Below are 134,187 nucleotides of genomic sequence, written 5' to 3' on the forward strand. Positions count from 1 at the left end.
AGATTACAAGTATAATATAATTATACACAACCCTACATTGGCAAAAGATGTGGCGGAAGGTGGTCTCGGCCCGGTGGTGGCTCACTGTGCACTCTTACTGCCTGGGGGCGCAAAACATTAAAGGGTGAGTGGACCAAAAACCAAGTTTCTGAAAATAGTATAAGAACATACTAACCCCTATGTAAAAACAGTTATAAAACTAAATCACTTCTTTTATAAATAAACTCATATGGAAAGCAATGCAACGTATATATATAGAATCAATCACACATTTAATTAAACATTAATTACTTGAAAGCATTGAAATCAATTTTAAATCTACCACCTAGGAGTACCCATTTATTATTCCGTCAATTCCTTATAATCCGTCAATTCCTTTAGTTTCCGTCAATTCCATCCTCGTGCCACCTGAGTGACACATCCTAGTAGACCTCGGGAAACACAAGGTCACCCGAGCCGCAATCCTTGCGAGATTCAGGGGACACTTGGTCCATCTAAGCTGCGTTCCTCACACCCACGGTTTGGGCGTCCCCGAAACTCGTGGGTGGTGTCTAGCATGCTGACCTACCCGAAGGCAACTAGATGTCCATCGACATCAATATAACCGAAGGCAACTGCAAGTCCGTAGACATCATTATAACCGAAGGCAACATATTTCCGAGGCAACATTTATTATACCGAAGGCAACCTTTTATACTTGGGTACCTATGGTGGTTTTTAATATAAATATATTTTCCTGAAAAAGATTAGAATTTATAAAACTACCTTTTAATTATCCTGAAATCCTGCTGCCATTCAATCTGATAATTATCTACTTTTTATTTTCCCTATCCTTTAAGGATTCTCAATTCGGCAGCAAATAAATAAAAGGATTTAAAACCAGCAATAACATGCTAGAAAAACATCAATCAATAAATACTTAAGATCAAATAATGACATTAATTGCATAAAATCATTTATAAAAACAAAGGTCCACTCACAGATACTTTGAGCTAGTTGGACCCTTTTGATGGTCCCTCCTATGGGTCAACTGGTGTCTGGGTGCCTAGTTCGTTCGATTTGGTGGCCGGAGGAGGAGGAACCGAGGGTTTGAAATTCGGAGAAAAACCACCCAAAATCCGCGAATTTCCGGTGGCTGGAGACGTCGACGGAGGAGGGAGGAAGGCCAGGGCTGGCTGCGGGTGCGACGCCGATTAGAACTTGACCGATCCGGTGAGCTATGGCGGTTGGTGGTGGCAGTTTTGAGGTGAGGTGGCAGGCTGGAGAAAAAACATGGGAGGGGGTCGCGTGAGGAAGAAGAGAGAATCAAGAGAGCGAAGGAAGAAACATATTTTTTTTTAAAATCTGATTTCGAAAATTACTTTTTTGCCCTATTTACGTATTTTGCTCATAAATCCTTCAATACAACTCGGAATTGAGTCCACTACATGTCTACGGACTTGTTTCGTCGCGCTTTACGTAATGGTACAACCGGATTTCCCAAATTCCATCCTGGTCAAAAAGTCAACTTAAAACCTAATAAATTATTCTAAGAGTATAGTTGTCTTTTCCTCCATTAAATTATTAATTAAATAATAATTTTGGTCTGGGTTGTTACATGCCATGCCAAGCGAGAAATCTTGATTTCACACCCAAACACGCTACAAGCTTAAGTGGGCCCAAGCCACTCAAATGCCCAGGGCTTGCTTGAGTGGATTGTGGTATGGATGGTAACAAGTTGTCATGAGACCCATTGATGGGCCAAGAAAGGGAAGTGTCGGGTTGCTTGGGAGCCTTGAAACTCAAGCCCATTTCTTGAGCCCAAACATATAGGTGGGCACAAAAGAGAGAAATAAAATAGCCCAATATCCTAGAGAAATTAGCCCAACACTTGGTGAAGTTAGCCCATTTACTTGATAAACCAACCTATTCTCTTAGAAGGCCCAAACAACTATAATAAAGATCTGCAAAAGCCCCAGCACTTGGCTGAAGAACAAAGCCACAAAAGGAGCTTGGAGGACCACGTGCACAGAGCTGCTGGGAGGCTCCAGCACATGGGAAGGAACAAGTTTCAAGCAAGAAACATCCAACGGACCGTGGAATATTGGCGCGCAGGCTGCTAGGAAGGGAGGCACCTTTCAAACCAGCATGCATACCCATTTCTTTCTCCCTATCAGATCTAGCCATAGAAGAAGGGAGAAAAGAAGGAAGAAAGATAGCTGAAAGTGGGCATTCCCCATTAGGAAAGCTGCGGGAAAATCTTAGAGCTCCCCAAATCCTATTTTTGTGCAATTGGGCTGAGAGAATTTCCCCAAATAGGATGAGTCAAAGGGAGAGAAGAGAAAGGAAGGGATGGATTTGGCCAAATTGGATAGAAACCATTAGGGTTTCTCGGAGAAAGGGGGCTTCCAGCGGCTATAAAAGGGGTCATCTTCTACACATCAAAACCAACCCACATCTGGAGAGCAAGCTTCCTCTCTCACCTACAAAACCCAACAAATTAGTGCTCCATTCACCCTTCTGGCAGATTGTTATAACATCTGACAGAGCCTCTGCCAAGCTGCCGGAAAAGCACTTAAGCCACCCATTCCCATCTCTCTCCCTCACTCTTCGCCAAACCTTCCTACAAACCCCTCCTCTCCTATCTTAATACCTTCCTCTTTCTCGTAAACACATAGCTTTCTCTTCAGTGCTAAACTCATGACAATTTTGCTTCCATGCCACAAGCCCCTCATGCCAAGCTAGAAAATCTATCTGTAAGTTGTTGTTATTTTCGTTGGTGAAGGTAACCAAGGTGTTTCCTAAGGTTTCACTATCCTTTTGAAATATTCTTGGGGCTTGATCTTCGAACTCAGACACATGGGGATAATTTCATTAGTTCGCTCCTTATGGCGGCCCAGCCCATTTGTAGCTGCCGGAAGAAAAAGTCCCCTACAATGGGAAATTAATCGCTTATTGAACCTCAGGTCTTTTCAGACCATTCTGCCTGTCATAAATGTTGAAAATGGGCCTAGAAACCTTCTTAAATTATGTACATGCACTTTTGAGGCCAGGGGTCAGGGTTTTGATTGAATATCTATGGTTGAGCTATTTTATTAATTAAATGTTTTAATTGCTTAAATAGGTACTTGGGCTTCATTGAACCTGCAGGAAGGACCCTCAAAGGGTCTGGCTAGCTCGGACGCTCAGTGAGTGGACTTTTGTTTTATAAATGAATTTGATGCAGTTAAAGTTCTATTATTTCTCTTGAATGAATTGCTATGGTTTTTGCTTTCCAAGCAATTAGTTTGAATTCAAATATTTTTATTAAATTATGTTTATGTTTAAATGTGAATGGCTTGGAAAGTAGAAAATGAAGTGATAACAGGATTTAAGGATTTAATGAGAAATATTATTATAATTTTTCAGGAAAGGTTTGTTTTAAAACCACCATAGGTATCCAAAATGTTGCCTTCAGATAACTTATTGCCTTCGGTTATAATGATGTCCACGGACATCCTAGTTGCCTTCGGTTGAGTCAGTGGGCGTTTGACAGTTGCCCCACGAGTCTTAGGGATATTCGGACGGTGAGGAGCGAGGAATGTGGCTCAGGTTGACCAAGTGTCCCCTGAGTCTTGCAAGGAATACAGCTTGGGTCGACTTTGTTTTACTGAGGTTTGCGAGGATGTGTCACACTATGTGACACAAGGAATTGACGGTATAATGTGGGAATTAAATAGAAAATCATGGAATTGACGGATTTATTATGGGTACACCTCGGTGGAAGGAAATTATTTCTTTTCAATGCTTTCAATTGATTTTGATGATTTGATTGAATGCATGATTAGTAATATGTATATAAATATGCATGTCTTAATTCGTGTACGAATATAGAACATGGATATAATTGAATTTCTAAATGTTTTAAAAGTGGGGTTAGTATGTTAATATTCTATTCTTCTTTCCTTCGTTTTAAGATATTTTTGTTTGGAGAAAAAAAAACTCTGTTTTTGTAATCTAAAAGACTAGGTACTCTTGGTGAGTGTTTTTTGATCTACAAGATCCAGACTTTATGTATGTCAGTTTACTACTTTTGCACTAGAACTTTAGCTGTCAAAAATTTGAAAAGTCTTGTATGCCAGTAGTGTATCTATGTCACACATCTTGGGTAAGAGGTATTCTTCAATTGTGATAGTTTGCTCTGTTGTACGTATTCAAACTGCCTCAAAATGTTTTCATTGTTATCTTGAGTTGAATACCAGTATAAGTTTTTAAATGATAAGAAATTATGAAAAGCTTATACATAACAGACATATAGTTGAACATAGCAAGATTGTATATCTAGAAAGATGTCGTTGTGCTTCAAATTAGCAAATTTGTGGGGTGAAGGCACAATGGTTGACATGCCATTTTACATTTGATGAAAATAATTGATGACTTTGTATGGAAGTATACTCATTAAATATCAATGAATGAATGAAATATTTGCATTCGAGAGCTTCATGTTTTTTGGTTTGTTTTATCAAGTATCTTATATTCTATAAATGAATGAAATATTTTGGTACATTGGAGAGACTAGTCAGCTGGTGGATTTTGGATTATGACTTTTGAGGAGAACTAGCAAATAAGTTTGGCTTATGCTTGTTATTTTTAGGCCCCAAGAATTAGTAATTTGTACGGACATCTAAGACATTAGGCCATCTCCAGCCATGGGCTATATCCCAAATATAGCCCTAAAATAATGCAAAACCCATCTCCAGCCATAGACTAAATAAAATTTTGGCCAAATTTGGAGGGCCACATTTGGCCCTTTAGCCCTCCAATCAGGCCACATATAGCCCACCTTTAGTCTAGGCCAAATTTTTGTGTGCCCATGCATTTGCTTTTTAAAAGCCAACAATAAAGTAAGATGATGTCATAGCTAGATATATATAATAAAATATGAAGGATCCTAAAATATAGCCCTACATGGCTGGAGATGGAAAAATTTAGCCCTGCACTATTCTTTAAAAAATTAATATTTTGTAGGGCTAAATTTTTAGTCCTGGACTACATTTAGCCCTATGACTGGAGATGGCCTTATGTATTCTTCTTGTGGAGCCTTATGACATGATGCTTTATTTCATTGGTTCTTGTGTATTGTTCTTATAGCAATTCTATGAGTTGTAGGTGAACTCATTGCTTGCAGTTAGCTTGTACTTAGTAGCATGCAATAGTCATCTTCTTAAGTTGTCTGAGAAGTGGAAATTATTTGGGCCTTCGAAATTCAAATTTGTTTTTTATTGCTTGTTTATTTCCATTTTATTGCCTCTTTATTGTCATTCTATTGCCATTTTATTGCTTTGTAGTAGACAGTTAACTTCACTCTTAATAATGGTGAACTCTCTTCCCTCGTAATAATTTTTTTCATTATTAACTTCATTTTGATATGGAGATTATATTTGTGAACTTAAAGAATTTGCACTGGAGGTTTTATGTTTTATTTGTAAATTTAAGCATGGTTCAGTTTTTGTTGGTTTGGCTTGAGCAATTGCAAGAGTAAAAGGGATGATGCTTCATGTAAATTCAACAATTAAATAGGAGATTTTTGTTTTCAATTTGTAAATTCTTGAGATACTTGATCATTTTTTAAGATTACGTGAAATAAAAAACATGTATGGAATATTATTGTATAGAAGACCATGTAATATTTTGATACCATTAAATGAAATTTTAGTTCAATTTACTTGAAAACTTTGGGATCTTGAGCAAGGTCCGGCAGTCACGTATACGACAGTTTTGAAACATACAAGACGACAATGTAAGAATGGTTAATTTGATATCCATAGTTGCTTCCACTCCATTATAATGTCATGTAGATTATAAAGTGGCAATAGACATGCAATACAAAAGCAATATGAAAGCAATAAACAATCAATAAAGTGGCAATAGACAACCAATGCGAAAGCAATAAAAAAAAAAATCAATAAAATGGCAATAAACAAGTACCTTATGGATGTCTTTGTACTATCTTTCCCATATTATATAATGTTCTAATTGTTGAACTATTACAATATTCAGTTGCTACAGATAAAAAATAGTACATAAAAAATAATAACCATGTATGAAAATTTCATATCATTACAATAATGACCTCAAAAACAGTATTGTTTTATACCACAATTCTCGGACCACTAAGGAGATGACACGTGGACAAGGATGGGAACTGGCAATGCAACATTCGGCACCCCCGCACTACCGATCGCAGCTCTAGAACAAATATACATCTTGAACACATGGAGAATCCACAGTGAATGTCTACAGTCCCACATCGAAAATATACACAACATGCACACCTCCCAAGACTTATAAAGGGGGCACATGTCCCAAAATGGAGGTAACTGGAACTTTCGTCATACTTAGCCATTACTCTATCCAGATTAGTTACTAAATCCGTACTTACTCAAGTATCGGAGAGCCTTCGGCCGGTACCACACCTCTGCCCTAGGCCTTATTGAGCGTTTCTCATCTTACAGATCATACGCTATACCGAGGCCCAGTGCATCCGAATGCCCAAATATCACTAAGTTGAGCCCAGAAGTGCCGAACCACTTTTTCGCATCAACAAGTATCAAGTACATTACACAAATATTAGAAACATACGGCTCCACAAGAAGAATACATAATGTCTTAGATGTCCTTACTAATTCTTGGGGCCTAATAATAACAAGCATAATCAATGATGTGTAAAGTTTGCTACAAGTTTGCTTAGCATTTTCATAATAGAAGCTTTGCTTTTGTCTTCAGAAGGCATCTCAAAGAACTCCTTGTCTACACATTACATTATGTACAAAATGCTCTCCAACGTCAGTGTATGACTTGCACATCAGTGCCTGCACAAACCAACTAAAACACATTGTGTAATTGTTAACCTCAAATTTGTTCTTGACAAGGAAACGAGTTGGGTGCGGCTTTTCTTTTCCTTGTGCAATTTGAAAAGAAAAAGAGAAAGAAACATAAATTGTCAAGACAAAACTGCAGCAAATTATAATTTGGTCAGGTACTCACCGTCGGGAAACAATATGCTTTCAATGAATAAATAACATATTAATTTCAACCAACACTACTGCACAACTCATCTCAGAAATATGATTGAGATTTGACAAACATACAGGTAGAAGATCCAATCCATTAAAACACACACATGCAAAAGTGAACCTAAATTATAACGCTAACTCAAGCTACAAAAACCCAACTTGTTGAGCACCAGTCAACAAGTTTTATAGGCAAATTGAAATCAAGTAGAAATTACTTCAGCAGTAACACCTTCATTTTTTCAACCAAAGATGCCAGCTTCCTTTCAATATCAAAAAGCACATTCAATTAGTCCCAAGATGTGGGACATAGATGCCTAGTCTTTTAGATTCCAAAAACAGAGTTCTTTTTCTACAAACAAAAATATCTTAAAACAAAGGAAAGAAGAAAATGGAGTAACAATTTCACAGCAATCTTTTAAAGAAACAATGAGAATGACAATGATTATGGTTTTAGAACAATACTAGGCATTAAATTAGCACATAAATGTTGAGAAAAATATAAAGAGCAGAGAGAGAGAGAGAGAGAGAGAGAGAGATCGTAAATAATATTTTAGCCAAGAATAATCTCAACTCCTACACAAATCACAAGCAGATAAAGAAAAATGATATCAACATATATTCCTATCAAATTACAGTAACATATCAATAAAACACCAAAAAAATCAATATAACAGCAATACCATAGCAATACAAAAGCAATACCACTACAATACAACAACAATAAAACCACAATACAATTGCAATAGCAAATCAACAATGCTACCTCACTATGATATAATCATAACAAGTTCATAGAGAATCCTAATACCAAATATAAGAATCAATCGACAAAGAACAAACACATTTGTTGTTTCAGACAAACAAAATCAATCCCAATACTTCACTTTTTACACAAAATACAGACGAAATCAATCACAATTCCAATTTCAGTAATCAAATTCAATTTAACATCAAAACTTACATATTCCCAACAATTCATTTTCTGGAGAAGTTGTTCTTGAAGAGGGCATGTAAACCCTGACTTCAAAACCCCACAAAATTGGACCAAAATGCTCAAACAATGGCCACCTAATGCCAAGACATGCTATCATATTCAAAAAAGATGGTTTTGTTTGGGTTTGTTTAGGTTGTAGAAGGGATTCGAAGAGAGACGAAGTTGGGGTTTAGATTTGGGTAGAGAAGAAAACATAGAGGAAGAGGAAGAATTGGGTTTTGAGGGTAAAGCTGTGGGTTTTGTAGGTTGTTCTTGATCTTCTTCTTCGTGAGAAGAGGCGTAGTTAACTAGATGGAGAGAGAGAGTGAGAGAGTGAGTGAGAGAGAGAACTATGAAATAGAGTTGAGAGAGCGAAGAGAGAGTTGAGAGAGAAACTAAAAACTGACCAAAAATGTTATCTAGCTGATAAGTGGGCAATAAGTATATATTTATAGGTGATATTTGCAAACTTTATGAGGAAATGTGGTATTTCCAGTTAAAATTAAAAAAATGGTGGCATTAAGCGCTATTTCCCTATTTTATATAGTTGTTTGTTGAAAATATTGCTTTTGTGAGGGTTTCTTAAAACCAACAGGCCCAGTCAGGAGCCATAGCCATAAACATAAGCAGGGGAGTTGGAAGATGTCCCCCCCTATTTAGACGTTATTATTGAATTGAATGGATATATGCCGATTCGCTTTGCTTAATTCCCCACTTCATCTTCCTCCTTTAACGAATCTCATCAGGCCTCCTGTCCTGTGTCAATCCTTCCAAACTTGCCCTCCAAAACTCACCAAATTTTCGCACCTGCCACTCCTCCCCCAAAAACCCATCAATCATACTAGACTCCTCTGTACCTCCTCCCATACTTCATCGCCATCGTCGTCATCAATGGAAGCTCCTCCGCAAGGTTACCGCAGGAATGTCGGCCTTTGTCTCATCAACGATTCTAAGAAGGTCCGGTTTTCATCTCCTTTTATATCTGTCTGTGCCAACTCGTGTGTATAGGTGTTTGTATCTCCATAGACTGAATTTGTTTGTATACGTATTTTTCTACGCAGATTTTTGCTGCTTCAAGGTTAGATATACCCACTGCTTGGCAAATGCCGCAGGTAAATTCATAACAGTTTGGATTGAAAGTCTGGGATTTTCTTTTTTTTTCTTTTTTTTTTGTTTTGGATGTTTGGTGACTGGGGGATTGGATTGCATTGTATTGGAAAAATTAATACTAATACAATCCTAAGTTGGCTGGATTGAGTCAAATGTGGGAGTTTGTTTTTTTTAATATAATTGAATAACATCAGTCTTTTCAACATTAAAAATAACAATTCTGTATTAAAATAACAACTATAATTTTTTTCGAGTTTCCATCAAACCTGCGTCTGCACACACACACACTGCACCTACACGAGTTTTAAGTTTCTTTGGAGCATCCAAGCAAGCACTTGAAACATTGAATTAGATTACAAAATTTTTAATAAGCGCTGAATTGTGCATTCCTATGTCTCAATATCTGGTACAAAGGAAGAAATTTTCAGTAACGAATAATGACCACCCCTTTGAATATGGTCAGGCAACTTGTTTAGCCATACTGTTTCTGATTTGTAGCTTAGATCTGCCATCTCATTTCATTGAAGATGACGTATCTAAAAGGGCAGTACTCCTGATATTAATATGTGGGGTTTGGCTTCCACTTACAGGATTAAATGAACATTGGCGAGTTCTGAAAACGTATTGGATTTCCAAATGGTAAATATATTGTTGAATGAAACAGTGTAAGGCATGAAAGAATCCAATGTACAACCATTACAAAACTTTTTTCTCAGAATTGAATATCAATTGCTTATGTGGTACTAGTAGGATCCTGTTAATGATAATGTGCGTACCTTCTGCTCTAATCACAGATTGCCGTTTTTCGTTTAGGGCATGACTAAATGAAGTTTGGTTGAATCAGTTATTGAATATGTAAAGGGAGAAAAAGTATAGAGTTTTTAATAGGAACATGCCAATGAGTGTAGCTACTAGCTGCAGTCATTACTTTGATTTCCTCTAGTGTGAGATTTCGTTATTTTCTTTTCATTCAATTAGTATTTAATAAAATTTGTGTTGGAAAGGGTGGTATTGATGAGGCTGAAGATCCAAGAACTGCAGCCATGAGGGAATTAAGAGAAGAGACAGGAGTTAATTCAGCAGAAATTCTTGCAGAGGTAGGACTTTTCTGCTGCTACACTTGTATTTCCATTCCTGTTTTCATGTTTTTGCAACATTACACCAAACATTTTTTAGCCTGCCTTTTGTTGAGTAAGTATGAGAGAATGCAAGAAGATATGCTAATCGAGTTGTATGTCTTTGTTGGAATTTTGTTGGTTGTTTTCATTTGGTTATCAGGCACCAATAAAGTCTGGTGAAGAAAACATTAAACTTAGCAGTTAAAAGGGAAAGCATTAGAAAACCTGGACTAAGTGGTCTACAGGAATGAGCTTAGATCTGCTAATTACCATGTTGGTGTTTGGATAAAGCAACAACATTTATATTTCATAGATGCAAATACGAGCGGTAAGTGGAAATCCAACTATAGTTAGCAGATGTGGAAAAAAAAAAATTGTTGAAGTTAAAACTCTGAAAGAAAGAGATGTTTGACCAATGACCCTGCAAACTTCTGCTCTGGTAGTTCTTCAATTTTCTGTCCAAAGCCCACATATGAAACTGATTAGTTATACTAGGCCTAGGTATTTCTTGTAGAATGCTTTCCACTTTTTCTTTCTCCAATTCTTACACAATTTTGCACTCTAAATTTAGCCTTGGTAGAATCACTAAACTAGATAGTATATGTATATTATCCCTTCAACAATTCAAATCATTAAACTGGAGATTGTTAGATAGAGTCACAGAATTCATTGAATCTCCCTTCTCTTGTTCCTACTATTCCAGAATTTTATGGTTCACACTCTATTCCATTATTCATAAAACAAATTTGCAGTTTTATAGTGAAAGCACTATAAGTTCATGTTAGTTACATTAGCAATTAACACATTATATATAAACAAAATTTGTTTAAAATTAATAACCTTAAAAGGTTAAATTTAATCAATTACAAAGGGAATTTCTTTATTTTTGGTTGGTGTTAGCAATCATGGCATCTTGAAATATATTGTTGAACCCACCCTTAAAATTGGCTGTTCCGTGGTTAGATATGGAAGTTCTAATGAATGAATGCCTTGTCGAATTTCCAATATTTTATTAGGCTTCATAAGTAGTTAAAAGGGAATATTTAATTGCCGCAGATTTTTTTCCTCTTTTCTAATCTGGGCTCTATATAAATTCCTTGTCTAATCTGATATCCTTTAGCTCACCTAGCTATTACATTATAACTCTCGACCACTCATTGTATTCCAACAAGCAATTGGAGCTAATGATGTAGTCGCCTTTCACATCATGAATTGTTTTAGTTTTTCTTTTACATTTTTTAATTGAATTAGGTCTTGTGTGAAGTTCAAATCCATATATAATCTTAAGATCTTGGGAATAAAATCTTATTTGTGCTAAGTGTGTCGCTTTCATTTTTATCTTTAATTCGTTTTCTCAGATTTTGATACACTAAATTTTTTGGTTCTGATAGATGTTATGGATTGCTTTTTTCTTTTTCTTTACATTATTGGCATAAAATAAATTATTATCGTGGGCATGGGTTGAGCCAATACTCTACTATGAATGGTTCTGGTGTGGGTAAGTAATGAGTATACTACAGTAGTTATCCATCTCACCCAACCTTCTATCATTGTTAACAGTCCAAAACGTTCTAATCTACAGCTAAATGCAGTGTTCTGGAACTTGTGGTTGGAGCGTAACAGAAGAATTTTTTAGGACTACGAGGGTGTGGGGGTGGCTGAGATGTGGGATAGAGTGAAGTTTTGGGCGGCGTTATGAGCTTTGGTTACTCCTGTTTTTAAGGATTTGGCTGTCTCTTCTACTATGTGAGATTTGTTAGCGGTTGTGAAGTGATGTGTTGCTCTTTTCTTTTTTCCTAGGTGGCCTTCTTGTTTGTTTTTGTCCTTCTTTCCTCTTTTTGTTTTGGTCTTGAGGTTGCTGTTTTCTTTTGTTTTTCTCTTGTGGATTCCTTATCACTTGCTTGTTTCTTTGTTTATCTCTTTCGATTTTATAAAGTTTCTATTTTTAAACAAAGGTCTACAGCTAAATGCATCTTAGTCCGATCAAGTGCCCTAAGCATCCTTGTTACACCTTTCCCTCCTCTGATTCTACCAATATCACTGAACTCCTTATCTCTATCACGATCTCAAACGTATTCTATTCCCTATTAGGAAGATCAGAGAGGAAGTCTTGGTCATAGAGGTAGGAAAAGAATGAGGGGGTCTTCGAGACTATGAATCCTTTCTTATTCACCCCCCCTGCCTTAAGGACACACCTAAGGATGGTACTTTGAATGAGTGTGATTTCTATGGGGGTGCATCTGGTTCCTTATTTTCTGGTTATTTAATCCACCTTTTTCTTGGAGGTATTGTAGTAATTCTGGTTTATACTATTAATAACATTCTAAGAGAAAATCAAGGTTGCAGATTTCATGATTTATTCTAGTATTCCTTTCCAACTACTTATGCAGTTAAACAAAATGCTTATTTGGCATTTTTAATGCCAATCCTATTCTTTATGAAAACATTCTCTCTCCTAACTAACACACTCCGTTTGTTTATGTTTGCATTACCACCTTGGTGAGCCTTCAAGTTATTTTGGAAAATGATGGATAGGTTTTTTTTTTTTTTTTTTTTTTTTTTTTTTTGGGTGTCCAACATGAGTTATTAACATGTTTGATTACTTTTATTTGTTTCTGTTTACTTTAGACACTCATTTGCAACTTATGTTTGTTATGTTTTTCTTTTTGTTACATCATGTTTTTATGCTTACATTACATGATTAATAGGTAATAAGTTGTTGTATATTATCTGGTGTGTTATAATGTCCTTTAGCTGTCTATTATCCGTACCTTTTCTGGTACATTTCCGTTTGTGGGAAAATGTTCAGTTATGATTATTTTTGGCTTTTGTCCTGTTCAGGTACCTTATTGGTTAACCTATGATTTCCCACCAGAAGTTCGGGCGAAACTTCAGCAACAATGGGGATCAGACTGGAAAGGCCAAGCACAGAAGTGGTTAGTGTCAGGATCACAATGCCTTGCATGTTGCGTAGGCTGCAAACTGTTTAATCCTTCTTCTGGGGACAATGTCTCTGTTCAGAAAAGAAAAATTACCTTCTAATGAATTTTATAATCAGTGGAGTTATAGTAATGAACATAAAAAGAAAAAGCTAAACAATAAATTCTTTATTTAGATTTAGAGTTTTGTCATTATATGCCAGTTTATAACCACAAGGCATCCCATCATCTTCATTTAACTATCAATATAAGTTTAATCGTTTAAGCATGCAATCAATGTAGCAATCATTCATTTGTGCATGAATTGGTGCTCAAGATTAGTGCGAAAATCATATTCTAAAGTTTTGCTTCTGCTTTTGCTTTCTTCTTTTTTAGGTAAGAGAATAACTTGTTGAAGTTTAGAGATGACATGCTCATATTCACATGGTCTTATTTACATAATTACATGTATGTGCAATTTCACAGGTTTCTTCTTAAGTTCACTGGGAAGGATGAAGAAATCAATCTTTTAGGTGATGGGAGTGAAAAACCTGAGTTTGGGGAGTGGTCATGGATGGCAGCAGAACAAATTATTGATCTTGTGGGTTAAAGTTAGAATACATATTGTTTGAATAGCAAACGTTATATATTATTATTTGAACATGTATTTATTATTATTATTTTTTGGTACAGGCTGTGGATTTCAAGAAGCCTGTCTACAAGGAAGTTCTTGCAGTTTTCGCACCCTATCTTCAATAACCTAGGGTTGAGGGACCCTGATTGAATGATTTGAGCAATGTTTTTTGCAAGTTTTTGCTAGGCATCTGTGATCTATCCGACCATAATGAAAAAAGCGAAAAACTGAGTTTTTGCTTGGCATCCGTGATCTATCTGACCATGTCAATAAGTACTTTTTTTTCTTTATAATGAATTCACTAAATCCTGAAAATGGGATATCTGACCATGTGTATAATATAACTGTTATTTGTTCCCACCCAGAAGAGTGCAAGAATTCTAAGTGCACATATGCACTTCCCCATTCTTACAAATTCTCATCTTGCAAAATGAAAGTTGTGTGGGTGTGCATGTGTGTTTTTTTTTGTTTTTTTCTAATGAAATGTTTTCAATTGAAAGGCAGGCTGAAGCCCTAGAACAAACAAACGAACTAACGGGGCACAGCCCTGAAAGGAACCTTTCTCAAACAGATGCAATCCAAGTGACTCCAAACCGATATTCTAACTACTCTAATGTAGTAGGAGAGGGATCGAACTCTGTTGCAAGGGGGTAAGCACACCGCCTTGAATAATTGGCCTAACCCACTGTCACCTTAATGCCAAGGTCGACTCAGATGCTAGCTGAGATAGTTGGAAGGGTCTGAAGTTACGTTCTCTGTATATTAGGAACATATTTATAAGAGCAACAATCTAATTCATTGCATGTGTTGGAAAACATGTTGAATTAATCAGTATTAATTCAAACACTGTAGCACTGACCCTTCAAATACAATCAAAATCTTGCCATAAAATACCAGACAGACTCATATTGTCTCGCTTTCTCACAACAATGCCTTGAAATTTTAGTATCCAATCAACTTAGAGAGGAGCTACATTTGAACGTTTTAAATTTGTCCTTGCTCCTCAACTTAATCAGGCTTGACAAAGCCATTTGTAAGCCTGAGCTTCATGATCAATACCTAGCCAAGCTCAAGCAAACTTAGAGCTTCTTGAGATCTGAAAAGAAAACAGTGCAACTACTTATCCACCTTCTGAAGTATATTCTGCACATGTTTAGTAACGATATTTGCAACGATCTCAGGAGAGAACCTTGTGATCATGTCTTCCCTTGCCTTTTCCCCTTTCACCTTGGCTTCCTCGACATTGTTCATCACATGCCTCATGAGCACACGAAGCTTACTAACAGAAGGTTCTGCCCAGCGATGTCCTGTGAAAGGCCCTTCCATTATGTCGCTCATTCTATCCACCGGTAATGGATAGCTATTCTCCTCAGTCAGATACTCTGTTGGCCCTGACCAATTCGTAGCAATCACGGGCAATGACATTGCCATAGCTTCAACAAGAGGCCTTCCCCACCCTTCCCCTCTTGATGGAAGAACAAATGCATCAGCTGCCTTGTATACCCGTGGCAAATCAATCTGTGCTATGTGAGTATCAATCACATAAACTGGAGCCCAACCAGTGACTGGTTTCTGCATTCCAGATTTTTCCACAAACTCCACTATCTTATTCCCAAAATCTCTATCAGAGTGATAAGGATTTGTTAGAAGATACAAGGCAACCCCATCTGCCTCACTGAATTCTTCCAAATAAGATTTCAACAACACATCCCATCCTTTCCTATACTCCCACTTAAATATACTCATAAATACAAATTTCTTCTTCACTTTCGAATTCTGGGTTGTCTTCCCCATAACCAACTTCCCTATAGAGGCAAGATTTAAAGGCTCATACTCAAGTGGATCAAAGAACTTCACATCAATAGGCTGCACAATTTTCACAACCTTAGATGTATCAACCCCACTTTGTATAAATGTAGACACATGAAACTCGGTAGGAACCCAAACATAATCCATTTGGTTGCAGCGCTTCACATGTTCCGGATTCACCCTATCTGTCTCAAACATGGTCCGGCCAATCACCGACTTGAAATTTTGGTAAGCAGTTGGTGGGCAAGGGAGTGTTTCAAACAATGGAGGGTTCCAAGCACCAGGCTCACTGTGGCATATGACTATGGTCTCCTTCATACTACATTGTGTGTGGTAAAGCTCAACTGCCAAGTTCTTCATATATTTAGGCAAGCCCTCCCAGAATTCTAGGGACTCCAGATCACCATGTTGCTCAATAGCTATTCTAAAGTCTGGGTTTTTACTGTGTTCATAAAGGGCTAAAATATATGACCAGCTTTCTGAACTGTACCCACCACCTGAAAGGAAAGGAGCCATCCACAGAACACAGTAGGGGGGCTTGGAAATGGGATTTGGTACCTGGGTTTGCTTGGTTTTTTGTTTTGGTTGAAGAAAGCCAAACAGAGCTTGAAAAATGGCGGGCTGTGATGAGAATGTGTACTTCAGCTGCTTGGTTTTGAGGTAGTTTGTTTTGGTCAAACTGAATGAGATAGCAAGGATGAGAATTAGGAGGGATGATAAGTAGAATGCATAGGGTTTCAATTTTGATGTGAAGGGGAGAGTTGAATTGGGTTGTGGTTGGTTTTCAATGGGTTGTTGGTTTTCATGTGAATCCATGACAGAGGGATGAGAGAAATAACAGTGTAGGTGTGCAAAACCAGAAACAACACTCAGAAGGCTTGTGTCAATGAAACTATGGCAGAGAGGCACAGAAACTGAAAGAGCGATGCTGTGCAGAGGCACAGACGGTGGACTTCGTGGTAATTTGACTTAGAAAGAGCAACTCCATATCTCATTCAGAGCAGAAAAATATAGTCGGTTTTTTTTTTTTTTTTTTTGTTGGTCAAAGTGGACTTTCATTCATAAGTAAGGATTACAAATAAAGCCCAACATAGCAAACATCAAAAGGCCCAAAACAAATAAAACCCTAGCAACTAAAACACAACAACAGAGAGCAGCCGCCATGATCATCCCTGCAACAGGAAAAGCAGCAAGTAGACAACCAACCAGGGCCAAAACAAAACAACAAACTTCCATCCCAACACAACAAACAACAACCCCAAAAAGCCTTAAAATTGGAAAAACGTAAAACCAAGAAAACCCCAATAGCGAACTCCACTGCGACACACTTCGCTCCCATCGAACCCAAACTCGCATCCAAGGGAACAGCAGCCATGCATTAGACGAAACCGAAGGCCAAAACCAGCCTATAGCCAACAGAACCAACAAGAACCAATTTGAGGAAGGTTGTGGTGCGAGCACCCGAGTTGAAACTCTACCAATCTTCCAAATAGGACGCGAACACGCGTGTAGAGGATGAATAGCTGCAAGCTTGGATTGAGGTGGGAACAAGTGAGGAAGGAGAGGAGTAGAGCAAGTGATATGGGTGAGAGAGGGGGGGATATGGGGGATGAGGACCAAGGGGGTGAAAGAGGGTGAAAAACCAATAAAAAGGTTGGAGATTGATGTGAGATCTAGGGTTAAAAGGGGTTGGAGAGGAAGGGGAAAGCAAAAACAACATAACTGAAAGGGCATAAAGCCCTGAACAACTGAGACAGAGCTCAGAGAAACACCCATTAAGGGTGGGAAATTGCCACCAACTCTCAAAACTGGGAGAGAAGCAGAGCACAAGGAAATTGCCACCGACTCTCAAAACTGGGAGAGAAACACCCATATAGTCGGTAAACTACGAAAAAATTGTACGTACGTGTAAAGAGGCAACGCATTAAGTTTTTTTTTTTTCCCAAAAAATATATTGAGAAAATTTTAAAATTGTCACTTGAACTTATATTTTCAATTTGTCACCTTTAAAAAAAAAACCGAGCGATTTTCCCCAGGAATCATACAAAACTGGTCACCACAAGTTTCCGACTCCGGTCCTATACAATTTTGAAGATCTTAAACAAAAGGTGTGTTCTCGATGATGCATGTGTCCTTTGTTACAGGGTTTTGATAAGGCTCAATTCTAGCCCCATTTGGCAAGCCACAATTTGGCTCCAAAGATCACATGTCAGCTTGATTCAATCTCATTTAGTTCCAACCAGGAAATCTCAAAACTCATAATTGATATAATTAACTCCTGACCACTGTAATTAATAATTTCCTATTAGATAGTGTTGATGCTTTTTTTGGGAGGGTCAACTTAGGTAAATGAGTGTTGGATCTTTAGCAGGGAGAGAATGTTGTGGACCTTCGGCACAGAGGGTTCCTACATAAGGAAACGAGAGATAAGCAATCGTCAAGCTTCGAGCACCGGTGTGGTACCTGTCGAAGGCTCTCCGATGCTTAAGTCAGCTATATGTGGTAATTTTGGCTGAGTAACAATAAATGTGAAAAAATAGTTACCCCTTTTACTCGAGTATTGTTCCCTATTTATAGGGAAGTGAGAATGAGAGTTTTGCACAAAGTTTTGATGTGGGACTTTGTGAAAACTGTTGTGGAGGTGACACATGTCCATGGTTCTAGTTTTTGTAGTTGGGAGCTTCGGCAGGTGGTTGCCACTTCGGAAGGGGGGCCTTCCTTTGGTAGGTTAAGAAGGTGATGATGTCATTCTTCTTCTAAAGGTTTATCTGTGTGTCTTTTTGGAGTATTTCTTTCCTTTGGCAACTGGCGTATTTGCTCAGGTACCAGTTGTCTAAAGCCGAATATGCTTGGTTGATTATGGTGTAAACAGTAGTCCCCCAAGTTGCCAATCAAGGAGTGGCTTCTAGGTTGGGAACTTGTAAGATGTTCAGTAATTAAATCGAGCTTTCAGTATGATGGGTAATTTAGGCAGTCCCCTAGTCCCCCAAATTATGAAGCTAGAAGGCACGTTTGTTGGGAGGGGGTCCTCAAAAGGGCGTTCTTGTGAAACTGGCACCGGGGGAGACAAAGGAAAACTTCTAATTATATATATACATTTTTTTTTTTTTTTTTGGGAACCATTTGTAGGTTCGGCATGATGGGTGCCAAAGATAATGGTATGTCATGCCGAAGGGTGATGCCTGCGAGAGAGTTGAGTATGTTTGCACGTTCGGCACGGTGGGTGTCGAACGGAAGGCGTGACGTCAGCCGGCTATCATGTGTCTCCTTGTGTGTTCGGCACGGAGGGTGCTGAACGGCAAGCGTGACGTCGTCACTCTTCATCGCGTCTCCCTTTACACATTCGGCAGGTAGGGTGCCGAATGAAAGGTGTGATGTCAGCATGCGAGTCACGTGAGTCCCCCTGAGTGTTCGGCAAGGAGGGTGTCGAACGAAAGGTGTGATGTCATCATACGATTTGCGTGAGTCCCCCTGCGCATTCGGCACGGAAGGTGTGACGTCAGTATGTGAGTCGCATGAGTCCCATTGCGGAAGGTGCCGAACGGGAAGGTGTGACGTCAGCATGCGTGTTGGAATCGTTGCCACATGTCGGAAGAATCGAAAGGGTTTTTGTGGGAATCAAGGCGTCGTTCCTAAATGGGGTGGTTGGGAGATGGAAGCGACGGTTCGCATTCCGAGGCATCCTTTGGCAGCTATATAATGGGGTTGAAGGGAGAAGGGAGAGTACTTAGAAATTTACAAAGATTTGGGTAGAAGAGGAGGCGATTTTCGACGAAGTGATCTACGGTGGAGGTGATTTTCGACTAGGCGAGGGCAATTTTTTGGCGGCCGTGTGTGGTGGAGATAACAAGGTATGACTTGTTTTTGTCCCTTCTTTTTTGGATTGAAATGTGCCTTTTTGTTGAATTTGGGCATGAACTTTTCATTTTTCATATGAATTTGGATGAACTTGATGAACATTGTGGAACATGCCTAGGGAACTTGTTTTCAATCTTCGCATGCCCATTAGTTTCTGTATTTTGTGTTTGTAGATGTCTGATAATTCTAAAAGAAATAGCCAAAGTCCACCAAGTACCCATGCCTTCAGTATGGAGGACTTGGAGAGTGATAAACATGACGAAGCCTTGGGTTCTTATGGGGAGAGTACTAAGTCCGAAGGTTTGGTGGAGGGGTTGATAGTGGAGAAAAATAGGGTGGGGGAAGAAGAGCAGTCAGTAAGCTCTGGGGGGGGGGGGGGGTGGGAAGCTTACAGGGAGATGCAGAGGAACTACACTACCCTAGAGGTCGTTGCCAACCGGGTCTTGGGTATAACTCAGGCATCTGAAGTTAGTTCAAATGACCGGGGGGAGTCATCTGGGTCTGGTACGGTAGTGGGGGCCTCTGGTGGTGTGAATGTGCCAGTGGGGGTTCCGCTGCCGAGGAGGAACCAGCTTAGTATCTACGAGCTGGAGCAGTTGAAGGGGGATTATGTGATTCCTGACTGTGTGGGGTTAAGGCTACCAACGCCAACAGAAGCGATGAGGTACCCACTCAAAGGTTGCGTGATGGTGTTCTCAGCCATGTACAAGTATGATTTGAGGCTGCCGTTGCATCCTTGGGTGCAGATGATGTTGGCAAGATTGGGTTATGCTCCTGGGCAGTACAACCCCAATTTTTGGATCAATTTACATGGGGTGTACATAGTTTGGTGGTTGGCCAAGCGAGGAAAACCATCCTTCTAGTAGTTCATGCACCTCTACTCCGTCTCTAGGCAGCATGGTAACTTCGGCTGGGTTTAGGTTAACTGCTGAAAGGAGAAGTAGAGAGGGTACTTCATAGGGCAGCCACCAACGTCGCAGAAGATGTGGAGAAACCGATGGTTCTTTGCCTTCGGTGAATGGGAGTGTTAGCCTGGGAAGACTGTCAGCAGACGCGTGCCTACCCAGTTTCAGTCTATAGGTCTTTGATTTTTCTTTTTGTTGTGTTTGAACTTGCTTTGGTTGTACGTGCTTCAATATGTGTTTTCATGTCTTCCGAAGGTTTGGAAACTTATAGTTTTGTCCTGTGCAGGTTCGGTGAAGTGTAGTCCCGTCTCGAAGGAGGAGGAGGAGGAGATTGAGTTGGTGAGAACCCTAGTCTCAGCAGAGAGATGGGTGGCGAGGAATATAGTGACGCTAGTGCTTCTTCTGGAATCGGGGCTTCTTCAAGGCAATAAGTGTTGTCTTTTTTGGGTTGACCTCTTTTTTTCTTTTTTTTGTATATGAATGCTAGGTTAACTTCTGTTGTGTTCTGTGGATGGCAGTGGCGGGTAAACCGAAGGGGGTGACTATGGTGGTGGAGGTTGATGAAGAGAAGAAGCAGTAGAAGCTGAGGGAGAGAAGGGAAAGGGATAAGGCCAACAGGGCCAAGAAGGCTAAGGGGAAACAAGTCAAGGGTTCGGCAAGCACGGCCGAGAAGGTGGAGGGTCGTACCTTGGGAAACGGCCTGGAGATTGTGATGATGGGCTGGCAGAGTTGGAGAAGAGGAGGAGGGGTCTGGAGTCAGCCATCTAGGATGTGATGGGCGGATCAGAGTTGCTGCCCTTTGACCTGGAGCCTCCTCCGAAGTTACCACTTGGTATGGAGGAGCTATTCCTCGTAGGTACAGATGATACGGACTTCGCCGCAGTTCGGTAGCAGAAGAAAGATGTGACCCTGGCGATGCATCGTCAGGAGGTGCTCCTTGTGAATGCCTTCCTGACCGAGGTGAAGATGGATGCAGGGAAGCTGACTCGGACCAAGGCCATGAACTTCTCTTATCGTGTCCAGAAGACGGTCCTGTCTACTGCCAACGTGAGTATCTTGGTGCTTTGGTAAAAATAAAAAATAAAAAATTGAAACTAACTCCGTCTGATGAAGATTTTGTTTTTGTTTTTTTTTTTTTTGTCTGCAGGCCTTTGGGGATATGTATCTGACCCTAACTAGGGCAGAGAAGGAGGTGGCGTTGGAGAGACGTCATTCGGAGACAGCGAAGGCAGCAATTGCTGAAGCTCATGCTGCCATTCGGGGGAAGAATGCACTGCAGCTGAAGGTGGGGAGACTGGGGAAGGAGTTAAAGGAGATGTCTCGCCTGTTGGAGGCTGCAGAGGAGGCCAGGGTCGAGGAGGAGAGGAAAAAGGTGGAGGAGCTAGCGGAAGCTCGTGCCAAGGTAGTGGAGGAGTACAAGGGTTCGGAGGAGTTCCCAGACCTTAAGCTGGAGGGGATGGTTGAGGAACACCTGGGCTGGGAGAAGCAGATAGCAAGATTTAACCCAGCCTTGGACATCAACTTCGATACTGGTGGTGTTCATCCTCCCATTCCTCCCGGTAGGGAGTGGATGTTTGCTTCCCCCTCTTTTGCGGATCCTACTAGTCCTCCTAATACCGAAGCAGTAGGTGGTGCGAAAGGCAGCGGAGGTGGAGTGATCCCTGAGGTCGAGCCTGCAGCTGAAAAGGCACCGGAGGAGCGTGCTAACGCCTGTGGGATTTGTATACGTTTTTGTTTTTGTTGTGTAACTTAGTATGTATCCTAGAGAGTTTTATTAGAATGCTGATGGTGCTCGTGTTTTTGTATGAATATTGTCCTGCCCTAAGGCAAGTTTATTTTTATAGTTGTATGGTAGCATATGCCCTTTGTTTTTTAAATAGATTTTTCAATAATTGAGATCGTAAAATGAGTAAAAATAAGCCAAGGTCAGGCGATTCATTAGCTAGATGCCGAACGGCAATAACTTCATACAATGTTTGAGTTTAAGGCTAAAGACATAGGTGCCAAAAGCTCATGAAAACATAAAAACCTAGGGTATGGGCTTGTTTACTTGTGATAATACTTGAGGTGATCAGCATTCCATGGGTGGGGCAAAGGTTTTCCATTGGTGTCACGGAGCTGATAAGTGCCTAGGCGGCAGACCTTGATAACCTCATACGGGCCTTCCCATATTGGTCCATAGGTACCTTCGATCGAGTTTTTGGTGGCCAAGGAAACCTTGCGCATGACCCAGTCTCCTGTTTTGAAGGCACGTGGTTTGACGCAGGAGTTGTAGTGCCCGTTTGGTATTGCTTATTTGGAGTAATAAGTGATTTTTTTTTAAAATTTGGAAGCCCAACCCGTTTGGTAAAAAATATAAAAATCATTTTTTGGTCTTCATTGCTGTCAGACAAATCAGTTTGGAGAAGCAACTGTATAGTTGCTTTCAATTTTGGATTTCTCGGAAATCAGTTTGGGAGTTTAATGAATTTTTCATAATACCAAAAATAGCCTTTAACAACTTCAGAATTTACATCATCTGTCCCTTTTATTTCTGTTCCTCTTCCCTGTTCACGTATCTTCTTCTCTGTTCACGTCTCTTCTTCTCCAGACCTCAGTTTCTTCTTCTCCTTCTTTTCATGTCTCTTCTGTTCTTTCAACCTCAGTTTCTTCTCAAGCGCTGTGTAGAAGCCCCAAGACTTAGGTAAATTTGATATTACTTTTATTTCTTACCTATTTTGTTTTTCCCCTTTGTATTTAATTCCTAGGGTTCTAGGGCACTGAGAAAGCAAGAACTGAAAATTTGTTTGATTGTTATTGATTGTTAGAGACAATAATCAAAACCTGGATGCCCATATAATTGCTTGCTTTAAAGCCAAAGCTTCTGCCTGCAAGTAGAGGTTTAGCATTTTCATCACGGATTACAAAACCTGCAGAAGAACTTCATTAGGTAAAACAAAGCCATTGAAATTAAAGACTTACCAGGAGGACTCTACCCATAAGACTTATCATTTTTATTTCTAAAACTAAGATGACATCAGAATGAATATATCCTCAATAGACATGACCCAAAATGTGAAAAAGAAAAGAATTGTCCTACTTTTTTTTTTATGAGAGAATTGTCCTACTTTTTTTTAGCAGAGAATTATCCTACTTTTACAGTTTTTATGTCTTCTCAATTACCTTGCCAATACCCAATCTCTTCGTAAACGTCAATGGCAAATTAAACCAACAATTTTTTTATTACTTAAAAGAGAACAACGCCTCAAGATGCTACAGAGTCCAGACGTAGACAACAAAAATATGCCATCAAAATATTTTTCTTAAGTTCTTGTTCTTCAGTACTGTAGCTAGTGCAAACAACAAAATCATGCCTTCTCAATATTTCATCCGACTTGTTTAGCACTCTTTTTTGAGCCATGGTTCTTACAATATAGGATAGAGAGAATAGGTGTAGAATGTTTATAGCCATGCTCTCTTACACTATGTGTTGTGTAGATGCCCCTTTTGATAATTTTTATTCATATCGTACCCTGTTTCATGGTCAATGAAGCATAGAGAAAAGACTATGTGCTGTAGATATTCTGGCAGAAGTAGCTAGTGTAGTTTTTATGTGATAGATCACAACAGGTTTGATAATTTTTGTTCAACTACTATTCATGGTGATAGATCACAGCAGGTTAGCTGGTTTTTTCTATCTGGTTACAGTAGGTTGTGTCTTTAATTTTTAAAGGGAGTTACAATGGTGTTGCTAGGTAATTGATGCCATCAAGGCACACCTTGATAATCTGGTTATAGCATGCTCTCTCATACTATGTGCTGTGTAGATGCCCCCTTCGATAATTTTTATTCATAAATGTTTCTTCTTTGAAATTTAGCCTCATATTTATATAGCTATTATTTCCTTTTGTGCTTATGTATAATGTCTTTGTTGCAATGAGATGGCAAAGAAGAATAGTAACTTCACCACAATTGAAAATGTTGCAAGTGGATCCCGAAAAGTGTCAGCATTGTGGAATGCTCAAACTATAGCCATCTTCATTGACCTTTGTATCAAGGAGGTGGATCTAGGCAATCGTCCCGATACACTTTAACAAAGTTGGATGGGCAAGGTTGGTTACAAATATTAGTAAAGAGATAGGAAGACCGTATGAAAAATTATAATTGAAAAACAAGTGGGATTTACTAAAAAAAGAATGGAAATTATGGAAAGATCTAAAAGGGAAGGAAACTGGTCTTGGGTGGAATGTCGCTAAGAATACCGTTGATGCATCTGATGAATGGTGGCAAGATAAAATTAAGGTATTTGAATGTTTTGTTCTTGTTTTATTATATTATTGATATCCATGTTTTTTTTTAACAATGTTTAAAAATTCATTATAATATTTGTATATTCCACAATGCAGGTAGAACCCAAATATGCAAAATTCCAATTTGAGGGTATTAGTCCTGAGATGGAGGAGAAGTTATATATGATGTTTTTGAACGTCATCTTGGGCACCTTCATCTGGTGTACTTACAGTTGAAAGTGATGATGATGTCGATCCACTTGAAGTTAACGGTGGATCGAATGAGTCTGTGCCAATTGAAACCACTCACACTACGAACATTGTGCCGAAAAAGAGAACTAATCAATCACTTGAAATTTAAAATAATAATGAGAAGAAAGGTAAAGAAGGGGGGAAAATGGGAGGTGCTGCAAAATTATCACAGCAAATTGAACGTCTTGTTGAGGTGGTTGAGAGTAGGAGAACATCAATGACTAATACAGTTTCACAAGGAGCTAGTATTGCTAAAGTGATGAAAGATATTGCAACTTTACCTGGGGCAGAGCGTGGTAGCAAGTTGTGGTGGTTTGCAACTAAACTGTTTCGTGCTCAAGAGAAGAGAGAGAGATGTTTGTTATCATGGAAGATCCTAACCTCAAGCTTCAATTTCTTAATCATGAGTTTGCTGAAGGATAGAATTTGCTAGTTTGGTGACTTTAATTTATGTTTTGTTTTTGTGTTGTTAATTTTTTTGTGTTGGATGATCTTTTATTTGAATTTGTGATTGATATTTGAATTCTTGTCATCATATTTTATGTTATATAAACATGCATGCATAGTGAAAATGACTTTTGAAGGAAATAAACATATTTACAGGCTATTTTAGAACATGTCCATTCCAGAAGATGAGGAGGAGATCAACCTAATTATATGTGTCACTGCCCATCTTATTGAACTTTATTACATGAAATATATTCATAAGACCCCATGTATGAATGACCATCATACAGGAAATATTTGGTTGATGGGAGTGTTACAAGGAAATGAAAGTCGTTGCCATAATATGTTCTGGATGGACAAATATATATTTATAAGATTGTGTGATGAATTGCAAAATAATTATGGATTAAAGGGTTCAAGAAGAATGAGTGATGCTGAGATGTTAGGGATGTTCTTGAACATCTTAGGACATAGTTCTGCAAATAGGCAAGCATAGGATCGCTTTCAACATTCTGGTGAGACTGTGAGCAGATATTTTAGTAACTTACTTGATATTGTATGTCGTTTGGCTGTGGATGTAATTAAACCATTGGAAAATGCGTTTAACAACACTCCAAAGGAAATCCTACAAGATTCTAGATATATGCCTCATTTCAAGGTAACTATTGCATCTGCTACTCTTAAATATTTGTCTTTGTTTTATTATGTTATAATTAATATTATGTTTGTCTTTTTATCACTTGTAGGATTGTATTGGTGCTATAGATGGTGTTCATGTGCAAGCCATAGTATCTCCTTCTAATCAAATACCATTTATTGGTAGAAAAGGGATACCTACCCAAAATGTGATGGATGCATGCAATTTTGACACGCAATTTATATTTGCATGTGCCGGATGGGAAGGCACGACCCATGACACAAGGATAATTTTATCGGCTTTACGTGATCAGAGTTTGAATTTTCCTAAACCTCCAAATGGTACTATTTCTATCTAAAGAAAAAATTCATACAATTTATATTTAAGTTTTTTACATTGTGAATAATCAATTAAATTTCTTTTTTAGGAAAATATTATCGAGTCGATGCGGGATACCCACAAATGAGAAGCTACTTAGAACCATATAAAGGTGAAAGATATCATCTTCCAGATTTTCGCAGGGGTGTTCAACCGATGGGTCATAAAGAGGTATTCAATCATGCACACTCTTCCCTTAGAAGTGTTATTGAACGCACTTTTGGAGTATGGAAAAAGAGATGGAGTATTTTACGAGACATGCCTAGTTATCCTTTTGCAAAACAAGTAAAAATCGTTATTGCAAACATGGCACTTCATAACTATATAAGAAGACATGTCAAACGTGATTGTCATTTTGATGAAAGTGAAAATGACCTAAATGGTATTCAATGTGAAGAGATTGAGATAGAGGTTGATGCACAACAAGAAGATGATCCTGCAACACAAGAAATTAAGGCATTAAGAAATCATATAGCCGCAAGTTTAATGAGTTCATCTACCTAGAGAATGTATATGATTGCTTGTTTATGACAAGCTTAATTTTTGTTATGACCATATTTTTTACAATATATTTATTTTTAATGGAAACTTTATTTATTTTATAATTAAAATAAAATTAGGGTGTCATGGAAACATATTTAATACCCCCAAAAAAAAAAAGATAAAGTGAAAGTGCTTTTCTTTTTACCAAACACTTGAACAGAAAATTCATTTCAACATAATGCCCTTTTTAGTCATTATACACAGCTCACAGCACTTTCACAAAAAATTTACCAAACACTCATAAACTGATTATTGTACAAACAGCACTTTTAACAAAAAGTTTACCAAACGCCAAACTGCTTTCCCTCACAGCTGATTTCTCTCACAGCAAATCTGATAGCGATTATTTTTACAGCACAGTAATGCCAAACTGGCCCGTAGTACCTGGCGACACGTTGCTTGTAGGAGAAGTTACACATGCTTCCCTGGTTACGAAGTTCTTCGATGAGGTCAAGGTTCAAGGCCAACTATCCGTTGTTTGCTTCGGCATCATATGTAGAGGTTCGGTATGTGCGTTGGCCAATCTCTACCAGGGCGACAGCTTCGGTGCCAAAGGAAAGAGAAAAGGGTGTCTCGCCCGTGGAGGTATGAAAAGTGGTGCGATAAGACCAGAGAACCTCCGGAAGTAATTCTGGCCAGCAACCCTTGGCCGTGTCGAGTTTGGTTTTCAGGATTTTCTTGAAGATTTTGTTCACAGCTTCGACTTGGCTATTAGATTGGGCGTGGGCTAGAGAGGCGAAACAGAGACGAATTTTGAGGTTCAAGCAAAATTGCTTGAATTTTGCGTTGTCTAATTGTCGACCGTTGTTTGTGACAATTGCCTAGGGTATGCTGAAGCGACATACGATATTCTGCCACATGAATGGCTCGATGCGAGTTGCTGTGATGGTAGCTAGCGCTTCAACTTCAGCCCATTTTATAAAATAGTCTACAGCAACAACTGCGTACTTTACCTGGCCTTCGGCCTCTAGCATGGGTCCAATGAGGTCCAGTCCCCATTGGGCGAATGGCCATGGACTTATCATTGTTTTCAATGGTTCGCCCAGGAGCTGTGGAATGTTGGCAAACCGTTGGCATTTGTAGCATTTTTGGGTGAAGGTTTGGGCATCAATGTGGAGTGATGGCCAAAAATACCCCTGCTGAATGGTTGCCACAAATGCCCTCATGGATCCCCCGAAGGACATAGTTACCTTGTTCTGGGGTCAGACACCGAAGGTAGGGGAGACTGAAGCTGTGTTTGTATAGAGTGCCAATAATGATCAAGTATCTGGCGGAGCGATAGCGAACACGTCGCGCTTCAGCAGGATCGACAGGTAATGTCTAGTGTTGTAAGAACTGGAGGATGAGGTCCCTCCATGTGGGGTTGTGGTCAATGGCACAAATGGTTGGTGTTTGGGTGTTTGGGTGTTGGGCTGGTCTAGGAACTCCATGTGGATGTTGCAGCCAATGCCTTGTTCTAGGGCCGAAGCTAACCTTGCCAGAGCATCGGCATGGCTGTTTTCATATCGTGGGATCTGGCTGATGCGATAAGCGTCGAAGGTTGTCAATAGGTGATATGTATGCTGAAGGTATGCCATCATGGAGGTGTCCTTGGTGTTGAAGTCCTGATTGACTTGATGAACGACTAGCTGGGAGTCGCTGAATATTTGGATCTGTTTAGCGCCCATTTCCTTGGCCAACTAGGAGTGCTTCGTATTCGGCGACATTGTTGGAGGCGTGGAATTTAAAGTGGAGGGCGTATTCTAGGACGACTTTGTCTGGAGAGGTGAAGACTAAGCCTGCCCTGCAACCATGGGCGTTTGAGGAACCATCTACATATAGTGTCCATAAGGGCTGATTAAGGTCGAAGTTGCCTTGATTTGAGATGTGGGCGAGGGTCGAGGGAGGAGTAGGTTCGGGTAGGATCAGAGGAGTGGTCGAAGCTTGGGGTTCTGTAAATTTGGAGATAAAGTCGGCAACGGCCTGTCCCTTGGTTGCTGGTCATAGCTTATAGTAAATATCAAATTCATCGAGCTCGATTGCCCACTTAACCAGTTTGCCAGATGTCTCTGGCTTCTGCAACACCTACCTCAGAGGTTGATTGGTGAGGGCGTGAATGGTATGCGCCTGGAAGTAGGGTTGAAGGCGTCTGGCTGAGACTACAAAGGCAAAGGCCATCTTCTCTATGTCTAGGTAACGAGCTTCAGCATCCTGCAATGCCTTACTGATGTAGTGCACAGGATGCTCGACACCATCCATTGGTCGGATTAGCACTGAGCTAACTACTGTGGTGGATACTGAAAAGTACATCGTTAGGATTTCACCAGGCTCAGGTGTCGACAATAGAGGCACCCTACCCATATATTCCTTGAGTTCGGTGAAATCTTTATCGCATTCAGGGGTCCAGGTGATATTACGCTTGTTGCCTTTGAGAGCCTTGAAAAATGGGGCGCAACAGTCAGTAGCCTTGGAGATGAACCTGGTTAGGGTTGCGATGAACCTGGTTTTGACCGTCTTTGGTACCTTCATGTCCAAGATGGCTTGATTTTTTTCTGGATTGGCCTCGATGCCACACTGGCTGATCATGAAACCAAGGAATTTTCCTGATGCTATGCCGAAGGCACACTTCATGGGATTGAGTCGCATGTTGTATTGCTTCAATACTGCGAACATGATAGATAGGTTAGGGATGTGTTGGTCAGATGTGCGACTTTTGACTAGCATGTCATCGACGTAGACTTCCATGGTGTGGCCGATCAATGGGGCAAAGAGGTTGTTCACGAGGCGTTGGTAAGTAGCTCCGAGGTTTTTGAGGCCGAAGGGCATCACCTTGTAACAGTAGAGGCCCCGGTCAATAATGAAGGATATGTGGGCCTGGTCATCGGGGTACATAAAGATCTAGTTGTATCCAGAGTAGGCATCCATGAAGCTAAGAAGAGCGTGGCCTGCTGTGGCATCCACAAGCTGGTCAATCCAAGGTAGAGGGAAGCTATCTTTGGGACAGGCTCAATTGAGGTTGGTGTAGTCTACACACATGCGCCAACCATTCTTAGGTTTGCAGACCATTACCACATTTGCCAACCACGTGGGATAGTCTACTTCCTTAATGAAACCAATACTTCGTAGCTTCTCCACTTTAATCTTCATGGCCTTGTATCTCTCCTAGTCATAGGCACAACGCTTCTGCCAGACGGGTCGGACGACGGGGTTAATGCTTTACCAATGGGAGATGATATCGAGCGATATGCCAGGCAAATCGTTGTAGGACCAAGCAAAGACTTCGGAGTTAAGGCGGAGGAAGACTATGAGGGTGGAGTGAAGGTCGGGTAGAAGGGAGGTGCCAATCTGTACCTGCCGATCCGGGAAGTCATCATGAAGGTAAACAAGTTCAAGGTCTTCCACTGGTTCGGCTTGGAGGGTGACGGATTCTACCCTAGGGTCCTTAGGTCGTTCAGCACCAACTCGAGGAAGGGGTGGGGTTGTGGTTACCGAAAGGGCTTCACGTCGTTGTTGGCGATTGGTGGATTTGACTGCCGAAGTGTAGCAACTTTGGGCACCAAGTTGGTCGCCGCGCACCATGCCCGTGCCATGAATAGTAGGGAACTTCAGCATCAACATGTGTGTGGAAATGAAGACCTTCATTTGTGCCAAAGCGGGGTGTCCAAGAATGACGTTGTAGGCCGTGGGACAATCGACGATAAGGAAGGGAGTGGTGACCGTGGCTCGTTGGGGTGCCGAACCAATAGAGATGGGGAGGTGGATGCTTCCAATGGGTTGGACGACATTTCCAGAAAAGCTCACAAAAGGCATGATGCTTCAGTCAAGAAAGTGATCAAGGACCTGGAATTCGTTGAAGGCCTCTACAAACATGACACTGACCGAGCTGCTGGTGTCGACCAAGATACGCCCAACGTCGAAATTCGAGATGTCTGCTCGAATGATCAGCGGGTCATCATGGGCAAGGTATTAAATGTCAATATTATCGGATTTTTGGGGGGCCGATATTTTCGCAACAAACCATGGTGTTATCGTCAATATATCGATATTTTTATTGATATTATCCTGATAATATCGAGAACGATAATATCAACATTTTTATGAATGATTTGGGCAATATATCGCGATATTATTGATAATATCCCGATAATATCGCGATACGAAACCCAAAAATATTTATATACATGGTTTTTGTGAAAACCATTTTACTCCTTCAACACCTTAACCACCATATCACTTATGTTTTTGTGAAAATATGCTAAAATATTTATATATATACATGGTTTTGTTTTGAATTCTTTTTGCAAGAAACAAATTTTCACATGAGATGAGTAGTAACTACGGTTATACTCATAACCAACCATTTCCCTACCCTTCATATCCCATTCCTGTTGGGATGGAATCAAGTGACTCATGGAAAGAATCCGAGACTCAATCTTCAAATGATTTTGCTTATGGACAACGTCAACCAATCTCGGATCCATATGGGTGGCATGTTAACAATTACATGCAAAACTATTTTGGGGATTTATCATTTGATGACTACTCTTCACAATATACTTACTCTACACATAGAGATGATGAAAATAGTGAAAATTTTGAACCTCATAGGAACTCTATGTGGTACTAAGTCACTCATGTATCTTACCATGCAATGTATAAAGTGTAAAATATTGTAGTAATTCATTATATATAAATGATTATGGTGTGTTTAATCTTCTTTCATTAATTACTACATATTTTCTACACTTACAGTGTTTGCTAGCTCGCTATATAATCAACTTAAATCAGTTAAATCCGTCATGCAATGCATTTCCTTCCAATTTTTTGTGATAAACTAATAGATAATTGACTAAATAAAAATCCTGCAAAGTTTCAATAAAAATTTCCAAGTTCTTACAATTTCCGTGGTTTTTATTCAATTTTTACCAATACCGATAATATCCCGATATTTCCATCGACATTTCCGTGTTTTTGGACTTCCGATATTTCCGATACCATCGATATTTTAAACCTTGATCATGGGGAAAGATGACGCCACGCTTCTCCTCCTCGCTGAAGGTAATCGAGGCCCAGCCTGATTTGGACGTCTTCGGCATGCGCCCATTCTCAGTACTTAAGACTTGATGTGCGTAGGAAGATTGAGCATAATGCTTGATGGAGTTGTTGGATGTTCCAGCCAAGATGGGGTCGCCACTAATAGTGGAGATCATGTTGATCTGGCACTGGTGGGGGTTCGGGGGAGGTGGGAGGTGGGAGGTTGTGGAGATACTTGTCTAATTTTCTTTCATGGATGAGTCCTTCTATGATGTTGCGCAGAGCGATGTAGGATTCCGTATCGTGGCCGTTGAATTGGTGAAAATGGCAGAAGACACCCGTGGGTCATCGAGGTCCACGGGGATGGGGATGGGCTTTGGCCAAAGCTCCAAGATACAGTCCCTGTAGATCTTGGTTGGGGCGTGGGGTCGATCCTTCGGTGGGGAGATGTGGAGAAGCCTCGACTTGGTCGCCTCTGGATGAAGGTGGCCTTTGCCCATGTCCGGCCTAGACTGAATCGAGGCACTATGATGGGAGACAACTGGTTGGTTCAGTTGGGTGTGTTCGACATCCTGGGTGAGGTCCTGCTGGATGAATTGGTGGTGTGTGTTCTCCCAATTACGCTTCAAGGCTCGGCAGTCGTGCTCCAATTCGACAATCTTGGTACGAAGGTGTTCGTAGTTCTCTGTCATTTTTGCGACACTGACACAAAGGCGCTCCACCTCGGCCTGGAGGTACAAATCAGCCGAGGGTTTCTTTCAGGAGGAATCCCCATGAGGGGTATGGTGTTGGGTATCATGGCTAGCTTCACTCAACATAGCGGAGTGTGAGGGGCTAAAGAGACGACGAGGTCAGACGGGGGATGGAGCCAGCGAAACTAGTAGAGAAGTGGGATTCGGAAGTCGTTTCCCACAGACGGCGCCAAGTTGTTGATGCTCTTTTTGGGAGGGTCAACTTAGGTAAATGAGTGTTGGATCTTCAACAGGGAGAGAAAGTTGTGAACCTTCGGCACAGAGGGGTCCTGCAGAAGGAAACAAGAGAGAAGCAGTCATCAAGCTTCGGGCATCGATGTGGTACCTGCCGAAGGCTCTCCGATGCTTAAGTCAACTATATGTGGTAATTTTGGCAGAGTAACAGTAAAGATGAAAAATAGTTACCCCTTTTACTCGGGTACTGTTCCCTATTTATAGGGAAGTGAGAATGAGAGTTTTGCACAAAGTTTTGATGTGAGACTTTGTGCAAACTGTTGTGGAGGTAACATGTGTCCATGGTTCTAGGTTTTGTAGTTGGGAGCTTCGACAGGTGGTTGCCTCTTCAGAAGGGGGGCCTTCCTTTGGTAGGTTAAGAAGGTGATGATGTCATTCGTCTACTAAAGGCTTGTCTGTGTGTCTTTTTGGAGTGTTTCTTTCCTTTGGCAGCTGGCGTATCTAATTAGGTACCAGTTGTCTAAAGCCAAATACGCTTGGTTGATTATGGTGTAAACAGATAGGGTTACACACACTGAGTCTTTGTAATTAGAGCCATAATTGTTGCTCTTCATGTTTAGACAATGAATTCTTTGCATATGTGAGTTAGGTCAATTGGCCAAGGCACTATGTCCAGTGCCCTACACCCGAATTTCATCCCCTCTTTCATTATTAAAGTAGTTTAGAATATTGTAAAAGAAAAAAATGTGTCAATGGGTTCCCACCACAGTGGTGGTAGATTCCCCCTCCCTTCAATGGCACCTAGGATCAAACTCCAGTGGGGTTTATTTCCTACAATGTAACCAAAAATAAAGAAACTCCAGTGAAGTTTCTTTCCTCCAATATAATAAAAAAATAAAGAAGAAAAAAATGTATTATTTTTTTAGATAGGTAAATATTAATATAAGAATATATAACATGAAAATAATAATAAGAAGTGTTAATGGGTGAATTTATACCTAACGGATTAAGACATAATCACACACATAACACAAGTGTTTGAGTGGTTCACCCATAAGGCCATCTCCAACCCAAGGACCTAAACCCAAACTATTGCCCAAAACCTCCCCCAACCCAAGAAAATGGAGGACCCAAAATTTGGGAAAACCCAAATTTGGACCCAAATACCAGTCCACTTATTGCCTGGATCCAAAACTATTTAGTGGAGCCCACTTGCATTTTAAAACAGACCACATGGAAGAAAAACTGACGTGGGCCCTAGCTCTTGAGTGGCTGCTGCTTTTTCTACCACGCCATGTGTCGCGCTCCTATGTAGTTGCCATTGCAACATTTGAATAAGTTGCTGCCTTTTTAAATTTTTTTTTTTTTAATATATACATATAACTTCCAACAGCAACATTTGAATATATATATATATAATTGCTGCCCTTTTTTATTTATTATTTATATACATATAATTTAATGGAATTTTTATGTTGTGTGTTTTTTTTATGTTGTGTGTTTACTTTTGGAATAAAATTAAATTTATAGAATTTCAATTTTTTAAGATCAAATTGTTCAAAAAATTAAATTATGACGTTATTTAAAAAGATTAATGAAGAAAAGTTTTCCATAAAAAAAAAAATTAGACTTAAACCATTTTTAAACAATTTAATAAAGTTGCGGACTTAAAATTTGAGTATAGAGGGTTGGGAGAAAAAACAATTTAGGTCCGGGCAAAATCCAAATAGTCACTTTTTGAAGGGGGGGAATTTGAGTTTAGCCCCTCTTAGGTTGGAGATGGTCTAATGGGGTTACATCCACTATAGTTTATAACTTTGTATTTGTATTTGAATATAAAGATTACATTGTACATGGGAGATATATGAGGAGAGCTCTAGTAGAAGAGAAATCGAGAGCTTGGGAGAGCTTTGGACAGCTATTGGAGAAGTGGCAATTGCCAGCCCTTTGCTTGGAGGTAGTGAGCTCCCTTTGGATTAGACAAGGTTGATTGATAGCTGAGACATTTGCATTCCCCCCTTAATTTAGGGTATTGGGCATTGAGAAGGCATAGGAGTGGGCATAACAAGCTACTCCTTGTTTGGTGGGATGTGATGAATGACAAGCAAGGATTATCCCTTAATTGGTGGGATTTACTTAAAGGTGAGGTGAGGTCAACATGGTGTCAACAACAAGAAGTAATACATACGATATTATGAAAATGTAAACGATAATTCACTGGATTGATTCATATATATATATATATTTAGCCAAGAATAACGGCAATGATGATTTGGATTGAAAGAGAGATTCACCGTTTATACTTGCAAGTTTTATTGAGCCGCGTAAAGCCGCCTGATAATAAGATACCTATCAATCAGCAAGAATATCGTGTCTATTTCTCCCTCTTACATTGACGTACGTTTTCCTCCGATTGAATTCAACTTATATGATGGAAATTAAATCTATATGGCCTTTTTAGCTCCTATGGGAGTTGGCCAATTGTTAAAGCTTGAGATATCGGGGGCATTTGCTGGTGTAAATCTACTGACTGGATTTTGCACAATAACATTGATTTTGAACTTCTGAAGCATTTCATCATGAAACACTATTTTATAAAGTCGGTAATGTAGCTCAACTAAGATGGGTAGGTCTCTTCTCTACCTTGATTTTTTTTTTTTTTTTAGTACCAGTGATAGTCTAAATTACAAAGAAACAACCACGATACCATGGGAGTTCAAACATGAAATCACTAGTCTGTACGTTAAAGCCCTTTTCTACTAGGCTAGACCCGTTGGGTCTCTAATTCTTTTCTGGATGAGCAAAGTATTTTACTTTTTTCTTTTTTAAATATGGGTTCATTTTATATTAAAGCAAGTTATTTACGTACACTAAATTTGCAATTACATTTTAGTTTTTTTTTTCTTTTTTGCTTGACGTAACCCTAGTTAATTAACCTGCAAAGCATCTCCTAGAACAGTCTTTGGATCGGTCTGCAAAGTTTTATTAGGTTGTTTGTTGTGATGTTTCTAAACCACTTCACCAAAAATCTAGACTCTGATGAAGGTTTCTCATAGGCCCTTTAAGTCTAAAGTTTTCCGTAGGTAACCAAACTCCACCAACCAGACACCACGTTCTTTTGGCTCTTGCTTTCCTTCCTCCAACCTCCATTTCTCAGGCTCATCTTGTACATTAATTTCAATTTCTTCTTCTCATCCATTTTCCAGCAGAATATTAGCTGAGCTCAAGAAAATTATGGCAACTTGCTTTAAGCAGCAACCGCAGCCAAGCATGAATAACGGAGATGACTCAGTGATACTCTTTTCAGCCTCAAACTCCCCTGAAGAATCCACCAGCCCTGCCTCTTCTTTCTACCACTCATCTCCACCACCCCACCATTCCAGCAATAACCCAACTTACAAGCTCACAGTACAAAACCTTTCCCACACTTTTCTCCCAATTAAGGGTTTTATAACCACTTCATTTTGTCATCTGGTGCAAAAGAAGCCTAGGCCAGTTAGCATTCTCAAGTCTGTCTCTTTCTCTGCCACAAGTTCTGAAATTCTTGCCATTGTTGGCCCAAGTGGCACTGGAAAATCTACCCTTTTAAGAATAGTATCAGGGAGGGTGAAAGATAATGATTTCGATCCCAAATGCGTCTCGATCAACGATCATCAGATAACTAGTCCTGCTCAATTGCGAAAGATATGTGGATTTGTTGCACAAGAAGATAATCTGCTTCCTCTGCTCACTGTGAAGGAAACTTTGATGTTTACTGCCAAGTTTAGGCTCAAAGGTATTGGTGCAAAAGAGAGGGAGGAGAGGGTAGAGAGGTTAATGCAAGAGCTCCGTCTTGTACATGTCGCAGATAGTTTCATTGGAGATGAAGAGAACAGAGGGATATCTGGTGGAGAGAGGAAAAGGGTATCAATTGGTGTTGATATGATTCATGACCCACCAATTTTGCTCCTTGATGAGCCAACTTCAGGCCTAGACAGCTCATCAGCTCTTCAAGTCATTGAGATGCTTTCTACAATGGCCAAATCAAAGCAAAGAACTGTGGTTTTATCAATACACCAACCCAGCTATAGAATTCTCTATCACATCTCTAGCTTTTTGATCCTCTCTCATGGCTCTGTTGTCCATAACGGTAGCATTGAATTACTCGAAGAAACAATGAGCAAATTGGGACTGCAAATTCCAGTGCAACTTAATGCAATAGAATTTGCCATGGAAATAATACAGACACTGGAAGATTCGTATTCGAGAACTGATCAAATATCTGAGACAGAGAACAAAGAACCATACTCCTACTCATCATGGCCAGAAGAAGAAGTTGTCAGAGATCAACAAGATAGCAGAAAGATTGGTACATATTATTTTTCTAATTTGTATGAGATTATGTTTTTGTGCTCAAGATTTTGGAAGATCATTTATAGAACAAAGCAGCTGTTCTTGGCGAGAACAATGCAAGCTCTTGTAGGAGGATTTGGCTTGGCAAGCGTATACATGAAAGTGAGGAAGGATGAAGAAGGTGTAGCAGAGCGGTTGGGCCTCTTTGCTTTCAGTCTCAGTTTTCTCCTCTCTTCTACAGTTGAGGCGCTACCGATATACCTTCAAGAGCGAAGTGTTTTAATGAAGGAAGCCTCAAGGGGTGCCTATAGAATCTCCTCTTACATGATTGCCAATACCTTTGTCTTCCTACCCTTCTTGTTTGCAGTGGCAATTCTCTTTTCTGTTCCTGTGTATTGGCTAGTAGGACTCAATCCCTCTATTGCTGCCTTTGCTTTTTTCACTTTCGTGGTTTGGCTCATCATTTTGATGGCTAGTTCTCTGGTGCTCTTTTTGAGTGCAGTCTCTCCTGACTTCATATCAGGAAATTCTCTTATCTGCACAGTTCTTGGAGCCTTCTTTCTCTTCTCTGGCTACTTCATTCCGAAAGAGAGCATACCAAAATACTGGCTCTTCATGTACTATGTTTCCCTTTATAGGTATCCGCTGGACACACTGCTGATAAATGAATACTGGAGCATTCGAAGCGAGTGTTTCTCTTGGCATCCTCAAGATTACTCCCACTCAAAATGTTTGCTCACAGGCAATGATGTGTTGAAGAGTAGGGGACTTGACAAGGACACCAGATGGACCAATGTGGGGATCATGTTTGGCTTCTTTGTGCTCTATCGTGTGCTTTGTTGGATAATTCTGTCTCGAAGGGCTTCGAAAACAACAATCTAGCCAGTTAACTTACAGTATCAGATTATTAAGGATCTTTTAACTTCCACATTGTGCTCTAAAATTTAAGGCTGGAGGAAGAATATGCAGAAGAATAGAGAGGGAGAAACAAAACATGTACTGTAGTTCTGTTTAATCTTTCTTCCATGCACAAAATAAGATGATTACATGGCTTCATTCAGGCTCTTTAAATCCCTGCATTCATTCCATTACTAAATTTTAAGAAACGTATTCATAACATTATCCCCCTTAATGTGTCTTACAAGTCTTCTTTCGGCGCTGTAGAAATATTTTACTTTTACTTTAGGAAGCGGCTCTATCTGTGAAAAATGTTCTCCCTCTTTTCTTCTGTAAAAGTTTTAACTCCATTTCAAACATCATTCTCATCCAAACTGCTAGAGAATTCGCTACTGCGTCTAATTTTAAAATCGTATTCAGCTTCAGCTGCTGCTGCAGAGGATTGAGCAACTGATTGTTGCCTCTACGAAGCCTATCCTATATATGTCATCATCTTCTACATAACACGACCACCCCACCCAATCATTATGAGAATAGCCAATCAATTGCAACCAAAAATTTGCAGAATAAATAGTGTTGAAATGAAGATGGTCAAACTATTTATGACGCTAGTTTGTAGGTAGGGTGATTACTAATATAGAACTAGTAAAAACAAAAATGTGTGATGATCGGGATGAAGACGAGGATGCGTTAGTTTGCCTTTTTGTGTTGGTTAATGCTTAGGGTTCTTTTTATATAAAAAAACAGGGCTATGGCTTGGTTCCTTTTTTGTTTTGTTTTGTTTTGTTTTTTTTTTTTTTTGTGTGTGTTAAAAATTGGGTTTGTGCTCAATAATACCGGTGGCAGGGTTTTGAAGCCATGTTTGGTACAATTCGGAATGTTGAAAAGTCCAAATGAGTTTTCTTCTACTCTCTATTTGATGATTGCATAGAATTTTTAAATGACGGAATATAGATCTTCATCATTTATTTTTTTTTCAATTAATAATTTCAGTGTTTGGATTTATATATGTCGAATTTTGTAATTACAGTGAAAAATGAATTCCTACTCAATAAAAATTTTGAAATGTTGCATATTTTGGCATAAATTAAACTCAGAAATCTCGATCCACAATTTTCACAAATTTTTCCACATGTCATTTAATAAGTTACAATGTTAACCAAAAAGAAAAAGTTGCCAAACTGTGGAAATATCAATTTCTCATCTTTAATTTCTAAATTTTAGCTAAATCCCAAGTTATTTTCCTTCATCCAAACGGAGGGCCATAGTTTTGGCTCCATTGATGGGCCTATCTATGGATCATCATTTGGCATGTGGGCCGAAGGGCCAATGTCGATCCTGCCTGATGGTTAGGCATGTTTGACTCGGCCCACTTTAAGGTTGAGTAGGGCTTGGGCTTAGGATTTGAAGCACTCGGCTCGCATGCCCCATCTCAACTAAGCTCACCCACAACCCAACCTGGCCCGATATGTGCCCGCCCTCCAATGCCATTTTTTTTATAGATTTAATTGATGCACTCCCTAACCTCATTTTATACTTAATCAAAATAATGTAATATGTATGATAAACTAATAAACTTCTTATTTTCTTTACACATGTTATAAATTAAGCTAATTTTTTCAATGTTGTCAAAAATTTTGTACAAACAATCAATATATACATTATATCTCTTAGTGCCTCTTTTTTGCCAAGTTTAAATTCAACGGTTCAATAAAGAATTTGAAAGCTTATTTTGGCTTTATTAATTCTAATGGCACTAATTGCTTTAATTTTCATCATGTCAATCCTAGTTTGGGATAGAAGTAACACATTTTCATAAGATTAATTTTTAGGTATAATATTTTTTTTAAAATATATTGGCTATTGGTCTAGGTTTGGTAAAAGAGTTTGGCTATTATATTTTTGTTTTCTTAAGTTATGTAGTAATCTATACTATTGTTTAAGAGAAGAGTCTTTACCCATCACTTTTGACAAAAACTGTGTAACAAAAAGATTTAAAAGACTTAGAAATAAAATAATTTTTTATAAATTTTTTTTTTTTTTTAAAAAGCCAGTCAATTTTCAGACCAACCTGGCTCTGCCCTACCCAATGACGAACATTGTGACGCTCCTTTAAAAAAAATGCTTATTTGTGAAGTGTACAAAAACAAATATATTTTCATAAATATGTACCTACATGTTTAATGCACGAATTTTCTAATAAGGTCCACATGTTATGTTTTTTTAATTGTTTACAATAGGTTTTTTTTTAGTGCTACTAAACGAACCCTAAAATTAACTGAGTACACCCTAACATTGTAAAATTAACTAAATACACCCTATTTAACTACCAAAAATAGTCATTGTACACCCTAATACACTCTATCACACAACACCAAACCCAAATGATGATGATGTAGATAGATCAGTTAAATTAAGAGTGCTGCTAAACAAACCCTAAAATTAACTGAGTACATCCTACCATCAAACTATTTATTGAATTACTAATTTATCCTAATATAAAATGACCAAAAAAGATATTTTGAATTGTGAAACAAATGTAATTTTAATAAGTACACCATACTCACCATATTCAACCCTAATCAAACATAAACAAAAAACCCTACTCCAAAAACTATGTTATTTCCTTTTATTTTACATTAAAAAAGATTTAAAAAAACCTCCAAATATCAAGCGAGTTCATACATGCTTACTTGGAATTGAAACTGGAATTTGGTAATTATGTATTGAAATTCTAAAAAATTGAAGAAGCCCAATTCAATTTGGGTGAAAACTAAGAAAATAAAGATTAAAACTTTTGGGATTTGAGTTGAATAATCTGCTTACCTGGGAAAATATATAGAAACCCTATTCCATTATGTGGTTGAGCGAGGTACATGGGCTAATTCATCCAAACACGAATTAGGGAAAGTGATGCAGAGAGAATTCAAATATAAGGAAAATTAAAAGATAAAACGAAGGAAGGCCCATTTAGTGGTTGAAGGAGAAAAAGCTAGGCACACTGATCATACAAAGATAGGATTTCCTAGGGGTATCCCAACAAGGTCATCACGATACACGCATCCCTAAATTGAACTTTTTATCTTTGTTTTTGTCCGTTCTAATTTAAGATTCGTTAAACACCTGCCTTTGAATCAAAGCTTCTCAGCCATGATATCCAAATAATTTAGAATGCCACTTGACCTTGATAAATATTGTTACCAAATTCGAATAGTATTTATTTCAAACTTGGTTGTATGGATATTTCCCTACCATAAGGCTAGGGTATTTTGGTAATTTATGAGATCGTAGTTTTCTCTTTCTCAATTATGCTTGTTGCTAACTGAACTTGTAAGAATGAGTATGAACGAACCTTGAGTCGGGCGTTTTCATTAAGTGGGTGCCGAAAGGTAGTAAATACATAAGAGGTCTGAGTTATGACTCGAGACCAAGGGTATAAGAAAACATGAGGACCTAGGGTCTAGGTATGTTTACTTATGATAGTATTTGAGGTGGTCAGCATTCCAAGGATGAGGCAAAGGTTTGCTGTAGGTATCGCGGAGTTGATAAGTTCCGAGGCGGCAGACTTTGATAACCTCATAGGGGCCCTCCCATGTTGGTCCCAAGGTACCTTCGGCAGGGTTTTTGGTGGCCAAGGAGACCTTCCTCATGACCCAATCCCCTGCCCTGAATGTGCGAGGTTTGACTCAGAAGTCATAGTAACTGGCAAAGCTTTGCTTGTATGAGAAGTTACGCATGCTGGCTTGGTCACAGAGTTCGTCGATGAGGTCCAAATTCAGGGATAACTATTCGTCATTGGCTTCAGCATCATACGTTGAGGTTCAGTAGGAGGTCGGACAAATTTCTACAGGAACAACGGCCTCAGTGCCGAAGGAAAGGGAAAAAGGTGTCTCTCCTGTAAAGGTACGAAAAGTAGTGCGATATGACCAGAGGACCTCTGGTAACAGTTCAGGCCAGCACCCTTCGCCTTGTCAAGTTTGGTATTGAGCGTCTTCTTGATTATTTTGTTCATAGCCTCGACTTGGTTGTTGCATTGGGGGTGAGCAAGGGATGCGAAACAAAGACGGATCTTGAGATTGGAGCAGAATTGCTTGAATTTGGCGTTGTCGAATTGCCTTCCGTTGTCTGTAACAAGGGCCTGGGGTATGCCAAAGCGACACACGATATTCTACCAAACAAAGGTCTCGATTCGGGCAGCCGTGACGATGGCAAGGGGTTCTACTTCAGGCCACTTTGTGAAATAGTCGACGGCAACCACCGCGTATTTGACCTGGCCCTTTCCCTTCGGCATGGGTCCAATGAGGTCAAGTCCCCATTGGGCGAATGGCCAGGGGCTGACCATTGGAGTCAACAGTTCAGCTTGGAGTTGTGGGATGTTGGCAAACCTTTGGCATTTGTCGCACTTTTGGGTGAATGTTTGGGCGTTAATGTGGAGGGATGGCCTGAAGTAACCCTGCCGAATCGCCTTGTGGGCTAAGGATTGGGCACCTGAATGGTTGCCGCAGATGCCTTCGTGAATTTTCTGAAGGACGTAGTTGCCCTTGTTTAGGGTCAAGCATCGGAGGTATGAGAGGCTGAAACCTCACTTGTATAGTGCGCCGTTGATGACCAAGTGCCTAGCAGAACGATAGCGAACACGGCACACTTTGGTGGGGTCGATGGGTAATTTCTGGTGTTGTAAGAACTGGAGGATGTGATCCATCCAAGTAGGGCTGTGATCGATGGTACAGACAACTGGTGTCCTGGTGCTTAGTTTATCTAGGAACTTCATGTATATTTTGCGTCCATTGCCCTGCTCTAGTGCCGAAGTAAGCCTGGCCAGTGCATCGACGTGGCTATTCTCGGATCGCGGGATCTGACTGATCCTATATGCTTCGAAGGTTTTAAGTAAGAGATGGGCATGCTGGAGGTATGCCGTCATGGAGGTGTCTTTAGCATGGAAGTCCTGGTTGACCTGATGGACCACAAGCTGGGAATCACTGAAGATTTGTATTTGTTGGGCCCCCATTTCCCGGGCCAGCCGAAGGCCATCCAAGAGTGCCTCGTATTTGGCTTCGTTGTTGGAAGCATGGAAGTTAAAGCGAAGAGCGTATTCTAGGGTAACATGGTCTGGAGAGAGAAGGACGAGGCCTGCCCCACACCCTTGAGTATTTGCAGACCTGTCGACGTGGAGTGTCCAGAAGGGCTGGTTGGGTTCGAAACGACCCTCACTAGCTATGTGGACAGGGGTGGGGGTGGTATTGGCTGTGGGGGTGATGACGGGGGTGGCCGAATCCTGGGGTGTTGTAAATTCGGACAGGAAATCAGCGATAGCTTGCCCCTTGGTGGTCGATCGTGGCTTAAAGTGGATATCAAATTCTCTGAGCTCGATAGCCCACTTAACTAGTCTTCCCGATGTCTCCGGCTTCTGTAGTACTTGCTGTAATGGCTGGTTGGTGAGAACATGGATCGTATGGGCCTGAAAGTAGGGTCGGAGGCGTCTGGCCGAAGTAACCAAGGCGAAGGCTAGTTTCTCTTTGTCCAGATATCTAACCTCAGCATCCTGCAGAGCCTTGCTGACGTAGTGGACGGGGTGCTCAGCCCCTTCGTGGGGTAGGATAAGCATGAAGCTAACTGCTGTGTTGGATACTGAGAGATAGAGCATTAAGGTTTCGCCAGGTTAAGGTGTGGACAAGAGGGGTGCCTTGCTCATGTATGCCTTGAGCTCAGTGAAAGCCTTATCACATTCCGGGGTCCAGGTGATGTTGCTTTTATTGCCCTTGAGGGCCTTAAAGAAGGGGGCGCAGCGATCAGTGGCCTTGGAGATGAATCTGGTTAGGGCTGCCACACATCCCGTAAGGCTTTGGATGTCTTTGACCGTTTTGGGCACCTGCATATCCAGGATGGCTTGAATTTTCTTTGGGTTGGCCTCGATGCCACGCTGGCTAATCATGAAGCCGTGGAATTTGCCTGAAGCAACACCGAAGGAGCACTTCGTGGGGTTGAGTCGCATGTTGTGTAGCATCAGTACCTCGAACATAGTGGAGAGGTTGGGGATGTGTTGTTCAGCAGCGCGACTCTTAACTAGCATGTCGTCGACGTAGACCTCCATACTATGGCCAATCAATGGGGTGAAGAGGTGGTTTACGAGGCGTTGGTAAGTAGCTCCAACATTTTTTAGGCCGAAGGTGTAAGACCCGTGTCTTGGGGAATCAAGAACGGTGAGCAATCCCACATCGCTCGGGGAGGGAAAGGTGAAGTGCTTAAATGTGTTGGCACTTCTCTTCCTAACACGAGGCCTTTTGGGAGCTCACTGGCTTCAGAGTCATGGGAACTCCGAAGTTAAGCGAGTTAGGGGCTAGAGCAATCCCAGGATGGGTGACCCACTGGGAAGTTGCTCATGAGCTCCCAGAAACAAAATCATGAGGGCAGAGAGGGGGGCCCAAAGCGGACAATATCGTGCTAGGAGAGTCGGGTCGTGACAAATGGTATCAGAGCTGGACCCCGACTGGAAGTGTGCCAGTGAGGACGCTGGGCCCCAAGGGGGGTGGATTGTAAGACCCATGTCTTGGGGAATCAAGAACCGTGAGCAATCCCACATCGCTCGGGGAGGGAAAGGTGAAGTGCTTAAATGTGTGGGCACTTCTCTTCCTAACACGAGGCCTTTTGGGAGCTCACTGGCTTCGGAGTCATGGAAACTCCGAAGTTAAGCGAGTTAGGGGCTAGAGCAATCCTAGGATGGGTGACCCACTGGGAAGTTGCTTGTGAGCTCCCAAAAACAAAACCATGAGGGCAGATAGGGGGGCCCAAAGCGGACAATATCGTGCTAGGAGAGTCGGGTTGTGACAGAAGGGCATCACCTTATAGCAATATAGCCCCCAATTAGTAATGAAGGATGTGTGGGCTTGGTCTCCATGGTGCATGAAGATCTGGTTGTACTCAGAGTAAGCATCCATGAAGCTAAGAAGGGCATGGCCTGCTGTAGCGTCCACAAGTTGGTCGATTCGGGATAAGAGGAAGCTGTCCTTTGGATAGGCTCAGTTAAGGTTGGTGTAATCGACGCACATTCGCCAACCCTTCTTCGGTTTGCACACCATCACCACGTTGGCCAGCCACGTAGGGTAGTCCATCTCCTTGATGAAACGGATGCTTCGGAATTTCTTCACCTCCGTCCTCATGGCTTCATAGTGCTCCATATCGTATGGGCGACGCTTCTGCTAGACGGGTCGAACGGCAAGATCAATACTGAGCCGATGGGTGATGAGATCGGGCGATCCTAGCATATCGTTGTAGGACCAAGCGAAGACCTCGGAGTTGAGGCGGAGGAAGGCGATAAGGGTAGAGCGAAGGTCAGGGAGAATGGAGGTGCCGATCCGGACCTGCCGATCTGGGCAGTCATCATGAAGACAGATAAGTTCGAGGTCTTCCACTAGTTCGACCTGGGGGGTGACAGAGTCTTCCCTAGGGTCCTCTAGGTGCTCAGTGCCAACTCGAGGAAGAGGTGAGGCTATAGTGACTGAAAAGGCTTCACGTCGTGGTGTGCGATTGGTGGATTTGACTGTCGAGGCATAGCAGCTTCGGGCGCCGAGTTGGTCTCCTCGCAACGTGCATGTGTCGTGAAGAGTGGGGAACTTCAGCAACAACATGTGTGTCAAGATAAAGACCCACATTTGTGCTAGGGCAGGGCGTCCAAGGATGCCATTGTAGGCCGTCAGGCAATCGACGATGAGGAAAGGGGTGGTGACCGTGGCCCCTTGGGGTGCCGAACCAATGGAGATAGGGTGGTGGATACTTCTAATGGGTTGGACAACGTTGCCAGAAAAACTCACAATAGGCGTGATGCTTCAACCCAGCAGGTGATCAGGGACTTGAAGTTCGTTAAAGGCCTCAGCGAACATGACGCTGACGGAGCTACCAGTGTCGACCAGGATACGCCTGACATCAAAGTTTGAGATGGCTGCCCTAATGATTAGCGGATCGTCATAGGGGTAGATGACGCCACGCTCCTCCTCTTCATTGAAGGTGATGGGGGCCCGACCTGTTCTGGAGGTCTTCGGCATGTGCCCATGCTCGATGCTGAAGACTTGATGTGCGTAGGAAGATCGAACATAATGCTTGATGGAGTTGTTTGATGTCCCGGCCAGGGTAGGGCCGCCGCTGATGGTGGAGATCATGTTGATCTGACGTTGATGGGGGTTTGGTGGGGTTGGATGGTGTTGTATTCCTAAAACGACACAAATTAATGTGCAAACAACCAATTAAAAATACCCGCAAGTGCACGAATCTATTGAGGTATAGATTATGTAAGTACGGGGTCGATCCCACGAAGAACTTGTCGGCTTCCTATAAGTTCTAATTTGAGTACATAAAGAACACTTATTTAACACACCACAAATGCACAAATGCAAAATGGAAACTAAAAATGAGTAACGAAGTGTAAAGAAATGAAACAACACAAGAAACCAAAGAAAAATACAAACAGCACTTTCTATCACCCTTTTATCACCTGTGAACAGTGATGTGAACAATGATGACCGGTCGTTTTTGGACAGATTCATGTGCGACCGGTCGCCTGAACAGTAACGACCGGTCGTTTTTTGGCAGATTCGTTTCTCTGTTTTTCCAGTTTCGACCTCTGTCCAATGTTTTGACTTTAATTTTCCAACCGTTTATCCAAATGTCACGTTCTTTATATGGTTGGATTCAGTACAGAAAATGGAAGAATACATTGTGGACCAAAAGTCAAAAACAATTACGAAAACAAACAAAATTCAGTAAATAAGACACACAACGTGTCAAACACACAACTCACACACACATTTGGGGGGGGGGGGGGGGGGGGTTTGGTTTGGTTCAAGTGACCTATTTCTAATGCATGAAAGTAAATGAACTTTGAATTTAAATGAGAATGGCATAGATGAATTATCAAAATGTGAAAGTACCAAGTAACAAACACTAGGGTTTCGGAATCCACCCTAAACAATCCTACTCAAGTTCGTGAATACTCAAATGATGAACTCTAAACGTGTTGATGAAGATGTTCACAATCAAGACCATGGGTCGTGGATCAAGACGCATTGATTCTCTCTAGTATACGTAAAGTGCATGGTTTGTGCTACAATACTTGTGCCCTCCCCATAACCGAACCTAGGTATGGTTCGTACTTCGATTCAATTACAAGGAGAACCCATTAAGTTCAAAGAGAATATGAACATCACAAGAATCCTAATAGCATGGTGTTTACATTAGGCATTCAAGCAACCAATTCACAGGGTCCCAACAACCTCAAGAAGCATGCTTTCAAAGATGGCCAACCAAGGAAAAACATACATCAAGAATAGATTATTTTAGTGAACTGAAACTCATCAACAAAATCTAGAAATTCATACACTCAAGCATCAAAACAATAGAGTAATCATGTTTAGGGCTTCAACCTAAGCCCTAGCTAAATAAGAAGTTACATTGAAACTAAGAAATTACAAGAAACAAATAAAATGAAAGAAACTAAGAACAAAGAGGAGAAAGAGAATGCATCTTCAACCCCTTGGATCCTTGCCTCAAGGCTCCCCAAGGTTCTCTCTAATTGTTATGCCATTCTCCTCTCCCTTTGGTTGCTCATTGCTCTCCTCCTTCTTGCTCTCTAGCTCCCAAAATCTTTGCAAAGTTTGGAATAGATGAATGAAATCCTTCCCCCACGTTCAATAGCCCTTTCATTTCAGATTGCACTCCCTTGCCCATCATTTCCAGCTCATACTTTTAATATAAAAGTCTTGCTTTTGTTAAAGCCTTTGCCTTTGTCCCCTTGCCATGATGGGTTTCTTTTGCTCTTGTCTTCACAAAGATGCTCATTGCTTCAGAAAATATCTCTTAACCAAAGTAATTTCTTGTTACCAAAAGGCATGGTAACAAGTAGAAATGAGGTAACACCAAGTGAAAGTAAAACTAGCCCAAAACAGATTTCCAAAGCCAGCATCAATTGTTAGATCAGTTGGATAGGCTACACTTGTCCAATGGAGGTCAAATTCGGATATGTTGTAGTTAACATCCATTGGAACAAGTTTCATGAAGATCTTCACCTCATCCGGGCACCAGAGCATGCTGATCCAAGGCCAAGAAGTTGACCTACGAAAATGAACAAAAATCAGAATTTATAACCAATAATGCACTTTTAGCTCATTTTCATTGTTACCAAGGTAAAACCTATGAAAACACAAAAAGGAAGTAAAAAGCTATAAAATGTCAAGAACTAACTCAAATAAATGGGTGAATAACATGATAAATCATGTGTAAAAATGAACCGAACATATGGTTATGGACGTATTTATCCAATTTCATGTTGCAGATGAGCCCTTCAATAATGTTGCGCAGAGTGATACAAGATTCAGTATCATGGTTGTTGAACTGGTGGAAACGGCAGAAGACGTCGGTGTTCTACACGGGCTTGGCCGTGGGTCTGCGGAGAGGGGGTTTAGGGATGATTGGGGCTTCGTTGACCTGGACATCCTCGTAAGTGGTGTTGAGTGTGGTGAACACTTCAAATCTGGGCTTGGGCTCGAAGGGGAGCGGGGCACGATCCTTTAGTCTTGAAGGGGTGTGGCCACCAGATTGATGATGACCCAAATGTCTGCTGTGTTTCCCACTACTGAAGGAATGTTGATAGCCCTCCTTCCTCTTAGTGTGCTGGGTGCTCTGGTTGTCCGGGGCTGGAGCATAGGGGTGAGGGTTGGCGGGATTGGGTGTCGAAATAGGTGGGGTATTGCCGAAGGTGTTCTGCGACTGGTTGGCGGGACTGCGCTTGGAGTTAAAATATTCTACCTTGGCATGGATGGTTACCTGCTTCATTAGTTTGGCATAAGTGTTCCACGAGTTGCTGTGGACCAAATAGCGGAAGTTGGATTCGCGAAGAACACTCTTGAAGGCTCCGAAGGCAGCCCGATCATCCGTCTCTGGAAAGCGGGAATACTCGTGGCTGAAGCGGACGGTATACTCCCACAAAGGTTCATCCTCGCTCTGCCGAAGCATGTATAGATCATCCGCAGAGTACAATCGATCGGTCTGGATCATGAAATAATCTAAGAAGGGCTGCTTCAGGCTGTCGAAGGAGTTGATGGTATGTAGGTTCAACCGATAGAACCAGTTCAGAGCAGCGCCCTCAAGGGTGGACGAAAAAAGGAGGCACATGCCTTCGTCACTGAGGCCCTTACATCCTAGGGCAGACTGGAAGGAATGGACATGGGTTAAGGGGTCCTCCCTACCTGTGTAGAAGGCAATGCGAAGCGATTGGATGTCCTTTTCCTAGCGATAGTTAAGGATGCGCTCCATAAAGGGGCCAGGTCGAGGCTTCGCCCAGAGGGTTTGATGGCTACGGTGCTACTCGTTCTCCAGCCGTCAGACTTTTTCGAAAAGGAGTCGCATGACAGGGTCGGCATGAGGGAGAGAGTTGGGGGCCGAAGACTTGTAGGGTTGGGTAGGTGGAGTTGGATAGTCTTCCCATTCTTTGAAATCTTCGGAATAGTGGGTCTCCTAGTCTTCAGGGTTATAAGGTTCCCAATCATCTGAGTCTCCAACTTCTTCCATGGTAATTGCACGTGTGGGCTTCGGTAGGGGCCCAAGTTGAGTTACCTTTGGGTTATGGAGGTCTACAGGGATTTGGATCGGCTCTGGTCGAAGCTCCGAGATACGGTGCCTATAGTCCCTGTAAACCTTAGCTGGGGCGTCGGGTCGATCTTTTGGCGGGGGAATGTAGAGAATTCTCGACTTGGTTGTCCGTGGATGAAGATGGCCCTTGCCTTTGTCAGGCCTAGTTTGTATGGGAGCGCTATGATGGGAGATGACTGGTTGGTTCAGTTGGGTGTGCTCAACATCCTGGATGAGGTCCTGCTGAGTGAGGTGGTGGTGAGTGCCCTCCAAATTGCGCTTCAGGGCTCGGCAGTCGTGCTCCAGTTCCACATTTTTGGTGCGAAGGCGTTCGTAGTTCTTTGACATCTTGGCAACACTGGCGCGGAGGCGCTCCACCTCCGCCTGGAGATCCCCCTCTGCCGAATGTTTCTTTCGGGAGGAATCCCCACGAGGGGTGTGACGCTGGGTATCAGGGCTGGCCTCACTCTGCATAGTAGAGTGTGGGGTGACGAAGAGGCGACGGGGCTTGATAAGGGAAGAAGCCAGCAGAGCTAGTTGAGGGGGTTGGGATTCAGAGGTTGATTCCCACAGACGGCGCCAAACTGTTGATGCTCTTTTTGGGAGGGTCAACTTAGGAAAGGGAATACAGGATCTTCAGCAGGGAAGAATGTGAGGACCTTTGGTAACTGAGAAACCTGCAGAAGACAATAGGAAGAAGCAGTCGTTAAGCTTCGGACACTGGTGTGGTGCCTGCCGAAGGCTCTCCGATGCTTAAGTCAGCTATTTGTGTTAATTTTGGCAGAGTAACAGTAAAGGTGAGAAAAATAGTTATTCTTTTTACTTGGGCACTATTCCCTATTTATTTATAGGGAAAGTGAAAACAGAAGTTTTGCACAAAGTTTCGATGTGGGACTTCGTGCAAACTGTCGTGGAGGTGGCACGTGTCATGGCTCTAGGATTTGTAGTTAAGAGCTTCGGCATGCGTTGTACTGCTTCGGAAGGGGGGCCTTCCTTCGGTAGGTTAAGAAAGGGATGATATCGCTCATCTCCTAAGGGTTTGCCTATGTGCTTTGGTGCTGAATATGCTCGGTTGATTACGGCATAAACAAGGGTGTATCCGGGGTATTTTTGGTAGTTAAATAGGGTGTACTTAGTAAATTTTACATTTTGATTTATATATTAGGGTGTATCTAGATCTTAAGGTGTACTTAATTAATTTTAAAGTTCGTTTAGCGACACTCTAAATTAAAGCCCCATTTTATGAAATGAACCCACTGAAACTAAGAGATAGGTCATAAATATGACCCAGATGATGATGATTCTTCTTAGATCTTTTTCAGCACAAAAGTTTTAATGCTATGACGAGAAGACCGTGGGTGGTATTTCTACTTTTCTCTTCTTTATGGTATGAATAGACAAAGTCATTGAATACGACACGTATATTATTTGTTTCATCGAATTCCATACAGGCTTTATATGCGTGTTGAGTTGTTGATAGGGTGAAAGTGTAAAGAAAAATACAAAACGGTCTTGACTCTAAATATAATTGACACTTGCAAAGTGGTTGCGCTAGAAAAATATATCAGATTATTGTACGGCACCTATCAGAGATTGGATTAATGCCAGAAGATATAATTAATTTGAAGGAAATTGTTTGTCGTGGTGCCAAGTGTGGGAAGGTGACTTCTTTGCTGGATTTGAATGCTTCCAAATTCCAATTACCAGATAAGACAGAGGAGACTGAAATGCATTCACACTGGTATTACCTTTTGAAATCCTACTCAACACGAGAAGTGGAAACCCTAGTATGAAAATACCATGAGATCCACCAAAAAAAATGGTTCAATAAAGAATTTGAAAACTTATTTTGGTTTTATTAATTATAATGGCACAAATTGCTTTAATTTTCCTGATTGCAATCCTAGTTTGGGATAGAAGTAACACATTTTCCTAAGATTAATTTTTAGGTATAATATTTTTTAAATATATTGGCTATTGGTCTAGGTTTGGTAAAAGAGTTTGGCTATTATATTTTTGTTTTCTTTAGTTATGTAGTGATCTATACTATTGTTTAAGAGAAAACTCTTTATATCCATCACTTTTGACAAAAACTATGTAACAAAAAGATTTAAAAGACGTAGAAATAAAATAATTTTTTTATAAAAAAAAACCGGTCAGTTTAGGACCATGGCGGCCTGCCCCGAGAAAAACAAAGCCTGTAAAACCCTAGCCCAACCCAAACCCAAAATTTCATTACAACCTGGCTCTGCACTACCCAATGACGAATGTTGTGACGCTCCCTTAAAAAAAAGGGAGTTTCACTAAAATACCCAAAATGGGGGCTGAAATTATAAAAATACCCAACACCCAAAACACTTTATAAACATACCCAAAACTCATCATTACACACACTCAAAACCCATTTATAAACATACCAAAAACCCATCATTACACACATACCCAAAACCCATTTTGGGTATGTTTCTATGTTTAAATAGTGCTTGGGTATTTTTATAAATACATGTCTAAGATTGGGTATTTTTATAAATATCTATAAAAAAAAATGCTTATTTGTGAAGTGTACAAAAACGAAAATATTTTCAAAAATATGTACCTACGTGTTTAATGCACGAATTTTCTAACAAGGTCCGCATGTTATGTTTTTTTAATTGTTTATATTAGGGTTTTTTTTAGTGCTGCTAAACGAACCTTAAAATTAATTGAGTACACCCTAATATTTTAATCAAAATATAAAATTAACTAAATTCACCTTATTTAACTACCAAAAATAGTCATGGTACACCCTAATACACTCTATCACACAACACCAAACCCAAATGATGATGATAGATAGATAGATAAGTTAAATTAAGAGTGCTGCTAAAACGAACCCTAAAATTAGCTTAATACACCCTATTATCAAACTATTTATTGAATTACTAATTTATCCTAATATAAAATGACCCAAAAGGATATTTTGAATTGTGAAACAAATGTAATTTTAATAAGTACCCCCTATCACCATATTCAACCCTAATCAAACATAAACGAAAAACCCTACTCCAAAAACTATGTTATTTCCTTTTATTTGACAATAAAAAAATTAAAAAACCTCCAAATACCAAGCGAGTTCATACCTGCCTACTTGGAATTGAAACTGGAATTTGAAATTCTAAAATATTGAAGAAACCCAATTCAATTTGGATGGAATCTGGTATATGCGTGTTGAGTTGTTGATAGGGTGAAAGTGTAAAGAAAAATACAAAACGGTCTTTCACTCTAAATATAATTGACACTTGCAAAGTGCTTGCTTTAGAAAAATATATAAGATTATTGTACGGCACCTATCAGAGATTGGATTAATGCCAGAAGATATAATTAATTTGAAGGAAATTGTTTGTCGTGGTGCCAACAAGTGTGGGAAGGTGACTTCTTTGCTGGATTTGAATGCTTCCAAATTCCAATTACGCGAGAGAAGACTGAGGAGGCTGGGATGCATTCACACTGGTATCACCTTTTGAAATCCTACTTTTTTTTTTCTTTTTTTTTTGGTCGAACCTTTTGAAATCCTACTCAACACGAGAAGTGGAAACCCTAGTCTAAAAATACCATGAGATACACCAAAAAAGTTACAGCTCTGTGATCAATCTAAACATAAATTATGGTTGAATATGGTGAGAATTAAAATTACATTTGTTTCACAATTCAATATATCTTTTTTGGTCATTTTATATTAATAGTAAATTAATAATTCAATAAATATTTTGATAGTATGGTGTACTTAGTTAATTTTAGGGTTCGTTTAGCAACACTGTTTACACCGATACTACTCATACATACTCATGGTTTAATATTTCCCACAATTAAGTCACAATCATCTGCATTAGGATCCACTATTCATATTTCATTGATACGTAAACTAGGCTTATTGTAAGGATCTCTCCTTTTATGCCTTAATGTATACATTTGATTTCATAAAATGTAAGCCGAGTACAAAAAAAAAAAAAAAAAAGCTTTTCTAGCTCTTTGAAAAAGTGATTGTACAGTATTACAATAGTACAGTTACGTGGTATATTTTATATATGTGTTATAATATAAGTGTATATTTATTAATACTATTTCCTAAAAGAGGAAAATAAACATTATAGTCCACCCATATTATAATACGTGTACAAAATATACCACGTGACCATATTACAATAGTATTCTATAATTTCTTTTTTGTAACGGGTTATGTGTAAGCTTAAAATATAAATAATATGTCAATTTTCTTTAGAAGGATTGTCATAGCACTTCTAACTATTCTAACACACGAAAAATGTATAAAAGAGCGAACACATTGTCTTAACCAATTGACCTAACCCACAATTACGTCATTTAATTCATTTAATTTTTGTTCACCACCGAGTATTGCGGTAATATCGTTCTTTTTGTTTTTTAGTCTGATTTTACACATACAAAATTTGTTTTTTTTTTTCCACAACTACACATACAATATTTGAGTATCCGACTTTTCAAATAGTCTTTTATGCAAGATTCAGTCTGTCAGTACCCGACTTTTCAAACCTCCCCAAGTGCTGTGTCCGAAAAACAAAAAGAAGAAACACCTTTCTATAGCAGGCGTTGAAAAAAACCTCCCAACTCTTTCTTCTTCGCTCGCTCCAATTCCAACAGACTCGGAGGAGGAGGGTGTTTTCAGTTAGAAAGTTCCCAGTTTGTACAGGTTAATCTCTTTTCTTCTGCATTCATTTCTCTTTTAAGTTGTTTCTTCAGTTATAAACTTTCTTCAGTTACCTTCCTTTATGTGCTTCTATCTCTCTGTTTTAAGTGTGTCCATTTTATTATTTTTACTTTAGATCTGTGTGTCAAATTAATAATCCTCTGAATTCTGGCTCAAGTATGACTTTTTCCTTTTATTTTTGGTTGAACTAATGGGATTGTGTAGTTCTGAATTGTTTAATTTAGCTTGTTGATTTTTTTTTTTTTTTTTGGTGTAGTTTTGGAATTAATTCATTTTATTGCTTTTTGGCAATGTGGCTCTGGCTCTTCTAACATCAAACCATACCTTGACTTATTAGTTTCTCTCTTGTAATGGTAATGCAGAATAGTCCATTGCTCTTTTCTGGGTTCTGATTGAGTCAGTAGAAGTTTGGGAAAGGATAGCATTTAAAGGGGTTAGAGTAAGTATGGCTTTGCTACACTTGTAATTGAGCTGTGCAGTGGTGGAGGATTTTGCTTTGGCCAAATTGGTTGGTATTCAAAAGATTTTTGTAGGTAGCAGAAATGACTTCTGTTGAATTTTGAGGATTTACAATCCGTATTCCTAATTGAGTGACACATAAAGATGATTGGGAGAAAAAGCATGGGGCGTGCATCACCAATACTTTTGGTGCTTTTGGCACTTGGGTTTTTCTTTGCTTCTTATAATTTGTTAACCTTGGTAATACACAACAAGACTTCGTACTCGGGGCTTTGGGGGGCGGATCAGTTGATAGAGCCCGTGATTCAGAGGCGTGAGAACGCGAAGAATTCGAAATATCATGTTGCTCTTACAGCCACTGATGCTCCCTATAGCCAATGGCAGTGTCGGATTATGTATTACTGGTACAAGAAGGTAAAAGATATGCCTGGATCAGATATGGGAAAGTTCACACGAGTTTTGCATTCTGGAAATGCAGACAATTTGATGGAGGAGATTCCAACAGTTGTGGTTGATCCTCTTCCAGAGGGTTTGGATCGGGTGAGAGTTTTTTTAACACTGTTGTTTCAGTTATCTCTACTTGCTTTTAGATTTATGTAGGTTGGAATTTGCTTCTTCACTTATGCTGTTTCTGTATTTTTTCAATTGATCTCATGAGCTAGTTGTCTCTTCTTCAATTCTCTTTCTATGACAATGATTGATGTAATTTTTAAGGGATTATTGTTATAGGACTGTTTCATCAAAAGTGTATTTAAGAAATGAATCTGCAGATATCAAATTAAAAAAGGTTTAACTAATGTTCATCATGGAGAGAAAGAATGCAATTAATATCTCATAAAACATGAATTCCCTCTATCACCCCATTTGAAAAGAAAATCACACTTATGGGAGGAAGTGACTCAAATCAATTTGATTGAGGCTTTTCAATTACATAAATGGTAAGTAAATTGTCATTTGAATAAAAGGACAGATATATACTAGACAGATTCATCCTTACAGAAGGTGTCATAAATACGACGAGAAAAAGGAGGAAGGAACTGATGAAAGTTGTAACATCTGGTTGGATTGACATTGTTTTGTAAAAGTGTACTTATGTTGCTGTGCCAACACTTGTACTTAACTTGTTTCCCCCATTTAACTAAAGTGTACTCATAGATTTATGGGTTGCTAATAACATAGAATTTTCTTTCCTATTGCTTATCATCAAACAGTTTTACTACTCAGTATCAGAGGAACAGATTTATATGCAAAGGAAAAGATCAAATGTCAACTATTTTTAACATAATAAACAAATTTACTTTGGCAGAAGTTGATGTTGAAGCAATCATATGCTAGAAATGCCCCTACATATTGTCAGTCGTAGAAGAGACATATATGTAATATGAAGCTTGTCTACATACCATTTTATGACATAGGGCTCCTAATTATTAGAATGGAGAATGAAATTAATCTGCTTGTCATCCATAATTGTTTGACGTATAATGGACAAAAGTTATAACAATAACTGATTTTTATTTTATTTTATATTTTTTTGTATAGTTTAATTCAAATACTCTTTGTTATTCATATTGTAGTCATTTTTATATACTAAAGAATTCTGAGGTTTATAACATTATGATGTAGGACAGCAAGAACAGATGGGAAAAATAAAGAACTCATTTTTTCTTTTCTGTATAGTTTAGTTCAAATACTCCTTGTTATTCATATTGTAGTCATTTTTATGTACTAAAGAATTCTGAGGTTTATAAATTATAACATTATGATGTAGGGCAGCAAGAACAGATAGCGAAAATAAAGAACTCACTCTGGCCTTTGGCATCGCACCAAAGGTGTCCAGTAGAGAAATTAGAAAAATTCCGTCATCGCACTGGCCTTCGACGTCACGACGAAGGTGCCTTGGGATCTCTCCAAGTCAACCTGTGCTTCACACATCAGCAGGAAATCACAGAACTTTGTGAAGCACAGGTTGACTTGGACTTGGAGTGATTCGAAGGCACCTTCGTGGTGTGATGCCAAAGGCTGGTGCGATGCCGGCATTTTTTTTATTGTTCTACTGGACACCTTTGGTGCGATGCCAAAGGCCGGAGTGAGTTCCTTATTCTTCCTATCTGTTGTTGCTGGCTTACATCACATTAATTAGCTTAACCGGATTCTAATTGAAATGAAAGTTTCTCATGCAAAAAGATGAATTGGTATCCTAAATCTAAATTGCATAGGAGATGTATGTTACTGGAGATTACTTGAACATCATACCCCAGCATATAGTTCATTTTTGCAATGGGCTTCCCTTTTTGCTAATATAAATTTTTCTGACTTAAATTTAATGTGTATCCAGGGCTATATTGTCCTAAATAGACCATGGGCTTTTGTGCAATGGCTAGAGAAAGCAACAATCGAGGAAGAGTAAGCTTTTGTTGTTCCTTTTTAACTTCGTGCAAAACTTTCCTCTCTTCATTGATGAAATCAGAAAGCTGGTCTCTATCATGATCAATGCAGATACATTCTAATGGCTGAACCTGACCACATATTTGTAAATCCCTTGCCAAACTTGGCACATGGAAACAGTCCAGCAGGGTATCCATTTTTCTACATTAAACCAGCTGAAAATGAGAAAATAATTAGGAAATTTTATCCTGAGGAAAAAGGTCCTGTGACTGATATTGATCCAATTGGCAATTCTCCTGTAATCATAAAGAAGGTAAAATAATTTATTGCTAATGTAACTTTGTATTAATGTGATTATGAATGGTGGAACATTTGTTTTCATAGTGTGATTGTGAATGCACGAGGGTGTGTACGTAGGTGTGCTTTATTCATATCTTCATTGTAGCTATATTTGTCTTGTCATCAGGCTGACCATTTTACTTTTTGCTACAAACCATAATTTGAAATGAGAAAATAATTAGGAAAATTGATCCTGAGAAAACAGTCCTGTGACTGATATTAATCAGATTGGAAATTCTTCTTTGAATCATAAAGAAGGTAAAATATTGTATTGCTAATGTAGTTTATGAATTGATGTGATTATAAATGATGAAACACAGATTCTTAATTATACATTACTATGTGTGCTGCATCTCCATACTTATATATGTATGCTTTAGTGCCTATATATGCATCAGTACTCGTGCGTCATGTCCATACATGTATATATATGCACTGGCGGACCCAGAAATTTTTTAGCGGAGGTGCAATATTGACTAAGTATGAAAAATGGTTTTTCGGAATAATCATTTTCTCAAGATAATTTTTGGCGGTTTTTGTTCCTTACACATCAAATAAGAAAACTTGATTTTATGGGATTTTAGTATGAAGTATATATTGACTTAATGAGCCATCATTTTTAGCATAAATCGTATTTTGCACTAAAACCGAATTTTCATATTTTGATTTGGTGGGAATTTGATTTTCTAGTATTTTTATTTGAATCCAAATGGGGGGTACTTCCTTATTTACATTGTAAACTTAAGTAAATGGAGTAATATAAAAATAAATAAAAGTAAAATGAAAATAAGGTAATCTGTACACCAGTTGAGCAAATGGGCAATTTCAAGCACCTACAATGGTTTTTCTGGTGAGGGGAGGTGCAACTGCACCTCCTTGCGCCTTAGTAGGTCCGCCTCTGTATATATGTATGTATATATGTATGATTTATATGCATGCTTTATACATATCATCCTCGCATCATAAATAGTTGTGTTGTCCATGAGGCTGACGGTTATACTTTCACTACAAAATCATACTTTTAAAATGTGTACTGACTAAGTTATCTACGACAGTCCTTGCTGGAGGAAATTGCTCCCACATGGGTGAATGTTTCTTTGAGAATGAAAGATGACCCAGAGACTGATAAGGCCTTTGGATGGGTGCTTGAGATGTGAGTAATGAGCTTCAATTGCTAGTTAATCTCCGTCCAATAGGTTGATTATTTTATATTTGATGTTGGTGTCATTTCTCTGCTGAAATAAGGTATGCATATGCTGTAGCATCTGCATTGCATGGAGTGCGGCATATTCTTCGTAAAGACTTCATGCTGCAGGTTTGAATTTGAGTTTTATTTATTTTATTCATGTCATTATTATTTTTGTGGTTTTCCACTTTTGCCTCAAGTCATAAAAATATCTAATATGCTTTAGTTTAAGCGTGCAGCCTCCGTGGGATTTGGATGTTGGAAAGACGTTCATCATCCATTTTACTTACGGATGCGACTATAATTTAAAGGTCTCTCTCTCTGCTTTTTTTTTAATTTAAAATTTCTTATGAAAGGCAGTTTGACTGCACTTGTTTCATGATCTCTCTTTCTGCATGAATTCGTTTAATTAATATAGTGATCTCTCATCTGCATGAATTCTTTTAATTACTCTGAATGGCTTTTCTTTTCTAACATTTAGGGAGAACTGACTTATGGCAAGATTGGAGAATGGCGTTTTGACAAGAGATCATATCTTAGTGGTCCTCCACCAAGAAACCTCTCCTTGCCCCCTCCAGGAGTTCCTGAAAGTGTGGTAAGTCTATCACTAATATGTTTTGAGGCATGTTGGTTCTGTTTCATTGAGCCCGTGTGCTGAATGCTGTCATCAGTTGGCAAGAAAGAAAACATGTTTTTAACAAATATTTTTCAGCTAAATGGCTGCATTAATTAGCTCATCTGTGTCTAAGGCTGCTTTAATTTTTTTCCCTACCCATAAGCATGGTTGTGAACAATGATATGAGAACAAGAAGGTTGAATCAGCTTTGCTTTCGTCTTATTTGTCGTGATTATAAATTGGTCTCAGTAATTGAGGCCAATGGAATTTTAAAAAATAAACAGAGATAGCCATAATGCCATGAGATAGTGTCTGTACGAGTCATTCATCATCCAATCATCCAATACTTAGTTTGTCTAGGATGTGAAGGCAAATTATGTAAAACAGACACTCTCTCTCCAGTTAATTGATGTTACACTGATCCTCTCTCTCCAATTGATAGATGTTGCACTGATCTTGTTTGCAGATAAGGCTCGTGAAAATGGTTAATGAGGCTACAGCAAACATTCCTGAGTGGGACACATTAACTAGTGGCTGAGATGAAAAGTAAGATATAAGCCCATCAATTCTTTTCTTGCTTACTGATATTTTAAAGCCAGTCAGGGAGTGGGAGTTCTGTCGATACGGAATTTAACGTAGCAAAAGAATGTTATAGGTAGATGAGGAATGTTTTGATGAGTCAAAAAGGATCTTTTGTTGTTGGTGCTCTTTTACATACAGCCATGAAGGCTACTAAATTCTTTTGTATACATTCACATGTTGGAATTACTTACACTTAATTGAAAGTTTTCAACAATAAGATTTTGGAGCACTTGCTAATCAGAAATTAGTAATAAAGAAGGGCAGTTCACTTTTCTGAGATGTTCGTAATTGTGAGTATCAGTTTAAGGTGTTTGTTATGAAGGCTTTATGCCCCTTTATTAGTCTATAAAGTGCTAGTTTCCCTACAACAGAAAGCTTAAGATAGTATCAGCTACTGTTACCTTAACGAAATGCTTAAAGTCCTAATAGCACTTCAGGAGTTTTGTATTCAAATTGATTACTCCAAATTCTCATAATCTATGTGATCAGACTGCTGTTCCTAACTTGAGTGGCTAAGAAGGGGATTAAACTGTACTTAAGACTGAAATTTTATTTATTTTTTCCTGCCCTGATACGAAAACACAGTTTAAGAACTTGTCTTTTAGCCTTTGTCTAATCAAATACGCATGTAAAAACTTTTCCAAGTTGAGATGGGAAAAATAAATTGATACACAAGCCCACAAACTGAAGAATATAAACATCGTGAAATGCTAAACTTTCATTAGATAATTTAATTTCTTTCCTTGGATTTGTATAGATATAGAAAAAGATGACTGCTCTTTTACATATGCACCTGAGGATCCACTGCCAGTTTTCATTTCATCTATTTATGGTGTCTGGTTAACTATGGGTGATGGTCTTGTAGTAAGGGAGGGCCTCATCTGGACAATCTGTTCCTCACTAACTCCCATTCTCTTAGCATAAAGCCCTGCCTCAAAGAATCGTTTAACTGCGTCATCTGCGTATTCCTTCCCATCCTTGACGGTCATCTCCTTCCCTGTCTTTTTGGGGTAGCTTGTAAATATGTTATCTCCTTTTAGAACTGCTGCGAGTTGTGTCATCTCCTGCTGAAATTCAGTAAGCTTAGCATCTTCTTTAGGCTCACTTTTTCTGATCTTGACTGGCGTTGGTAGTTGCTCTGCTCAAAATTGCAAGCAATTGAGGCAAACATAAGACACACTATGCATTTGCCATCCTAGATGGATGCATTAATATTACATATAATATTTTCCAGTTTATTAGAGAGTGGAATGTGACTAACCTGGGCAATCAGTTCTGGGTTCTGTCCGTGTTTGAACAATGCCTTCAAAGGTACCAGCCCATTCATCCCTCCTTGTTAAGGGTGCAGATAGGTTGAAGATCTTCCTAACTGTTGCTGGAATGGATGAGTGTTCAAATTCCGAAGTTGGAAATGGTGATCCATTAGGTCCATGAAGGACTGCATAATCCATTCATTGTCATCGTCAATGGAGAAAATATGCTATTAATGTTTTTAGAAATTTCTGTACAGTTAGCCATGCAGGTTTTAACTTATCCTATTCTTGCTAGAAATCAAAGCTAATGAGCATTTGTTGCTAAGAAAATATTGACCGAATTCGGACGACAATGTAAACAGAGCGAAGTTTAGCTATTCTTATCTCTGCACTAACCGGCAAAATAAGGCAATCTATTAGGTTCCTGCAAAAATGCTTCTAAGACTTCGAGGTATTAAACAGTTTAAGAGATTTTATCAGTTGGTTCATTTTGAAGGTATACTTTTTCCTACAACTTGGCATACTTTACTTTCCTCAAGAGTTTTCTGTCAGTTAGTAAGACTTTATCTGCTAGCTTTTGTGTGGTGTGCTTGCCTATAACTTATCCCCAATTAACAATTTCAACAAACTCCTATCACTTTATGCAGATTTTTAGTGAAAAACAAAAATAGAAAATCTCAAACATTGATCACACCCAACATTTTAATTTCATCGTATGGAGAAAAACTTACGGAATACCATTGTGGCATTATCCCGAGCCAATCACATATTTTCATGTATTTTAACTTTCCAACATGACAAACGTGTGATAGGTTTGGAATACCGCCACGACAGAGCATTCCCAATACATGTAAGTTCTTCTCCATCACATGGCGAAGTCATCAACCAAACTACTTGTTGGTTGAGATAAGAAACGAAGACAGCCAATCTCTTTATTGTTTTGTTGGTAAGCTTGACAAGCATTGACGAAAGAATCCATAGAAGTAGGTCCTCTTTTTCCAAAAGCAGTGTGAAATGGGAAGCAAATTCTTTGTGGCTTGCGTATAGGTGAAGCAAGCCAGCCATCGATGTTATCAAGAGAAGATATTCTTCGACATATGATTATGGGACAGCAATGCCGACAAATTCAGGTTGTGGCATATTATGTAGTGTGAAATCAGCAGCTTATGTCGTTCTATTTAACCAAGTTCATCGACCCAACATAATCCTAAATAGTTTGAGCACAAATAATGCATTATATATGAAATTGTATAACACGACAAAAATCTAACATCGTAAGAGACAACTTAAGATTTCAACATGACCACGTAACTCTGTAACAAGTGTGTAATTACCAAATTACCCTCTTAAGATTAAAATGACATTATTGACTTTTCATACCATCTATAGTTTACAAGGTGGGATAAGAGGGTTATCCAAGTGCATATTGTGCTAATACAAATTCTAAATGCTTAATCCTAAACCTTAAACCCTAAGCTTCATATTAGCATTAGAAAATTTAAGCAGATTCAATCATATAATTGTAATTAGCTGAAAGTTTGAAATCAAGGAGCTAGCATTAGTACTCACCAGTACCCTTCTCAATCCAGGGTGAGACCATGATGGTCGGAACCCTAACTCCCAACCGGTCAAATCGAAACAAGAAAGGCTCCGGCCCCACGATCCCATCGGGGCTAGGGACTCCATGTACCGGCGTAGCTACATGATCGTAGAACCCTCCATGTTCATCATAAGTGATGATCAACAAGGTGTCGTTCCACTGAGGGCTCGACCTCAGTGTCTCGTACACCTCCTTGACAAACATCTGCCCTTGGAACACGTCGTGCGAGGGATGATCATCATTTGCCGGGGCAATCTTGACGTCGAAGTACCTCTGTTCTACGACAGTGTAGCCTGGCAGCTTCCCTTGCTTTGCATGGCTCTTGAAGGTGTCATACATGTGGAACTTGCTTATGTACTTGAGCTTCCTCAAGTTCCTATAGAAGAGTGTGGCCGGAATGTTTTGGTAGTATATTCCGAAGGATATTCCGGCGTCGTAAACGCTTTCGAAGATGGTTCTTTGCGGGTAGCCCTTGACTAGAAGGGCTGGGATGTTGCTTGTTGCCCCAGCTGATGTCCCTGAATGCACGTAGAGGCGATTCGGCTGTGTTGAGGATGGGACCGAGGCAAACCACCTAAAGCATACACAAAATTCTTATGTTTTTTGTTTGGGACAGTAAAAAAAAAAAAGTAGGGGTAAAAAAGTAAAACAGTAAAAAAAAAGTAAAAAACTGTGTCAGAAGTCGTAATCTAACAACTTATACAAATGTCAACCTCAATAATTGCATGGCAGGTTGGCAGCTACGGATGAAGAGGTAAGAGATTAAAATTCAGAATCAAATTCAGATTAATCTTGAAAGCTTTAAGAAAGAACATGAAAAAAATATATATATAAAAGAGGAAGCAAGAATTTCTTGATTTTTTTGTTTTTTTTTATTAAAAAAATCCTTTTAACAGCTATGAATAATTTGGGAGTACAAACAAAATGATACTTTGAAGCTAAGCATTCCTTCTCTCTCGCATTCATTTCCCAAAAGCTTTCTCTCCCTTGATTTTAATAAATTTTTAAGAAAAATTCATTCATAAACAACAAAGCTTCCGTATTTGTATTAACCCTATTCGGACAGTTTGAATTATAAATACAATCTATTATTTTTTATAAATAAATAAATAAATATAAAAGAAAACTTATGCATTGCTTAATTAATCAGTTAAGATTAAGTTTAATGAAAAAGCAAAAAGAATTAGTACCTGTCACAGACTGCAAATTCAGAAACAAGAGTTTTATAGACAGCAACCATATCCGGGTTGAAGCCATTCATAACATCTTGAGACATGGTGGTGGTGTTGTCCATGGAGAAAGCCTGCTGGGCAAAGCCATTCATGGGAGGCGGGTCAGCTGAGGTGTTATCTGAGCCGAAGATTTGCTCTCTGATGGCCTGAAATGAGTGGCCAGGATCAGGGTCCACATAGTGAGACTCATTGTTGAAGAAGAAGAGCTTGGAGTTTGGATCAGTTGTGGACAAAGGGTTGGCCTCAGAGCCATCCACACCGTTGATTTCTGGATTGATTCTCTTCATCCAACCCAGCATGTGGTCAAATGACCTGTTCTCCATCACAATTACAACAATAGTTTTGATGGGATTGGCATATATTGGACTGTGAAGGGCTATGAGCATCAAAAACAGGACTGAAATGGTGGTGCTAGTGCCCATTGGATTAACGGAATGGGATTAGATTGGATTGAAGGAGTCTGTAGATTTTTGGTGACCAATTTTACTGTTGCATGGGACAGAAAGAGATAGAAAGAGATAGAAAGATAGAGATAGAGTGAGAGAGGTTTTGGGTTATGCGGGTTTTAATTTATAGGCAAATTCTCAGTTTCCAAAGTAGAAGCCCGTGAGCACCTAGTGTGGTGGACCACAAGCTTTTTCATTTTCAAAGGGGCTTTGATAAGAACTTTATTATTTCTACTATCTAGATATACAGATTTTATTCTTTTTTCTCTCTTTTTTTCCTTGTGCCAGGGTCAGTGTGAGATTTCCAATTTAAAAATCTTGATTATGGTTATGGTTGGTATTTGCATATAAGAAAAAGAAAAAGAGTAATGTTAAAAATATTATATATATATTTTTGGTACCGTATCGTATTTGAGTACCACGTGATGCGTATTTGTTTATACCATATTTGAGTATCACATGACGCGTGTTTGTATGATTCTTTCTAGTTGTAGCATATACTACTCCAAGTTCATTTTATTCTTCTCATTTTTATTTGAAAGAAAAAATGTGTGTGTATTCTCTTGTCTTTTAGGTGCTTAGTGTGTACTCAACTTTTTGTTCATCACATTCATTTTCCTGGAAAAAAAAAATTCAAAACAAGATTCCAGTTTTATTCATTATTTTCATTTCTATAAATATTTGTACACCTTTTTAAGAAAAAGGCTTGAGGCTATGGCTATGGTGGAAGGGGATAGGGAGCAGAAATGGAGGAGGGAGGGCAAAAAGTATTATTAGTAATTTGTTTTTAGAAAATTAGTAAAAGAGAATTTGTTAGCTATGATGCAAAACACAAAAAATAAAAGTGAACAACATTTTGTTCACATAAATTTAATTTATCCTTTTCCTTTTGATAGGAAAAACATTTTGTTCACATGAATTGCTGAGAGGAGTCATAAATCCTTCTTTAAAAATCTAGGAAAACAATGACTTGTGGTCTGCTTTCATTTTTTATTTTTTATGGTGGGGCCGCGTAAATTACTACCGTTTAATATTTTTGTTCTGGTCAAACATATCCATTTAATACAATTATGGAAAAGGAAATCCTTTTATTTATTTATTATATACAAGCGATATTGAAGGAACCACTCAACTATAAGTCCCCTTGCAAGGAAAAAGAAATCATCTTTGGATACAGGTCACATTGGAGGAGGAGGAATTCAAATATACTTAGCAACTTGAGCTACTAGCCCCGAACCTCAAGAAAATCAAATATAGGCAGTTCAAAAGTGCACGGTCACAGTCACAAACAATAAGTGCATATCTGCTGACCTCTAATTTACTGTTCATTATGATCAGAATCTCTCTTAGTTAGTGACACTTTTAGTTTTAAAAAAAAAAATTTACATAAAAAAAATTGATTAATTACTCATTGATTATCATTATCATTTCAATTTTTATCAACCATACTGTGTTTATTTTCACACTTTTTTCATGGCCAAATGACTACCGATTGACTGATTGTTTGCAAAGATAATCCTTAGAAAATGACTTTTGAAATAAAATAATTTCAATCATTAGGTCATAGGTTAGGATGACCAACGGGAGGATGTTTATGTGATCAAAGGATCATAAGGGTCGTATTCGACCAAAAAAAATAGATCATAAGGGTCGTATTCGACCCAAAAAAAAAGATTATTAGGTCGTATTCGACCCAAAAAAATGATCATTACGTTGTATTCAACCAAAAGAAAAGTTAACAAAAGGATAGAATGTCTACACTTCTCCAAAAATATGGACACCCTCTTGAGATCTTACCTCGATGTCACTCTATTTCTCTATCAGAAGTCTTTGACATTAGTTTCTATTTTGAAGTAGAAATTTTGGACAAAGTGCATCTAAAATTAGGTCCACAAGAATAATATTTTTGACTAGAAAACTAACCCTGCACGAAATCTGGACTGGGAACTTTTCTTTACCAAGATATTGAATATGTGGATAATGTTCTCCCCATACTTCTTGATATTGAGATTCTAGTAAGATATAGCACATGAGGGTGTTGGTAAGATTACATATATTTTCATACGAAGATGTGTGTTGCCGCAACACACCTTTCTTTTGTATCAATATGATACACTTGTCAAGTTTTGGGATTCACTCCACAATAGTTTCAGCATCTGAATACTTTTTGAAAACAATTTTAAAATGTTTTAATTTTCAGTTTTGATTTCATTTTTTCTTCTTGCCCACCTTTTTTATTCACCAATTCAAAATCACAACATGTGCATCGCACTCCAGTCTCAAAACTCGGTGTTTGAGACTTCTCGACTTGAACTTAAGGTTGTGTATCGAGACCGAAAAATTGAACTAGAACGAATTAGAAAACACCGTCAAAAAACCGAGTTAACTAAAAAGCTAATAAACTGGCACTACACCAAATTGGACCAGTCCCAATTGATTATGGTCTCAATTTTACACCTCCAAACACCAGACTGGACCAAATTGGACCAGTGAGATTTAATATATATATATATATATATATATATATATATAATCCCCTTCTATTGAGGAATATCTCAAATAATTTTATTTGAAGGACACCCTTTAGGTTTCTCTATGAATTTTTTTTCAACGATTCAAACATTTATTGTTTAAGTCTACATTCATAGATCATCCTTTCAAAAAAATGAGACAAATCGGAAACTGTTTTGATATCCAATTGTGTCTTACAAAATCAATGAACATGGTGCTTTAAGAAAGTACTAAAATTTTAATAATTTAATTGAGTGGTCAAATGATATCAAATTCAAGTGATTTTTTTATAGAGATGATCTTTGAACTAGTATCTACAAAATAGACGGTTTGGATTAGTGAAATACAATATAGAGTGGACCCTATAAAGATGTCCCTTAAATAAACTTATTTGAGAGAGATCTCTCTTCTACACTTCTCTCTCTCTCTTCTTTTTCTTTTGATTATTTAAGAGTGCTGCTAAACGAACCCTAAAATTAACTGAGTACACCCTACTATAAAAGTGTATATTGAATTACTGATTTACCCTAATATAAAATGACCAAAAAGGATATATGGAATTGTGAAACAAATATAATTTTAATAAGTACACTCTACTAACCATATTCAACCCTAATCAAGAGATTACTTGGTGCCCATCTTTGTGATCCGCGAGTCAGAATGGCTTGGAGCAGATGAAGCCTTCCTTCTTTCTTCTCATAACTATTTCTCTGCATATTGATTGGAGAGCTTCTTGATGTTTCTTGATGTGAGTAACAGGTTTCAATCTATTATGTACACTTTAGAATCCAATTAGTCTTTAATTTTGCATATAAGCTTGTATACATGGTGAAACTACATGCTCCTGCGTGCTTCTGACCTCCACTCAAACTTGAGCCTCTTGGTCCTATGTTGGTTTTGTATCCATTTGGGAGATTTCTGATAAATTCATCTGCATTTGCAGTTCGTGCTGCATCCTCTACCATTTCCATGTTAATTTTTGCCAACAGATCCCTGTACCCAATATTTTCAGCAACTGTTCCTGAAAAAAGTGTCTAATACATACAAAGTTACCAACATAATATTATGATTTGGACAACAAATAAAATATTATAAAAGATTTATTAAAAATAAAGAAGAAAGAAATTGTATTTCGGTGACACATCTACCGGACAACTTTTAGAAGGGTGCTGAAAATCATATGAAAAGTCAAAGATTTATAAACACTATTAAAAAAATCAAGCTGAAAATCAACTATAAAATAATGCTACAAGTATTAGGGTGTAACAGGGGTATTTTTGGTAGTTCTATAGGGTGTACTTAGTTAATTTTACATTTTAATTAAAATATTAGGGTGTACTTAGATCATATGGTGCACTCAGTTAATTTTAGGGTTCGTTTAGCAGCACTCTTATTTAATATATATATTTATTGCTAACTAGAAATAGCTTCTTCTTTTCTCTGTCCATTAAAGCCTGGAGACTATATATATTCAGTGACATTTCTTAAATAGGTTGATTAGGGCAATAATATATTGTAGTTGAGTTTCGTGCTCTCGCATATGTTTCACTTTAGATATTGTCAACCGGTTCACAACTGAAAACTGGTTTCATGTTGTGACGGAACTGCACCGGCGGTTTCTCTAATTATTTTGGGAAAAATTGCACCGCATCGGAAAAAGATTACGATTACGATTCTGATTTCGAAGAGAAACAACACCGAACTTCACCGCGCCCACCCCTACTTGAACTCACCCACTGGACTCTTGCGTTCGAACATATTTGGTCTCAACCCTGGAAACTCTAGACATAAATTTCACCCAAAAAGATTCACACAAAAAAAAAAGTTATAACCTTTTTGTAACATGAACTTTTATTTAATGAACTCAAATTCACAATTAGGCCCCAATAAAAATTTTATGTACAAGTTCTACATAAATAGGTGTTACTTGAAAGTTTCATTATAGGTGTTAAATAGGTGTTACCCCTTGATCACCACGTAGAACCATCCCATCATATGAATAAACCGAGTTATTTCCGCTGTACTTGTGGAGGGCTTTTCTTCCTAGCCGTTTTGTGCTAGGATTTTGTCTCCCTTGTGTTTTGCAAGGTTTGACTCACCCTTAATTGTGCTAGGGTTTTCCTATCAACTTTTTTGGTTGGATATTTGTAGATTTGTGTAGATCTATCTTTCTTCAGCCTCTGTTGTGCTGTCCATGCACTTTTAGGATTGATGAGGTGGATCTCCATCAGATCTATGTGGTGAAGGGTGGAGCTGATTGATCTTCTGGATCTACTATCAATTGGTGCTTTGAGTTAGGGGTTTTTGGGAGACGCTAAGACCATGTGTCCTGATAGAAGTTGAGCAGGATTTGCTTTTCCACTTGTATGTTTTTTTAGTTCATGATGAGCTTGTTTTCAAGATGCGAAATTGTTTTTGCTCATTTCTTGCAATGACTGTTTTATTGTTTGCAAGAGCCCTCTGTAGCACTATGTATCTTGTATTGCTCTTTCATAATGAAATTGTTGTGGCCATAAATAAAAAATAAAAAATTGAAAACTTGAAATAGAAATTGTCATCAAATGGCCTGGTACTTCTACAAAACAAACAAACAAACAAAATCAACAAAATGGTTAAAATTTTAGCTGTTTGGTCATTAATTAAAGATATCAAACGGGCCGTGCTGACCTGTTTAGAGTTGGGTCATTTAATAAATGGGCCGGGCCAGGCCTGTGCATTTATGAAAATCATCAATCCCGGCCCAAGCCCACAGCCCAAGCCCATATGGGCTCGTGCCGGGCCACTAAACTGGTCGAGATGGGCCCATGCCAAATTTGACTTATGTATATACTAACAAGATTTATTATTTATTGAAAAAAGAAGCAAATAACTTCATTTAAAGTAACTTTTATATACAAAATGACTAGTGATAATTCTATTGCCGTTGGTGCTAATTACCTTGTTCCAGCTGGCCCAAAGATACGGGTCATGCTGTGCTTGGCCTTACTTAAGCGGGTCGTGCTTGAACAGGCCTAGTCCGTTTGACACATGGATGAACCCACGTTGTGGGCTACAGCCCATACAATATATTTTTTTTCAATACTCATGTAAATTGTTTTGGTTAAAATAAAAAAAAAAACCCATGTAAATTGTAATTTCTTCTTACCTGTTTGTTCATAAAAGATTTTGTTGATCTATTCTTTAGTTCCTTTTCTCTGTAACAAGTATTGCAAATATGTGTCCTTCTATATGGTTTATTACATCATCTAATCCTGAAATTGATGTCAGCTTACGAGAGAATATGAAATTGATGGTTGACATTATACCTGACGCCTTTTTGCCATCCCTAGTGCCAAGGCAATGAATGAAATTAATGCACCTAATTTTTTTTGAATTTTTTTTTTCTTCATATCTTACATATGGGTGTTGATTATAGGTTTATTTTGGGTAGGAAAACACATTTTGGAACTCATTATATTGTAGGACTATAAGTTTTTACCAGCCCTAAGTCAAATTCTCTATTCTTAGTAGGATTGTACAAAAGGTTTTATTTTATTTTATTTTAAATTTTTAGAAAGTGCGTACGGTAAATTTAACCCACTTCATTTTCAAATCCTGAATTCGTCCCTGACGCTAGTACATGAAGTCCCTAGCCCCGATGGGATCGTGGGGCCGAAGCCTTTCTTGTTTCGATTCGACCGGTTGGGAGTTTGGGTTTTTGACCATCATGGTCTCACCCTGGATTGAGAAGGGTACTGGTGAGTACCAATGCTAGCTCCTTGATTTCAAACTTTCAGCTAATTACAATTATATGATAGAATCTGCTTAAATTTTCTATTGCTAATATGAAGCTTAGGGTATAAGGTTAATATGAAGCTTAAACTTTCGAACTTTGACACCTCTACCATTAATATTATAATTTTAAACCCAGTGATAATTCTTGTTGGAAACTTGAGTTAGTAAACTTCAGAATATGTTGAAAAAGTATATGCAGATTCTCAATTCTTGCCTAATTCGTTTTTGGAGACCGATCAAATGATATTACAACTATTGTTGTCAAGTAATATTTGAGTCTGATTGTGGACCACTTGTTGCGTGATAATTTTCCATTTTCTCATCACTGTAAATGCAGCATGCTGGCTTGGCTTATGTGCGCGTCGCTTTCGGGATCAAAGTTTTTGTGAGAACAGATGGGCAGCAATTGTAACACATGCAGAGAAAAAAATTATCACCATCATAACCATACTGACTTCACACAAAATAACGACCTGTCCAGACAGACTGTCCTTGATATTGCTCTGGCTGAGGAGTCAAGTGCTGATTTCCATTTACAAGTTTTTGCTGCAGCTGTTTTTACCACGAAAGGGAAAGTTCACTGGTCCACTCAAGCCATTGCTGTTAGTGAAGCGATTGGGATTTGAATGAGATGAAAAATTAATGGAGCTACTGAGCCCATTTCCTTTTGTTGAAGATGACATCTGATATCCATCCAACCAGCTGTAATCATCCATCAGTGGATTCTCACTCATTGAGTCGGAGCAATAAAACCAGGTGGTGGACCAAGGTGCCTAACAGGTCGACTTACTGGATTCTTTCGGATACCTGTGGGCACGTTTGATGATGTCTTTACAGTCAAACCGTCAGCAATTGCTCCAGAAGATGATATAGCATCAACCTTAAATGGCAACATAGCTTCCGGGGGCTTTTGTGTGGCTGTAGACCATACCACTAGTACTACCATTTACTGGCTGCTGGAATGGAACTGAAACTGCCACAGGCTCAGATTAATACATACCCATTCCCCATAAATCCCACTCTTTAAGCCGTGAGCAAGAGACATTTCTTCCTCTGTTGACAACTTCAACGCATGTGACTGAGTTGGTTGGGATACTATTAGCAATTGATACAGGTAGTTGTGAACCAGCTTCCATTGACAGCTTGGAAGCATGTGACTGAATTGATTGCAAAGGTTGGGCTATACCATTAGCAACAGATACAGGTATTTGTGAACTAGCACTAAATGCAGTTTCATGGCGAAGATTATCAAAAGAAGCAGCGACATAAGTGCCATTAACTTTTAGATCACCTGGAGAAGCATTTTTACCAGGCTCCAGGCCCTCATAGGCTGCCCAAGTAGTGTTTACCACATCAGGCAGCTTCTCAGCCACTACTGGCTTAAAAAACTATTACTTCTGCTTCCTCATCGCCTTCCATGGTTAACTCAGGCTTCGGATGTGCAACTCCCAACTTCATTGTATTCTCTGCTTGATTTTCTTGCAAAATATCATTCTCAGTAGCCATGCCCATATAGGAGGTAGGAACAAAATCATTTTGCACCTGAGGCTCAAAACCGATGACAAATTTCTTTGCCTTCGAATCAAAATATACTGCTTTCTGGTCAACCTTAATCACATTTGCAAGAGCCTTGCCTGCCGCCACAATCCTTTTAACATGGGCCCCTTTTATCTTGTGGCCGTCACTTCCAAAAGAATGCCTCCTTGAGACATCCAATATAGTTTGTGCTGGAAGAAGTGGAATGAATCCTCTCAACTCAAAATCCTCCCACAAAGCAAGACAGTTCTCAGTTTCCCCTTCTTTATATCTGCTCATATTATTAAAGCAAGTCTCATCTTCATCGTCATCTATAGAGTTGACGAGAGACTATTCAGGAAGGAGATGCAAACCATCCAGAAGTTGATCTAACTTTAGTCTGTTTTTCATCTGTGTTGCTTCCAGCTGCAACATCCAAACCATTCTACAAACACCAGAATGCCCAGTAACAGGAAACTTGAAGAAGGATCACACAACTGGACGCACCTCTCTAAGATGTGCCCCATCAACTCAAAGACAGCAGTAAATGCATTCTGCAGTACGACAGCACGTTATACAATTTCTGCATGTCTGACCTTCACTTTCCTTCTTCACATTGTGAACTGTGAATATCAATATGGAGACAAGTCTAAACAAGTCTAACAATGAAAAGTCCATTCTCAACAGTATCTGCACCGAAATTCTGCAACTCCTCTGCTCCAGAAGACAGAAACTCACATGAACCACTGCTTACCACAGAGAGAACTTCTGCAAATGTCTCCAGGCTACACAATTAGGAGGTAATCTTCCAAACATAAAATAAAAGAGAAAGGAGAGACAGAGGGAGGTCCAGGTAATAAGAAACAATTCCATATCGATATAAAAAAAATGCGGCTCCACTTTCTTGTTCCCCAAGACAAGGTGCGGCTCCACGGATTTTTAAAAAAGTGTGGCTGCGTGGTCTAAGACCCCAGCCACACTTTCCTTGGTCTTCCTTTCTCTCTTATTTTCTCTTTTCCTTTCTTTCTAAGATTCCCATTTGTTCTTCCTTGTTATACATTTTCCAGGACCTAATGAGTATCAAACGTGCACCAAGAATATAGGAGCCACTGATGTGGATATGATGATCATCCTATCAATAGACTCCCAATCTTAAATATCCTTCCAACTATAATCCCATGGTCTAGCTAAGACTTGATTAATTACAGTCAAAGCCAACCACAAAATTGTAATTGTATTCTGTTAAATAGAAACTATAATACTTTTGATATTTAGATCAAACTTCTAATAACTACAAATGTTTCCTCACTATGATAATCAACACAGAGTATATTCCATTAGACTCATTCCATTGAACCAAACATTACCTTAGATAATAGATAGTAGATTTGGTGTGTTGCGGGTGAATCACAAACTCACAGTGAAACTATGAAAGAAATCCTCACATCCTTCTCCAAACAATAGAAAACTAAGAACTTCTACCTGTGCGTGCATGTTAGCCAGGCTATTCAACGCCGAAAGAATTCATAAATCCAAGATGGTTAGATACTTGTGAATTTCTTTATTATTGGCCTTCCAAACACTTGTAGAGCCCAAGCAATTCGACATTCTACATACATTAGAGATTAATTTGTACAACTGATTAATTTAACATTTCCATCCTCTATTTATCATATAGGACATTTGGAAGAGGGTGAGGGTGCAGGGGTTCTAGATGAGGTTCTTCGTAGAAGATTGGGAGCCAGGTGTAACATTACATTCAGGTTGAAGCGATGCGGGCGGCAGGGGACACAATCAAATGGAGCTCAATGCACACTGTTCCTGCTCTCCTCATAAGTCATAGCTCTGGCAAGTCAAACTACACAAGTCAATGCATTGTATTAGTTGGGATTGGATTGGGTGAGGTTTCATTCAGTTTAGGTCCCAAATTCAATTCACACACTAAACTAATGAAATGAAATATCACTACTGTATGGATTAACTTGAACCCGACCAACATCAATTTTGGTGAACAACATCAATTCACACACTAAACTAATGAAATGAAATATATCACTACTGTATGGATTGGTTCGAACCCAACCAACATCAATTTAATTTAGTGACCAACATCAATTCAGTAACCAACCAATTTTGTTCAAATAAATACTAAATCATGCAGAACAATGCCACAATTTTTTTTTTTTTAAAGAGGAAACAAAAATCAAAAGGATACCTAAATGTTTTAGTATAGTAAAAAACAAGGTAAGGAGATGTAGTGCTCAATAATTATGAAACTCCTTTGTAGCTCTATAACCCTTACTCACACAGCACCACTCACTTAACACCAAAAGAACCTGTATATTTGTTTTCTTTTTTTCTTTTTTTTTTTCCTTACCCAGCTAGAACTGCTTGTCCTCTTCTATACTTTCTATTCTTTACAATATATTACATATAATTGCACACGAAATATACAACCATAGGACGCAGCACAGGTAATCAGGAACAGGACAAGGTTACAGAATCTTATAAATCTTGTAATCAGGCAAAGAAATCGAACTTTAATATTTGTGGACGTAAAATGTTTTGTTTAAGAATTATGTGCCTTTGTATGTTTCTTTTAGGGGTGCTATTTGTAAAATAGTAGATTTAGATCCATTTCTCTCCTGTCATTTTCGTTGTATTATTTCGTATATTATCTTTCTCATCAGAGAACTCCAAACCATGTAACTTTATTGTCTTGAATTAATATGAGCACCAATAAGAGGTTCAAGATTTCCATCCAAAACAGACATTAGGTCAGGCAGTTGGATGCTGGTTTTTACATCCTTCACTAGTTTGTGTGGATGATACATGTACGTTCGAGTCTCTTTCTGCCACAGACTGACAATGTCATCTTTCTTGATATCACTTTTGGAAAAGATAGTATACCAACATAATTATCAATTTTAGGATTAAGTTATATCCTATATTATATGTCATAAGACAAGTGAATAGAGATATGTATAATGGTTTAGATAGTCATTTCATATTCAATTCTAAATTTAAAAATGATGCTGGTGTTGGTGTTTCTTTTGAATTGTTCAAACAGGCTAGTAGATAGAAAAGTACTCAAATGACAGGGACAGAAAAGGATGAAGGCCCTCAAGCTGAATTCTAGATTTGGTCATCAAGGATTCAAGGTTAGCCTCAACTGATGATGTCTGCCAAATTATTCGTAAGCTTTCTACAAACTTTATCTAGACTTAAAGTCAATCAACGCATATTCTTTCAACAACTGAGAGAAGGTTAGCCTCAACTGCTGATGTCTAATACTAACTAACAACATATTGTCCAGAGGTCCGCAGCACTGAATCTGTAAGGTTGAGAAAAAGTGGTTTATTGTGTCATAAGGGGTCTCTAGTTTGCAGTTCCCAGTGCGACCTAACATAATGCAACAATGAACGGACCAAGGTAAACCAAATGCATGAGCATTAGATATAAGAGTAGCATTGACTATTGATTGACTAACTGCGGGATTTATTTTGTTTACTAAATTCTAACTTTGTGCCCCCTGCGAGGAATATGCTAAAGTGCACTTTCTTGAGTACCAGAGTGGTAAAAAAACTTAATAATTGCAATACTGAGATCCGGGTTTAGGGTCAGAACAGAAAGAAAGTTTTACCAAATGCAAAGCAGATCCATTTTGCGAACTTATAATGTTGTGAACACCTGTCTCTCCTGAAAGATAGCCATAAGCAAACTCAAACTCAATAGTTGCTGACTTGACGCCACCATATGTGGAAGAACACTTCTCAATGACCCTCGCTTTATAACCTAGCTTTTTGGCCCATTTGGTATATGTGCTTAGTAATTGTTTAACCCATACCTGAATTACAGAAATTTCCAAAATCAAGTCACAGATAAATAGAAATGTGTATATATAAGAGGATGGGGGAAGGGGATGAGAGAGAGAGAGAGAGAGAGAGAGAGAGAGAGAGAGAGAGAGAGAGAGAGAGTATAGATTGCATCTAAGTCTGTCAATCTCAGAGGAATCTTGTGTCTAAGATTGGGCGATTTGACAGATTTAGAAAAGAAATGAGTCTTCTATAAAATTAACTTATCTCTCACTACTATGTTGTGGATTCCAATCAATCTTACTCGCCACGCCAACAAATCCAGTGATCCTAAATACATTAACTCCACCAATGAAGTTTGACTGTGATTACACAACCAACCTTGATATAACTGGCAATCTCCCACGTGAAATATTTTTTTGTTATTTTGGTTTAACTAAACACATTAGTAAGTTTAGTTTTTTTTTTTTTTTTTTTTTAATAAGCTAGGCAAGATTAGCTCCTCAGTGAATGCCAAAGGATGCAAGCATCCACCCTCGATCCCAGAGGAGAGATGACCTACACTTCCAGGAGCCCCCCACCAACAAATAGATAGTCATATAAAAATGTGTTAACAACATTATATTTGTCTTTTCAATTTATACTGGAGGATAAAAGCTTCCTCATTACAAAAGGAGTGTTAATGTAATGGTACTTTTTGGAAAGCATAATGCGTAGACACAAAGGAAGTCCCCCTTCTATCATAGTACCAATTAAAGATTTGACGAGTATGCTCAGCATATAATTAGTAAAGAAGATCAGTTCATAAAAGCTTGTAATTTACATGATTATTACTGACTACAAATTCAAAACCTATGAGATCATAAAATGTAACAGATTTTTGCACTAGCAATGACAGCAGCAGCACAGAGAGAGAGAGAGAGAGAGAGAGAGAGAGAGAGAGAGAGAGAGAGAGAGAAATTGACTACTAACCCTGAACAAAGAGCAGTACAAAAATTAAAAGTTGTTCTCACTTTCCCCATGACAACATGTTTGCTTGTGCTTCCATCAGACGTAATAGCACCACCAAGGTCCTCAATTACCTGTATTTAAAACAAATATAAAAATCAACAAAACTCAAAATAATTATATGCATTGGACGGGAAAATAATTAAATTTCATTCCAAAATATTGGACACTAAAACTGAAAAATGATTATCAGTGTAACAAGAAAAGTAAATGAAATGCATTAAAATGATCAAAAACAAAAAAGTCAGTACAGCTTCATTTGTATAACCAACAAACTCATCTTTTCTGGCACATTATATTAGTTTGGAGGATAGGAGATCTTATTCCTTTAGGAATGATCTCCAAGCCGAGCCCATGATCAGGTCATGCATAGGAACCACTGAGCAAGGAGGAAAGGATAACAGTATTGTATCACCTCTAAGATATTAATTGGTCCCTTTACTAATGTCAAAATAAAATAAATATCAACCAGGTCCCTTTCTAGAATTATAGCCTAGTCTCTATGTCCCATGAAGCACTTTCGTCATCTCGTATATTACCAAAACTTGAAAAACTAAAATACGAAAGCATGAATGCAAGATGTTCTATCAATACCAATAAATTCAGAGTGAGGATAAGATAGAGAAGAAAAATAAAATTGTACCCAATACTTTCAGGCGAAAAGACTTATATATGGGGCTGGCACGATCAACCTTGAAGCCCATTTCCTTGTAAATTTGAGCTGCAACATGATAAAAGAAAATAGTAAAATTCACTATGGGCTGGCTTAGCAGAAAGTAATGTAAATCTTGTACAAGATGTTACATAAGAGTACCTTGCATCACCTGATCTAGAAAACCATCATTGGGGCAAACAAACTCACAGCTTTGCCTCGGGGATCCTAGTGCTTCTGTAGGATTGCATAAGAGGAAGATAAAAACTAAAGCAGTTAAGCATTTGTAACCCACTCTGCCTTTTCTTCAATTCAATTGTTCAGGAATTCATATATTTCGAAGGGTAATGATTTTGGCACTCCAACTATCACCTCCCACACTCCTCTACTCTCTCACACAAGAGGACAATATGAATTTGGCACTCCTCTTTGTGTGAGAGAGTAAAGGAGTGTGGGAGGTGACATTTGGAGTGTCAAAATCATCTCCCATTTTTAAAGTCATACAAGCTTGTGAAACTAATTTTTATCTGAACTGAAGAAACAAAAGCAGCTATTTGGATTCCAAAAATATAACAGCAACATGTAGTTAAATACGAAGACTCGCGATACTTAAAACAAGCAATGATTTGTTCACACCTTCTTGTGATAAATGTTCTGTTCTCATCAGATATGCTGTAAATTGTAATGATAGCTGCACTGCAACAAACACATGCAAACAAGGGTGTAAACCCTTTAAACTTGACAATTCAGAAAACTGAAAAAGCTATCAGAATGTAAGCCTCTTCCGAATAATTTCGACATTATTAGTAGACTCTTGTTATTCTAAAACTGAAAATCATAAACTGAGAAAGCAATATGTACCTTCTCGAAACACCAGCAAAGCAATGCACCAAAACAGAACCCTTATCAATAAAATCCACACACATCCAAATAGTCCAGTACATTCTCATCGTCCATATCTCTTAGCCTCGAACCATGGGCGATTGGACTTGGGTTCGATGGCACCGGCAAGGTGTGGTTCACAAAAAATAGCAGAGAAACAATCGGATAAAGACCCCAAACGGCATCTTCCCTTCCATTGGAGCAACTGATTGCACTGAATCGCTAGTGTTTGGTGCTGGGCCAAAGGAGTTTGTGGCTGAGAAAGGTAGGGGTCAACTTGAAGCGATTGCTGAGTGGAATAACGACAGGTGGAATTAGGTTTTTCATACTGGGAAATGTTGGTTTCGGGGTTCCAATAGTATAGCACCTCAAGAATACCGTCAAACACTCCTGTCCACGGCGGGGAAGTGTAGCATCCGGAACATAGACTGGTGGAAGATACTGAGACAGCTGGAGGTGTCAAACGGACTGGGCTGGTCCGGCATGGCACAAGCACAGCCCATTTAAATAAGGCCCGGCACAAGCACGAGCATGATTGGTATGGTCGTGTCTTTGGACCGTGCGGGACAAAGTAATTAGGCTTAGGTAGCGTTTGGTAGTGCTTAAATTTTTAAAAAAGTTTAAAAAAGTGGCTTTTGTTGTAAAGTTAGTGGAGACTAATTGCACATAAAGAAAAGGTTGAGATAATAGTCAAAAGGTTAATAATGATGTTGGGTAAATTTACCTATAAATAGGCTTGTTCGATCATTTGTAAAACACTCCAACTGAAAAGAGAAGAAAGAAAGGAGAGTGAGAAATTTGAGTGTTAGTGAGTGAGTTCTATCTGAGAGGAAATTCTGTCAGTGTAAACACCACAAGAGCAGATATAATTCTACCACCAATATTTAGTGGTACTTTCCATACTCTTATTGCTTTATTTTTATAACACGTTATTAGCACGATAGTCTCTCCTCTTTACTTCTAAATTTTCCCCACCTAACACTATGTGGTTATTTCTCTGTCTCCTCTCTGTCATGTGTCTCCTCTCACTTTACTACTACGACGACATGCAAACTTTCTTTTTTGTATTTTCACAATTTTTATGTTGTTTCATCCATGTTTGTTTAATTAATTTTTTCGTATTGTAATTTGGAATGATGCGGTTTTTATACCCCATCCTGTTATTTTATGGTGGTGTAATTTCATTACCCATCAAGTTGTAATGCATATTATCGTAATAAAAATGATGGTGTGGTCTTAAAACCCATCTTGTTATATCTTGAATAGTGGTGCAGTTGTATTGCCAACAATATATAATATATACTTTATATATATTAGGTGGTGGTTTTGTCCCCGCATTTACTGCATATTTACAGTATGGTGTAGATTTATTACCCATACAGCAACATTTATTTAAAAGTGTGGCGCGGGTTTATCATCCACACAACTGCCTTTAACATTTGCTTTATTTACTGTATGGAGTAGGTTTATTACCCATACGGCAGTATTTATTTAAAGTGTGGCGCGAGTTTATCGTCCGTACAATTGCCTTTACTTTTTATTTAAAAGTATGGAGCATAATTAGTGCCCATACCAGTACGTTTACTTTATCGCATATTTACTTTTATTTAAAGAAGGGTAAACTGCCGAAAACCCCCTGGACTATTTCGATTGTCGAAATGTCCACCTTGGAATATTTTTTCAGCCAATTTAGCCTTCGTATTAAATGTAATCGCCAATTTCACCCTTGTCGTTAGGTTTTCCCCAATTCCATCCAAATGCCAGTAAAAAAAACCACGTGAGAGTCACATGAGTCGTCTGTTGAGGGTAATATCGTCCATTCACACCTCAGCCCTTAGCCCCCTTTGACTGCTTCCTTCGTATGGTCAATTCCCAAATCAAACTTAGGGTTCTTTCACTTTTTCAAAAAAGGCTGAGAGTGAAAGAGAGAAAGCGACTTATTCGAAAAAGGGTGAGAGAGAAAGACAGAGTACTGCGACTGAGGGATTCGAATTGGGAGAAAGAGTCAAGATTCCAAACGAGGTTCGATAAGGGTGATTTGGTAAACAAACATAATGAAAATCAGAGATGGTGGGGAAGCTCCCAAATACAGTAAGCAACTTACTTTATTTTATTTGTTTGATGCAATTGTTTGGGTTTTATTCTTGGTTGTTGTCAGATTTCATTGCTAGACTTCATGAAAAAGCATAATAAAAGGAAGAAAGTGGTCCCTATGAATGTTTGTTGATTGAGACTTAGGTTGGGTTGTGAATGTGGTCCCTATGCATGTTGTTTGTTTATTGTTTGTCGAGTTCTTTGTCTGAGTTTTGTCTGAGTTTGTATTGTATGGTATTGTATATGGTAAATAATAAACATACAGTGTACTGTATAGGGTAGATAGTAAATGTATATTGTACTGTATAGGGTACATAGTAAATTAATGAGAAAATTAATTGTTGTGCAGCTAATCCTAATATGTTCACACTTGAAGTACACCACGGTGGCTACTTTGCTGATGGTTTATATATGGGAGGTATTGTACAATGGGTTGATAGGCAAGATGCAGATGAGGTTTCAATGCTTGAGTTATTTGAAATGGTTAAACACCTTAGGTATGATGAGCAAAACATTCAATACTATTACAAGCACAGGACAAATGGCTGGGTAGAAATTATGACATATAAGAATTATTTTGGAGCATTGAAGTTGATGAAACCAAGCTAGCTGTTTGTGTTATACATAACTGAAAATCCAGCACCTAGGCCTCTAAATGTTGAGTCCCCAGTATTCTCTGCAAATGCTGAACATCATGAAGACACTGCTCCTGGGTATGATGCTAATGAAGAAAATGTGCAATATGAGTTCGTGGATGTTGAGATAGAGGAAGAATTTGGCGAGACAGAGGAAGTTGAGGAAGAAAGTGATGAAGCTGAAGGTGAGGAGGATGACGAAGAAGATGGTGATTTCATAGATAGTGAGTTTGAGCAAAGTGATGAAGAGGACAACATGAATTTTCATAGGTATGTTGAAGAGCAAGATGATGGAAATAAAAAACCAGGTGAGGGTGACACTGATGGTTATAATACAATAGACTTAAAGAGTTTGCATGAAGATAGTGAATGTGAAGATGTCAAGAAAAGAGGTTTGAGGCAGCCAAAATTCAAGCAGTATAATAAACAACATGACCTTTTAGATCCAAAATTCCACTTGGGTTTGGAGTTTCCTAATATGCAGGAATGTAGAGAGGCCATAAAGTACTATGCATGCAAGTGTGATAGAAGAATAAGGTATGTGAAGAATGAGCCTAATAGAGTGAGGCTGGTATGTGATGGTAATAATGAGGGTGATAAGGCAAAAAGTCATACTAAGGTTGAAAAGGCAAAGAGGCATGGTAAGGGTGATAAGGCAAAGAGGCAGAGTGATAAGAGTAAGAGGAATGGTAAGGGTGAAGAGGGTGAAGATGAATTTGCAGATAAACTTGAAGATTGTCCTTGGTTATTGTATGCTGCACATGTTGGGAAATGACCCATTGTTAGAGTGAAGACATTCCATCCAATTCATACATGCGGCAGATCTCAAAGAACTAGGTTTGTCATTTCACATTGGTTGGCTAAAAGGTTTGATGAGGATTTGAGAACCAATCCTAACATGTCAGTTGCTGACTTCATGTCATTGGTAAGGAAACATTATAGTATAGATGTTACTAGGGACCAATGCTACAAGGCAAAGAATTTGGCAAAGGAGAGGATTCAAGGAAGCATTGAAGAACAATATGCAAAGCTGTGGGATTATTGTGAGGAGCTTAAGAGGCGAAACCCAGGAAGCACAGTTTTAGTGAAGACATCATTGCGGGGAGATGGTCCAGTTTTTGAGAGGCTTTATATATGTTTTGCTCAATTGAGGAAGGGGTTTATTGAAGGATGCAGAATCGTGGTTGGTTTTGACGGGGCTTTCATCAAAGGACAACATCCAAGACAACTTTTAAGTGCTGTTGGGATTGATGCCAATAATTGCATGTTCCCAATAGCTTTTGCTGCTGTGGAGACAGAAAACAGAGACACGTGGACATGGTTTTTAGATATATTCTTCAATGATGTTGGGGTAAGAGGCACTGGAAATGGGTGGGTTTTTATCACTGACAAACAAAAAGAACTGGGGCAAGCAATTGAGGCTTTAAAGCCGAATGCTGAACATAGGCATTGTGTAAGGCATCTACACAATAATTTCAAAGTTGCTAGGCATGGTAGTTTGTCACTTGAACAGAGGCTATGGGCTGCTGCTAGAAGTACAACACTTCCTTGTTGGGAAGTTGAGATGAACAACATTATGGAAATATCTGCCCCAGCTCATGCATGGCTTAAGGATAGGCCTGCAATTCATTGGAGCAGGTCACACTTTACTACTAGGAGCAAGTGTGATATACTGCTGAACAATTTATGTGAATGCTTCAATTCAGCCATTTTGGAGGCAAGAGATAAACCAATCATTACGATGGTGGAAAGGATAATAACTTATTTGATGTTGAGAGTTGCAAGACAAAAGGAAGTGAAATGGACTCAAAGAGTTGGGCCAAGGATCTTTCAGATTATTGAAAAGGATTTGAAAGAGAGTGGCTCATGCATTGCACAGAATGCAGGTTGGAAACAGGTTTCAAGTCACCCATATGCTTGGTGGGCAATATGCAGTTGATCTAAATACTCACTCTTGGCCTTGTCGAAAATGGGATCTATGTGGTATCCCATGCCATGGCTGCAATATCAAGGCAACAGAGAAGCCCAATGAGTTATGTCAATGAGGTGTGTAAGAGAGAAGCTTATGATAGGGCTTATAGCAATTACATTTCACTAATATCAAGCCAAAGCTTATGGAGGAAATCAGGTCATGCGCCAATTAAACCCCCACTGTATCACAAACAGAGTGGTAAGCCAAAGAAGGCAAGGACTAGACCCGTTGATGAGATCCCAAAAGGTGCCACCAAGCTTAGGAGATATGGAATTGTAATCCATTGCTCAGCCAAAGAGGAAAAAACGTGGGAAGAGGAACTGCAGCCACTGCTAAATTACAGGTAAAGGATGTCAAATTATGATTGAATGTTTTAATTGGACTCATTTGAGTTTTAATTGTGATTAGTTTCATTTATAGGCAATTAGAGGAGGGTTGACAAGGACTGCAGCCACTGCAAGCCAAACAGCTCCAACCAATGTTGCTAGCCAAGCAGGTGGAACCAATCTTGCTTCACAACCAGCTCCCTGCAATTTAGCTTCACAAGCAGGTCCAAGCTCACAACTTGAGTCTGCTGTTACCACTTAAAATAGTTCCAGGCCAGCAGGGAAAATGTTCAAATCCCCTGCAAAAAGGGCAAGGCGATGGAGGTAAAAGAGATGATGGATTTCATGGGTATTTTGAACGGATGCCTTGGTAGTTTGGCTTGAATAGATGGGCTAGTAGATGTTGGAATGTGTATTTTGAACAGATAGGTCTTTTGGATGATGTTTAAGCAATGTTGGAATGTATATTTTATAGTAGAATGTGTATTTTAGAACTGATGGCTATTTTGGATGTATTTAAGTAAAGTTGGAATCTGTATTTTGAACTGATGACTATTTTGGATGGGATGTATTTCAACAGTTGGAATGTATATTTTGAAGAGATGGCTCTTTTAGATGAAGTTTTGGATGTATTGCAGATGTTGGAATGTATATTTTGAACATATGGCTTTTTCAGATGAAGTTTTGGATTTATTGCAAATGTTGGAATGTATATTTTTCAACAGATGGCTCTTTTAGATGAAGTTTTGGATGTATTGCAGATGTTGGAGTGTATATTTTTCAGCAGATGGCTATTTGATGTTCAAATGTTGGAGATGTTAATATGTTAAATTTGGATGGATTATGTTGAATTTTGAAGTGTTTCACATATTAATCTATCACCAAGCATATTGCTTGGATTAGTGTAGGCTTTATACCTTGCTTTTGTTGTACTGCTCTGTTTGTAGTTTCTGGGTATTTTGCCTTGGCTTGTGCCAAATGGTAAGTTTCAGTTACCCAAAAAAACAAAGAAGCCTTGCATTCAACCAAATTCATTCAGCCAAACCTACATTGAACTTCCAAATCTGCCATTGCATTCGTTAAGCCAAAAGAATGCACAAGCCACTACATTCAACCAAATCAAAGCCTACATTCGACCAAATGAAAAGCTAACTAATACAGTAAACAACAACAAAATTACAACCAAACAACTTAGTAGCCAAATTCGAAATTTTTTCTCTCTGTCTCTTAGCTCTTGCACAATCTTCTTCTCTTTAGCTCTTTGATCTTCCAATGACTTGATTCGTTTCAACAATCGACATATGACATGTTTGGCCTGCTCAGACATTTTCGGGTCCTTCCAAGCCTTCCAACCACAGCCACCACCCTTCTTCTCTCTACAACACACATATAACCTTCTCCCTGCATTTTCATCAGACTAACAAACAATCGTTTTAGCCTCAAATCCACACCGGCAGATACGCACCATATCATCCTCCGTAATAAAAGTGGTCGAACTTGATTCAGTAGAAGTTGCACATATGTTCCTATGCATCCTATCTTCAACTAGAATTTCTATCTTCGACTGCAATTTCTTCTCTTGTTCATGAAATTGATGAATATCAGCGACATGAGAAGGTTAGAACGACTGCAAATGGGGTTGGGTTTTGTCATCAAGGGTGGGTTCTGTGAAAAAGGGGTGGTTTCGAAAAGTGAGGCTGAAACGAAGGCTACAAGTGGTGGTTTCGAAAAGGCTACAAGGGGTGGTTTCATTTTTGTCAAATCTCCATGGCTGAAACGAAGGCTAAAAGGGTTTGGTTTCTGTCGAATCTCCTTGGCTGAAACGAAGGCTAAAAGAGGGCTGAGGGCTGAGGTGTGAATGGACGATATTACCTCAACAGACTACTCACGTGACTCTCACGTGGTTTTTTTTTTACGGGCATTTGGATGGAATTGGGGAAAACCTAACGGCATGGGTGAAATTGACAATTAAATTTAATACGAAGGCTAAATTGGCTGAAAAAATATTCAAAGGTGGACATTTCGACTGTCGAAATAGTCCAAGGGGGTTTTCGACAGTTTACCCTTCTAAGTATGGTGCGGAATTAACGTCCATACAGCAAGCAATTTACTTTATGAATTTACTTTATCGCACATTTACTTTTATTTAAAGTATGGTGCAGAATTAACGTCCATGCCAGCAAATTTACTTTATGAATTTACTTTATCGCACATATACTTTTATTTAAAGTATGGTGCAGGTTTATTGTCCATATCAGCAAATTTATTATTAGCACTTTATTTTTATCATCAATTAATATACATGAATAATGAGGGCCTGAAGTTCCTATTAATAAATGGCTTAATGTCCCAGATCTCGAGCTTGAAGTTTCAGGTAAAATATGCAAGATATTTTTGGCCTGAAGTTCAAAAATATATTAAGCTTAAAGATTATTACAAGTTCTAATGCATCCCATTGTTTTTTTGAAGATGGCAAACCTGACAAAATTAGAATTTGCTGCCTTGGACATTTCTGGGGACAACTATCTATCATGGGTCCTAGATGCCAAGATCTATCTGCGAGCAAATGGCCTTGGAAAAACAATAGTACATGTAAGTGACGCATCACCTGAGGAAAATGCGAAGGCCATGATTTTTCTTCCCCGTCACATTCATGAAGCGCTGAAAGGCGAATATGTGGTGGTTGATGAACCGTTGGTTCTGTGGAAAGCTCTATGTGAAAGATACAATCACTAGAAGACGCTAACCCTTCCAAGAGCCAGATACAAATGGGCACACTTGAGGTTTCAAGATTTCAAGATAGTGTCTGAGTACAACTTAGCTATGCACAGAATCACCTCCCTGATGAAACTATGTGGTGAAAATATCTCTGATAAGGATATGCTAGAAAAAATTCTGAGTACCTTTCATGCCTCAAATGTGCTCCTACAGCAGCAATATAGCCATAGTGGTTTCACGAAGTACTCAAAACTTATATCTTGCCTTCTGTTGGCTGAGCAGAATAATGAGCTTTTGTTGAAAAATCACCAATCTCGCCCAATGGGCTCAACACCACTTCCTGAAGTAAATGCTGCATCTCAGGAAGTAAATGCCACCTCATCTCGTGGCAGTATCCACAGACGTGGGCGAGGAGGCAAGCGTGGCCGCTGGCAAGGGAGTAGAAAAGATTGTGGTGCCCATTCATATGGCTTGGGTCCAAGGAGCCATCCATCCACGAATGACCAAAATGCATCTCGGAATAAGGGGAAGGTGCATACAAGCCATATGCCTAGAAATGTTGAAAGCGCTTGTCACAGATGTGGTGCAAAGGGACATTGGGCGTGTACATGCTGTACGCCGAAGCATTTGGTGGATCTCTATCAAGCTTCACTTAAGAATAGGAAAGTGGAGACAAATTACATTGATCATGTTGTACCAGATCCGCCAGCCACAAATGGCCCATCGGAAATATCGCGTCAGTCAAACAAGACGCATCTAGATGTTTCCGATTTTGTTACTGAAAGAGGGAATGAAGTTTATGGGTCTGAATTAGATTAAATTCCTTTATGTACCACTTGTATTATCTGAAGCACTGTTTTTAATCTTCATTTCAATCCAATAAAAGTGGCAATGTTTTTCTTTACATTGAATAATTGTTTATTGATTCAGCTTATTTTATTTATTTGAAGGCATGGATATAAATTATGGATGCCCCCAAAACAAGAGCTCTAGCAAAGATATTTGTCTCGCAGACAGTGCGACTACTCATATGATCCTTCAAGATCAAAAGTATTTCTCAAACTTGATGCTTACAAAAGCAAACGTAACAATCATATCAGGTCCTACATATCTGATTGAAGGCTCAGGAACAACCCAAGTTATGTTACCAAATGGAACAATACTGTCCATTCAAGATGCCTTATATTCATCTAACCCTAGAAGGAATCGATTGAGTTTCAAAGATATATTTTTGAATGGCTACCATGTTTAAAAAAAGAATGAGGAAAACATGAAATATCTTTGCATTACCTCCAGTGATACCCAGAAGCGTATACTGGAGAAGCTTTGTGCGCTCTCATCAGGGTTGTACTATACAACCATATGAACAATTGAGGCACATAGTGTAATGGACCAAAAGTCCATTGACTCAAATACCTTTAAGCTTTGGCATAACCGATTGGGTCATCCTGGATCCACCATGACCCGTAGGATCATCACCAACTCTAAAGGACATCCCTTGTTGACAAAACACATTATATTATCAAGTGATAGCTCTTGCCAAGCTTGTTCACAAGGGAAGTTGGTGATCAGACCATCACAACCAAAGGTTGATGTTAAATCCCCATCATTTTTATAGAGAATCCAAGGGGACATTTGTGGGCCTATTCATCCTCCCTGTGGACCATTTCGGTACTTTATGGTCTTGGTGGAAGCATCTACCCGATGGTCACATGTTTGCCTGATGTCCACTTGGAATATGGCATTTGCTAGGCTCTTAGCTCAGATAATTAAATTACGAGCCCAATTCCCAGATTATCCCATCAAGTCAATCAGACTCGATAATGCTGGTGAATTTACATCTCAGACTTTTGATGACTACTGCATGTCACTAGGCATTGACATTGAACATCCTGTTCATCATGTTCATACTCAAAATGGCTTGGCAGAAGCTTTGATTAAGCGTCTTCAATTGATAGCTCGCACCTTGCTACTGAAGACAAAGTTGCCAGTTTCTGCTTGGGGATATGCCATTTTACATGCAGCATCACTTGTGCGGTTGAGGCCCGTTGCCAACAATCAATATTCTCCAGTACAACTTGTGTTGGGCAATCAACCAAACATTTCACATTTAAGAGTTTTTGGTTATGCGGTATATGTGCCTATTGCACCACCGCAACGTACTAAGATGGGCCCTCAACGCAGATTGGGAATTTATGTTGGTTTTGATTCACCATCTATCATCAGATATCTGGAGCCCCTAATAGGTGATATCTTTACCACACGGTTTGCGGATTTTCATTTTGATGAGACTATTTTCCCACTCTTAGGGGGAGAAAAATATGTTCCTAAAGAACAACAAGGCAAACTCGTTCCTGAAGAACGACGTGAATTATCGTGGGATGTACCACTTTGTCTCATCTCGATCCTCGTACCGCTAAATGCGAAAATAAGTGAGAAGGATCATTCACCTCCAAAGTATTGCAAATCAGATGCCAGATGCATTTAATGATGCAACAAGGGTGATGAAATCACATATACCAACTGCAAATGCACCTGCAAGGATTGATGTCCATAATGGACAAAACAATTTGCCAGCAAATGATTTATCTGTTGCACTCCTGAAGCATGGCAAACCATTAGGCTCAAAGGACTCAGTACCTCGAAAGAGGAAGTCGATGGCCAAAATGAATCCAAATGAAATAATTGAAGAGCCCACAATTCGTAATTCAAATGCCCCCGAAGAGGCACAGGTACTCCCTAAAAGGGAAAATGTCCTTGGTGAGACAAGTGCCCCTCAAATGGCAGCTGTAGCTGAAAGTCAAGAAATCTCCATAAATTATACATCCACTAATGAATTGTGGAACATAAATGAGATAATCATCGATGATATATTTGCATTCTCAGTGGCTACTGAGATCATAAAAGATGATGATGTTGAGCCTTGCTCCATTGATGAATGCACACAGAGACAAGATTGGCCTAGGTGGAAAGATGCAATCCAGGCAGAATTAAATTTTTTGGAAAAAAGGAGTGTTTTTGGACCTATACCCAATGTGAACCCTATAGGTTACAAATTGGTATTTACAAGAAAGCACAATGAGAAAAATGAGATCGCAAGGTATAAAGCGCGACTTGTTGTGCAAGGTTTTTCACAAAGGCCTGGAATTGATTATGAAGAAACATACTCTCTAGTAATGGACATTATCACATTCCGTTACTTAATAAGTTTGGCTGTTTCAGAAAAACTTGAAATGAGACTTATGGATGTTATCACCGCATATCTGTATGGAGAATTGGATACAGACATATACATAAAAGTCCCAGAAGGATTAAGTTGCTTGAAGCAGCTAGGAATAAACCACAAGGCATGTTCTCAATTAAATTGAAAAAGTCATTATATGGACTAAAACAATTTGGGTGAATGTGGTACAATCATCTCAGTAAATATTTACTAAAGGAAGGATACATAAATGATCCTATTTGCCCATGTGTGTTCATTAAAAAATCAGAGTCTGGATTTGCGATAGTGGCAGTGTATGTCGATGACATGAATCTAATTGGGACAACTGAAGAGCTCCAAAAGACTGCCGATTATCTCAAACGCGAGTTTGAGATGAAAGACCTTGGAAAGACAAAATATTGTCTTGGCTTACAGATTGAGCATAGTGGTAATGGAATTTTGGTGCATCAATCAACTTATACTGAAAAAGTATTGAAGCGGTTTGGCATGGATAAAGCCCATCCACTTAGCACTCCAATGGTCGTTCGGTTGCTTGATACTAAGAAAGATCCATACCGTCCAAAAGGGGATGATGAAGTGGTACTTGGTCCAGAAATACCATATCTTAGTGCAATAGGTGCTTTATTGTACTTAGCACAATGTACTAGACCAGACATAGCATTTTTAGTAAATTTGTTGGCAAGATACAATTATGCTCCAACAAGCCGACATTGGACCGGCATCAAACATATCCTATGATATCTTCGTGGGAGAACAAACATGGGCTTATTCTATTCTAGTGAACCGACCCATTCTCCAAGTATTGTTGGATATGCTAATGCATGATACCTCTCTGATCCACATCAAGGATGCTCACAAACTGGGTATGTGTTTACATGTGGAGGAACTGCAATCTCATGGTGCTCAACAAAGCAAACATTGGTAGCCACATCTTCCAATCACTCAAATACTTGCCCTCCATGAAGCCAGTCGTGAATGCGTTTGGTTAAGGTCAGTGATCCATCACATCTGAAGCACATGTGCCTTACTCTCAGCAACGGACACTCCAACTATCCTGAATGAGGACAATGCAGCTTGTATTGCTCAGATCACAGGAGGATACATCAAGGGTGACAGGACCAAGCACTTATCACCAAAGTTTTTCTACACACATGAGCTTTAGAAGAGTTAAGAAATCAAAGTCAGACAAATCCGTTCAAATGTTAACTTGGCAGATCTCTTCACCAAGTCATTGCCAAAATGTACATTCCAAAAGCTAGTGCATGGTATCAGATTACGTCAACACTGCAAGCAATCAAATTGGAGCACGCAAAATCAAGGGGAGCACTCAAGAGTCCTCTAACATAGGACATAAGCGCGTTGTACTCTTTTTCCTTCGACTAGGGTTTTTCCCACTAGGTTTTTCCTAACAAGGTTTTAACGAGGCAACATGAGCGCATTACTCTTATGTCCCAAATAAAGTTGTACTCTTTTTCCTTCGCTTAGGTTTTTTCCCACTGGGTTTTTCCAAGCAAGGTTTTAATGAGGCAACCAATTAAGGGACTAGTGGTCTCCAAGGGGGAGTGTTGTAAAGTTAGTAGAGACCATGCGCATATAAAGAAAAGGTTGAGCTAATAGTCAAAAGGTCAATAATGATGTTGGGTAAATTTACCTATAAATAGGCTTGTTCGATCATTTGTAACCAACTGAGAAGAGAATAAAGAAAGGAGAGTGAGAAATCTGAGTGTTAGTGAGTGAGTTCCATCTGAGAGGAAATTCTGTCTGTGTAAACACCACAAGAGCAGATATAATTATACTACCAATATTAAGTGGTACTTTCCATACTCTAATTGGTTTATTTTTCTAACAGCTTTAGTAAAAATTTTGTAAAACTATGGTATTGTTGTGAAACTAGGGAATTTGTAGGGAGAAATAAGAGGAAGAAAGAGATAGTATAATTTGCTCAAATCAACTTGTGTTTCATTCATATTTGGTGCCACTATTTATAGGGGTAGAGAGACCTAAATCACCTACCACCCATAATTGATAGGTTACAAATATATAATGATGGGTATTATTGTGGACATCCATAACCTATAAACCCATAATGTATGGATTTATAACACTCCCCCTTGGATGTCCACCATACAATGACATCATGTTGGACGTGCTAAATGTTGCCTCGTTAAAAACCTTGTCAGGAAAAACCACATGAGATAAAAACCTGATCGAAGGAAAAAAGAGTACATTGCACATACATTCAATCTAGTAAAACTGAGGAGTTTCCGCGATTGATGTCTCCCCCTAATCTTCAACAATCTGATTGCTTGTAAAGTCATCGCATTCCTATACCATATACCAACTTCTGAAATATAGACTTTGGAAGAGCTTTGGTGAAGAGGTCTGTCAGGTTATCTTGGGAATGAATTTGTTTGACTTCAATCTCTTGATTCTTCTTAAGCTCATGTGGGTAGAAGAACTTTGGTGGTATATGTTTGGTTCTATCACCCTTGATAAACCCTTCTTTAATTTGAGCTATACAAGCAGCATTGTCTTCATACATGGTTGTCGGAGCTTTTGTTGTTGAAGAAAGATCACATGTTTTCCGAATATGAAGAACTAGGGATCTTAACCAAACACATTCTCTACTGGCCTCATGGAGCGCAAGAATTTCTGCATGATTAGAAGAGGTAGCAACCAAAGTTTGTTTTGTAAATCGCCATGAGATTGCTGTATTTCCACAAGTAAACACATAACCAGTTTGGGAGCGACCCTTACGTGGATCGGAGAGATACCCAGAATCCACGTATCCAACAAGATTTGGACCGTTGGAAGGTTCGTACGAATAAAACAGGCCCATATCAGTTGTTCCACGAAGGTAGTGCAAGATATGCTTTATACCATTCCAGTGTCTATGTGTTGGAGCCGAGCTATACCTGGCTAATAAATTTACTGAAAATGCAATATCTGGCCTAGTACATTGGGCTAAATATAATAAAGCACCTATTGCACTAAGATATGGAACTTCTGGACCAAGTATCATTTCATCATCCTCTTTAGAACGGAATGGATCTTTATTTGTGTCTAATGGACGAACTACCATTGGAGTGCTCAACGGGTGGGCATTATCCATATAAAATTGCTTCAAGATTTTTTTAGTGTAAGCTGATTGATGGACAAGAATACCATTGGGATGATGCTTGATCTACAAGCCCAGACAATATTTAGTTTTTCCAAGGTCTTTCATCTCAAATTCACCCTTTAAATATTCAACAGTTTTAATGATCTCTTGAGGAGTTCCAATTAAGTTCATGTCGTCGACATACACTGCTACGATTGCAAATCCAGAATTTGATTTCTTTATAAAAACACAAGGGCATATGGGATCATTGATGTAGCCTTCCTTAATCAAATATTCACTAAGACGGTTATACCACATTCGTCCGGATTGTTTCAACCCATATAGTGAACGTCTCAACTTAATGGAATACATGTTCTGTGATTTAGTGTTTGATTCTGCCAAGTTGAGTCCTTCTGGGACTTTCATGTAAATATTAGCATCTAACTCCCCACACAAGTATGCAGTAACAACTTCCATAAGACGTATGTCAAATTTTTCTGAAACTGCAACACTTATTAAATAACGGAACGTAATTGCATCCATAACGGGAGAATATGTTTCTTCATAATCAATCCCAGGCCTTTGAGAAAAACCTTGCGCAACGAGTCGTGCCTTATACCTTACAATCTCATTTTTCTCATTACGCTTTCTTGTGAACACCCATTTATATCCCACAGGTTTTACACCTTGTGGTGTTTGAGCCACAGGTCTAAATACACCACGTTTTTCCAAGGAATTTAACTCAACTTGGATTGCGTCTTTCCACTTTGGCCAATCAGGCCTTCCTTTACATTCATCAACAGATCGTGGTTCAATATCTTCATGACCTTTTATAATCTCAGCAGCTACTGCGAAAGAGAAAATATCATCGATAACCATTTCACTACGGTCCCATAATTCATCATTGCATGCGAAATTTACAGAAATTTCTGTATTAGGTATCTTTTCCTCTTCAGTGGCTTGTGTCTTTTCAATGACACTTTCATTCTCCGGATGAATTGTAGATTCAAGGTGAATCTCTTTCCCAATAATATCTTCATTAGCATTTTCATTGGGATTGGGATATGCTTTCGATTTTCGCTTTCTAGGAGCTGAGTCCTTGGAACCAATGGGTCTACCTCGCTTCAGGCGTGCAGTAGATGATTCATTTGCTGCAACATTGGTTAATCCGATTGGGATATTAATCCTTGCTGGTGCATTTGCTTCAGTTATATGTGATTTTGTCACTTTTCCTGTATCAGTGAATGCATCTGGCATTTGATTAGCAATTTGCTGGAGGTGAACAATTTTTCGTACTTCATTTTCACTTTGAGTTGTACGAGGGTCAAGATGAGACATAATGGATATGTTCCAACCCAATTCTCGTTGTTCTTCAGGAACGGTCTTTTCTCCCCCTAACGGCGGGAAGAATGTCTCATCATAGTGACAGTCCGCAAAACGTGCTGTAAAAGTATCTCCTGTCATAGGTTTGAGATAACGAATGATAGTTGGTGAATCTAAACCAATGTAAATTCCCAATTGACGTTGAGGACCCATTTTAGTGCGTTGTGGGGGTGCAATTGGCACATAAACTGCACAACCAAAGACCCTTAAATGTGATATATTGGGTTGTCTCCCAAAGACAAGTTGTAAAGGGGAGAATTGGTGGTGGGTAATGGGCATCAAGCGGACTAAGGATGCTCCATGTAAAATTGCATGTCCCCAAGCAGAAATTGGCAACTTTTTCTTCAATAGCAAAGTGCGAGCAATAAGCTGGAGATGCTTAATAAAAGCTTCAGCTAATCCATTTTGAGTATGGACATGGGAAATTGGGTGCTCAACATCAATCCCAAGTGACATGCAATAGGCATCAAAAGTTTGGGAGGTAAACTCACCAGCGTTATCCAGTCGAATTGACTTTATTGGATAATCAGGGAATTGTGCTCGTAATTTAATTATCTGAGCAAGGAGCCTAGCAAAAGCAACATTACGAGTTGACAATAGGCAAACGTGTGACCATCTTGTAGATGCATCGATTAAAACCATAAAATAAAGAAATGGTCCACAAGATGGGTGAATTGGCCCACAAATATCCCCTTGAATTCTCTGTAAGAAAGATGTGTTTGTGCTTAATAAAACTCGGCCAAGGAAGCTAACCGAAGGAGGCTGGCCGAAGGAACAACAGCTCGGCCCTAGCGTCTATCCACGACCAGGTCATCGTTCTTCCTTTTGTTAAAAACAAAAGTGAGTTATGATTCAAAGTCGTCACGGCCTAGGTCACAGCCGAGGACAAACTCCTCAGATACATGGCCAAAGTAAGAAAATCAAGTGGCATCGCCACGTGGCATCATGGTCCCACGCTTCATTTAATGAAGTAGTGCCTCTGATCACAGCAGGAAGACCATGATCCACGTAGGAGCATTTAATGAGCCAAGAAAGAGGGGTCGTGATTGAAGTCAGATATGGTGAGCAAAATCAGGGATTAGGTGCGAAAATCCCATGATTTTGTAAGGCTAAGCCACCAACCATCAGACCAGGGCATTAAATGCCCCTCCAAGGCCCGAGATACAGAGCCCACCACCAGGGCGGCGGCCGGGGTTTATGGGTGTCACACCACCATGCTTCACGTTCCCAAATGCCGACTCGACTGCCCACTAGCTCTGATCAACCTCACCATGCAAATTCTCAGCTTCATTGTCTCCTCAGGACCTTCTCTATAAATAGTGAGCTCCAACTACATTTAAGGGGTTCAAACACCAAACACAAGCCTCCCACGGAGCAGATTATATTTTCCTGTCATTTACGTTCTTGTAATGCCATTTCAATACATTTACTTGCTTTCTTAGGAGTAGTGGCAGTTTGTAGGAAAATCCATTCATCAATATATCCTACGACTCTTGATTTTCAAGGCACCGGAGCACCACCTTTGTTACTCTTTCGTTCATCCCATATATCATACGACTGTCGCCACCCAACGACGTGCCGGAGCACCGCCTAAAAACCACCATCAGCATCACCATTAACGGCCTTGTAGCTCAGGCCGTGAACCTGACGACCGAGATCAGTTCCTCTCTCGGCCACAATCGCTCTGATTAGAAGTCAAACTTTAACAGGCGCGCAACCTATCTATTCACCCAGCCGCATCATTCCCAAACGCACGGTAAACCGTGCTGGCACGCCCTCGCACAAACCATACGGCACCAAAAGAAAGGCGACCTGTGTTGACGTATATCCCCTCGGCCCGGAACACGAGGCCGTAGGATTCGCGTATGCCAACAAGATGGACATTCAAAGTCAAGTTTTGATGGAGAAGGTCTAATGATCAATTTCCCTTGAGAGCAAGCTTTGCAAGACTGGTCAATGGACAAAGTACTATGGTAAGGTTTTAAAGGATGTCCATTTGAATTTGAAATAATCCTACGCATCATTGTGGATCCAGGATGCCCAAGACGATCATGCCAAAGCATGAAGTGAATGAAATTCTAATTCATTATAGCATGGACTTCAACTGCTTTGATGGTTGTATAATACAACCCAGAAGAGAAAGCAGGAAGTGTTTCCAATATACGCCTCTGGCTGTTGATATTGGTGGTAATGCAAAGATACTCCACATTATTATCATTTCTAGTTTCAATATGGTACCCGTTCATTCGAATGTCTTTAAAGCTGAGTAAATTTCTTTTCGATCTCAAAGAGTACAAAGCATTATCAATGGAGAATTGAGTCCCATTGGGTAACAAAAATTGAGCTCTTCCAGAGCCGTCAATTAGGTTTGCAGAACCTAGTATGGTAGTTACCTTTGCTTTTGATAAATGTAAATCGTGAAAATATTTTTTATCTCGAAGAATTGTGTGCGTAGTTGCACTATCTGCAAAACAAATATCTTCGTCATTTCTCCCAAGACGAGAGGATCCGTGATTGTTTTCCATGCCTTCAAATTTATAAGAATATATATATATATATATATATATATATATATATAATGTTGTTCGAAGAAAAAAATAAAAATAAAAAATAAATAAAACAGGAAAAAAAATGTTATTCAAATGAAGTCTTTTATTCGATTTTATTCAATGAAAAAGATCCAAACTAACATGTGAAAGGGAAAAAAAAACATGAATTAAACTCAGCTCAAACGCGCGCAAACAACATAAAGCAAAAAAAAATTTCAACATAATTAATTGGGGAGTATCCCATCACTAATCATAGGATCAAAAGATTTGCCATCAGTATCAACAAAGAAGTCTGAGACATCAAGGTGAGTTGCATCCACTGGTTCTAACTCTGTTGGATCAGCATCCATCCAATATGTCTCAACCTTTTTTCCTTTGCCCTTGATTGAGGCTTGGTAAAGATCAACCAAATATTTTGGTGTGCGGCATACACGTGCCCAATGCCCATTTGTACCACACCTATGACATGCTTCCTCAATCACCCTGTCAGCTGAAGGTTCGGAGCCATTTGTCTTGTCTTGTTTGTTCCACTTCTGGTGGTTATGAGATGCTTGGGTATTTCTTGGACCCAAGCGGTGGCTATTACTATTTTGGACTTGACCATTACGGGTACCCCTACCACGACCACGTCCTCGACGACGGTCGCCATGTGATGAGGTAGCATATGCCTCATGAGATGATGCCAAGGCAGCATTCACTTCATGGAATGGTGCAGATCGAGTTGGACGGGACTGATGGTTCTGCATCAGAAGCTCATTATTCTATTCAGCTAGAAGTAGACAAGATATGAGGTCTGAATACTTCTGGAAACCTCGCTCTCAATATTGTTGTTTCAAAACCACATTGGAGGCATGAAATGTGGTGAAAGTTTTCTCCAATAGGTCTGCATCAGTTATATTTTCTCCACAAAGTCGTAACTTGGAGCTAATTCTGAACAGAGCAGAATTATAGTCACCCACTGATTTGAAATCTTGGAGACGCAAGTGCATCCAATCATGGCGAGCCTTAGGAAGAATAACTGTCCTCTGATGGTCATATCTTTACTTGAGATTTCCCCAAAGGGCTAACGGATCCTTGATAGTAAGGTATTCACACTTCAAGCCTTCATGGATGTGGCGTCTGAGAAAAATCATGGCTTTCGCTTGATCCACAGAGGATGCCTCATTGGCTTCCTTAATGGTTTCCCCTAGGTTCATAGCCTCAAGATGAACCTCAGCATCATTGATCCATGAAAGGTAGTTCTTTCCGGAGATGTCAAGTGCAACAAATTCGAGCTTTGCCAAGTTCGACATTTTCTATATAAAAGAAAATGGAATGTGTTAGAGCTCAAGAAAAAATTGTTGATATCGTAAACATAAATATAATCACCAAAACTTCTGGTTTGGGATGTTTAGACAATTAGATTGAGGAACTTCATGCCTTCAATTATTTTGAATCACATAAACTTAGGTTCTAATTTGATAAAGGAACTTCAGGTCCTTATCTATTATGAGGATCGAGGAACTTTAGGCCCTGATCTCTTGTTGATAAAAAAAACTCATCATAACATATTGTGTCTAAATAAGATAAAAATAAAAACTGAAAAGGAGAAAAGAAAGAAAGAAAGAAAGAAAAATAATAATAATAATGATAATTGCATACTACTCGTGTTATTAGCTACAACATGCATGCCAACAAGTTTTCAATGAATAGTGGTCATATAACAATAACAACAACAACAACAAAAAAACTACATGTTCATGCATTCATTGGGGGATACTCTCGGCAATTTAAATCATGTCAAAAACATGTGATTTCACAAAAAAAATAGCCATCATCGAGTTTTGTATATAAAAGAAAATATATATATATGGATGAACTAAGCTATAGAGAAGAACATTACCAAGAGCTTTCATGCTGATAACGTGTTGTGAAACTAGGGAATTTGTAGGGAGAAATAAGAGGAAGAAAGAGACAGTATAATTTGCTCAAATCAACTTGTGTTTCATTCATATTTGGTGCCACTATTTATAGGAGTAGAGAGACCTAAATCACCTACCACCCATAATTAATAGGTTACAAATATATAATGATGGATATTATTGTGGGCATCTATAACCTATAAACCCATAACGTATGGATTTATAACAGGTATTTGGTAAACATCAAGAATCAGCTTTTTTTAAAAATTGTGGTCAATGACCGCCGTTTTTTCAAAGTAGGGATAGCCTAGCTTTCAAAAGCTGCTTTAAAAAAGAAATTTACTATTGGTTTCAATGAATGTTTTACTTTCCCATAATGCCCTCACTTATTTTTCAAATGGACAGTCCTTGTCCCTCCAATACACATCGAGCGACACAAACTCCTCTTCTTCTCCATTCTGTGAACTTGCCTATTCTTCTTCATTCTTGACAGCATTTGCCCTGAATTTCTCGGAATACGTGACGAACCTTATGGTTTTTCTCTTTTTCCGACATCAAACCGATGCCGGGCCCACTTACTAACAACATCCTCTTCTTTGAAAACAAAGGAAAAGAGGCTTGAGACTTTCTACCGAAATTTCAGAAGAGTCTCCTTCGATTTCTGATCTGAAAGTTCCTACGGGTTCAACAAAGTTTACTAAACACGTCATGCAAGTTTGGTCCAGATCAAGCAGTCGAATTGCTCTCGATCACACGATCGGACGGTCACGATTTTACGAAATCTTTGAATCATTGATTCGGAGTATCCAAGACTCCGATTCTTGATTCGTGAGTTCCTACACAATCCTAGAGGTATCTAGATAAACATATTTGGAAATGAAGCTGATCCAACGATCCAAACATATCGAACCTGGATATCGCCTAGTATTCGTAAATCCGTTTGACTGTCAAACGATAACCAAATTCGAATCCGAGCATACCGCCGTGCTCAGGACGACATGAGGAACATTTTAGGAAAAAATGGGCCACCACCCCTTAGCCCACGCACCTGCAGCGTGTGGGTATCTTGAGAAAATTTTGGTGACTTGAAAATTCTCAAAACACCCGACAATACCTATACCTACTTGATCAGGACAACTAGGGGAGCAACTTTTGTCCTTGGACCAAGGCCAAAAACTAACCGGAAGTTTTCCCTTCAAGACCCGACGCGATCGGTTGTCCTAGAGCTCCAATTGATGATGCAAAGTTCTAGGTTTTCTGATGAGCAAACCCACCGTTTGAGGTCATTAACGGTTGAATTATACTTTGACCCAAGGTATAAAGTTACTCCCTTTGTCGTGCTTGTTCTTTTGGTATAGGGATCGACCGATGATTTGGAGTTTTCCGATCGGTGAAAAATCACTCAAGACACCCATCGTGGGTGGTGGCGCGTGTGCGAGGTGTCGATTACTTGCTTGGACAGAGAATGACCTCATGTCATCCCGAGCTTGACAGTATGCTTGGATTATCGAGGATTCCACTATTTGGTCAACGAACAAACTTTCGCCTAGTATGTGTTGTTGGGTATGAAGTGATCGGACCATCGGATTGGTCTCGTTTTGAGAAGTGTTGTTCCCCGTGTTGTTGGGATCATGTAGGAACTTTTGGATCGAATATTAGAGGTTGTGAACCCCGTGGGCCCGATTACCATAGGGATAGACCTTGTTGAATCGGTTGTCCAAAAACCCCTTCGAGACCGTTTTGACCTTAGGAACACTTGAAAAGGCCTATAAACAGAAACACAATTTGCTTGTATAAGCATTGTTTATAGGGCTTCTTAGATCTAGGTCCAAAACGATTAGTTGTCATTGGGTCTAGTCCTCGCGTTTTTTGTTTTAGATGTAGGTCCTTTGACATTTATTACTTTTTTGTTGTGTCGATTTTACCCTTTAAGATAAATAAGGAAAACACATTGAAAATCTAAATTTAATGCATTATTTCCTTGTAATTGAATTCTAGAATTTGAATTGTTGAATTTTTTTCCTTGATAATATTCCTAATATATAGATAAAATACAATTTAATCAATAAAAAGTAAAGACTCACATATTATACCAATCGATTAGACAAGCACCCACATTAAATTATGTACCTGACATACAGGTAAATAATGTTAATACATACAGGTATATATGTACCTACCTTACAGGTAAGTGTTTTTTTCTTGAGTTTTCTTAAGCAGTTTTTTCTGGAGCTTCATATTTATATACATACGTACATGTCTTCCATGTAATAGTATTTTTTTTTAAAAAAAAATTCCAAAGAAATTTTGTATGGATTTTTATCTCAATTGATCAGTTGAGTTTAAAGATCCATACCAAGATATTATATGAGTTCAATTAGCTGGGCTAGAGGGTAGAACTACCTAGACTAGAGGTAATTTATGGATTTAATTACCTGAACCAGAGGTAATTTATGGGTTTAATTACCTGCATACTGCATACGAGGTGTATGCATAGGTACCTTACCTATTGTTAAGGTATGAAGTTTTTATGAACTCTTATTACAAATTTTGATGTCGGTATACCTTGGTAAAATTTCAGAATTCAATAAATAGATTTGCAATTAAATTCAAATCAAATATGATAATTGATATCCTACAAATCAATAACTTACCAGTTTTATGAATTCATAATTTACCTTATTTATGTTTTAGGTGCATAACTGGAACAAAAAATAATAAATAAATAAAAGTAAATATTAATAAATTGAAAAAGGCATGTAATCTTATGTGGCGCAGAAGTCAAAGGACTTGGATCAACAACAATTTCTGCGTGGATTGCACCCAAAATCTCTCCTCATAATTGGACTTATGCCAAATTTTCTATTGTTTATATCAGCCAGAACGACCATGCAAGGCATGATGAGGCTGACCGTTGTTCATGTAATCCCTTCCCAAACAGCGACTTGTATCCATATATATATCCTTCAATTGAAGGATCCCTCAAATAGTGCTATTTGAGGGATGGGGCACTCAATTGTTGGATCTGTTTTAATGACCTTGTGTGGCTGAGATTGAATTACATCTTTTAACCCCTTTTCACACTACTAACCCACCACAAACTCCACTTATGCTTGGGAACGACGTACGCTGGGAAACCAAACGTCTCTCTTCTTCCTCCAACACTTGGAGACCTATCACGCATACCAAATGACCCAACGTGAAGAAGAAGACTCACCATCATTAGTTGAAGAAGAAGACCCAATGTGAACTAGTTGTTGAGTTCGTGAGATTTTGGTGATAAACGGGTATGGTATCCTGAGTTTTGATATATATTTTAAGAACTCATCAACAATTCTACAACTCTTTTTTTATTGAGTACTATAGTTTTGTAATTTTCCATCAAACTCGTGCTTTCAATGCTCCATTGAACATGGTTTGTGTTGCTTGTGATTCTTGGCTACTTATTATTTATTTTTTTGGAGTACTATAGTTTTGTAGTTTTCCATTAAACTCGTGCTTTCAATGCTTCATTCAACATGGTTTGTGTTTCTTGTGATTCTTGGTTATTGATTAATCTAGTTGGGGTTTCCCATAAGGTAATTGATCTTCACTTACATAATATATTTGCGATAGAGTGGGTTTTCATGTCTTTTTCTTTTTTTTTTTCTTAATCTAGTCTTTTGGATTAACGGAAAAAAGAAAAGACAAGAAAACATAATTTCATGCATATAATATATTTTTTATCTACTCTTAATTGATATTTGAGAAGAAAAAACAGAATGTCATATATATGTCCATGTTTTGTGATTAAAGCGTATATGTGCATGTTCTATGGTTAAACAGATTTGCTCACTTGTTCTTCAACTATGGAAGCTAATAATGACATATTAGTTCACATGGAAACTGATTCGGAAACAAATCATTTCGTATCAATTTTCTATCCTTAAGTAATTGGTGAGCTCACTCCCTTCCAAGGTCAACAATTTGAAACATTAGAAGAAGTGTATGAATTTTACAATCAGTATGCAAGGGAAGCTGGGTTTAGTGTTTGATCATACTCTAGTAAGAAGAGTAAAGACGGAGAGGTCATACGGAAGGAGTACGTTTGCAATAAAGAGGGAAGTTGGTCAATTGAAACAAGCGATGTTGTAAAAAGGCGTCGTAGAGTAGGCAGAGAGTCTTGTAAGATGCGGCTAATAGTTGTTAAATCAAAATATGGTGGATACGTAGTCACCATATTTGAAGAGGCTCATACTCATCCAATGACAACCCCGCGAAGGGCCACTTATTAAAGTCTCATCGTTGAATTTCTGGTGTTGATCAATTTGTAGCACAACAACTAATATCTGAAAATGTATCCACACACCAACAATATGACATTCTAGGAAAGGAAGCAGGAGGCATTGAAAATGTTGGTTTTACTTATCCAACAGAGATAGACATATGAAGATCAAGGGTCATGATGGAGAAATGTTGTTTGATCATTTCATGAATGAGCAAGAAAAAAATCCAGGGTTCATATTCAAGGTTGAGACAAATATTGAACACAAGATTACTCGATGTTTTTGGGCCGATGCAATCTTTAGGCAATCGTACAAGTTTTATGGTGATGCGGTTATCTTCAACACTACCTACAACACCAATCGATATTGTATGATCTTTGCACCAATTATGGGAGTAAACAAGCATGGTTAGACAATTATTTTTTTGGGGCATTCTTAAGTGACGAGACTGCAGACTCCTTCATTTGGTTGTTTAGAGAATTTTTGAGGGCTATGCCAGGTGATGCTTCGAAAATTATTATTATTGATCAGGATCCCGCAATGACAAAAGCCATTTCAGAAGCTCTTCCAAACACATTTCACAGGTATTGTAGCTGGCATATTTTGAATAAATTCTTTGACAAGGCCGAGTGTATTCTTCACTATCAAAAATTTAGAGAATGTGTTTGGGATTCTGAGAGTAGAGATGAGTTTGACTTGAGATGAAAGAGTATTGTTGAGAACAAGGGGTAAATGAAGTGTAGGGGCTTTTTCGTTCCAGCAGCTTGACGAGTGGGCCTGGGATGCTGTAAAGAGCAAATAGCTGGAATCGCCCCTTGTGTCTGAGTTCAAGAATCAGACCCCAAGAATGCTTCGAAAGGATAGCAGAGCCTTAGGAAGCACCCTGGTTATCTTCACCAACAAAAAAGACAATTGCTTGCAGATAAATGTTATGGCTTGGCATGAGAAGCTTGTGGCATGGGAGCAAAGCGATCATGAGTTTAGCATGAGAGAGAGAGAGAGAGAGAGAGAGCTGCAATTTCCTATGAGAAACAGAGGTTCTAAGGAAATGGGGAAAGAATTCTAAGAGGGTTTGTTGGAGAGAGAGAGAGAGAGAGAGAGAGAGAGAGAGAGAGAGAGAGAGAGAGAGAGAGAGAGAGAGAGAGAGAGATGGGGGTATAATGGGTGTGTTGAGTAGTTTCTGGTGGCTTGACGAAAGCTCTATCAAGCACTGGAGCAATTTTTCCAGGAGGGAAAATGGGGAAGAAGGATGCACAGTGCACGAAATTGCTAGCTTTTGAAGATGAGAGGGAAGCTTGCTCTCTACATTTGGTTTCAAGGATGAAAGATGATGCTTGCTCTCTTGTTGTGTGTTGTTTGATGGGTAGGAGATGACCCTTTTTATAGGTGCTGGAAGCCATTCTTTTCCAAGAAACCCTAATGGTTTCTATCCATTTTGGCCAAGCATTTTCCTTCCTTTTTCCTCCCTTCCTTTGACTTATCTTATCATGGTAAAAATCCCCTCTGCCTAATCTCACAAAATCAGGGATTTTTGGGAGCTCAATGCTCTTCCCGCGGCTGCCCCAGTAGAGAATTCCTATTCCCAGCCATCTCCCTCCTTTCTTTCCTTCCTTCTTCCATGGCCAAGTTTGATGTGGGAAAGGAAATGGGTATGCACATTGGTTTGAAGGGTGTTTTGCTCAAGTATCCTTTGGTTTTTTGGATGGCTTGTGTTCGGAATTGTCTTTGGCCATGTGCTGGAGATTCCCAGCAGCTTGCATACATAGGCAGCTTTGGCTTTTGTCGAGGCTTTTGTCTCTAGCCATGTGTTGGAGATTGCAGATATTTTCTTCTTGGTTGGTTGGGCTTTCCTAAGGTGATAGGTTAGCCAATTAAGAGAATGGGCTAATCTAATGGGCTATATTATCAAAATGATGGGCTAATTTTCCTAGAGTATTTGGGCTGGTTTTTCTAGAGTATTGGGCTTTTTTCTCTCTGTTATGCTTACCCACATATTTGGGCTCAAGAAATGGGCTTGAGTTTCGGGGCTCCCAATTAGCCCAAAACTTCCATTTCTCGGCTCATCAATGGGCCTCATGAGAACTCGTAACCATCCATACCACAACCCACTCAACAAGCCCCAGGCATTCGCGTGGCTTGGGCCTACTTAAACTTGTAGCGTGGCGTGTTGCTTATTTGCTTGGCGTGGTACATGTGCAAGCGTATATGACGAACTCTTGCGTACCCAAGTTAGGTTTATTCCCAAGTTAGGTGTCGTACTGGGCTAGAAATATATTTGGGCCCAACCTTGAATTTTTTGGGCCTCAACATGAAGATACATGGTTGCAATCAATATTTAATATTTGATCTAAATGGGTGTCAGCTTATGTGAACCACACTTTCTCATGTGGAATGTCTAGTAGTCAGCGAGCAGAAAGTGGGTATGCATTTTTCAAGAGGTATGTATCAAAAAACAATTCCTTGGTGGACTTTATGGTTCAATTTAATAGAGGACTTTTACATCGACGACACTTGGAATTGATGGTAGATCACACTGATATCATTGAGAAGCCAAAAACTAAGTGCCCTATAATGATGGATAGACAAATGGCTAATATATACACACGTACTTCTATAAATTTCAAGATCAGTTGTGGGAGAGTTATTGAAATAATGTTGAGCTTACAGAAGAGAATGCCACTCACTGCACATATAAAGTTGTACATATGGATGACAAAAAGAAAAAAAGAGACCGACTGATTGTTTATGACAAATAGGCAGATTTTGCATCATGTAGCTGTCATATGTTTGAGAGTTTGGGAATCCCATGCAGCCATACTTTGGCATATTTGCACAAAATACGTTAGCTTCATCAATTGCTAGATCAATATATTTTGAAGAGATGGACTAGATCTGCTATATCTAATCTTGTGGTAGACAATGATGGTGTTGAAATATCTGTTGACAACTCCTTAATAGGAAAGTGCAGTGCATTATTCCACCGATATGCACATGTGATTGATAAAGTCATCTTAAGTGATGAGGCTAGTCATATCTTTTGTGAGACATTGGATTCATTGATTGAGAGGATTAAACCATTGCTTCATGGTGCCGAGGAAGTACTACCTTCTGCAAGGAGAAGTATTGCTTTTGAAACTAGTTTAAATGAACCAGATCCTATTAAAGCCAAAGGAAGTGGGAAAAGACTTAAGGACAGAAAGGTGTTGGAGAGAGAAAAATTCAAAGGTCGGCATTGTAATGGGTGTGGAAAATATGGACAAACACACGACAAAAGGAACTGTCCTATTCTTCAAAAATCGTAAGAATGCAAACTTATTTGTACTTTTACTTTTGTATTATTATGTATTAACCACATGTGTAACTTTGTGATGTTATCTTTGACCATGATAGATCTTCAATTGTTGACAAAGTTGCTTTTAATGGCATGGATAATAGTTCTTTGTCACAGGTAATTATAGTTATACACATAACTTATACGGAGTATTTTGTTGATGACATGGATAATAGTTCTTCCACCTATATAACTTGCTTGTTATTGAGAACGATAAAATTTTATTTCTTTTTTTCATTTACTTTGTCTTGCCAGGATGATGAGTTTTTTGGATGATGTTTCGAACTCCAGTGATTCCACCTATTTCTTGGGTTGTAGAGTTGCACTGACATACTTGAAGAAAAGACTATGTTTGCCCAATCAAGCTTCCTGCAACTAAGATTTTGTTTGTACTTTTTGTTTTCATTAGAATGCCTTTGATGCTATTTATACTTAACAAAGAAAACCATTCAGAAATCATTTCACTTAAGTGAAAGAGAAAAGACGGGGAAACTGCCACACTATAAACTGAATTAAGTTTTCATTACTAAGATAAAATAAACTTGATAACATCGAGTATTCATTACAAAAGGGAAAAACAATTATGTACAACATCCATTATAGGAAGTGAGCTCGTCATCCCTATACAAATTACCAACCCACACCGGAAAAAAAAAAAAAAAAAAAACCATCCTTATTACAGAGAAGAGCTACAAAATCCTTGTTTAGCTTAAACAAACACCACCAAAGATGTTAGATCCAGAGTACATCAGATGTTGAGCTTCAAGAGTGAACGAACAAGATTACTCCATTACAAACCTGTAATGCAAGACCACACTACAGTTATTAAAAATAATATTGAGTTTGGGACAAAGAGGTTGGCCTTGTATTCACAAAGCCCTTCAACATAGAATTGCTTGAAAGCAAGGTGGTCCTTAAATTGATTATTAACTTCAATAAATTTCACGAGTTGGCATCCAGCAAGTATTTATCTAAACAGAAAGTAGTACAAACATTATCACTTAGAATGTTTCACAGTGATAGAAAGCCGCAAACATTATTATTGGGGTAGCACATTAGCAAAATACTATTCTTTTTTTTCCCCCTCCTGAAAGTAGCAAAATGACTGATATAGTTCTATACATATCAAACTATCTATCAAGGAAAAAAGTGTCTGGAACATCTACATTTCATTTTCTTTTTACCTTCTACTATATCTGGTGTACAGAAAACAGAGCCCCGTGAGATTTAATTGAGATACTGAACTAGTATAGCAAAATCAACAATCATCTTTTACCACTTTGTAACTGAGAAGTACTGTTGTGAATTACTTGACTCTTATCCTGAATTGGGTTAATATCTTGTTCTAGCAGCACTTCATCCTTGAATAAATAAATTGGGGTTAACATTAAAAAAACTAACAATAATTAGCAAGAACCCCCAAATTAAGAAATACTCAATAGAACCCAGATCGAAACTCATCACACAGAAACCAAAATCGAAATTCCATTAATCAAATTGTGTTTTTTTGTACTTCGTATACATGATATTCCAAAATTTTAAAAAATCATTACAAATCTTGACAAGTGATCTTCAAACCCATTAAAACCATATTAGAACTCATCCCAGAACTCCAAATCGAACAACCATGGCTCAGATATTGAAAGAATTAGAACCAATGATAGCATACCTCTTTCGCATAGATGGTGGGTATTCTTTTTCAATTGACAATGGTGAGTCTTCTTCTTCACGTTGGGTCCTTTGGTCTGTGTGAAAGGTCTCCAAGCGTTGGAGGAAGAAGAGAGACATTTGGTTTCCCAGCGTAAGTGGAGTTTATGGTGGGTCAGGAGTGTGAAAACGGGTTAAAAGATGTAATTCAATCTTAGCCACACAATGTCATTAAAACAAATCCAATGGTTGAGCACCTCATCCCTTGGATAACACTATTTGAGGGATCCCTCAACTGAAGGGGACTGTATATATACTCGCGGTGGTTTATAGTTGGATGGAACAATGGGAGATGATTTATTAGGTTATTATATTTGGTTGAAATGGAATGGTCACCAAGAGTCTTTCCAATTACTTCATTCTAGATTGATTTCGACTTCTTTATCTCACATGTCTGAAAATTTACAATACGATATTTGATGTTTTCCTAGTAACATTCCAAGAGATGAGGAGAATGACATGCAGTAAAATTTCAAAAAATTAAGGATTTTGTTGAGGTCCAAAAAATCCAAGGCTAGGCCCAAATATAATCTCGGCCCAATGCTATACCTTATTGAGAAGAAACCCGATTTGAGCACGCGAAAGTTCGTCATATGCGCTTGCACACATGCCACGCCAAGCAAATAAGCAACACGCCATGCTACAAGCTTAAGTGGGCCCAAGCCACGCGAACGCCTGGGGCTTGCTGAGCGGGTTGTGGTATGGATGGTTATGAGTATTCACAAGGTCCATTGATGGTCCAAGGAGTGGAAGTTTTGGGCTACTTGGGAGCACCAAAACTCAAGCCCATTCCTTGAGCCCAAACATATGGGTAAGCATGAGAGAAAAACCTAGTAGCCCGTCACCTTAAGAAAACCTAATAGCCCATAACACGTGAGAAAATCCCACATTAGCCAAAGTTTCCAGCAGTCTGACGAAATCAAAGGGAACTCACAAGCCGCTGGAAACAAAACAGCCCAGCCCAGCACCTTATAAAATATCCAACGTCGTGCATCTCTGTTAAAACCATATCACAGCCAAACCACCAAAACCAAGCAAACCCATGTGCTGATCACCTTTTTGACCAAGCACCCTTACCCATTCTTTCCTCTTCAAGCTTTGGTGAGAAAACAAGAAACAAAAGTGGGCGGCTCCTCACCCACATGGAGAAGCCCAGTTGCCTGAGGACCTTGGAACCCCAAAAAGTTGCGTGCCTATGGGTTCAGGCTAGGGAAATTTCACCAAACAAGAGTAAATGGAAGAAAGTGAGGAAAAGGGGAGAGGCTGGCTTGACAAAATTAAGGTTTTTAACGCCTATAAAAGGAGCCACTTTCTTCCCAGCAAAACACACAACAAAACTGATCGAAGGCAAGCATCCCCTCTGGAATCCTTCAATTTCATGCTTTGTTCTTCCATCTTCCTCCTTTCTCTCTCTCAAAATCCACATCCAGAGAGAGCAAGCATCATCTCTCATCTCTGGAACCCTCCGATTTCAAGCCTTGTTCTTCCATTGCTTCCCATTTTCTCTTCTGTCAAATCGCCCAGGAGCTTGATGAAGCTTTCGTCAAGCTGCTGGAAATATGCTAAAGCCACCCATGCTTTCATCTTCTTCCTCGCTCTCTCTCTCATAACACATATCCAGATAGCAAGCTTCCCTCTCATCTTCAAAACCTAGCAATTTTGTGCACTATTCATCCTTCTTCCCCATTTTCCCTCTTGGCAGAACTGTTCCAGTACTTGACAGAACTTTCGTCAAGCTGCCGGAAACTTGCTCAAGCCACCCGTTCCTCTTCCTCATCTCTTCCTCTCTCTCCTTAACAAATCCTCCCAAAAAACTCTCTCTTCCCCTTACTTCAAGCATATGTTTCTCATAGGAAACCCAAGCCTTCTCTCTCTCATGCTAAACTCACGAATGCTCAGCTCCTATGCCACAAGCTTCTCATGCCAAGCCTAAATATTTATCTGCAAGCAATCTTCTTTTTTGTTGGTGAAGATAACCAGGGTGTTTCCTAAGGCTCCGCTACCCTTTCGTAGCACACTTGGGGTTTGATTCTCGAACTCAGACACAAGGGGCGATTCCAGCCATTTGCTCTTTACAGCAGTCCAGGCCCATTCGTCAAGCTGCTGGAATAAAAAAGCCCCTACAAATTTCAAAGAGTTTGCATGACATTCAGCTTTAAGGACATTGTTTTAGGTCAAGCATTGAGTTTCTATTTTTTTTGTGAATGTTGGAGAGGTGGGGATATTCCTCTCATTCATTTCCTTTCAAGCTTTGTCTTTACGTTTGTTGAGGTTGGTATGGAATTAAAATAACTAATTGGAATGACCATTTGGTCTAGGGGTGGGCATCGAGACCGGAAAATTGGAACACCGAATTGGACTAGATGGAAAAAACTGGAAAAAGAGTCAACAAATCGGCATCGAACCGGTTCCGGTTCTGATTTCACACTTTACAAAATTAGACCAAACCAGATGAGACAGGTTGTGTATATTTTTATTTTTTTACAAAATTATTTAAATCGTTTGCTACATTTTAATCTCATAACTAATATTTCCCCAAGCCCAACTTCAAAACATCTTCTAGGCCCAATATCTCTCTTTACATGAAATTGGATCGTTTGTAAATTTTCAAGCCCAAAAAAAAAAAAATTAGTTGAAATTTGTATTTTAAAAAAAAATTTGTTTGAAAAAATAATAATAATCTAGTCCAAAAAACCCAAACCGGTTCAAACCGAACTGTCAATTTCATAAATAAAAAAATTTATACTAAAACTAGTGTTTTGAGTTTTAGATACCTGCAAAACAAAGGTTAATCTAAACACAAATTATACTCACAAGTGCACGAGCTCAATCTTAATTTAGCAAGGCAAGCACGAGGTCATTCCCACAAGGACTGATTTCTTAACTTTGAAGTAATTAAACCTAATTTAACTTAACAGACACTGAGACAAATAAAATGGAATTTAGACACATGACTTACACACATAAACACAAACGAGATTTTTTATAATTAATTTGAAGGCAAATAAGAAAACAACTAATTAAACACACAAACAAAGGACAATAGAACTAGTTTTCAGCAAGATATGACAGCACTAGGACAATGAATGCACTCCTAATACTCTTCTCTAATCTCTTATTCCCTTCCTCTTCATTACTCAAATTATATTGTTGACTAATTCCCTTTAGTATGAATTATCTATGGTATTTAGGCTAACTCACATACCCTAACATGGAATTCGACTATGGTATTTAGTCAAATCTTATCATGCAAGAATTCATTAAGTATAATGGAATCCAGTATAAGCCATGCAACTCCCTAGGAATATGATATTTACCCTAAGCGAATCACAATTTTTAATCACGAGACGCAGGTCTGAAACTCCGTATGGTATTTACGCAAGTTTGCATCAAATAACTCAATCAAAAACCTAGATGGTAGTTAAGCATCCAAGCAATCAATCAAGGATAAAACAATGATAAAAAATCCAATTCAATAGAGCTACGAAAAGAGAAATTAGAACAAGAAAACTAGATAATCATATTAGGGTATCATCACGCCCTAGCAAGAAAGTGTATAGTTACACATAGTTATGAGTAACATCAAAAGAAAAGACATGGAAAAAGAATAGAACCCACAAAAACTGAAGATATTGCACTTTAGGGTTGATTTTCTTCTCCTCAAAGCATAACCCCTTTCTATAAAATTTTCCACCTCCTTATATCATGTCCTAGGGTCTGAAAAATTCTCTAATAATAACCTAGGACGTCCCAATCCCTAAAGAATAGGTAAAGACATAAAACTAGGAAAGTCTTAACTCAGAATCCTTCTTTGACTGGGAAAGCAGATCAGTTACTTTGTACACGTCTGGGGCCGTTTCTCCTTTAGGATAATTCAGGAAAAATATGTAAATTGTAGATCTTTGTCTTATCTTTCCAGCCATATATCGCATGCCTTGAGGAAAAATCAGGAAAGTCTTCAAATAATCATTCTTCCACAGTAGCACAGTTTTGACAGGATTGCACCTTATGCTGACTCAACTTCAAAGATTGCTCTCATTGGCTATTTCGAAAATTCTAGAAAAATTCCACAATCATCTTCAAGATCTTAGCTTTCATCTCCAACTAGTCTTGTACCAAAACTCCGCCAAAAAGTCTTATTTCCGTTGAAAATTAATTAACTGCTCCAGAAAGCTGAAAATTGAGAAAATAAAGTAATAAGTCCTTCTTTAATCCAATTCTCCTACAAAAATTAAGTATAAAGAGTACATAAATGCATAAATTTATGAACTTATCAACTAGACCGAATCAGACTGGTTAAATAATTCTAGTTTCGATTTCAGTTTGAGGTGGAAACTGGACCGGCCTTGACCGCGCCCACCTCTAATTTGGTCTAAAAATTAGTGCGTATGAAACTTTTACTTACTATAACAAAGAAAAGAGTCGAATTTGAAAATCTCTTTTTTAAAATTGGGAAAAAAAAATTCACTAGACTAAATACTCAGTGTAGGACGCTTGTCCTTTACTAATGGACGAATTTTTTGTCGATAATGTATCAATAACATGCTGATACATTTTGTTATTGATCGACACCGTATTGACAAAAGATGAATGTATTATTAACAATCGCATATCTGCCATCCTCTAACTTGCGGTTCGATGATCAGAATCTCTTTTAGTTAGTGACACTTTTGGTTGAAAAAAGAGACATCAAAAATCGAGTACTCATTGATTATCATCATCATTTCAATTTTATCAACCATATTGTGTTTATCTTCACACTTTCCATGGCCCAACGATTACAGATTGGCTAATAGCTAGCAAAGATTATCCTTAAAATATCACTTTGAAATTAAATAATTTCAGTCATTGGGTCATAAGGCTAGATGACCCGGAGAGGATGTTTATATGATCAAAGGATCATTCATAAAATAAAAATGACTTGCTCCCCTTCCCATGTATAGCAAATAGTATCATATGCGGATATTATAATTCCTTTTGCTCCACATTATCATATTATAATAGGTGAGAAGAAGATATTTTGCCTACTTCAATGCCTACTCAGGAAATCGCTTATGTGGCAAGGCAAATCAGGGTTCAAGGGACCAAACCTTGCAAGTTCTTATATTACCTGAAAGGAACCAACCCATATTCGAAGTCCCCCACAGTAAATACATTGCAAGATAAGACTAAAGATGGCAAGGAAGCCAACTCTGCAAATTACGACAGCGACAAGGCATTGCAGACAGCAACGAAAATGAAAAAGTTGCTCTGTTTATACAAACAGGAGCAAAAAAACTTTAAAATTTATACAGGCAGAAGAAAAGCAAGAAAACTTAAAACTTGAATATGTTTTTAACATTCAACAACGCATATTGTTCACATATATTATTTTAATTATATGAAGTTCTAGCAAACCCTGACTTCATAAAGGGTTGAATATATCGCTTGCCACCATACTAAGATCAATAAAAGCATTTATTTTTTGTTCAAATCTCAAATTGGGACACCATGACCATTCACCACACTAGTAGTAGTAGTACTCACGACATGACTTACTCTTAATCTTCACAGTGAAATATTTTATACCTACCACATCCCATTTCAGATACATAGTATGATTTCCTTCCACATTCCCAATAATCTGTGCAACTCAGAGCCCTCCAAAGCTTGTCGCGCAAGAAACCTCAACTAGAATTACATACTAAACCACCTCCCAGCTGATGATTACCAGTATCCACAGCAATATATGCTTCAACAGTTCAGAAGAAGAGCGAGTACACCAATTTTATTCCACCAATTGCTGGAGGCATAAAAGCCTCAAAACCAACAGATGATCTTATTAACATGTTCTCTATCCACCCCCCATGTAACCAGACAAGGCACTTACTTCTTATGAACTTCGCAGCACGAAACATGTATCCATATTTCTCATCCTCCGAGCTGGAGAGCTTTCGCAAAATCTGTATTCAAGGTAAAAATAAAATAACCATTAACCCACCCATAACAAACAAATAAAAAACCCACCACTACCTCCAGAATATCCTAGTGAACTGAATGATTGGCTTGTTGATTTAAGACATGCAGAATCATTACTTCTGGTTCTGGGAAAGTAATTAAAGAGGTTTATGCTTCTAAAGGTTATACACAACCATATCAAGGTTAGAATATATGATAAAAGTTCCTGGTCGAGTGCTTAGAAAGTCTAGTGCAAATCCCAATGTTGATCTTTAGCTTAGAAAGAAGAGGTTATCAACAACCATTCCTTAAGGTCACAAATTTCACAGATTTAGGCTATACATGATTTCAGGAATGGAGAAGATTGTGACTATAATACTTCAAAAATAATTTTAAAAAAATTCATAGAAAGGATTTCCTAGCATATTATAAGCTAATTCCAAGAGACTGGAGATCTATAGTCATGGATTTCCTAATTAATATTACTGTAGATACTAGAAAGCAACCTACCTATTAATTATCGAACTCACTCTCACCAACAGAATATGCAACCATAAACCAGCATGCAAAACAGAACAGACGAACATAACTTCACACAAGTACGCACCTGTGTAGTTGTAACTGCCAGCAAGAAGCCAAAGCCACCAATGCTCCAACAGAAAATTAACATTGACAAAGCTTCAAATTTGGAGTTTGAATTCGGTAGCAAAAGGCAATGCGGACATTCACCAGGATCATCCTCAAGAACCTTAACAACAATAAGGGAAAAATCTACATAAAGAACAGAAGGGCAGCAATTGTAACAGATGCAGAGAAAAAACAAATTCTCACCATCATAACCATACTGACTTCACACAAAATAACGGCCTGTCCAGACAGACTGTCCTTGATATTGCTCAGGCTGAGGAGTCAAGTGCTGATTTCCATTTACAAGTTGTTGTTGTTGCTGCAGCTGCATTTCATGGTGTAGTTTGAGCTCATCGAGCATCTGAAAATCTTGCCAGCTTTTCTGTTTTTCTCCTTGGAGTTGCATAGGTGGACCCTGTTTACCAGGAAAGGGAAAGTTCACTGGCCCACTCAAGCCATTGCTGTTAATGAAGCGATTGGGGTTTGAATGAGATGAGATATTAATGGAGCTATTGAGCCCATTTCCTTTTGTTGAAGATGGCATCTGATATCCATCCAACCAGCTGTAATCGTCCATCAGTAGATTCTCACTCATTGAGTCGGAGCCATAAATCGATTCATTCACATTTTTAGGAGGAACAGGGCTAAAACCAGGTGGTGGACCAAGATGCCTAACAGGTCGACTTACTGGATTCTTTCGGATACCTGTGGGCAGGTTAGATGATGTCTTCACAGTCAAACCGTCAGCAATTGCTCCAGAATATGATATAGCATCAACCTTAATCGGCAACATAGCTTCTGGAGCTTTTGTGTGGCTGTAGACCATACCACTAGTACTACCATTTACTGGCTGCTGGAATGGAACTGAAACTGCCACAGGCTCAGATGCAAGTACATACCCATTCCCCATAAATCCCATACTCTTTAAGCCGTGAGCAAGAGACATTTCTTCCTCTGTTGACAACTTCAAAGCATGTGATTGAGTTGGTTGCAAATTCTGGGGGATACTATTAGCAACTGATACAGGTAGTTGTGAACTAGCACCAAAACCAGCTTCCATTGACAGCTTGGAAGCATGTGACTGAATTGATTGCAAATGGTGTGGTACACCATTACCAACAGATACAGGTATTTGTGAACCAGCACTAAAAGGGGTTTGATGGCGAAGATTATCAAAAGGGGCAGTGACATAAGTGCCATTAACTTTAACATCACCTGGAGAAGCATTTTTTCCAGGCACCAGGCCTTCATAGGCTGCCCAAGTAGTGTTTACCACATCAGGCCGCTTCTCAGCCACTTTTACCACATCAGGCCGCTTCTCAGCCACTATTGGCTTAAAAACTATTACTTCATCTTCCTCATCCCCTTCCATGGTTAACTCAGGCTTTGGATATGCAACTCCCAACTTCATTGTATTCTCTGTTTGATTTTCTTGCACATTATCATTTTCAGTAGCCATGCCCATATAGGAGGTAGGAACAAAATCATTTTGCACCGGAGGCTCAAAACCAATGACAAATTTCTTTGCCTTCGAATCAAAATATACTGCTTTCTCATCAACCTTAATCACATTTGCAAGAGCCTTGCCTGCCGCCACAATCCGTTTAACACGGGCCCCTTTTTCCTTGTGGCCGTCACTTCCAAAAGAATGCTTCCTTGAGAAGTCCAATATAGTTTGCGCTGGAAGAAGTGGAATGAATCCTCTCAACTCAAAATCCTCCCACAAAGCAAGACGGTTCTCAGTTTCCCCTTCTTCATATCTGCTCATATTATTAAAGCAAGTCTCATCTTCATCATCATCTATGGACACAAGCCCTGTTGACGAGATACTATTCAGGAAGGAGATGCAAACCATCCAGAACTTTGATCTAACTTTAGTCTGTTTTTCATCTGAATCGCTTCCAGCTGCAACATCCGGGCAACATGCTAACCATTCTACAAACATTAGAATGCCCGGTAACAGGAAACTTGAAGAAGGATCACACAACTGGACGCATCTCTCTAAGATGTGCCCCATCAACTCAAAGACAGCAGTAAATGCATTCTGCAGTACGACAGCACGTTGTACAATTTCAGCATATGTCTGACCTTCACTTTCCTTCTTCACATTGTGAACTGTGAATATCAATATGGAGACAAGTCTAACAATGAAAAGTCCATTCTCAACAGAATCTGCACCGAAATTCTGCAACTCCTCTGCTCCAGAAGACAGGAGCTCACATAAACCACTGCTTACCACAGAGAGAACTTCTACAAATGTCTCCAGGCTACACAAAACAGTCATAATTAGGAGGTAATCTTCCAAACATAAAATAAAAGAGAAAGGAGAGACAGAGAGAGGTCCAAGTAATAAGAAACAATTCCATATCGATATACTTCAGAAAAAAAATTACCTAGTACGTGTGAAAAGAATTCCATTTAGACGGACAAACCGTATGCAAAAACCCTTATAAGTATCCTGAGCACTGGATGCTTTTTCCTTAACAAGGCTCACTTCTGTATTGTTATCTTTAGATGCAGGTATTGCTTCCGCCTTCCCCCTACCTTTGCCTGTCAATCGTGCAGGCAACTCTTTGACTGCAGAAGCATTAGTATTCCCAGGCAGTTGAGAGTAACTCTGACGATTCTACACCAGACAAAAAAGATATATACATAAAAAACAACACATACAGTATTTCAGGCAATAAAATAGGGAACCCAGGTGAGGAAATTAAAAGATGTTACACTGGATAAAGGCTTTAATGCTTAAACATCAGCAAATTAATTAGTAAACAGTCCCATGTTCTTTTACGTGATATTAATTTCAAGACAGTTACACTTGAAAGAAGCACATACCTGACAAATTACTTCTTAAGTTTTAAGCTTCAAGCCAGAAGGCGGTACCGCTCACATTTTCCTAATCCCTCCCAACACCTTATCAGGGTTTGACTACCTCAAAACCATCTCCTTCTTAAAGGGGGGGAGGTAACACTACCCTACCATTCGTAACATAGATGTGGTTGATATGACAACTCAAGTCACCCTGACGAAATAAGACAAACTACCCTAACTTTCATAACATCAAAGGACCAAAGGTCACTTCAAGTCCAGAGGTGCATAATCAGTTATACTCAAACACAAGTGCTTGCTAAGTTGGCAAGGGTCAATACCGCAAGAAGCATGGGTCCTAAGTATGACCAAAAGTTTCGCTAAGCTATACGATTCTTAGTGAACAAAAGTTAGAACTAATGCTTGACAAGCCAAGAGAAAAACCATTAGACCTCTAATTATGGCCTAATATTTTGAGAGAAGAATTATTAAATGATTGGCAATTCCTCAAAAATGTCAAGATAAGAGCACAGGAAACAATTACAACATTTCCATAGGTCATGCAAAGAACACAATACCTTCTCAAATGCAACAATCAAGTTATCCCTTGCAGTTGAAAAGGGACTATCCACCGCCAGGCTACGAAAATATCGATAAACTGCCACCAACTCATCCCCCGAATAGGATGCCAAAATAGCAAGCTGAAAAAGGAGGATGATTTGTCAGAGTGAACGGTCAAAATCATCATAAACAGACACATCCAGAGGAAAATATATGAAAAAAAATATCAAAACAAATACCTGATGATGGGGATTCCCACTTGATGGCCAGAGAGATGCAGCTTGCAAGTAGTAACTTGAGGCTGCAGCATACTCACGAGTTTTGGAGTCCCCCTCCCCATACAATCCTTTGTAGCGTGCAAGATCACCCAAGTAGATCAAACATCGGTGGCACGATATCAGACCTTTCTTCATTTCAGTAGATTTCTTTCCATCCTTGTCCATAACAATTTTATTTTCAGAATCCTCAGAGAAATACCCGAGAGGGAGCCCATACTTAGCTCTGATCTTCACTATCAAATCATGATAAAATCCTGTTGCCTCTGAAAGGAATGTTTTAAACTGCAATCTTATTTTTGTAATCCGATCAGGCCGAGCAGGGCCCTTCACAGCCTGAGATGAGTTTGAACTTGCAGAAGCCGTAGCAGCACTAAAGTGTGCTCTCAATTCCTCAATACGCTTGTAATGCAGCTGCCACAAAGCATACTCAATATTGTGCTGCTCAGAAAAAGCATGATCCTCGAGAATTATTGCTTCATAATTCTCACGTATCTGTTGCCAGGCATTGGGATCTGAGGGAATTCGAGCTTGAGCAGACCTCCGACGCCTATTCTCCAATTCAATAACCTGCAAAGTAAAAATATGAATGTAAAATGACAGGAAACTATGGAGCATGATTGCACATAAAATACAGACAGCACACATGCACAAGCATGCATATACACAGATTCCTTCTGTATATCTAACAGAACCTCCATTCAACATTTGCATCAAGCACGTGGTAGTTACTGGTTTAAACATATAGGCAGTTTAAAAAATAGTAATCAAGAAAAAACATAATCTTTTTATGAGGGAAAAGAATATACCTTGTCATAGAGGCGTTGGGCACGCTCCCTTGATGAAGGAGCTGACATTTTATCCATATGTGTAATCATCGTCCATCAAGTATGTTTGATTAACCAAAAACAGCATTAAATCTGCAGAAAATTAAAACCCCATCATTGGATGAAAAACTAATTAACCAGATATTGTTTCTCAATTAAAAAGGCAGTCAAGGAAAGGATGAAGAACATAAAATAAAACCACATCTTTTGAGCAACATATTTAGTTAACAGATTTCATGCTAAACATCCACCCAGATCAATCATTGTGAAAACCATCCATTATTACCCGCACATATATATATATATATATATATCTAAATTTTATTTGACAACTTCTCAATTGTAGATATTTCAATATGTTATTGACTCTAAGAAAATCACAACATGCCATAATGGAATAGTCATGCCTTAAAATCCCAAAAGAGAAGATGAACTAAGTAGAAAACTTTGATGTATACACCCATGAATAAAGCCATAAAACAAAAAAATCAATCAATCAAGGAGACAAAAGTGGAAAGAGCCCTCAGATGGCAGTAAATTTTGGATCATTGTACAACTTGCAAGGAAACACCATTTAGAACAAAACAAAATTTAAAAGCATAGTGATCACGTACAAAAAGAATAAATCTCTACTGTAAAACCAAATATCTTACAAACTCAACAATACCATTAACAGTTTCTAAAATTCCTCTGTAACAATTCTAATCCATTCAACCAAAATGATGACTATTAAAGAGCTCAACCACATTGTCACCATGTTCCTTCTAACCATGGGAAAAGATTTCTGAGTCATAAAACTGTTGCTTCTTGCATAGCATTAGCACAGTTCACAAAACCGTTCCACATATGTATTACTCGTACAAATGGATGAAATGATTAAGCATTCCAACTCTATTCTTAAAATTGAAGCTTAGGAATTAGGATATGAAACAATAATTGCATACAACCACCTAATATTCATCAACAATTCAGAAATAAAAACCCAAATTCCATAATGCTTTAAGCATGCAGGATATTACAGACATAAAGAGAAAAACCCATGTTTGATTTCTGGAAGATTTTGGGAGAAAAAATAATAACAAAACAAAACAAGAAAAAACCTAGAAAACAACGGCTTCCAAAACCAATAGCTGCGTATCACACCATGCCAATTTCTATTTCTCTTTCCTCTTCCTTTCCTGAATTTAGAACAAAAAAAGAATGGAGAAGAAAAATTCCCAGATATAATAAAAGAAGCGAACAATCAATTTACAAAAAAAACAATGAAAGAAGTACGAATAACAACAGATCCGCTAAATCAAAATAGCATACCTAACTTAGATCAAACAGGTCTACAATTTCCCCACAATAAACAAGAAAAAAATTATTAAACTAAATAAAATCAAGAAAAGATAAAAGATGGGGAAAAAAACGCACCTGTGTCCGGATCAACGCGGAGATTTGCCGGATTAGAACATCGGATTGCGAATTTGAAGTTTCTGAAAGAGAAAAGAAAGTCTTCGTGTTTAGGGTTTGGTTATAGAGAGAAGAGGAGAGAGAGAGAGAGAGAGAGAACGGTGTTGTTTGGTTTCTTTTGGTTTTGTGGTTTTTGGGTCCAAACGGGATGAGGTAGGGAGACAATTTCTTGTGTGTTTCTTTTCTTTATTTTTTTCTTTTTCCGTTTGCTTTTTCTATTTTTCTGTTCATTTTTTGCATTTTCTATTTATTTAGAGCTATTACCAGCTTTAGTTTCAGGCGGCAAGCAAAGAGACGCCGTCGTTTTGGACCTGATAATGGTTTATATATCCATTGGCCGTCCGTTATTTGTTTTCCTTTTTCTGGTTTGCTGACTCAAGAAATTACTTGACTACCTGTTTCTAGTTATTTTTCTTTGTTTTTATTTATTTATTTATGAGTGATATATAGGGAGAGAAATTATTTTATGGTACCATAGTACCACATCTAGGAGTGGGCATCACTTCGGGCATCACTTCGCGAATTGATGATACCTGTTTCTAGTTAACGATTTGATTTGGTTTTGACAAAGAAAACGGCTTAAAAACCAAATTGGACTGGTTTAAACCAAACCGGACTGTTTATGTGTATATTTATTACTTATATTATATTTTACATGTGTAATACTCTAAGGCCTCGTTTGGTACACCTCCCAGGTCTGGATTGGATTAGACTAAAATTAGGCCCATGTTTGGTACACCAACTTCTAGTTCTAAGCTGGGATTATTCATGCGGGGCCCACCAGAAGCACCTCCTTAGCAGGTGTTAGCGAATCCCGTGCGAAAGGAGGGAACTAACAATCCTGCGTGTTTTCAGACCAAAAAAAAAAAAAATTAATTTAAAAATCTCGTGCGTTCTGTGCTCGTCCTCCTGCTCCCATGTCCGCCAAATCAGCCGAGTTTTTGATCGATAGCGACTCCAGCCCTGAACACAATGCTGTGTCATCGAGCTCGGACCCAATCGCCGAGCAAATCTCATGGATCTGAATCAGTGCGAGGGTTCGTACTGTGCTTGCGATGCCTTGACAAATCTGAAATCGCCATGGAAATGGAAGAACCAAAATTGAGAGAGAGAGAGAGAGAGAGAGAGAGAGAGAGAGAGAGAGAGAGAGAGAGAGAGAGAGAGAGAGAGAGAGATGAAGAGGAGAGGATGGTGCTGATGGTTTTTGGGGAGTTCTGGCTTCCCTTGCAGAGATCCAGTGGCTTGTTGTCGATGGTTTTGGGCGATTGTGGCTATGGGTTAAGTAAAAAATTACTTTTATTAGTTTTTTTATTTTTAAAATTTTTTAATTAATTAAATAAACATATTTTTATTTAAGTCCTAGTCCCAGTCCAGAATTATACCAAATGCAGGAAAGTCTTATTAAGCTTAGTCCAAGCCAAGTCAATCCATGACAGTACTTAAGTATAGTCCATGCTAAGACAGTCCTGCATACCAAACGAGCCCTAGGTAATAACTATATATGGATATTTGAACTAAGCTATATTAGTATTTGAAATTTGAAATTTTATGGCATGTTGAGCTTTAGAATGGTTTCGTACTCTAGAAAATGATTTAAGTATGGAGCAAGTTGTGAATTTGTTGGTTGTAATTGGGTTAACAATATTGAAAACATGCAAATGGAAAGATAATTGGCTTAGGACCAAACCATCTTAAATTGATTTGGTTTGGTTTTCTTCATGACTATTGTCAAAATCAAATTGAACCAAACCATTATATTGTAATTAATTTGACCGTAGTTTTGAGGTGAAACCGATCTAATCCAGACCGTGCCCACCCCTAACCACATGGTATCATTTGTCCACATATTATATAATATAATGGATGACATGGTTGGTTGGTATTTCCCACTTTTAGGGTACAGTAACAATAAATATCCATTTGTTATCATGGACAAGTCATATCATGTGACCATACTATGGTACCACATTCACGCTCTCATTTGGTAGGGTAAGGTTCACCTTTTGTTTGATGCCAAGTCAAAAACCCCCAAAAAATATCATTGGTAAAGTAAAATATTAAATGTAATGACCTCAAAAAAAATATTTTGTTTTATTATTTTTGTGAAAAAAATCATATTAAGTTGTGTGGTAATTATGGGTAAATTTTGAAGTTGATTTGGTGTGAGAATATTGGATTTAAGAGTGTTTAATCTCAATTTGGACAAAAATCCCCTTTTATGATTTTTCAAAGGATGTTCAAGAAATTGAAGTGAGAAAATTATAATTTTGGACTACAAAAATAAAGCTCAATCTCACGAAAGCGTGGGTACAAACGGTTCGTGGATCGGAGTTATAACGAAGGATAAATTAAATTTCAAAGTTTTGAAATTTAATTGGAGGGCTAAACAGTGAATAGTGTACAGTGTACAGTATACAGTGCTATTCTAGGGTTACTATTTATAGGGGACTACTATGCAAAAAAAAAAAAATCAGATAATTGCACAGTAGCCCATGACCTGAATCAGAAACCCCAACTCGAATCGCGACCTGGCTGGAGGATTTGACTCGACTTGGCTTTTCTAGCGACGATAGGTGTTGATCTTGGTACCATTGGAAAGCTCTTGGCGGTGTCGTTCCATTTTAGGGATTAATCGACGCTTTCAACCACCGTGTAAAGCCCAGTAACTCCATGAAGCTTTGGCTTTGAATTCGAAACTTCAATCGTGGTTTTGATCTCCTTCCGCGTTGATTCAGGTATTTTCTCAAGTTTTAAGGTTGTTTATCTCGTCGAGTTCTTTAAGGAAGTGTAGTTTTGGACTGGCGATTCTAAGATTTTTCCATTGTCGAACTGCCACGTGCGTGGCGGTGGTGTTCTGACTGAGTTGTGAAGATAGTTTGTAGTCGTCGTAGTCCTGAGCAAGTTGGTGTGCTCGAAATTGCGAGATTCTGTTGTTTGATCAACAATCGAAGCCTCACAAATCTGAACCGTTAGATTGGAAATTATTGGACCGTTGGATCATGTTCGATTTTATTTATGTTGCAGCTGGTGTGTTTCAAAGTTACGGAGCCGTTAGATTGGAAATTATTGGACCGTTGGATCATGTTCGATTTTATTTATGTTGCAGCTGGTGTGTTTCAAAGTTAAGGAGAGCGATCGCCATTCGATCAAGCAATCTAGAATGATCCGACCATTGGATTGGGCCCAAATTGATGCAGGATGACGTCAGGACTATTTAGAGGAATGGGTCTTTTGTTTTTGTTGTGGTTGTATGTTATTTTCAAGCTTGTTTATTTTAAGATAATACTCAAATATGGAATTAACAGTTCACTTGTCTTATGCCAAAAGGAGAATGGACCAAGGCAGAGGCAGAGGCAGAGGTAGAACTAGAGGGAGGGCCGAAGAGCCCGGAGCTGTAGAGCCTACTCCTGAGATTCATGAGGAGTTTGAGAATGAGATTGTGGAAGAAGTTCATGCTGGTGCTCAAAATGTGCCCAATGTGCAAATGGATGATTGTACAGCTGATCTATTTGCAAAGTTCTTGCAGGCAAACGAGCATGGGGTTCCTCAACCACCACCGGTGCCACCCACAGATCCCTTTAGAATATCCCTATTGATTCGTGACCTCAAGAAACTAGAAGTTAAACCTTTTGAGGGTAAAGTCGATCACATGAAGGCGGACAGGTGGATACGAAATCTTGAGAACTACTTCAAGATTTTGGGTATGACCATTGTTGAAAAGAGGAGCGCAGCTTCCTTTTACTTACATGATGAGGCACGAGTGTGGTGGGAGGCGGTGGAAAGATCACAGAATGTGGACCAAATGGACTGGGAAGGGGTTTTGGCACTTTTTTACAAGAATTACTTCCCTGCTACTATAAAGGAGGAATTACAAGTGGAGTTCCTAAACTTGACACAAAGGTCCCTAACTGTGAGGGAGTATGAGGCATGGTTCGCTGAGTTGTCTCATTTTGCTGACCCTATGAGTGAGTTGCAACAAAACCAGAAGTTTCAAAGGTTTAAATGTTTATGTCAAAAAGATGGTGATTGGTTTCCGCCATACGAAAGTTGTGGATGTGGTGGAGTGCGCAGCGTCTATTAAAGCAAACAATAATGAGTTTAAGAAGAGTCTGGATGTCAAGAGAGACGTCAAGGGGAACGGAAAGGCGCTAGCATGAAGTAGCACTACTAGGAATCAGGAGGTTGGTAAGAAGCAAAGAACTGGGTAATAGACTGTGACAAAAAATGATGCACATGCTAAGCAAGTTGGGTCTATTAGGTGTTATAACTGCAATGATGTGGGCCATCTCACTACAAAAAAAAATAAGGTCATTACCAACCAAAGTTTTCCAACAGTCCCAAACATCTGTCGCAAAAAATGTTTTTTGGGTTCAAAATATGTTGTCCGCTGGAAATATGTCACGGGCCTGAAATTTATTTCTGACAAACGAAATGCTCTCGGAAAAGGTTTGTATGGTCATCGAAAATGTCATTTATAGTAGGAAGCTTTGGCGCCAACTTTATTCATGACCAGACGTACGTTTGTCAGAAATAGGATGATTATTTCCAAGAGGCTTCTCATTCCTTTGAAATTATTTGACTATTTCCGAGGGGATTCTCATTCCATCGGAATTGTTTGACTAGCCAAGGGGCTTCTCCTTTCGTCCAAATTGTTTTACTATTTTCGAGGAGAAATATGTCCTCTCGGAAAAGTTTGAAGGTCAATTTCCCATTAAAATAAGTAAAAACAATTTGATTGATAATAACAAATCACACTCCAAAATAGATAACTATAAATAGCCAATCCAAAAAAAATAGATAATCACAATTACATGACAACTCATCTCACAGTTGTAAGTTGAATCACATCCCTTCTTCAATCAATTTCATTGTCTTCAACATCATTTTGGAGATATATTTCACAAAAGGAAAAATAATTGAATTCCTTAACATGGTGATATGGGAAACAAGACCATTGACTCCATGAATTTGGATTCAATTGGCCTAATTCGAATTTGGATTGTAAACGAATTGGATTTGGATTACACTGGCCTAAAATGCAAATACCATATCGACTTTGGATTCGAATTATCATATTTAACACATCAATGGTTTCTTTAGATTTTCAAATACTCTTGCTCACAAGTTCTTCCAATTAATAAAGAGACCAAATTATCAAAAAGTTTGATTTCCCTCATCATCATATCAGAAGAATTAAGTTAAATTAGTAATGTAAACAAATTGGATTTGGATTACATTGGCCTAAAATGCAATACCATATCGAATTTGGATTCGAATTATCATATTTAACACGTCAATGGTTTCTTTAGATTTTCAAATACTCTTGCTCACAAGTTATTCCGATAGATAAAGATATCAAATTATCAAATAACATAAAAAAGTTTGACTTCCTTCATCATCATATCGGAAGAATTCAGTGAAATTGCTAATGTAAACGAATTGGATTTGGATTACATTGGCCTAAAATGCAACATCATATCGAATTTGGATTGTATTCGAAATTTCAAATGCTCTTTGACACTTAATATAAAGTAGAATTCGTAGATATTGAAGCTACCCTACACAAATTGAAGTATCAAAAGTTTTTTCGTTTGGAAAAAAACAAAACAAAAAAAGCCATTTCTTATATTTTCTTAAATTAATTTATTTATATAACAAAATATATTAAACAAATCATCAATTAAACTCCCGCTTGTCCAAAAAAAGTGGGGAAAAGCCCAAATTAATTATTTCTTTTGCAACTCAAGCCTCTTTTTTAATTTGGGTTTTTTGCTAACCCTAACAGTCCATATATGTATCAGTTTGCAATAGTAGCCACAAAAGAGAAAAAAATCCTTCATACGTTTTCTCTGCAGCAATATCAAAGAAGCCATACAGATAACCTACTACAAAGAAGCCAATAGCCTACTTTGGATTATCTGTATGCTTTGGATTGTGTTTGGTATATATTTAAAAAATCTGTTGCCAGCAATATCAACATGACCAAAGAAGCCACATGGCTGCTGCCATATTCATTCCCTTCTTCTCAATTTTTTAGTTTAACTGTAAATGTCTAGGCATGTATTGTTATAGATATAGCAATATTGGAATGCATTAATATGATACGGAAATCAGCAGTACCATGCGAATATTCCCGTGGGAGGAAATTGGCTCCCACACTAATACCCATGTATTGTTATAGATATAGAAAACGCCCCATTATCAGTTGCCTTTGCTAGAAGAAAATCAGATATTATGTGGGCTAGTCCTGGAACATCTGTGTTTGAGCTTTGAGGGTTTGATTGTAGAGTTGACACAGACCTTTAGATCTCCTCATACGCAAGAAGTCTTAAACTGCTATTTCTCTTAAGGGACTTTAGTTTTATGGCTGCTATTTCATGTGAAACTTTTTATTCTTTTTCTTTTTTAGATGGATTATTATTTTTAAGTACTATTTCTGATTTATGTTTGTTTTTAATTATGAAATGGGTTATTTTGTGATTGTAAATGGCAGGCATGGCAAAAAAGAGAAAGAGCAATAATAGAGCATCACATGATCGCGAAATGCAAGAGACAAATCAAACATGTATGAGTTATTTGCGTGTTATTATTGATCAAATTCTTGTTTCTATTATTTTTTATAGTTGTATTTCTATTATATGAATTTCCAAATTTTCAATTATGTTTTGTGTTTGTGTTTCTCTTACAAATGATAGCCATGGCAAGAAAGGGAAAAAGTGAAGACAGAGCATCAGGCAATGCACATCCTCAGTCATCTAGACTCTCCTCAAACCGCCATATTTCCAATGAGTCATCACATGATAACGAAATGCAAGAAACATGTATGATTTATTTTCCATATCATTATAAAGTTAAATTCTTTTTTTGAATTTTCTTTGGTATATATATATTTCAATTTTATGATTAGTTCTCAATTAATTTCCAATTTTTTGTTGTCTGTGTATTTCTATTATAAATTGTAGCCAAGGCAAGAAAGAGAAAGAGTCAGAATAGAGCATCCAACATTACACATCCTCAGTCATCTATACCTTCCTTAGACCAACATGATGACTTCATTGAGCCATCACATGATAAAGAAATGGAAGACATGCCTCTTGAAATTGAACCATCAAATGGAGAAGGTAATTTTTTTTTTTATATATATGAGGTTTAAAATATATAAACACACATCTTTAAATATCTGTACTTTTTTTTTTTTTAAGGTTCAACTGTTGGAATCAGAAAAGGTAGAGGGAAGGCTAAGGGTAAAGATGGAAATAGCACTCTAATTGTAATACATAGAGGAAGGTAATGTATAAGGCCTGCAAAATTAGCCCTTTCTTGCCTAGATTCATTTTTATTTATTTATTTAAATTTGGTTTAAATTTTCAGGATTATAACCACTGGAGCTGTGCAAACTATAGGAGTGCTTTTTTATCAGGCTATCGATGAAGCATGGCCAACATTTAAAAATTTCCATAAACTCAAATGGATTTACTATATGATCGCTTTAATGGAACATGATATACACACACATGCTCAGAAGAAGAGATGAGGGATGCATTCGAACTACATATTAAATTGTGATATTCCGATTGGATGTCCGTATTGAGAAATAGCGTTTTTAAGGAGTACAAGACTACTGGTGATAGATGTGTCATTGCCCATTAGGGATATCTCAAGATGTTTGGTATAAACTAGTTGACCGTTGGTTGCAGCCTACATGGCAGGTAAAAACTCAATTTAAAATAATATTGTTATGATTGGCTAGTGTATGCGTTGGTTTATTTATAGATGCCTTATATGGGTTCACTAAGTTGATATTAGGCTATGATTTACCTTTTTTCATGCAGGATAAAAGTAAAATAAACAAGTCTAAAAGGGCATAATCCACAATTGTGCATACCATAAGTTCTGTTTCTTTTGTGGTTATTTCCAAATTTGGTCCTAACAAACTTCATTGTTTAAAGGGGCTCTTAGATATGGGTCCAATTTCAAGAATACAATTTGATTGCAGGACAGTAAGTGTTACCTATTAATCCCTGTCCTAAAGCCCAGTCGTGCAGCCACCTAAGCAAATAATGTGGCCACAAATTTTAATTTATTTACAACTACCGCCATTATATACAAAAGGAAATAAATGGAGGTTTAGCCAAATCGCATATATCAGATCCCCCAAATCGCAGAAAACCCAAAAGTCATGCTCTGTCTTTGCCAATTTTCACTGATTTTTTGGTTCCGTAATGGGAAGATTTGTGGGTTCCATCTAATAATTCACGATTACATATGGAATAACTCGAATATTTTGGTGTATCAGAAACTGTGGCGTGAACTAAAATATCTGAATCCCAAGTAAATTCTCTCATTCTCTGGTTCTTTCATCCTTTTCTGTTATGCTTTGTTCCTGATGCTTTCCGAGTGAAGGGTTTTGCTGGAAATTTGTTCTGGCATAACCAACTTTATTGGCTGGCTTATGAATCTGTAATAGAGAAATATCATAACTGGGTTTAATCATCAACTACAACCTGTTGTATAGGTAATTTCAGAAAGTGTTTCTATGCTATAGGTACTATGTGGTAAAATCGTAAACATCCTGTATTTTGGTTAGTCTCCATTTGTTTTAGTTGCCTGTTGCCTTTGGATTGTTGCCTTCAGTACTCTTTTAATTGATTTTTGGAATACTTGCCAATCTTGGGCTGAAACAGGGAGCACAACATCTTGTTCAAGCTTTTGTGCAGTGTATTTAACATATTTGCTACAGCTTGCCTCATTGAATGCATTTAGCAGCTTGTTATGAAAATTTTGGCTTATGAATCTGTAACCAAGAATCTCCCAATGTATCCCCAAGCTGTAATAGAGAAATATCATGTCTATAATCTATAATTAAACCCTTCTGGCTTATGAATCTGTAATAGAGAAATAGCATGTTTATTCATTAGATAAAGCACTCATCCATAAGAGCATATAATGAAGTGTTTGAAACTTTTGGTCATAAAGGTTATGCATGTACTCTAGTTTTTCAACCAAAATCTGTCAATGGTAACAACTATCAGTTTGTGATTCGATATGGCACTTCACGTAGGCCTAACCTACAGTAACCCCTTGAGTGTGTACCTATGGCACAGGCCTAACCTAACCTACAGTAACCCATTGTGTCATGTATTATGCTTCTAATTTTGAGTCAATTACTTGTATATATCTTGGGCACAGGTATTTGGTCTTGTTATTTTTAATTTTTTTTGTTTGACTTTAAACAGGGATGGACGGGTCGATAGTTGGGTAGATGCCGGTTTGGTTTGAAAACTTATTCAGTACTGATTTTCAAGGATACCAAGTACGTGGACTTATGCAGCCAAATTTGCTCTCGATTTAAAGAGCTGAATTCATGCGAAATTGAGATGACATACGCAATTGGAAACCACTCAACATGTTTACTACAAGATGACATGGATGTTCGTGTTTTGCACATGTCTATATCCAATGAAAACAAGAATTTGGTGGATATCGATATTGTTAGAGGTGGAGGTACATTGTTTGGCAAAGGTGTGGAGGATGATATTGATTCATCAGACAATGAAGACAGTAACTCAACTGATGAGAATGAATGTCTGGGTAAGTATGCAGCCAACAAATCAAAACTTTATTTGTCTCATGAGTGGAAAACATTTATCAGTGAAGTTGGGCAAAAATATGAAGGAGGGGTAATTGAGTTTAGAATCAAATTGTGCAAATATGCCTTTGAGAAGGGGTTTAAGTTTGTATATGTGAAAAATGATTTGAAGCGTGTTACAGCAGAATGTGTGAATAAGCAAAGTGAAGGTTTCCCCTGGCGCGTGCATGCAACTTTAAATTCCGCGAATGGGTTTTTCTACATTAAAGATTTGAAAAATGAACACACATGCAGGGGCAGGGTTCAGTCCCATAAAAAAGTTTTTATGGGTTCGAAAATTGTGTCTTCAGTCGTAGCAGATCTGCTTCGAACCAAACCACTCATTAAACCAGCTGATATCATCACAGATTTCAAGCAAAATTATGGGTTGGACATCTCCTATTATAATGCTTGGTATGGTAAGGAGTTGGCCAAAAAAGAAATCCATGGTGATGAAGCTTTGGCTTACACTCAATTGGTGTGGTATATTGACGCTTTGTTGAAAACAAATCTGGGGTCCCATTGTTACCTAGAGTGTGATGTGAAATCATCATGTTTTGAGCGCATATTCATATCATATCATGCCTCAATTGAAGGGTTCAAATTCTGCAGACCATTTCTTTGTCTTGATGGTACTTTTGTGAAAAACAAATACAAAGGGCACCTCCTGGCAGCTACAGGGAAAAATGGTAACCAAGGTATGAAAGTTTTACAAATTGAGGCATGTTTCTTCTTTCTTTTCCTGTATTTGTGATATGTACATTTGTATTCAATTGGTACAGGATTTTTCCCACTTGCTTTTGCCATTGTGGACTCTGAAAATGAGGCAAATTGGACATGGTTTCTTGAAAACCTATCAGAGGTATTGACTGACCAAGGTCGTAATATTACATTTATTTTTGATCGTTGCAAAGGCCTTATCGAAGCTGTATCCAATGTTTTTCCGGAGTCAAATCATTTCTTCTGTCTACACCATTTGAAACATAATGTTCTAGCCAGATATCCTTCTTCAATGGGCAAACTCTATCAAGATTGGATCGTTTGGTGCTTTTCAAGTTGTGCATATGCGCCTACGGAAGGAGCATTTGAACACCACGTGAAGAAACTGAAAAAAGATGGTGGTGATACCATTTTGGAATTTCTGGATACTATACCCAAAGAGAATTGGTCAAATGTTTTTTTCCCAGGTAAACACAATATTTATATGTCAGTTTAATCATTTTGTGTTTAAACATTAGTTTTGCAAATACTTTATGTAGAATCTAATAATCTTACTTCTATATAGGTAAGAAATATGGTGAGATGTGTTCAAATTTGGTTGAGTGTTTTAACTCATGGATTTTAGTTGAGCGTGAGTTACCTATTTATCAATTACTTGATCGATTGTGGACAAAAATGATGGTCAAATATGCTGCTAGGCGTCGTGCAGTTGAAAAATGGACTACATATCTATGCCCAAAGGTGGAAAAGCAGTTGCAGAAGTCTATAGAAACTGGAAGACATTGGGATGTTAACCGTTCAAGTGATAATTTGTTTGAGGTTCAGGCTGGGTATTCCTTTGCTATTGATCTTCACCAACACACATGTTCATGTTGTCAATGGCAGATTAAAGGTTTCCCGTGTGACCATGCTATTACAGCCATCCTTGCTGATCATGGTGATCCGTACGAGTACATTGAACCTTACTTTACTACGGATTACTACAGAAGTTGTTATGGCATCCCAATTGCACCTGTTCCTGATATTGAGAAAGAGGCACCAGAGGGACTCGAAGACTTTAGAGTGAAACCTCCTCTAACTAGAAAACCACCTGGTAGACCTCGAACCAAGAGGATTAAATCTAGAGGGGAGGAAAAAAAATGCTACAAATGCAGTAGGTGTGGTCAAGGTGGCCAGCACAACTGGAGGACTTGCAATGCTCAAATATGAGTCTATTGTCAACTTATTATTCCTTATTTTATGTTTTGGCATAACGACATTTGTTTGCTTTGTTAATTGGATGTTGTTGGAACAAGTTTCATTTTAAAATTTGAAATTACATTGGATCTTATTTGGTGGTGATTTGGATGCGAGAATCCCCTGTGATTTGGGGTTTTAGTGGAGTTCATTGTGGATTGTGGTTCTACATATCATAGAAGGGTGTAGGCTTTTACATTTTAGAGTATGATTTTAGGTTTTGGACATTTTAGCCGAGTCCAGCAGCTATGGGTATTACATAAAAGTCACATTTCTGTTATTTTGCATCTCTAGTAGCATAAGTCGTATGCTACAGGTAACATTTAGCAGTGTACCTACGGCACAGGTAACATCTGACAGTTACCTATATCGCTGGTATTTTACACAACAACTTGATATGGAACCTACCCTACAGGTAAAATCCCATCATGTACCTACAACACAGGTTTGAAACATTGATTAGGATTATCTTCTCAGAAGTTTGATGAGTCCAAAGTTTTCGTGTTTATTTTTGTTTTTTGGGTAAAATGAAATCTTATGCTTACAGTTGTAAGAAACATTTTCAGTTTTATGGTAAAACGAATTTTGAAAAAATGGCAAAAAGAAAGCTTAAACACAATATGACAGAAGCAATATAATAGACTGCTACTCTTTTATTCATGTAGTAGTAGTGAGTAAGTATGCAATGACAATGTTAATGCACATGTGCTACTGTAGTACCAAAAGTTTGTCACGGATAGTGTGGTCTGAAAGATGGTACACTTTATGTTTCATATGCTAATTTTAGATGTACAAGAACACCTTCACGACCAATATCTCTTTATTGTACAGCTGCAATCCAAATTTCAGGTAAATTTAGGCTTGCAGGAACAAATAATTGACTATTAATTTTTGTAAAATGATGTGTTAGATAGAGTCGGTTACCATATTATGTTTTCATATAATTTGAGGCAAGACATTTAGTTTTCCCTGATAATTATGAATGAGTAAGATATCTACCTTAAGTGGATATTGCTATGGCTGTTTCCTTTTCATGGCAGGGCTAGAATCAGTTGCTGTAGTGATCCTATTATGGCGACTAATGGAGAACCTAGCCTACAGGTTACCTACGAAAGTGTACCTATGACACAGGTACCTGATAAATTGCTTGGGATTATCATCTCAAAAGTTTGGCATATGCCTGTTACATAGGTATTGTGTCAGCGATTACCTGTATGATAGAAGCTTACCTATATGATAGGTTGTAAACCCAGAACAATAGTGAGAGTATAAATGTTGGACAGCGTGCAACTGAATAGGTTAAGTCTGTCTATATATGAGCAAAAATTCTCCAATAAATAGTAGCAAAATCTAACAAAAACATTCTCCATACTCCAACAAATGAAAATGAAAATCATTAAAAATGATCAAACATGAGAAATATATAGTACGCATTCCTGACATCCATTAAATGGAAAACAATAATAAATGGAAAACAACAATAAAACAGAAAGCAAGCTAGTTTATCCTGTACGCATCGCAACATCCATCTTCATCATTTATGAACTTCCCAAGCACATGTGCTCTCATATTCTTCATTGCTCCAGTAGGGAATACGTTCTCCAATGCCTTTCCTTCATATAGCGTTTTGATCATGTACATCACAGCAACCCCAGCATCAGCACTACAACATGTTAAAGCAAGCAGTTTAAACAGACAATCTTTTCAATGTAATAATTCCAAAAATCCCAAAAACTATTTACAAACCTGAGAGGATTTTGTTGTGGGCATTCTATATTTGACCTCATAGGATAATCAACACAATTCTCCATCAACCATGTAAGCAGTTCCTGATCATCTTTTGTAAGGTTGCACTGTTGTGTTACGACTTCACCCCTCCTCATAACATGTTTCCATATCTCATTTTTTTCCAAAATTGTATGAACACTACTTTTGGTGAACTGAAAGTGGTTGGTAATTTTAGCTTGCTACAAATGTGACAAATATTGTTGTTACTATATTTTAAAGTAGTAACTGTATATAAGTAAAGGAGCATCGGGTAAAAGGTACTTACAAATTTTAATGCATCATCCAAGTAAGGGTCAGCAGTTGTGCTATCATTTGGATGTAAATTATTGTAGTAGTCCCACCAGCCACTTTGTTTGTTCAAGACTAACAATGTAAAATGTTCCTCTTTGACATGAATAATTGGAAGAAACAGTAAATCGTTGTCTCGCAAATTCTTCAAAACCACTTCAACATACACTACAACTTTTCCAACTTC

General features: G+C 38.5%; 10 protein-coding genes and 4 pseudogenes across 14 annotated transcripts; 7 read left to right on the forward strand and 7 right to left on the reverse strand.

Annotated features, from left to right (window-relative positions):
- The first annotated feature begins 8,598 nt into the window (after positions 1 to 8,598).
- NUDX26 (nudix hydrolase homolog 26) lies at positions 8,599 to 14,202 on the forward strand. Its single transcript, XM_021978714.2, has 6 exons — positions 8,599 to 8,964; positions 9,069 to 9,119; positions 10,122 to 10,214; positions 13,077 to 13,171; positions 13,640 to 13,754; positions 13,847 to 14,202. The coding sequence occupies exons 1-6, from the start codon at positions 8,686 to 8,688 to the stop codon at positions 13,910 to 13,912; spliced, it is 699 nt and encodes a 232-aa protein (XP_021834406.2). The 5' UTR covers positions 8,599 to 8,685; the 3' UTR covers positions 13,913 to 14,202.
- A 446-nt stretch (positions 14,203 to 14,648) lies between these two features.
- On the reverse strand, positions 14,649 to 16,596 carry LOC110774168 (UDP-Glycosyltransferase superfamily protein). Its single transcript, XM_021978711.2, has one exon. The coding sequence runs from the start codon at positions 16,410 to 16,412 to the stop codon at positions 14,904 to 14,906; it is 1,509 nt and encodes a 502-aa protein (XP_021834403.1). The 5' UTR covers positions 16,413 to 16,596; the 3' UTR covers positions 14,649 to 14,903.
- A 19,255-nt stretch (positions 16,597 to 35,851) lies between these two features.
- Positions 35,852 to 38,276, forward strand: ABCG23 (ABC-2 type transporter family protein). The gene has a single exon (XM_021946832.2). The coding sequence runs from the start codon at positions 36,058 to 36,060 to the stop codon at positions 38,035 to 38,037; it is 1,980 nt and encodes a 659-aa protein (XP_021802524.2). The 5' UTR covers positions 35,852 to 36,057; the 3' UTR covers positions 38,038 to 38,276.
- A 4,358-nt stretch (positions 38,277 to 42,634) lies between these two features.
- On the reverse strand, positions 42,635 to 43,696 carry LOC148294878 (uncharacterized). The gene has a single exon (XM_088252286.1). The coding sequence runs from the start codon at positions 43,694 to 43,696 to the stop codon at positions 42,635 to 42,637; it is 1,062 nt and encodes a 353-aa protein (XP_088108412.1).
- Positions 43,697 to 54,176: 10,480 nt separating this feature from the next.
- LOC110756298 (hydroxyproline O-arabinosyltransferase PLENTY-like) lies at positions 54,177 to 60,237 on the forward strand. Its single transcript, XM_088252737.1, has 9 exons — positions 54,177 to 54,373; positions 54,754 to 55,390; positions 57,186 to 57,253; positions 57,347 to 57,548; positions 58,630 to 58,727; positions 58,820 to 58,889; positions 59,000 to 59,071; positions 59,242 to 59,355; positions 59,843 to 60,237. Exons 2-9 carry the CDS (start codon positions 54,995 to 54,997, stop codon positions 59,912 to 59,914), a joined length of 1,092 nt encoding a protein of 363 aa, XP_088108863.1. The 5' UTR covers positions 54,177 to 54,373; positions 54,754 to 54,994; the 3' UTR covers positions 59,915 to 60,237.
- Positions 60,238 to 60,643: 406 nt separating this feature from the next.
- LOC110756311 (non-specific phospholipase C2-like) lies at positions 60,644 to 64,620 on the reverse strand. The gene is given in 5 exon segments (XM_021957724.2): positions 60,644 to 60,832; positions 60,834 to 61,096; positions 61,220 to 61,396; positions 62,781 to 63,385; positions 64,002 to 64,620. Coding segments are annotated over 5 exon segments (1,539 nt in total). The 5' UTR covers positions 64,466 to 64,620; the 3' UTR covers positions 60,644 to 60,802.
- Positions 64,621 to 70,920: 6,300 nt separating this feature from the next.
- On the reverse strand, positions 70,921 to 73,079 carry LOC110756305 (nonsense-mediated mRNA decay factor SMG7 pseudogene; annotated as a pseudogene).
- An 8,021-nt stretch (positions 73,080 to 81,100) lies between these two features.
- LOC148294879 (uncharacterized) lies at positions 81,101 to 83,694 on the forward strand (annotated as a pseudogene).
- Positions 83,695 to 91,928: 8,234 nt separating this feature from the next.
- LOC148294880 (secreted RxLR effector protein 161 pseudogene) lies at positions 91,929 to 92,696 on the reverse strand (annotated as a pseudogene).
- Positions 92,697 to 96,870: 4,174 nt separating this feature from the next.
- LOC110756304 (uncharacterized) lies at positions 96,871 to 97,938 on the reverse strand. Its single transcript, XM_088252287.1, has 3 exons — positions 97,691 to 97,938; positions 97,486 to 97,576; positions 96,871 to 97,386 (listed from the first exon to the last, which is right to left on the reverse strand). Exons 1-3 carry the CDS (start codon positions 97,936 to 97,938, stop codon positions 96,871 to 96,873), a joined length of 855 nt encoding a protein of 284 aa, XP_088108413.1.
- Positions 97,939 to 102,395: 4,457 nt separating this feature from the next.
- LOC148294881 (protein FAR1-RELATED SEQUENCE 5-like) lies at positions 102,396 to 102,976 on the forward strand (annotated as a pseudogene).
- A 10,189-nt stretch (positions 102,977 to 113,165) lies between these two features.
- LOC110756297 (nonsense-mediated mRNA decay factor SMG7) lies at positions 113,166 to 120,516 on the reverse strand. Of its 2 annotated transcripts, XM_088251797.1 has the most exons (9): positions 120,302 to 120,516; positions 119,986 to 120,063; positions 118,868 to 118,978; positions 118,023 to 118,628; positions 117,801 to 117,923; positions 116,808 to 117,040; positions 114,619 to 116,681; positions 114,395 to 114,535; positions 113,166 to 113,792 (listed from the first exon to the last, which is right to left on the reverse strand). In XM_088251797.1, exons 3-7 carry the CDS (start codon positions 118,934 to 118,936, stop codon positions 114,638 to 114,640), a joined length of 3,075 nt encoding a protein of 1,024 aa, XP_088107923.1. In that variant the 5' UTR covers positions 118,937 to 118,978; positions 119,986 to 120,063; positions 120,302 to 120,516; the 3' UTR covers positions 113,166 to 113,792; positions 114,395 to 114,535; positions 114,619 to 114,637. The 2 variants fall into 2 exon arrangements, with proteins under 2 accessions (XP_088107923.1, XP_088107922.1); XM_088251796.1 differs by lacking the exon at positions 119,986 to 120,063 and having other exon boundaries at positions 120,302 to 120,515.
- A 6,078-nt stretch (positions 120,517 to 126,594) lies between these two features.
- Positions 126,595 to 128,033, forward strand: LOC148294882 (uncharacterized). Its single transcript, XM_088251599.1, has 5 exons — positions 126,595 to 126,905; positions 127,036 to 127,161; positions 127,303 to 127,461; positions 127,543 to 127,627; positions 127,712 to 128,033. Exons 1-5 carry the CDS (start codon positions 126,827 to 126,829, stop codon positions 127,872 to 127,874), a joined length of 612 nt encoding a protein of 203 aa, XP_088107725.1. The 5' UTR covers positions 126,595 to 126,826; the 3' UTR covers positions 127,875 to 128,033.
- Positions 128,034 to 128,421: 388 nt separating this feature from the next.
- Positions 128,422 to 132,016, forward strand: LOC110756303 (uncharacterized). Of its 4 annotated transcripts, none has more exons than XM_088251456.1 (4): positions 128,422 to 128,671; positions 129,577 to 130,666; positions 130,751 to 131,155; positions 131,387 to 131,595. In XM_088251456.1, the coding sequence occupies exons 2-4, from the start codon at positions 129,718 to 129,720 to the stop codon at positions 131,455 to 131,457; spliced, it is 1,425 nt and encodes a 474-aa protein (XP_088107582.1). In that variant the 5' UTR covers positions 128,422 to 128,671; positions 129,577 to 129,717; the 3' UTR covers positions 131,458 to 131,595. The 4 variants fall into 4 exon arrangements, with proteins under 4 accessions (XP_088107582.1, XP_088107580.1, XP_088107581.1 ...); XM_088251454.1 differs by having other exon boundaries at positions 128,425 to 128,671; positions 131,254 to 132,016; XM_088251455.1 differs by lacking the exon at positions 128,422 to 128,671 and adding an exon at positions 128,678 to 128,855 and having other exon boundaries at positions 131,254 to 132,016.
- Positions 132,017 to 134,187: the final 2,171 nt, after the last annotated feature.

Source organism: Prunus avium, chromosome 4, assembly GCF_965620075.1.
Source record: "Prunus avium chromosome 4, drPruAviu1.hap1.1, whole genome shotgun sequence".
NCBI lineage: Eukaryota > Viridiplantae > Streptophyta > Magnoliopsida > Rosales > Rosaceae > Prunus > Prunus avium.

Coding starts and splice junctions, on each gene's coding strand:
- LOC110756304 (XM_088252287.1), bottom strand. CDS start 97,938: ATGTCGAACTTGGCAAAGCTCGAATTTGTTGCACTTGACATCTCCGGA. Junction 97,577..97,690: donor GCCCTTTGGGGAAATCTCAA/GTAAAGATATGA, acceptor TGCTCTGTTCAG/AATTAGCTCCAAGTTACGAC. Junction 97,387..97,485: donor CATTTCATGCCTCCAATGTG/GTTTTGAAACAA, acceptor CTTCTGATGCAG/AACCATCAGTCCCGTCCAAC.
- LOC110756303 (XM_088251454.1), top strand. CDS start 129,718: ATGACATACGCAATTGGAAACCACTCAACATGTTTACTACAAGATGAC. Junction 130,667..130,750: donor AGGGAAAAATGGTAACCAAG/GTATGAAAGTTT, acceptor CAATTGGTACAG/GATTTTTCCCACTTGCTTTT. Junction 131,156..131,253: donor GTCAAATGTTTTTTTCCCAG/GTAAACACAATA, acceptor ACTTCTATATAG/GTAAGAAATATGGTGAGATG.
- NUDX26 (XM_021978714.2), top strand. CDS start 8,686: ATGGATATATGCCGATTCGCTTTGCTTAATTCCCCACTTCATCTTCCT. Junction 10,215..13,076: donor CAGCAGAAATTCTTGCAGAG/GTAGGACTTTTC, acceptor TGTCCTGTTCAG/GTACCTTATTGGTTAACCTA. Junction 13,172..13,639: donor AAAGGCCAAGCACAGAAGTG/GTTAGTGTCAGG, acceptor GCAATTTCACAG/GTTTCTTCTTAAGTTCACTG.
- LOC148294882 (XM_088251599.1), top strand. CDS start 126,827: ATGGCAGGCATGGCAAAAAAGAGAAAGAGCAATAATAGAGCATCACAT. Junction 127,162..127,302: donor TAACGAAATGCAAGAAACAT/GTATGATTTATT, acceptor TATAAATTGTAG/CCAAGGCAAGAAAGAGAAAG. Junction 127,628..127,711: donor ATTGTAATACATAGAGGAAG/GTAATGTATAAG, acceptor TTAAATTTTCAG/GATTATAACCACTGGAGCTG.
- LOC110774168 (XM_021978711.2), bottom strand. CDS start 16,412: ATGGATTCACATGAAAACCAACAACCCATTGAAAACCAACCACAACCC.
- ABCG23 (XM_021946832.2), top strand. CDS start 36,058: ATGGCAACTTGCTTTAAGCAGCAACCGCAGCCAAGCATGAATAACGGA.
- LOC110756298 (XM_088252737.1), top strand. CDS start 54,995: ATGATTGGGAGAAAAAGCATGGGGCGTGCATCACCAATACTTTTGGTG. Junction 55,391..57,185: donor TTCCAGAGGGTTTGGATCGG/GTGAGAGTTTTT, acceptor ATGTGTATCCAG/GGCTATATTGTCCTAAATAG. Junction 57,254..57,346: donor AAAGCAACAATCGAGGAAGA/GTAAGCTTTTGT, acceptor TGATCAATGCAG/ATACATTCTAATGGCTGAAC.
- LOC110756297 (XM_088251797.1), bottom strand. CDS start 118,936: ATGATTACACATATGGATAAAATGTCAGCTCCTTCATCAAGGGAGCGT. Junction 118,629..118,867: donor CCCAACGCCTCTATGACAAG/GTATATTCTTTT, acceptor TTTACTTTGCAG/GTTATTGAATTGGAGAATAG. Junction 116,682..116,807: donor ATTCTTTTCACACGTACTAG/GTAATTTTTTTT, acceptor TGTTTTGTGTAG/CCTGGAGACATTTGTAGAAG.
- LOC148294878 (XM_088252286.1), bottom strand. CDS start 43,696: ATGCTCTATCTCTCAGTATCCAACACAGCAGTTAGCTTCATGCTTATC.